Consider the following 144,179-nt stretch of genomic DNA (forward strand, 5'->3'; position numbering starts at 1 on the left):
CAGTGATTTTATATTCTATGTTCTAAGTGCTAATTCTACCAAGTGTTAAGTTCTAAAAGTGCATATTCCTGACAGTGGTCCATGTGGCCCTGTCTTGTACATATCCCCTGTAAATTCTGCCCGTGCCTGTTGGCACATTGTAAAGTGCGTGTTTTTATCTAATGTGTTTTGGTGTAATACAAAGGCTATTTTTATACATATATATCAACAAAGAAAGAGGTAGGGAGGGAGCAACACTCTTAATCCCCACTTGACTTATAATAATAACAATAAAAGAGTGTTAATTGTTTGAGAAACACACAAGTAGTAGAGCACAAAGGAAAGACGACACCTATTTGGTGTGTCTAGAAAGCCCTCACTCACCGACCTGGTCGGTGACATGCTTCATCATCGGGCCCCACTGGGAGTGACCAAATGTCAACCCAGTGTGCTTCAACGCTAGATTTACTGCGGAGCGGGTAATGTGAAGATGTGAGAGCTAAGTGATAGACTAGGTGAAAAAGAGTGACGTGGTGAGTTTAAAAATGCCTGTATTGTATCAAAAATTGATTTAATGGCTGATCAATAAGGACATAATAAAAATGTGTTGGCAAACTGGACCAACTAAATTGAATGGTCTGTTGCCAGTATTCTTAAGTGATGGTCAACATGTTTCTGCCAATGTTGGTATAATTAACCTGGCATTCGTCAGGACCTATGGTGAAATAAACCCCGGCGGTATGGACACGCTAAGGCCCACCCTACCAAGGGACGTGAAAGTTAAAAAGTCGTATGAAAAAGTGGAAATGGTAAGGGGGACCACACATAAAATCTCGGTGGTGAGAACCCCTACTGGTCTCTAGGTTAGAGACTCATAAATTAAAATGCACCTGTGGATACAAATGACACGCACAGACATAAAGAGACAAACAGACAATTAGTTTATACTCTCAGGTTTGCGAGTATCAAAATTGTGACTAGTGCTCTTGTGGATCGGCAACTTCACACAACAATGAACTAACTGTAGAGTTAGGTGACACCGCCTGCAGGTGTGTGCTCAGCTGCGTCAAAAGACAGCAGTTTTTGGTGTAATGCCGATCAATACAAAGTGCCCGTGCCAGTGGGCAATCTGAGTCGCACACCGGAGCGCGTGTGTGATACAATGCGCTACGGGAGGGCGGGACAGGAGGAAAGAGTGACACTATGGGAAGAAGGGGAAGCTATAGTAGTAAACCCTTAAACAGCGCGGAACGCGTTGTATATGTGCCACATGCGGATCAATGGGCCAAACGGCCAGTGACCAGAAACCCCCGCAATAATGAAAATGGAAATGCAAAGGTTCTCACTTGGATGGTGAGAAAATATCACCAATTAGACCTCGGGAGGGGGGGTGATGGCGTATTTGGCACACCCTGCAAAAAAACGAACATCGGGACAAACTGTTAAAAGAAGCCATGAGAAGTACTTAGCCGGTACAGGTTATGTGGACTAGGAAAGACTCACGCCCACGACGCCAGGCACCCGTTTGTGAACCTGCACGATCCCTCTGAACCGGGTCTCGACGATGGACGCCCGGTGCACCAGGGGGGAATAAGTAGCGAGAACTGAACCGCTCGCATTTCCGGGGTGGGCGTGGCTGCGTCGCGCATGCGCGACGTCTTCTAATGGGAATCGGCAAAGTTTGTGAAGCCGAGGTAAACAGAGCTCTGTCGCTGGTAGGAAGCTAGAGCGCTAAAGGCGCCTGCTATTGGGACAAACTGAAAAAACTTATAGAAAAAACTTTAATCATAATGTTTAGACAGATGGGAGCGTGGCCGTACGCTGATACAACTGGACACCATGTTCAGGGGATATAATAATATCCCGACCACCTCAATATATACGACTGAACCAAGTCTAGAGGCCAGAATAAAGAGGTCTGGTTATATATTACTGTAATGTATAGGGGTAATATGACACAATGGTGGCAGGGAACGTAGAATCACGGGTCAGGTCATAGATCCGATTGTCCTCTAATGGAGGTTCGGGTGTGCAGGGAAACAACACAGTAAACCCAGATGGAGTCTGCACAGTTCTATAGCATCAGAAAGACTCAATCTGAATCGAGGGATTAACATCATGCAGTTATTTGAGGATTGAGGCCCAAGGTATATCATCATTAAGGCCGTTGAGGTGGGTACCAAGGCGGTACACCCACCTTTGCTCCTTCTCAAAAAGTCTCTCAGCAATGTTAGAGCCCTCATTGAGTTGCTCTATGATCGTCCACCTCAAGACATTAGTAGTGTGGTTGGCTTTTAAGAAGTGGTCGCTCATTTTAGTTGTGGATTTTAGACACCTGATGTTGCTCCTATGTTCACACACCCTCTGCTTGATTTTCCTTGTGGTCATACCCACATATCGATGCAAGCAGGGGCATGTGATCAGGTAAATAACGTTGGCGGAGTTACAATTCGTGTATGATTTTTGCCACCATGTTTTCCCAGGTTCCAGAGAGAGGGATTTTGTAGCCGTGGTCAGGTGACACACAGAGCAGTTGGAGCATGGGAAGTGTCCAGTGACCCTTGGAAGATTCCATGAGTCAGTGATACTGCGCACAGGCATAGCAATGAGTTCCCTGGGTCTAGTATGCACCAAAGAATCTTTTAAACTTCGTCCCTTTCTGAACGAGAAGAGTGGTTTCTGCCAGGACTTCTTGGTACTAGTGATCATTTTCCAGTTCTTATTGATAGACTTTTTCATCAGGTTGGACAAGGTACTGTAGGTCGTAACGCAGGTGAGGGGTGGTTCCTCCGGGGTTCTTTCAGATGGTTCCAGTAGAACTTCACGGGGCTGATTGCGTGCCCGTTTAAGTCCTTTGTTAAGGACCTCCTTTGTAGTTTGTTAGTTAAGTCAGTTGACTGCTGTTTGAAGTCTTCAATACTGCTGCAATTACGCCTGATCCTCAAATATTGTCCGTAGGGCAGATTCTCTTTTAACGGGCGAGGATGAAAGCTGGTAAATTCAAGAAGGTTGTTTTTGGCCGTTGCTTTGTAATGTGTTTTGGTGGTCAATGTTGTTCCAGTGTTGGTGATCACTACATCAAGAAATACCACTTCAGTTGTGCTCACTGTGTGGGTGAATCTGAGGTACCTATCAATCGTGTTGAGCCAGACTAGGAATTCCTTCAGGCATTCCATGCTCCCTTGCCAGATAAGGAGCACATCATCTATGTAGCGCTGCCAAAGGAAGATGGTGGTGGCAAAGGGGTTGTTTGTGGGTAAGATGTTTTTGGCCTCGAAATCATAGACATACAAGCCTGCCACACTTGGGGCGAAAGTACTGCCCATCGAGGTACCAGAGCATTGGAGGTACAGTTGTCCTTTATATACAAAGAAGTTCTCTTTCAGCGCTATGGTTGCACATTCTACTATGAACTCTTTGGGAGTTGTATATTCCCATGTGGCTGAATTGAGCGCTGCACTCAATACTTTGATCGTTTCGTCTTGAGGAATGCTCGTATATAGGCTCTCTATGTCTAGAGTAGCCAATATTACTGAGTTAGCTTCGAATGATAAGGTTTGTAAAAGGTGGAGCAGGCTCTTAGTGTCTTTTAAGTATGTGGGAGTTTTTTGAATAATGGGTTTTAAAAAATAGTCGCAGAAACTAGACAAGCGTTCGAGTAGAGACCCAATGCCTGATACTATCGGGCGACCCGGCGTAGCAGGTTATTCTTGTGGGTTTTGGGAAGAGTATAGAAATAAGGGACAATGCCTTTACTGGTTGAGAGGTAATCAGCCTCATTTTTGGATAACTGCCCAACTAGTTCAGCTTCCTTGACCATGTTGCTTATCCGGTTCTGGAGATCCGCAGAGGGGTCGTAGCTGAGTGGAGTATAATTGTTGGTGTCATTCAGCAAATCTTGACAAACTTTCTCGTAGTCAGCAGTGTTCTGAATGACAATCCCTCCACCCTTGTCGGCGGGTTTGATGGTAATCTTGGTGTCGTTTTTTAGAGTTTCAAGTGCTTTATACTCTTCAGTACTGAAATTCCCAAAAGTTGTAGGTTCTTGGCAGGTCTCCAAGTCTTGGAACACTGCCTGCTCAAAAGCAGTAATAACTGCTGGTACTGAGTAAGGAGGGGGGGTGAACGTGGACTTGAGTCTTAGGCCAGTATCACCTTTCCGTAGGTCTGCTTCGGGGTCTTCCTTACCTTCGAAGAAGGCCTTTAGTTTCAATTTTCTAAAGAAATCGGTCAGTTCACAGTGCAGTCTGAATTTATCTGGACGGGCTGTGGGAACAAAACCCAGACCTTTTTCAAGGACCTGTTCCCTGATGGTTGTCAATTGTAGATCTGACAGATTTGTAATGAGACTTACTGGTTGCTTGTTCCCGGTTGTGGTGTTTTGCTCCGGGTGTGGTTTCCGACTGGGTCGTCTGTTTGCCAGGACACTTGGTTGGTGGTCCTTCTGCTCTTGCCTCTGCCTCTCCGGCCCCTCTCTAAAAAAGGCTGTTGATACTGATTCTGAAATTGAGGTTGATGCAAAACAGGGTTCCAGCCCATCATTGGGAAATGTGGGCGGGGGAAGGGAAAAGGTGGTGGTCCACATCCAGGGGGTGGTTGTGCCATTGGCCAGTTCGGTTGGTGGTTCTGGTATCCTCGATTACCCCGATTACCTCTGTTCCCTCGTCTCCGGCCTTGTTTGTTAGAACCGGTACTGGACCCACTGCTGTTAGAGGAGTTATCGTCAGATTGGTCAGAATCCTTATTGCTTTTGGCTGGAATCGTGAAATCAGGATCAGCATATGGGTAGATCTTATTGAATTCAAACCTTTTTAGGTCCTTTTAGAATTTAGTAACTTTGGACTGTAGTAGGTTCTCTTTATATTCGTTTATTTCCCGGTTGATCTCGTCAAGCTTCTTTTTGTATCCGGTAACTGTTGCTCTGAAATGTGATTCAGTTTCTTGAATCTCAATCAATAATGCTTCGGAAAGGCGTAGTGCAGTTTTGATTATAAGAACGAGCCAATCACGCGTGCAGTGCCACGCGATCATGGCCCATTCCTTCCGAAATGTTGCATCGTTCAGAAAGATGCGAGGGGCATTCGTCACCAAGAGTTGTCTTGGTGCGGTATTAGATGTTAAGTACTGTTTCAAGATAGTGCCGTGCAAAATCGTCCTGATCCGATCCCGTTTTTGTTCAGTCAGCTTCTCCCAGTCAGAGGTATGGGCTATGGCCTGCGAGATAGCCGGGTCTGCAAAGAGTGTGGACTCCGATATAATGGCTTCTATTTCGGCTTCTGAATAAGAGAGTCCCAGGTTCGCCATGATGTGGGGTGCGTGATTTTATGTGTGGTCCCCCTTACCATTTGCACTTTTTCATACGACTTTTTAACTTTCACGTCCCTTGGTAGGGTGGGCCTTAGCGTGTCCATACCGCCGGGGTTTATTTCACCATAGGTCCTGACGAATGCCAGGTTATTTATACCAACATTGGCAGAAACATGTTGACCATCACTTAAGAATACTGGCAACAGACCATTCAATTTAGTTGGTCCAGTTTGCCAACACATTTTTATTATGTCCTTATTGATCAGCCATTAAATCAATTTTTGATACAATACAGGCATTTTTAAACTCACCACGTCACTCTTTTTCACCTAGTCTATCACTTAGCTCTCACATCTTCACATTACCCGCTCCGCAGTAAATCTGGCGTTGAAGCACACTGGGGTGACATTCGGTCACTCCCAGTGGGGCCCGATGATGAAGCATGTCACCGACCAGGTCGGTGAGTGAGGGCTTTCTAGACACACCAAATAGGTGTCGTCTTTCCTTTGTGCTCTACTACTTGTGTGTTTCTCAAACAAGTAACACTCTTTTATTGTTATTCTTATAAGTCAAGTGGGGATTAAGAGTGTTGCTCCCTCCCTACCTCTCTCTTTGTTCATATGTAATTAGCAGTGCACAGCTGGGAGAGTCATTTTTGTAAGGGTCCTAAGTATTTTGCTCTGGGCATGCCCTGTGACCAGCTTATTGGTGTTACATTTTATCTAAACTAACACCTCACGCACCCCACATCATGGCGAACCTGGGACCCACTTATTCAGAAGCCGAAATAGAAGCCATTATATTGGACTCCACACTCTTTGCAGACCCGGCTATCTCGCAGGCCATAGCCCATACCTCTGACTGGGAGAAGCTGACTGAACAAAAACGGTATCGGATCAGGACGATTTTGCACATCACTATCTTGAAATAGTACTTAGCATCTAATACCGCACCCAGAGGACTCTTGGTGATGAATGCCCCTCGCATCTTTCTGAACGATGCAACATTTCGGAAGGAATAGGCCATGATCGCGTGGCACTGCACGCGTGATTGGCTCGTTCTTATAATCATAACAGCACTACGCCTTTCCGAAGCATTATTGATTGAGATTCAAGAAACTGAATCACATTTCAGAGCAACAGTTACCGGATACAAAAAGAAGCTTGACAAGATCAACCGGGAAATAAACGAATATAAAGAGAACCTACTACAGTCCAAAGTTACTAAATTCCAAAAGGACCTAAAAAGGTTTGAATTCAATAAGATCTACCCATATGCTGATCCTGATTTCACGATTCCAGCCAAAAGCAATAAGGATTCTGACCAATCTGACGATAACTCCTCTAACAGCAGTGGGTCCAGTACCGGTTCTAACAAACAAGGCTGGAGACGAGGGAACAGAGGTAATCGGGGTAATCGAGGATACCAGAACCACCAACCGAACTGGCCAATGGCACAACCACCCCCTGGATGTGGACCACCACCTTTTCCCTTCCTCCACCCACATTTCCCCATGATGGGCTGGAACCCTGCTTGGCATCAACCTCAATTTCAGAATCAGTATCAACAGCCTTTTTTAGAGAGGGGCCGGAGAGGCAGAGGCAAGAGCAGAAGGACCACCAACCAAGTGTCCTGGCAAACAGACGACCCAGTCGGAAACCACACCCGGAGCAAAACACCACAACCGGGAACAAGCAACCAGTAAGTCTCATTACAAATCTGTCAGATCTACAATTGACAACCTTCGAGGAACAGGTCCTTGAAAAAGGTCTGGGTTTTGTTCCCACAGCCCGTCCAGATAAATTCAGACTGCACTGTGAACTGACCGATTTCTTTAGAAAATTGAAACTAAAGGCCTTCTTCGAAGGTAAGGAAGACCCCGAAGCAGACCTACGGAAAGGTGATACTGGCCTAAGACTCAAGTCCACCTTCACCCCCCTCCTTACTCAGTACCAGCAGTTATTACTGCTTTTGAGCAGGCAGTGTTCCAAGACTTGGAGACCTGCCAAGAACCTACAACTTTTGGGAATTTCAGTACTGAAGAGTATAAAGCACTTGAAACTCTAAAAAACAACACCAAGATTACCATCAAACCCGCCGACAAGGGTGGAGGGATTGTCATTCAGAACACTGCTGACTACGAGAAAGTTTGTCAAGATTTACTGAATGACACCAACAATTATACTCCACTCAGCTACGACCCCTCTGCGGATCTCCAGAACCGGATAAGCAACATGGTCAAGGAAGCTGAACTTGTTGGGCAGTTATCCAAAAATGAGGCTGATTACCTCTCAACCAGTAAAGGCATTGTCCCTTATTTCTATACTCTTTCCAAAACCCACAAGAATAAGCTGCCACCACCGGGTCGCACGATAGTATCAGGCATTGGGTCTCTACTCGAACCCTTGTCTAGTTTCTGCGACTATTTTTTAAAACCCATTATTCAAAAAACTCCCACATACTTAAAAGACACTAAGAGCCTGCTCCACCTTTTACAAACCTTATCATTCGAAGCTAACTCAGTAATATTGGCTACTCTAGACATAGAGAGCCTATATACGAGCATTCCTCAAGACGAAACGATCAAAGTATTGAGTGGAGCGCTCAATTCAGCCACATGGGAATATACAACTCCCAAAGAGTTCATAGTAAAATGTGCAACCATAGCGCTGAAAGAGAACTTCTTTGTATATAAAGGACAACTGTACCTCCAATGCTCTGGTACCTCGATGGGCAGTACTTTCGCCCCAAGTGTGGCAGGCTTGTATGTCTATGATTTCGAGGCCAAAAACATCTTACCCACAAACAACCCCTTTGCCACCAACATCTTCCTTTGGAAGCGCTACATAGATGATGTGCTCCTTATCTGGCAAGGGAGCATGGAATGCCTGAAGGAATTCCTAGTCTGGCTCAACACGATTGATAGGTACCTCAGGTTCACCCAATACAGTGAGCACAACTGAAGTGGTATTCCTTGATGTAGTGATCACCAACACTGGAACGACATTGACCACCAAAACACATTACAAAGCAACGGCCAAAAACAACCTTCTTGAATTTACCAGCTTTCATCCTCGCCCGTTAAAAGAGAATCGGCCCTACGGACAATATTTGAGGATCAGGCGTAATTGCAGCAGTATTGAAGACTTCAAACAGCAGTCAACTGACTTAACTAACAAACTACAAAGGAGAGGTTACCCTAGCCATATCCTTAACAAAGGACTTAAACGGGCACGCAATCAGCACCGTGAAGTTCTACTGGAACCATCTGAAAGAACCCCGGAGGAACCACCCCTCACCTGCGTTACGACCTACAGTACCTTGTCCAACCTGATGAAAAAATCTATCAATAAGAACTGGAAAATTATCACTAGTACCAAGAAGTCCTGGCAGAAACCACTCTTCTCGTTCAGAAAGGGACGAAGTTTAAAAGATTCTTTGGTGCATACTAGACCCAGGGAACTCATTGCTATGCCTGTGCGCAGTATCACTGACGCATGGAATCTTCCTAGGGTCACTGGACACTTCCCATGCTCCAACTGCTCTTTGTGTCACCTGACCACGGCTACAAAATCCCTCTCTCTGGAACCTGGGAAAACATGGTGGCAAAAATCACACACGAATTGTAACTCCGCCAACGTTATTTACCTGATCACATGCCCCTGCTTGCATCGATATGTGGGTATGACCACAAGGAAAATCAAGCAGAGGATGTGTGAACATAGGAGCAACATCAGGTGTCGAAAATCCACAACTAAAATGAGCGACCACTTCTTAAAAGCCAACCACACTACTAATGACTTGAGGTGGACAATCATAGAGCAACTCAATGAGGGCTCTAACATTGCTGAGAGACTTTTTGAGAAGGAGCAAAGGTGGGTGTACCGCCTTGGTACCCACCTCAACGGCCTTAATGATGATATACCTTGGGCCTCAATCCTCAAATAACTGCATGATGTTAATCCCTTGATTCAGATTGAGTCTTTCTGATGCTATAGAACTGTGCAGACTCCATCTGGGTTTACTGTGTTGTTTCCCTGCACACCCGATCCTCCATTAGAGGACAATCGGATCTATGACCTGACCCGTGATTCTACGTTCCCTGCCACCATTGTGTCATATTACCCCTATACATTACAGTAATATATAACCAGACCTCTTTATTCTGGCCTCTAGACTTGGTTCAGTCGTATATATTGAGGTGGTCGGGATATTATTATATCCCCTGAACATGGTGTCCAGTTGTATCAGCGTACGGCCACGCTCCCATCTGTCTAAACATTATGATTAAAGTTTTTTCTATAAGTTTTTTCAGCTTGTCCCAATAGCGGGTGCCTTTAGCGCTCTAGCTTCCTACCAGCGACAGAGCTCTGTTTACCTCGGCGTCACAAACTTTGCCGATTCCCATTGGAAGACGTTGCGCATGCGCGACGCAGCCACGCCCACCCCGGAAATGCGAGCGGTTCAGTTCTCGCTACTTATTCCCCCCTGGTGCACCGGGCGTCCATCGTCGAGACCCAGTTCAGAGGGATCGCGCAGGTTCACAAACGGGTGCCTGGCGTCGTGGGCGTGAGTCTTTCCTAGTCCACATAACCTGTACCGGCTAAGTACTTCTCATGGCTTCTTTTAACAGTTTGTCCCGATGTTCGTTTTTTTGCAGGGTGCGCCAAATACGCCATCACCCCCCTCCCGAGGTCTATGTGGTGATATTTTATCACCATCCAAGTGAGAACCTTTGCATTTCCATTTTCGTTATTGCGGGGGTTTCTGGTCACTGGCCGTTTGGCCCATTGATCCGCATGTGGCACATATACAACGCGTTCCGCGCTGTTTAAGGGTTTACTACTATAGCTTCCCCTTCTTCCCATAGTGTCACTCTTTCCTCCTGTCCCGCCCTCCAGTAGCACATTGTATCACACACGCGCTCCGGTGTGCGACTCAGATTGCCCACGGGCACTTTGTATTGATCGGCATTACACCAAAAACTGCTGTCTTTTGACGCAGCTGAGCACACACCTGCAGGCGGTGTCACCTAACTCTACAGTTAGTTCATTGTTGTGTGAAGTTGCCGATCCACAAGAGCCCTAGTCACAATTTTGATACTCGCAAACCTGAGAGTATAAACTAATTGTCTGTTTGTCTCTTTATGTCTGTGCGTGTCATTTGTATACACAGGTGCATTTTAATTTTTGAGTCTCTAACCTAGAGACCAGTAGGGGTTCTCACCACCGAGATTTTATGTGTGGTCCCCCTTACCATTTGCACTTTTTCATACGACTTTTTAACTTTCACGTCCCTTGGTAGGGTGGGCCTTAGCGTGTCCATACCGCCGGGGTTTATTTTACCATAGGTCCTGACGAATGCCAGGTTAATTATACCAACATTGGCAGAAACATGTTGACCATCACTTAAGAATACTGGCAACAGACCATTCAATTTAGTTGGTCCAGTTTGCCAACACATTTTTATTATGTCCTTATTGATCAGCCATTAAATCAATTTTTGATACAATACAGGCATTTTTAAACTAACCACGTCACTCTTTTTCACCTAGTCTATCACTTAGCTCTCACATCTTCACATTACCCGCTCCGCAGTAAATCTGGCGTTGAAGCACACTGGGGTGACATTCGGTCACTCCCTGTGGGGCCTGATGATGAAGCATGTCACCGACCAGGTCGGTGAGTGAGGGCTTTCTAGACACACCAAATAGGTGTCGTCTTTCCTTTGTGCTCTACTACTTGTGTGTTTCTCAAACAAGTAACACTCTTTCATTGTTATTCTTATTTTTATACATAACCTTGTGTGGAGTTTCCTTTGTGGTGGGCCTTGGGTGTTGTTGCTGGGGGTGCGTGCGCAAACACTTAAATCACATTGCCTCCGAGTTTAGCCTTACCGCTCGTGCTACGTTACCAAGGGGGTGAGCAGGGGTTATCTTAGCGTGTAACTCCCTTGCCCTGACGTGGAAGTGGTGGTCTCTGACTGACTTTGGCGCAAGCCCTGGCCAGCCAGGGATCCCATTTCTAACAGGCACCGACAATGCTTTGGACGAAGATGGAGACGAAGTCGTGCCCAGTTGAAGTCCAGCGAAGTCCAGAGTGTCCAGACGGTCGAAGATCAGTGGTTTCTTGTTCAGAATCTTGTCTATGTCGCATCTAGAGTTCTGCAGCCAGGTGTGCCCTGGCGTACCCACCGGAGAAGGTTGGACAGATTCAGGGGACACTCCAATGGGAGGGTCAGGACAGTGGGGAAGATAATCCCATGTCCTTTGTCCAGTTTCACGCCAGAGCAGGAGCCAACGACTCCCAGGACTGGTTTGAACTGGACTATGTACAAGGACACTAAGTGTGCCCCAGATGCAGAGGTTCAGGCACTTTGGAAGTGCACCCACCCAGCCCCAATACACCAAATCCTGTCTGAGAGGTGGTCACACCTCCCTGTGACAGGATGCCTATTGTCCTGCCTTCCCCTGCTCGAGCTTGACTCAGCAGCAGGAGGGCAGAAATGTGTGTCTGGTTGGCAGCTACCATTTTGTGCTGTCCGGGTCGAGAAGGCTGGTACCGGGAAGACCAGGGACCCCACGAAGCTCACTGCAGAAGTGTGGAATCATGCTTCTCACAACGGTTACCGTTGTGGAGGTATGATTCCAAGGTGTTTGATACCAAATACAACATGTTTTGTTGCAGCCGTTTCCGAGATAGCATTCTCCGTGAGCATATAATGCACCTCTACCTATATGTCTGGCTGCGTCACCGAAAACCAGGGAGAATGGTCTCCGAAGGCTGCAGGGGTGCTCTGTTCATGCAGGGGCACCCTAACACGTAAAACCCAGAACCCTGCCTTCGGGATTATCAAGGCCTTTCTAGAGGGGTGACTGATAGGTTATAGGTGTGTTGACCTATAGATATAGTACACCGATAACTAACGTAAGTGGTGCATGCACCATCTTACACAGGCTGCAATGGCAGGCCTGTAGTCCGTTTTGCATGGCCTCTAATGGGTGACATAATACATGTTTCAGCCCATGGGAGGCCTCTGGGGTACCTATGCCCTGGGTAAGTGTGGACCCTATACTAAAGACTGACATGGGTACCCCAATATCCAATCTGGAGTGTACCTAAGTACAGGCATAATATTTTAGGGAGAAAGCAGATAGACTGTGGTCCTGATTAACAGGATACCATTCAGACTAGTTAAAAACAGTGTAAAATCAAGCAAAAAGTGGGGGTAACCATTGGAAGCAGATCCTACTTTCCTACACACCCCCCCAACCTAAGGAGATGAGACTAACCTTGCCCAGTTGAGTTTTCATGTTCTAAGTGGAAATATCTGGAGAGTCCATCTCCATTGGAATGTTACTCCCAGGTCTATGTTCCACTGTAAAGTCCATCCCCTGTAGGGAAATGGACCACCTCAAAAGTGTGGGGTGTTCACCCTTCATGGTCTGTCTGAACAATGAAGTGAGTGCCAAACAAGTGTGACCTCAGCTTCTTCAGAGCCCACACCACAGCGAAGGCTCCCCTCTCAATGGCTGACCAACGTTTCTCTCTGGGGGTCAACCTTCTGCTAATAAAAGCTACTGGTTGATCCTGACCCTCTGCATTAAGTTGTGACAACACAGCCCCTACCCCCAACTCAGATGCATCTGTTTGGACAATGAATTCTTTGGAATAGTCAAGACTTTGCAGAATGGGAGCAGTGTATATGGCCTGCTTGAGATCATCAAATACTTTTTGACAGCTAACTGTCTACTGAACTTTCTTGGGCATTCTTTTTGAAGTAAGATTATTCAAAGGAGTCACTATAGACCCATATCCTTTCACACATCTTCTGTAGTACCCAGTCAGGGCCAAGAAAGCTCTGACCTGAGTCTGGGTAGTGGGAGCAACCCATTCCATGATGGTCTGGATTTTGCTCTGCAATGGTTGAACCTGGCCTCCACCCACAAGGTGGCCCAGGTACACAATCTTACTCTGCCCTGTCTGGCACTTGGTGGCCTTGATGAGACCTGCTTTCTGCAGAGCCTCCAAAATATTCTTTAAGTGGAACAGGTGATCCTCCCAGGTGGATCTAAAGACAGCTAAATCATCAAGATATGCTGTACTATAGGCTTCCAGACCTGTAAAGACTTTATTTACCAGCCTTCGGAATGTGGCAGGTGCCTTCTTCAAGCCAAAGAGCATGACAATAAATCGATAATGCCCACAAGGGGTTGAGAATGCTGTTTTGGGTTTGACATCCTCACCTAGTCTAATTTGCCAATATCCAGCAGTGAGGTCAAATGTGGCTGAGGCCAAAGTGTCAATGAGTTCATCTACCCTAAGAATAAGGTGAGCCTCAGTCCTAGTGACTACATTGAGCCCCCTGTAGTCCACACCAAACCTAATTTCTCTCTTACCACCCTGGGTATGAGGTTTGGGTACCAGGAACACTGGAGTAGCCCAAGGGCTACGTGAGGGTTCAATCACTCCCAATTTCAGCGCCTTCTGGACCTCAGTCCTGATGCAATCTTTGACATGATCAGGCTGCCTGTAAATCTTATTTTTAACAGGTAGGCTCTTACCTGTGTCCAGTTCATGGGTGCACCAAGTGGTCTGACTAAGAGTCAAAGAAAACATATGTCTGTATTGATTGAGGACCTTCCTGCAATCAATCTGTTTCTCAGTGAGGCTGCCTGCCAAAGCTACACCATCAACTAAGCCATCATCAGAGTTCTGTGAGAGGAGGTCAGGGAGTGGGACACTCTCTTCCTCCTGTCCCTCATAAATAGCCATGAGCAAGCCCATGTCTGCCCTGTCCACATATGGTTTGAGCCTGTTTACATGGAGCACCCTAAGGGGGCTACTGGGAGTTCCAAGGTCCACCAAGTATGTGACCTCTCCCTTCTGCTCAAGAATAGTATGGGGTCCACTCCACTTGTCTTGGAGGGTTGCTGGGGCCACAGGCCCCAACACCCATACTTTCTGTCCTGGCTGGTAAACAGTCAGTACAGCATTTTGGTCATGCCAAGCTTTTTGCAATTCTTGACTAGCCTCAACGGTTTTCTGGCCTTCTTCCTGTACTCAGCCATCCTGGAGCGGAGACCAAGTACATAGTCCACAATGTCTTGCTTAGTTGGTTTGAGAGGTAACTCCCATCCCACCTTCACTAAACACAGAGGACCCCTAACTGGATGCCCAAACAGAAGTTCAAAAGGGATGTAGGCAACCCTCTTCTGTGCGACGTCTCTGTAGGAAAAGTGAATGCAGGGCAACAGGAAATCCCATTTTCGCCTAAGCTTTTCTGGGAAGCCCATGATGATGCCCTTGAGGATTTTGTTGAATCTCTCAGCTAACCCATTGCGTTGTGGGTGAAGGGGTGTGGTGAATTTGTAAATCACTCCACACTCCTTCCACATAGCAGTAATTTAACTTGACATGAAGTTTGTACCTCTGTCAGTTAAGACCTCCTTAGGTAAACCCACTCTGGAAAAAATTCCCAGGAGGGCCCTGGCCACCACAGGAGCTGTGCTGATTCTAAGGGGATTGCTTCTGGATATATAGTGGCATGGTCCAACACCACTAGTATGCTAATGTGCCCAGATGCAATAGGAGGGTTCATGGGACCAATTATGTCAATCCCAACCCTCCCAAAGAGAACCTCCACCACAGGTAGTGGTATGAGTGGGGCCTTTGTGGTACCACCTGACTTACCACAGGCTTGACAGGTGGTAGAGGAGCGACAAAATTCATTTGTGTCTTCAGACATGTGAGGCGAGTGAAAGTGAGGGACAAGCCTGTCCCAAGTCTTACTTTGGCCTAGGTTTCCTGCTAAGGGAATGTCATGTGCCAAGGTGTGTAGGAAGCCCCTAAACTTCAGAGGTATGACCAACCTCCTGGTGACACCAGGCTTGGGGTCTCTACCCTCTGAGTAAAGGAGTCCCTCATCCCAAAAGAACATGTGGGATTCATTGACACTACCATCAGCCTCAGCAGCAGCTTGCTGTCTGAGGAGTTCAAGAGAGGGGCAGGTTTGCTGCTCCTGGCTCAGATCTGCCCTTGAATGGCCCCCTATCCCCAAGAACTCAACCTGATCAGGTTTTAGTTAATCCGAGACAGTTCTTTCACAGTGACTGAGATCATCTCCCTCAAAAGAGACTGATCCTCTCGCTGAGCCTGGGGGGAAGACACAGCCTTACCCCTCCTGCTCCTTCTTTTGGAAGGCACCTGGTCCATGTTTTCCAGAATCCAGGGCCTGTTCAGTGTTAGCCAGCTTGGCCGGTGACCTGGTCACAGCAAACACATCTGCAGAGATGCCAGGCATTGCTGCACGAGTCCTACGTTCCACCCCATCCCTGGGTATGGAATTTATAAGAAAATCAGTTTCCTTGGTGGTGATCCATTTGTTGTCCTTAGCCTCCTTTACCATACTTCTTATAATGCTCTGTAACTCACTCGTGGGGTCCCTGTCAGTGGTACATAGTTGGTATGTACCTCTAAAAATCTCTGCACCTCTGCTTCATGAAATTGAATGTTAAGAACCACAATTGCATTCCCTTTATCCATCGTTTTATTATGTGCTCATTATTCTGGAGCGACTTAGTAGCTGCCCAGTTGGCTCTGGTCATATTCCGGAAGGGAAGGTGTTTCATAGATTGTTCAAGTAGAGTGATCTCATTAAGGACACACTGTTTAAAAACTGTGACCTCTTGGCACATAGTAGAATTTGCAGTCCAAAAATAGGCTTACTATGTAGGTCAGTCGAGAACACAGATTGGGGATCTGCTGGTTTATCCTTAAAAAACGTATGAAGGCAGATTCTCCACATTGTTTGAAACAATTCTGTATTACATTTAAAAGGATCATTTTGTTGTCGGAACAAATCCCAGGCCATTATTTAGAACCTGTAGCTCTGAGTATAAGAGGGTATAGTTGGACAGGTTAACAAAAATGGAATTTTTTAGTGATGTCCTCTCCCCCTGCTGCGTGTTATTGAGTTAAACTGCCATGTTTGGTCCCGCCTGCCATGATCCCTGCCTCTTGCTTGTCCCCCGAGGTTCCCCCGCTGTTCTTGCCTTAAAAAAGTCCTCAAGAGCGCACCCAAATTATCTGCCGGTCTTGTTTGAGGGCTGAAATGTACCCTGGTGTCGTGAGAGGGGGGCGGCTGCTCATCTGATTCCTCCTTGTCACTGCTTGTGTTCTCAAAAGTCCAAATATGTGGGGTACGTCTTTTCTGAAATGTTTGTTGGTTAAAGTGCTGTCCTGGATCTGTCTCTGATTGATCATATTTATCCTCTACATACGAAAAAGTCCATTCGTGTGAGAACCTTTCCAAATTTCTTTTGAGACCCCTTCTCTTCTTATTCACAATATTTGTTTCCTACTCAGAGTGGTCACTCTGAATACATGGCAGTAGTTCCTTTGCATCTGAGATGGTTGTGTCCCTTCTCAGGGTTTCTTTTCTACATGAAGGATCTTCTTCAAGAGTTCTTCGATTAGCCGTATGGCAGTATTGATAATAAGAATTAGTCCGTCTCCAGTGCATTTATTGGCAATATAGCTCCTGTCAAGGCAAAACTGTTCATCTTCCAAAAATATCTTCGGCTCAAACCTCACATGGAGGCTTGCATGAGCTGCATTTGTGTGTAAATATTCTGTTATCAGCACCCCATGTAATACGATGCGTACCTTGCGTTTCTAAGAGATGGATAGTTTCTCCCACTCGTCTCTCACTAGAGTCCCTGCTAGAAGGGAAGTGTCAGTTAATAAAGAGGTCCCAATAAGATTTATGCGATCTGTTCCTCAGGGAAGACAGGCAATTTCTATCCATCCTATCTACACACGGCTCAAAAAACACACAGCCCTGTCCGGACCTAACCACTTATATAAGCATAGTAATAAAGGGAAAGAGAAGGGGATGCACTAACACTAATGTACGAAAATAATTACTCAATAAACCGTGGTAGAAAGTGATCCTATATAATGGGTAATATGCATTATTGCACCTCTATGCCAAGATGTGCACCCCAAAAATTATTGTACTACCAGAAGGATTTCAATGTTCTCAAGGCTGAGCCGTCGTTCATATCATTATTCGACAAAGTGGAGCCTTAGAGGGAAAAACAGGCAAGAAGGTGTATTAAAATGCTCCGGTGATGGGAGAGCTGAATGAAGATAACACACAGTGCAGAGAGAGAGTTTCTCGGGGAGACGGACGGACGGCCTGATGAAAAAAAAAGAGCTGGTGAGGTGAGCGGGCAGCCCCGAGGCAAAGAATTTGGTGTCCTATGTGAGGTGCCACAAGCAAAGGGTGGATGTGACTAAGTACACCAGAAAGTGATAAAAAGACGCTTAAGCATGCGCGCTGGCAGCAAAGGGCAAATGGGCAGGGCGCATATAACGAAGGAAAAAACAGTAAGTTAATCAAAGTCTAATATGCAGGTTTAACAAAAGACCATAAATTATTAACAGCTTACTGACAAGAATAATATGCAATACTTACCTTGACTGCAGCAGCAACAAAAGAGAACTGTTTGCAGTCAAGATAGGTGTTCTAGGGGATACTTGACCCTGATTGGTTCCATGATGTAGTGTACTGCTGGGCACGTTTTAATGTTCCAGAAATGTTACTGTGTGACCAGCCACTCCCTGATGCCTAGCTTCTACACTCACCCCCACACCCATCCATCATAGGCGTCACCTGTCAGGTGTCCCTGCCAATAAAAGGGGCTGGCGCACAATTGCCCAGTACCTCAACTATGTGTCTGTGTCATATTTATGACGGGATGCGGGCTAGGGCCCATGACCCTACACATATCATACTACTATTTGTCTCCCATTGTCTTATTGTTGCTATGTCTCATGGGAACTGTAGATTTTTCAATGTTTCTTGGCTGCTACTATGATATAAATGCAAAATAAGAGAAGCATAATAGGAGCCTCTGGTCTTGCCATAAAATTCAGATCATTGACCTGCTTTTCACACTGTCTGTGGGCTGACTGTGGCAGCAAGCTGTGGATCTTCCCGGGTCTACTGCACGGACATTAAAATGTATATAAACGCTAGATAATCAGTGAATATAATTCTCCAAAATGTATTAACACACAGTTCCCTTGGCCAACCTAAAAGAACAACTACATTTTTCCACAAAATAAAAAACATTGACCTGGACATTTTATGCAAAACGGTTTGAGCTCTCTTCCAATCTTAGACCCCTACTCGGATGTCAACGACCTGACCACCCAATGTCTCACCAGTCTATCAGATGTAATGGATAATGTTGCCCCACTGCAAAGTTAAAAAAAAGATCTACTCCTTCTGCTCCCAGGTTCAATAAATCCCTCTACGAAGAAAGAAAACACTTGAGAAATTATGAAGACATTCTCCTTCCACCACCAATCTATCCAATCTCTGCCTCACAAGATCCTGTTACCACAAACATATCTTCCATGAAGAAGCGATGAACTTCAGAACCCTCCTAGATTCTACCCTCCTAGATTCTACCAAAAACAGACCTAAAAAGTTATTTAACCTTATCAAAAGCATCTCTCCCTTTCCCATCATATTTGACGGCCCCCCCAAGATAGCAGCAGACTTCGCAATATTCTTAGATGAAAAATTAAAATCCCTTGTGGATCAGGTTACCCATCCTCCCCCCCTGAGGTCTGCAAATCCTGAGTCCTGTGGCAGAACTTTGACTTCATAACTGAAATGGCCCTCCTTAAAAGCATTCTAGAAACGAAACCCTCTAACCATTCCATCAACCTCATCCCTGGTAACATTGCCATTGACTTTGACACTCACACACTCCCCTACTGGACCAGTCTGATAAACCTCTTCCTCAACCAAGGCTCTCTTCCTGCTGCCCTTAAAACAGGATAGGTTACCCCACTTCTTAAGAAACCTTCTGCTGATGCAAAAGATCTCAACAAGTTTCGCCATATCACTAACCTTCCTTTTATTGCTAAAATCACAGGAAGTTGTGTGGTAAAGCAAATTTCCAAATATATCAAGATCATCTCCCTCCTTGACGAATTCCAATATGGTTTTACCCAAGGTTGCAGCACCGAAACAGCCCTACTTCACATGATGCCCTGCGAGTACTTGACTCTGGTGAATCTTGTCTCCAGATCCTTCTTGACCTATCCGCAGCCTTTGACACTGGTAATCACAACACTCTTTTGAACACTCTAAAGCTAAGAATGGGCTTTGAAGGCACAGTGCTCAAATGGTTCGAATCATTCCTCTCTGGCAGATCCCAGATGATCAAAATAGCTAATTGTCTCGCCACTTCAATGGCTGTTGGACAAGGCGTCCCTCAAGGCTCGATCCTCGTGTCCACTCTGTTCAACTTCTATATTGAAGCCTCTGGGTAATCTCCTAAAAATATCTGGGATCCATTATCACCTATATGCAGATGACACCCAAATCTACCTAAAGGTTTCTTCCACTCATGACATTTCAATCCTCAACACCACACTCAACTCCATCCACTACTGGCTCTCTACTCATCAACAAATACTGAATCCTTCCAAAACAGAATTCCTTCTCTTCTCGACCTCACTATCTCCTCTTCCTAGCCAATCTTGGGTGAACAAACAGAACGTTCTCAACAACAAGCCTATTATTGTTGACACTACAAATCACTAGACGTCATCCTAGATAAAAGGCTCAACTTACAGTCCTGTATCAATTCAATCACCAAGAATGCACTTTACCAACTGCGCCTTCTCTGGGGGGTTTGGCGCATCTTTTCTGAACAAGATCTAAAAATCTTGTTCCAATCATTGTTTCTTTCCAGATTGGACTACTGCAACTCTCTCGTTGCTGGCCTCCACAAATCCCACTGTTCCCCTCTAAAATCCATTTCCCCCATACTGTTGTCTCTTCACTAGCTCCCTATAAAAGCCAGGTCAATTTACAAGACTGACTGTATCACCCACAAAGCCCAGCACAACTCCACACCACACTATCTGCCTAATAAACTCAAAATCTTAGGAGGCTCTTGACCTTCACGCAATGCGGAACACTTACTGCTCGAACCTCCTTCCTTTAAAAGGTGAAAGATTTATGACTCAATCCTTCTCTGGTAATGTGACCAGAATCTGAAACTCACTTCCTCCATCCCTCCGAACCACCACCTCTTTCCGTACCTTCAAAATAGATTTGAAGACTATCCTCCTCCAAAGACACTTCCTGGAATAACTCAACCTATTTCTTGACCATTAATACCATCTAGCACTCACATGAGGACAACTGTGTAAATATGTATTTTACTCCTGTTTCAACCTAAAGCTGTCACCTTTCATATTTTTACAATATATTATGCAACCTGTTAGCGTTGTAAGTACATATATGTAACTTGTTAGTGATGGAGCAGGATTTCTCAAAAAGAAACCTGCTCAGATTGACACCCCCCATAATACATACTAATAGTGTATGGTAAAAGACTAATATACACATCACATGAACATGAAGGAAACAGCTTTGTGCATGTGTGCACTAATGAAAACTAATGCATGAAAGAACTAAGTCGTATTCACATTTGCGTTTTGAAAGAAACGAGAAATAATGCATGATTAGGCAGCATCTTGCATGTTGCGTTAAAATTAATAAGTAATGCTGCTTTTGCTTTAAGCTTTGCTAGAAAAACATATAACGGGATAGTGCATAGGTGGGTGGTAAACAGTAAAAATTACATTTCCGTGTAATTAATGAATGTTTATGTTCCATTTGCCATAGTGGTGCTGAAACGGGCCTCCATTACTCTTAAGTTGTCCGGATAGAGGAGGGTCTGGAGAAATTAGTGGAAAAGACCTGTCAAAGGCAGACAGAAGCGCTGAGCACAGCAGAAATGGCGCAGAGGTTCAAAGTCGATATGCGGTTCGTCTACCAAAGGATGTCACTGACCATGGGACTAAAGACTCCTTCCGCGGACATTGCTAAAAAAAATGATCTGCAAAAATGTTGAATTGTATCATGTATTAAATAGTGTGGATGATTCAAATATGATGTAATGAGAAGGGAAGTAAAACAATAGTCTATAGTAGTCATGAATGGGAACCTGATATTGTGACCCACCACCTCCAAAATCCACAAATCAACTGTCGTATTTTGCGAAATGTTTCAACTTATGTGGGACGGACATGTAGGTTTTAGGGTATGTTAGATCTGGCATCATTGGCGTGAGTCTCCCTTCCATTTTTGACGGATTGCCTCCTCTGTTTTGATATGTTTTTGCTGGTTATATGCTTTGGACACTGTGCCACTGCTATTCAGTGCCACAGTGCAAGTGCTCCCTATGTTAAATTGATGTACTAATTGGTGATTCCATGATTGGGTTATTTGATTTACCTGTCAGCCCCTGGTACAGTGCACCATGCGTGCCCAGAGCTTGTGAATCAAATGCTGCTGGTGGGCTTGCAGCACTGGTTGTACCACCCACAGAAGCAGCTAGTAAAGAGTGTCTCAGGCTTGCCATTGCAAGGCCTGTGTGCAGTCTAGCACTGCCATGTCGACTTGGCAAGTGCACCCACTTGCCAGTCCCTAAACCTTCCCTTTGCTTCATGTTAGACACCCCTATGGTAGGCCCAAGGGCAGGGTGCATTGTAAGTATAAGGTAGGACATGCTCTGATGTGCGTAGCATGTCCTAATAGTGAATTACACCCATTTTCGTTGTTCACTATTAAAGGCTACCTGTTCTCCATAGGCTAGAATGGGAAGTTAGATTATTACATTCTTATAATCCTAACTGACTCAGGGAAAATGGTAGAAAGTCGAATTTAGTATGCATGAACTCAGAATGCTAAAATAGATATTTTAGTAAAGTTGGTTTTGATATTCTGGGTTTGAAAATACCACTTTTAGAATGTAGGTATTTTCTTGCCTAGCTGTCCAGGCCTGCCTCTGCTAGGTTGTGTACTCCTTGTCTGGGTTTGTGAGTGACAGGGCTGGGGGATTCCAGGAGACAGGCTGGGGAAGCCCAGTGGTGGATAGAGAGATTTGCATCTAGATGGGAGGGAGGAGTTGCACCTGGGACCTGAATAGAGCTGGGCCTTCCCTCTACAATGCTGGCTCCACCTCCTGTGGCTTGTCTGATGTCTCTGCCCTGCACTGTAAAAGGAGAGAAGGAATTTTGTCAACAAAGTGCTCCAGAGCTGTATTTTCCCTTCCCTGTGCTGGCTCCACCTCCTGTGGGGCGGCTGATGTCTCTGCCCTGCACAGTGAAAGGAAGGCGAGAGTCATGTAAACAAAGTGCTCAGGAACTGGTTTGACTAGGCAGAGGCCTCTCTGCCTTCAGATAACAAAGGATTGTGGGGTATAAATATTGGGACCCTGATCCCAAGAGATTAGATCACTTCTGGAACAAGAAACCTTTTGCCAAGGAGAAGAACCAAGGAAGCTGCATGAGTTTTACTGCCCCTCTGCCAGTGTGCTGTTTGTTGGGCTGGCATGCAGTGGTTGCTTCATTGCCAAGGAACGGAGAAGGAACTTTTTAAGGACTTTCATTATCTACAGAATATTCTCCAAGGGGGTGAACTGTGCTTGCCTCCTGCTGAATTCTCAGGGACAAAAGACTTCACCGCCAGCTCCCCCTATGAATTTCCTTGCTGGGAATTCTATCTACAGACATTTCCGTGTCGCTGGGAGCTGGAAGCGCGACGCATCGAGAGGAAGCATGTCGCTGCCGCAGCTGAAATCGTCGCATCGCCGGAGAAGCGAGCCTTCGCCGCATCTCCCTGGAAGCGTGAGTTCATCGAAGCTGCCTGCTGTCGCATCACCGGAGAAGCGTGACGCCATTGAGAGAGTCGCCATCGCATCACCAGAGAAGGGTGTCGCAGGACCTGTTGCGGCTGCAAAGTACAGAGTCATCGCAAGGCTGCCAGGGAGCCTACACATCATCATCGCAGCGTCATCACATCGTCGCATCAAGGGTGCCATCTTCTTGCATCGCAACTGGATCATCGCATCGCATCAAGGCGCCATCTTGCGCACCGCAACGGGCCCACAGGCCGAGAATCTATGCATCACCTCTGCACCGGTAAGGATCACGACGCATCCCCTACTCGGTGCAAGCATTGAGGCACGACGTATTATTTCCCCTGGATCACGGAACCGACGCATCTCCCCTTTTGCGAGTCTTTCGTTCACTTTGCGTTATGTATCCAGGTACTTTGTTGAGAACTTTGTCGCATTTATCATCAACTTGAACTAAGTAACTTTGATCATCTTTAAAGCAATCTTAAGTGTAGTATTGTGGATTTTTGTCGTTTGTGATCTTGTGTTAAGTCTATATAAAGAATACTTATTTTTATAAAACCTGTGTTGTGTCCTTTTGTGGTGTTTCCACTGTATTACTGTCTATATTCACAAATGCTTAACACACTGCCCCTGAGATAAGCCTGTCTGCTCGTGTCAAGCTACCAAGGGGGTTAGCAGGGGTTATTAAGGAGTGTAATCCCCTTATCCTGACTTAGAAGTAAGGGTCCCTATTTGGACAGAGGTGAATACCAATGCCAACTAGAGACCCCTAGATCTAACAGGGTATAACTGGGGTGCCTTTGGGAGTGTGGTTTAGGTTGTCCTGGGTTGTCTTGCGAGGAGAGAGAAGATAGGGGTTATGCGTAGCTGTCGATCAGGGTTGCAGAGAGGCCTAGCTGTTCCTGTGCTGTCCTGTTCCTGTCCCTGGAATCTTTGTTCCCTGACTCTATTTCAGGGGACCCCCACCACTTCCTTGGCCAGGGGGGTGGTATTCCACAGATCCTTTGGCTTTGTATTATTATTCTGACTCGTACTTTGCATAATCATTTTGCAAATGTATTTGTCTCTAAACCTCATGTCTCTTCACCTATCCACTCCGTCATAAGTATAATGTTTTGTATGATAAATTTTGCTGAACCTGTTGTCTCTTAATCTATCCACTCCTTCAGGTGCAAATTATTAATTCAATGATGAGTGTGTCACGATTTGCATTTGCTGATGTTTTCTCTCCCTCTTGTGAATTTCATGGTTTTCATTTGTGACCATATGCGTTGAGCATTTTTATTAATAATTTTTTAGATAAAACGTTATTAACTTTACAGAGAGTCTGTGATTACTTAGCTGACTGAATAGTTAGATAGTATTATCATTACCATCAACTATTCAACTAATTGGTCCATTGACCAAGAAGAAGGAAAGTTGATGTACAAGTTAGAAATATATTTGGAGATGTCAACATGAATCTGTAAAGGGAACTGAAATTTGAAGTCATTACAAACATTGACCCACAGCGCATCAGGGATTTGGGTGATTGTGTATGGGCCATTGTTCTGTGATGTTATAGAGTATTGATCCCTGATCAATTATGGTGAGCGCTGGATCATTAGCGTGATCTGCCTATCTGTACCTGTAACTGTATATATGTCATTTGTTCGCGTGTTTAATCTATCTTGTGTACCTTTTGAAATTTACCTGCCACTCATTTGAGGTCAACTTTGAAAATATGTATTTAACTCCTGTTCCAACCTAACGCTGACACCTTTTATATTTTTTTACAATGTAAATATGCAACTTGTTAGCGTTGTAACGGCATATGTAACCTTTTCGTTTTTTAGCTGGTCTTATGTACCTGTAACTGTATATATGTAACTTGCTTGTCATGTTTAGTCTATCTTGTCAGCCCTGCCAAGTGTCTCGCATCAGGCGTGACACTAGCGCATTTCAGTGTGATGGTCCGCACCACCGCACTGAAATGCATTGTCACACATTATAGCGCCTCTTCAACTGCCACGTGGAGTGCTGCTAAAATGCGCTTGATCGACTAAGCAAGCTGTGAACTTGGTGGCACTTCTCCCTGCATGTAGAGGCTAAGAGGTGCTTGCAGCTCTGCCAGTACTGCAGTGCTAAATTGAATGCAAGTGTTGTAGAGACACACCGCCCCCGGCCAATAAACGTGGCGCCTAACTTAAACTGACGTCATAGTCAGTGCCCAACGGTAAAGTAGACAGACAGTGAGATTCAACCTAGAGCGCCATTCACGCTGTAATTTGTGTTGGTGCGGCGCGGCCGAAAGGTATTATGTAAATGCATGTTGATGGGTTCCTTAGCTTGAGGTGTGCGTTTTGGAAAAGTTTGTATTTTTAAGTCCGTTAGAGTGAGGTTTATCGACACTGTGCATCAATGGAAATTAATGTGTCAGTGTGCTTTTTTGAAAAACGTATCTGTCTTCCTCCTGGCTTTTAAATCATGACAGCTGAATTTGCGATTTGGAGATCTGATTACAAAGGTCGGTGTTAATTGTAGTGCACATTTCGGCTACGATGAAGCAGCTGTTCTCTACGCGCATGATAGCGTGTTTCGTAATATATTTTTTTTTCGCTTTCCTTTATAAGATGTTGATGTTTACGAGCATGTCTTTATTAAAAAAACATGTTTATAAGCCATTCTGCTCATGGAGCTAAACAGTGTTGTACAAATTACCATAAATAAGTGATAACAACTTTAAAATATTTATGTTTGAATGCATTAATGAATGTAATACCAACTTTAGTTGTACACACTACTAAACAGACATCATTTGCTGTTAAACTTGAAAGGCACTCTGGGCCTTGACGAAAATGCATTATAGCAGGATATCCGCCACCCTCAGTCTGTGTCCGAGTCTGGGCCCCCAGTAATTGTTGTTGTTGCCTGACAACACTATAGCTCTCCTTCAACGCGTGCTCTGAGTTTGGGAGAGGCTGAGCAGGTGGTGTTTAGGGCAGCCCCACTGCCCGCCTCTCACATTAGCCGAGCAGTTCCACTGTGACCCGTTCTCCATTGAGAGCTCCTCACCTCCAGCGTCGTGACTGGGGACAGACAGACTGACTTGGCTACTGTACAGCAGCTGAGTGTATGCAGCCGGCTGAGCCAGTGAGTGTAAACGACATAGAGACACTTCTGAAGGACATCGGCAGCGGCATTATTTTTTCCCCACCTAGTCGCATCCGTGTAGTGTTGTCACTTTACTAGACACAAGGTATTATTAAATTAAAGCTACCGCAATAACGTCACACTCAGGAGGGTTTAAATATCCCTGTTAAAGGTACTTGATTGTACCAATGATGCAACGCATATTCCCAAAACTACCATTCATTTACAAGGGTACTAGGTTAGTTCTCTTGGATTTCTGATAATATGCAGCAGGTTTAAGAATTTCTTAAGAGGTTCCTGTTGCTCAAATGGGTGTCATTTCTGATATTTATATGTTTCCTTTGTCTTCATTGCTTGATTTTGCTCGCGAAAAAGTGTCACTCACGGTGGTTGAAATGTCACGCATGATTACACCGATTTTAAGAATGTGTCACACATGGCAATCTGAAACCTTGGCAGCTATGTCTAGTGTACCTTTTGTAACGTACCTGGTTCTTTGTAAAGCACTCTGACACCTTTGGGTAAAGTTCGCGCTCTATAAAACTGCATTCAATAAAAATCAAGTAAATAAAACAGTGGTCTTAATCGGATGACACTACTCTCTCCATATGTCAACGTCACCTAACATTGGTATTTACGTTGTGGGCCACTATCAAAACAGACGTTTTCGGATGGAGAGTAAGACTAGGACATAGAAAAAGGACTGCCCTACAAAAATCTAGCACTGAATAGGGAACGCTGTCTGAAAATAAAATACTGTCACATTTTTCAAATTCTAGCGGAAACTTAACCAAAGAATACCTAAAAAAAGAAATCTTTTTTCAAATCTAGTCGGATGCAGCTACTAAACCATAACACTAAAAATATAATTGTGTTATACTAGACTCAAAATGTATTGATCCAGTATTTTGATTAGTGAGTTTCGCGAATGCGCAAGTAACTATTTTGACAAAATCATCGAGAACGTATTAGAATAAATTCGGCTACAATTGTATAGAATAAAATGTCTACATAGTTTCAAGATGGCGGACGTCCTGTTGCGGTTGCAGCCCACGTGATCTGCTCGATTTCTTTCCTCTGTGTTCATAGCTCAATGATGTCAAGAAAGGCACTAAGATTCACTTCCGGTTCACCCACATGTGCATAACCCCGGTCGAGGAAGGATGGCGGACCTTCAGATGAAGTTACTCCGTAGGAGGATCACAAAGCGGAGTGAGAAGCTGAAGCAGAGAAATTTAGCTTTGCGAAGGAAGCAGGAAGTTGAGGGTAAGGAAAAGCTTGACATTTGAACGGCGGCGGCGTTATTTGGGAGATAGGTGCCAAAGATGAGTCCAGGATATATGTGGGAGACTATTTAGGGATATCGGATGCATCCGAGATGGGCGATATGAAGAGTGTGATGAGCTTTAACATTTAAGGAGAGGCATTAAATGTGGTTGGTCGAAGAAGAGTCAGGAGGCGTATTTGTAGGTGTCTGGAATAGAGATGGCAACCAGAGCTGTTAGAGCCCAAGCAGGAGCCGATCAAGTAAAAGAAAATCATCACATGAACTCAGAAAAAGTATTTGTGTTTCTTGTTGTGCCCGGTCTCACTCGCCTCACTTTTGAAAACCGATCGTCGCCCACCACTCTCTCTTCGAGACACCCAACAGTGCCAGGATGCCCAGGCATTGGCGATATGTGCTATACAGAAAACTGTGATGTAACTCGATCTGTGCAGTTGTTCGTGTATCGTGTACATGCAACAGTTTGCAGTAGTCTCCTACAACAGTATAGAGTTAACGCACCAGTCGGGGTATTTATTTGCAACCCACCATTTCAGATGGCACTCGTTCGCTGATGTGCTAGCTTCTTGAAAGCTAGATAGTTAGTCTTTCCTACAGACTATCCAACATCTTTGAGATAATGGCCCTTTCGCTCAGAACTAGTAAGTAAGGACAAATCTAATGTGGAAATTCCTCTTTGGACTCAAAAAGGAAGTTCAGGGACAGTGTAGTCCTTTACTCGTGGAACATACAGCAGGGAGAGGGGCACACCCGTAGACAAAGTCTATACTTGCCACTTGTCAAGAGTCCTAGGTCTGAGTTTTATGTGGTCACACAGAAGGACATGGGTTAGTGCCAATCATCCTTCAAGTGGAGGTATGAGATGAGCACAGACAGATGAACAGTCTCGTGCCTTCAGGGGAAGTTGGAAGTGCACATACTCGGGTTCAGTGCCAGTCCTTCCTTAAGGGTGTAATCAGCAATGTAACCGAAGAAGAGCAGGGCTATTGTCACTCTGTCCTTGAGACTGAGACCTTGTGGGCATACTCATGGTGAGGGTCCAATGCCTGAGCGTCCGCGAGTGCAAAGCTTGGTGGGGTGAGAGGCCAGCGACAATGGGCCTAGCTTCAGTGTCTACTCTCAAAAGGGCCGTTCCAGTAGTAATCCACCTACGAGCACTGTTAATTCAATAGGCATGTACAGTTGTGATTGTGACACAACAGTGTCACAGGCACATTTGTGAATTCCCATTGTATCATCATTAGCTCGGTCTTCTGTAGGGTGTTAATTTACCTTTCTTAAGACACGTTTCAAAATGATGGGAACCAGGATGTGCTCATTACAACTGTTTCATTGGATGCACAGATGGTCAGTCTTTTGGAACCACCCTCTTGCCCGTGTAGGGGAAATGAAAAAATGCAAATATTTCATTGCCCTGGCCCTCACTTCCTTTGCTGAGGAGATTCATGATTGGATGACTGGAGAACAACATGAGAATGGAGGTGCCAAGCTGAGCAGACGCCTTTCAAAAAGTTCAGCTCAATTTTTGCTTCAAGAGCTCTTGAGAACCTGGTTTCGAGCCAGAAGAGTGGTACACCCACCTCTAGGTTGGAAGTGTTTCCACGAGGGAGTATGAAAGTACAAGGAAAGGCAGAAACTGTTAAGGAAAGCTGTAGGACACGGGAAGAATTTGATAGTAGGAAGATGGTGTTGAGAAAGTAACGTAAGAGGTAGGACAGAAATTAGGGATTCCCTAAAAGGGGCGATCCAGAGGACTTAAAATAGAGCAAATTTGTGGTGGGCAGATTTTAAGTGCTAGGAGTCAGGAAAATTAGTCTGACTAGGGGAGTAGAGGTAAGGGGATCGAGAGACGGGAAGGAGTGACAGGAGGATAGCATTACAGACCAGCCCGCCCTAAATGTTCCTGAGAAGGGCTCACCCTCCATGCCCAGGAAATATTTTGAAAAATTGGTGACATGATATATAATTCAAAAACTTACATTTCTCACACCGCTCTGAATGGTGGCTTGTGTACTATAAATATTCAAGGAGCACTTTTTCTTCTGCAGCAGCAAGTTATATTTTACACAATACAAAGCCCTGCACCCAGTAGAAACCGAAAATACACAGCAAGTGCACAACATGAATGAAGCAGTGACTATTAACTTGTGCGACTTACTGAAAACACGTCAATTGTGATGCATATCACAACATAAGTGACAATTTCAAGTCCTGTGAAAAGAGATGGAATTCAAATTGTTGTCATTGTACTACTTAATCGGATTGATTGATTGATGCTTTATTTCGATATGCACATATCATAAAAGCAGTACAAAAGATAAAAACAGCATGTCGAAAAAAAGTATGACTGTACATTTAGTATAAGAATAAAACACGTTAGGTCAGCATAAATTAATTAAAAAAAAGAATTAAATTGATATGGACAGTCTTCTAAGTCTAATCAACCAAGCCCATTTTAAAAACTTAGCAACAGCACAAACGATAGTCATTGTACTACTTAATCAACTACGTGGATCAGTGTGCAAGAAAATATAGTATGATTAAAATTGCTCTTTTATTATATGGTTCAGTTTGTCTGTATATTTTAAGGTGTTTCCATTCCTTAACGGAGAGCTGCAACATTTTGTGCTTCTGCCAGTAATATTAAGGTGGTACTCGCATGGTTGATATTGCTGCTAACTGAAGGATAATATATGTGCAAGCTTAAGATCCGTCCTTGTGAAATACAAAGTGTAGTCCGGTTTGTTAGTTTCTACATGCTAATATTGTATTGTCACCACTAGGTACATAATTAAATGCCAGTATCACAGTGCTCCACTTTAGTATACATCGCCGTGCAAGCTTCACAATTGTGACTGTTGGATGGATGTAGCCAAGGCGCTATATTTATGCCAATTAACAATGCGAGGCACACGTCTTCATTCCATTGTTAAAATATCTAGATGCTCCTTGTGCCACCCAGCTATGTACTCCTTTCAGGATAGATTTTGTTTTCAATGTTTAGTCTGGCTCCTTGTCAGCAGGAGGTATTGGTTGCCTGAGAAATTTAAGAATTATATTGCCAGACTTTATAGTTTTGTTGAGGGTCGTGATAAACCAGCTAGGGGTTAGTTACAGTAATCAAATTTGTTTATATTCTGGTTGAACGTCTTCTTGTTTGAAAGAGGTGATATGGATTTTTCTTGTGTTTCTCATATGGGACCTAGCCACAGTAGCTGTAGTAAACATGAATGGCTCCAACTGCAAGTTACGATTGAAATGTATGGTGGGTTAGGTTTCCATCTGAGGGGGTGGATGCAGACTCCTAGTCGGTGAGGTTGCCTGCAGGTAAAAGCCAATGGCATGGCATGACCGTGAAGCTAACAAAATTAATTAATTAATTACATTTTCAGAACAGTTCAGCATGAGAAAGCTGTGAGTGAATCAGTGTTGTATTGACTTTGAACAGTCAGAAATTTATGACTGGAAGTGCTATGCGAGAGATGAAAATATGCACACCAGCCACTTAAAAATGGTAACTAGCAGAAAGAGCACAGTGTTTCCATGTGTCATTGTAAAAGGGTTATAGGCAGGTTGTAAACGAAAACAGTAGCAGTGGTTACAATGATGGGGTATGTAGTACAGTGATAATGTGAAATGTTTGTCGTCCGCAGCGTTTCTTACCTGTTTCACTGCTGTTATCCCCCACTGAATCATAACTCTCACGGAGTAAATATTAAAAGCGGACCCCATAGCCTAAGAAATGTATGATTTGAATCTCAAAATAATACACAAAAAATAAAGTATACATTAGCAAATGTATTTAAATATTTTGTTTAATTCACAATCCAATATAGAAAACTTTTCAATTTCTCTTCTTTATTTGTGTATACATTATTGTTTTTTATTTATTAATTTTAAACCTATTTAATTTTGTGAAAAAGTTGTGGATCCCCTGAGTAGGTCACTCAGACCCCAGGAGTCCTCGGACCACAGGTTAAGATTCACTGATCTACAGTATAGCAAGTGTTAAAAGCAGTTTTGGATTGGTGGTGTCAAATGCTGCATAGAGGTAGATAGGTGGTTATGACTTTTGACGTGATATAAGTGAGAGTGCCATTTCTGTGCGTTAATGTTATCTGAAACCTGATTGAAACTGCTTAATTGTTGAAGGAGAGGCATCATCTGAGCAGATTTAACACAAAAAGAATTACAGCGTTTTTGAGAAAACGGGTGGAAGAGTCAGTTTAATTGTACACAGATGAATGGTTGACAGTTTTCTGAGGAGTAGTTAGCGGTGAGGTCAAATAGAGAGACTGGCAGGATTGGTTTATGATTATGCAGATGAGGAGAAAAGGGGTTAATTGAGAAAGTAGGTGAACAGATCTTTGAAGTCTGCCAATCTTGTAGCCTCTGGAGCTGTAGTGGGTGTTTTAATGGTCTGCCTGTCCTCTGCAAATCAGTTGTCTCCTCCTATTTCCGGGAATAACAAATGTGGAAGGTCATACAAATATGAATGATGTTGATACATAATTGTACACACAATAGAAGCTACCCTGAAATATTGGTCACTTTATATGTGTCTGCATCCCTACAAAGCACGCAATCAATCAGGGAATTATGAAGCGTGCTATTCAAATGTGAGTGTCTCAAGGCGCGGGGGCGAAGGGGGTGTGTGCAGCTCGGAGTCGGCTGAAGAGCCAAGTCTTGAGGCTCTTCCTAAAGGTGTGCAGCATGGGGTAATGTCTGATGTTGACCCGCAGCTCGTTCCAGGCCTTTGCCTCAACGTAGGAGAAGGCTCTTCCACCCGCTCTGGTTCTGCAAATGCGTGGGGTTTCTGCTAGGGCAAGGTCGGAGGAGCGGAGGTTTCTCTTTGTTACGTGGAAGGCGACTCTTTCGTTGAGGTATTTGGGTCCGGTGTTGTGGAGGGAATTGTAGGTGTGGGTGAGTAGCTTGAAGGTTACTCTCTTCTCGATGGGGAGCCAGTGGGTGTCTTGCAGGTGTTGGGTGATGTGATCATGTCGTTTGACGCCAAGCACTAGTCTGGCCCAAGTGTTCTGGATGGTCTGGAGTTTACGCAGCAGGGTTTTGTTTAATCCAGCGTTTCTGTAGTCCAGTCTGCTTGTTATGAGTGCGTGGATGACTGTATTTCTAGATTCGGGGGGCTCCATTTGAAGGTCTTGCGAAGGATACAGATGGTGTTGAAGCAGGTGGCGGTGACTGCTTTGATCTGGCGGGTCATGGTGAGGGAGGAGTAGAGTAGGATGCTGAGGTTCTGGGCTCGGTCTGTTGCGGTGGGGGTGGGGTTGCAGAGGGCGGTGGGCCACCAGGTGTTGTCCCAAGCTGAGGGGGTGAGTCCGAGAACAAGGACTTTAGTTTTCTCCGAGTTAAGCTTCATACAGCTGCTGCTCATTCAGGATGCACATCTTTCATTCCTTCGTGGATGCTGACTCTGGTGGTGTCATATTCCTTCATGAGAGAGAGTATGAGCTGGGTGTCGTCGGCATACAATAATATGCTGAGTCCATGCTGTCTGACGATGGTGGCGAGTGGGGCCATGTAGATGTTGAAGAGTGTGGTTCTCCGCAAATGATCTCTGTGGGTTCGGAGACGAAGGGTGGGAGTCTGATCCTTTGGGTTCTGCCGGCGAGGAAGGAGCGGAGCAAGTCTAGTGCGGTTCCTTGTGTGCTGGCGTCTCAGTAAGCTCCAAGATAGTAGATTGCTGGGCATCAAAAAAAGTTAAGGACTGTCCTTACACACCACCAGGTGTCATGCTTCATCATAGGCAGTCCTCGCTCTCAAGAAACTAGGTTTGATAGAGTGTGCCTACATGTGGATACAGTTTAAGGAAAAAGGGTAAACCCGGAATCACTGGGACCTGGGTATTGGGCAGTATATAATAAGGTGGCCCCCGTATTGTAACATCCAAAGTGTTAAACAGAAAAACAAATCCTAATAAGGTACAATTGTGTAAACACAGTTTTCTAGTGGTAAGTGTAATTTATTCACACTGAAATTTTGTTTGCCAATGTTTAAATTTTTGGCATATTTTCAACATAACAGTGCCCCAAGTAGAAAGGAAAAGGCGGGGGGGGGGGGGGCGAGATAAAGGTTGTGACTTCAGTGGGGTAGTGAAGTGAAATTTTAAGGAAAAATGGTGACAAAAAATCACAACTACTTCAGACATATATTCCTCCTATGCCTGTGCAACAGGTGGTCAAATACACATTCATGATATTTCACAATCCATGTATAGTTTTGCCATATAATAGAACATTCAAAGTAAATTAAGTACTGTTGAGAAGGACTGGCAGTGTTCAAAAGTTGATGTTTCGACCCCAATTGCTGTGTAGGTAGAATTCAGCCTTACGCGAGGGGTCTTCCTCAGGGCTGTGGTGTAGGGTGAGGGGGGACCATTGGTGAAGGGGAGATTTCTCATTAATTAATAGTGGAAAAAGGTGGGGCTTCGTTGCTCTCAAGCGAATAGCGGCAGGAGTGAGAAGGCATCTCTCTGGGCCAATCCAAGTAGATCAGGGATCTATCATACGTGCATGTTGTCATAAATTAAGGAACCCGAGTCAATCAAGGGGTAATAAGAATAAATCGGCCAGGTATCCGCAGCGTGTCTGGAAACAGAAAGAATCTCCGGTCTGCACACAAGTTTAACTTGCCAGATTTTTGCACATAGTAATAAGGGTAAGGGAGAATCTCATTTGGATCAGTAAACTGCCTCTGTTACGACTTTGCAGTGCCTTTTACCTTACTAGTTAGTTATTTGTGGACACTCAACAGTATATGCTCAAGTTTGTGCTTTACTTAATGGTAGACTCTTCAATTTGGGGTCATGTAATAATCCCTTCAAAATTGCCAACGTCTTTCTGAAAACACTTATGTATTTTTCAAGGACATGCATCCCCCACTGTTAATACCAGGTACTCCAGGAATGGGACACTTGGATCATGCATAAAGTGTCATACCTAAGTTAACCGCATGCGTGCGGCATGATTTCCGCCCGTACGCTGGATTTTGCGGATTCGCATGTTACGTGACGAGCTGGGCTCGTCATGAGCGTGCGAGGAGGCTACCTCATGACGAGCCCAGCTCGTCATGAGCGTCGAAGGGGTTAAGCTAATGACCTCACTAAAATATTTCCTTTTTCGACCATTGAGCTTACAGGTTTAGGTTGTGCCGATTGAGTATGGGGCGAAAACTATACATGCACATAAAATGCATACATTATACTACCCACCTTAGCAGAGAGTTTAATCCAGTAGAGGATGAATGTCCAATTTTAAGTACATGATAATATTCAATTAACATTTTGGTATAATTATTTTTAAGGTAATTTGAAACAAATGAGATTGTTCTGAAGATGTTGAGTACATGCCTTGATTTGCAGGTGTTCTGTCTCTGTTTCCAGGCGATAGCTATTATGTTCTGGTTTAGTGCTCAATTGCCCATCGTTGTTCGCAATGAACCAACCATATAAGAATCCCTCACTGCAATCTCAACAAGCAGTGTGCAGGCAAGAGGGTGGAGTCACCTTGTCTATAGTGGTAATTGCAAGATTTGGGTGTATTACTATGGAATTGCCTTGCTTTGTTTGTTCCCAAGACTGTACCCAATTGATCACTTTGTGTTGTGCCACATCTATTCTGTTTTAGAGAATACAATAACTAATGGAGCAGCAGAAGATGAAGTTAAATCTGTTGAAGAAACTGAGATTACATCACAAAAAGGCAAAGAAATGGAGACTGGTGCGCCGGAACATAATATGGAGGACATAGATCATTCCACAGAAATCCTGCCAAAGAAAAAAAAGAAAAAGAGAAAAGATTCATCTAATGTTGATGAAAATGGTATGTTCTTGAATTCTGGTCAGTTATTGTTCCCTTGCAATGTATCTGCCCTAAATATGCTTTTTTAGCTTTCAGATAAATGGTCCTTAGAAGTGAGTTATCCTTAGTTTGTGTGCTTGGGCACAACTTATACATGTTGCTTATGGTACATGCAAGACTGCACGTCCTGCTTTATGTAAAATGAAACAAACAAAAAAAAAGATAGTTATCCTTCATTTCCCTGATAAACTGTGTGTATATATAAACAAGCACTGGCGTTGCCAATAGGTTTCGCATTTGGAAAGTTGGAGCTATTGGTTTTGTAAATGACATTTTATATTTATAGATTGTTATTGACAATGCCAATAACGATATATAAATATAAAATGTCATTTACAAAACCAATAGCTCCAACTTTCCTACTGCGAGACCTATTGGCAACGCCAGTGCTTGTTTACTGAAGAGGAGAGATGCGTGGGCAGAGAGGAGCCTGTGTGAACGTGCGGCGGAGATCAAAGAAAACGCTAACACCCATATGGAGAGGAAGGGGGGTGGGCTGCCTGGTGAGTTGAATGCGTGTGGCAACCAAGGGAGAGCGCGGCGCACGCTGGAGAGGGCGGGAGGGAGGGGGTGGGCTGCCTGGCGAGTTCAATGAGTGTGGCAACAGTGGTAGCAAATGGAAGCACTTTTGTGGCAACAGTGGTAGCAAATGGAAGCCCTTCATACTGTTCAGCTCAATTAAAGAAGCACCCAAACCCTGAGTGAGCTGTTCCGCCTGGCACTGGAAAACAGAGAGATGCATATGTCGAGGCATAATGCTGAAAAAACAATCTGCCGAAGGGCACACCTAGTGCCAGCTCCTTCATTGGGAATTCAGGACAAAAATGCAAAAAGTGCGAAAAATACGAAGGCCCTGGTCCGAGCTCTGCACGGCATGTCGGCCTTTCATCCAGACGAGGGTGATAAATGACGTCTCATTAAATTGGGTAATGGCAGGAACATCTTTGTTACAGCGGAAGAAACCACAGCCACAGGCTCACCAGCTAGAGATCACGTAAAGAACACAATTTCATCCTCACAGAGGATGAGATTAGAACTTGATGTCACAATATTGCTTCTGGTCTCGGATTTGCCAAAACACCCTAATCATTCGAGTGGAAATGATTAATAAAAATATAGTAACACGAACATAAGTTCTCGGAAGAACATCACAATTCCAGCGTGGCAACGGGTCTTCGTTATAGTTAGTTTGACCAAACAAAACGTAAAGTTTAAAAAAATAATAGTTAAACGTAAACTGTCAGCGAGGAAAGTAAATACTTTGAAGAAGGGCAGACAAAAACATTTTCCGCCCAGAGGACATAAGTTACTAAAATATAAAAGTCTGAAATAACTTGAGTGCTGGTAAAGACCAGACAGAGCTTGATTACGTTTGGAAGGTAAATTACTTTTTGAGGGCCGAAGTAGCTCCGTCGGTTTCAAATGCCAGAAATAAAATGAATATTTTTGAAGGCCAGTGGTAACTCGTTTACTTCTGGTTGGCTCGGTGAGTTAACTGTTAAGCAATAGATTAGGGCATTTGGTGTGACCTGCAGGCCCGGGTCCGAGCTCTGCACGGCATGTCGGCCTTTCATCCAGACGTGAAAGAAGTGTAATTAGGGGGAGGAGAAGTGATGCCTAGGGGAGAGTGGTGGTGAGAGGGGAGAGTGGTGAGAGTTGAGGAGAGAGTCAGGCCTGGAGAGAGTGAGGAGAGGGGTGAGTGAGGAGAGGGGAGAGAGGCGAGAGAGAGGTGAGTGAGGAGAGAGAGAGAGGGATTGGAGAGGGAGTGTAGTGGTGAGTGGTGGAGAGGAGAGGGGTGGGTGAGGAGAGGAGTGAGTGAGGAGTGGGATTTGAGAGAGGGAGGGGAGAGTGGTGAGAGAGGAGGGGATAAAGGGGAGAGAGTGAGGGGTGAGTGGGAAGAGAGGGAGGAGGGGAGTTTGAGGTTGAGGAGAGAGGGAAGATGGGAGGGGGAGAGGGGCTCACTTGCAACAGAAGAGCTACCTTACTCACTGGCACCAGAAATGGAACATTATTTAGATACAGCAAAAATTGCATATATGATCACATGCACAAGAAATGTCACTCTGCTCACATGCATCAACAAGAAACATACAAAGTAATGCTAAATGTATGCATTAAGGTGGTGAAAACATTAATAAACTGGTTTGTTATGTCGCTACTGGCGAGCAGATGAATTGCGTTTGTTCGGCCTTCACGTTGTCTTTGCTGAAGCTGGGGACAAGCTTCTCACACAAACATTTACTGGCGTCATGCTTTGCCACCCCGTTTCACACAGCACAAACGTTATGTTACGTAATAGGAAAGGGCGAGCCCTAATAAAGAATACAAATACGTGCTCTTTGGTGAGGGAGGGGGAGGGAGTTAAAGCACGGCAGGACTGTCGAGTCATGGCCTGCGGCCGTGAAACGTGAAGTGATTAATTAGGGGAGGAGAACTTTGCAGAGGCCGGTGGGAGGGAAGCTGATGCCTTTGATGTGGGGAGGGAGATGCCCGTGCTTGTGTGGTCACGTGGTGACTGACTCGCATGCACTGTGAAGAAACGCCAGTGGTTTCACGAGTCGGATCAAGCCCTTGAATTTTCGCCTATTACATTCGCAAGCGAATGATAATAGGCGAAACCTAAAAAATATTGCCCAGTGACGCTTGCCCCTTAGTAGTTATAGTTAGGATCATGTTTCCATAGGAGAAGCATTTTTTTTGTTTCCTTATAACTTTGGTGTCTTCTGACGCATCTTAACAGAACTTGACTAGAAAAAAATAAATGAATAAGTCTCGTGCACCTTGGCTCCTTCCTGGAAATGTTCATGGTGATAGTCAAGTGGGGGCCGAGCGGGTGGGTTCCTAAAACATGCTTCAGATAATAGTGTATCAGATTATAGCACTGCATTAAGAGGCATTTATTAAGTGATTGTTTTCAAACATGAACTTAAACATTTGTGTCTGTCCCTGCCAAAAATACCATTAGTGGACCAAGTCAGCTGGCACATGCATCCTCTTGATCCCCCTAGGTTGCTGTTGTACATGGGACACTATTATAGCTTGTTAAATCTAACAGTAGAGAAGGTTTTGTACTACTCTAATCCTTAACTCGTGTATTTCATGGAGCTCTCATACATAGTCATAAAAAAGGCAGCAAAGTGTACTAAAACAATAACATAGGGTCACTCGACTTGGTCAAATGAGAAAGCTGGGATTAATCACAGGCTTTATAGTTTTACAGTGTGCAATTTAACCAGTAGACTGGTATCACTTTCCACTCTTGTTTAATGCAAACATGTAATGCTTTGCCCTTAATACTTGGGGCATGAGGTTGGTGCGTGGATGGCAGACAGAATCTACTTTAAGGCTCAACCTGTTTGGGTTTGAGTATCCAAGAGCACCTCGAGCAGAGCCCGGCATCTGGTTCGCTCTTGACTGAAGGCCTCGGACGGCTCGCCTACCTCTCTCATGATGAAAATTAATGGGACCGAAGCATAGGAAGGATACGATTTGACTATCCTCAAATAATTTGGTGAAGCAGGAGTACCAGCACGATCGTGCAGGACTACTTGTTTAAAGTATCATAACTTTCTCTCACCATATTTTAGTGTGGGGATTATGAAACTGGGTGTGCTTTGCTCCATGGGTAAAATGAAATTATTGTTGGGTTACTGTCCTGTTATTCTATCACCTATTTACTATTGGTGTATATTTCATTTAATTTTTCCTATATTTGTTTGGGAGGAGAAAAAAGGAACAGAGAAGTGTTGTCAAGATCATTACCCAAGAGCACACAAGGGATTGCTGAGATTAATAACAAGCATTTACAATGCAACGATTTCGCCTTTGCAAAAGTTAGAGCTATTGGCATTGTAAATGACAAAATTGTCATTTATGTGTTGGTTTTGAAAACGGATAAATAAATGGCATTGTCATTTACAATGCCAATAGCTTAATCTCTCGCAAATGCCACACACAGACCCACACCTACACACACACACAGACCGACACCTACACACACACGGAGCCCGCCCCCCACACACACAGAGCCCGCCCCCCACACACACACACAGAGCTACACACAGAGCCACACTTATGTCAAATAAAAATATGACACCAGATCTTACGTAATCTTGTAAAGAAGCAGATAATATATACAAGAGTCCTCTAATACTTCCCAACGTTCTATCCAGATTTCTTAGTGGTATTTACCGTACACACGGCTGCCTTTACTGTTTGAAGATGCCCTCCAGGTACCAGACGTTAGAAACAATTTCTATCCAAGAACTTGGTAAACAAGTGGGGCCGGAGACAGGGACAGCGGGAGGGGGGTGGGGGGGGGCGGGAACGGGCACACGGACAGCGGGAGGGGGGGCGGGAACGGGCACACAGAAAGTGGGAGGGGGGCGGGAACGGGCTCACGGAAAGTGGGAGGGGGGGCGGGAACGGACACTTACCTGCATTAAGTTGAAAAATAGCAACTCGGAACACGGCCAGCATGTACCATTGGAACTACAGCATGAAGGCTTAACAGGACACTAGACACCGTACTTACGGAAGAACTGCGCGGTGCACTCCCAGCTCAGCAATGGTGCAATGTGCTCCCTGTACAATAACTGTTACACACAGCACTATCCACTCTCCTCAAAACAGCATTACTGCTCCTCACAGCACTGGGATGTGCTCACCTCAGCATTACTGTTCCACCCAGCAGAACCCACCGAAATGATAACAAAAAGTTTGCTTCACACAGCACCACATTCCTCCCTGCAGCATTACCCCTGCACACAGCACTACCACCCTGCTCATCAGGACACCAACGTCTCCATACACAGCTCCTCGCCCTGTGCTGTAGGCCCATCCCTCACCCAGCTCTGTGCAAGCAGCCGTGTCCCACACAACACTTAAAAGCTGAAAGTGCAGACAAAACAAACGTGGGGGAGGAGCGCCTTGAATCAGAGGTGAAGGTGGGGCAGCCTGCCAAGATAAAGACACGAGATTCCATGGGAGAAAAGGAGGGGTGAAGGGGGCGGGGGTAAGTAGGGCTGAGATGGGAGATAGAAGAGAGGAGACTGGAAACGATCGCAGCGCTGGAGACAGAGTGACTGACTCCAGATCAGCCAACGCTGTAGAAATGATCCAAGTAGAATCGTGTTGGGGGCTGAGGGGGCTTACAGATCAGAGACTAAAGGCATAACAAGGTTGTGAGGCATAAGATTCTATTTCATTCCAGTTCAATAATCAAATTACTGCCATTGTACTCTTGACTCGGCAGAGGCGACCGTAGCAAGCAGAGAAGGCTTTTCCAAGGAGTGATGGAGAGAAAGCAACTCTGGTGCAGCATACCACAGTATTGTCAAATCTGAGTCTTCTAGAGACTAGCAGTATGGAGTGAAACGCTCAAAATAACTCAGTTACACCATGTCCACACAATGTGTATGCTTTGCTTCCTCTGCATCCACCTTGCACACCCAACCCCTGGGCACTTCTCTACTGATATTAGTGTGGCTCTCGGTCTCGCCACAGACCATACTTTTTGGCCCTTGGGAAAAAATTTGCAAGTTCCAATGCCCTCCTAAATTTTGTCATATTCTTTGACTAAATATCTGCCATGTTTAATGTTTGTCAAATGATGCCCAGTTATTATCAAATTGACAATAGATATCAAATAGAAAACTCTGCCAAGACCAGGCCTATTGAAATTATTTTATTGAAAAGTCTTATTTAGTTTCATGAAACAGCACCAAAATTAGTAAGAAATAAGTCTAACCACATGTAGATACTGGCTGCCTCAGGTATGCAATATATGTATATAGTTTGTATCCCTAATGAATTGTCTTGCCACTGAGAACAAATACCTCCCTTTCACCGAGAATCTGGTTCAGTAGGCTTAGACTAGAGCTAATGCCCCAGCAAGGAGGCAGGCAAAATTTGGATATTTTCTTAGGCAAAGAAAAAATAGTAACAGCCTCTTGCTCTTTTGGGTTTCAAACGCACACGTCACTGGTGTGTTAATGACATAAGCTGTCCCTTCTACCCTGCTCTTGATTGCTCTGCCATGCCACATCCTCTTTTGTGCGATGTTAGCCTTCTGTATTTTTTCGAAAGTCCCAGGTTTGACATTTGAAGTTCATTTTAGCTTTGTGTATCCATGGTAGGATCTGGATTCTTGTGCCAAGTCCTTGCGGTTAAAATATTGGCATTTTTTAATTTTGTTTCTTGAAACTCATGAACACATGACATATACACTGTAGTGTAAAAGTCTTGAATCACAAATCACTGCTAGATGTGTGCTCTTCTAAAGAGGGCGCAGACGATAATGGTGTTGGAAAGCATCATGGCATTTCTTACTACTTGGTTCCAAACCCCAGTACCTTAACCCCTTCCGCGCTCATGACGAGCTCAGCTCGTCATCAGTTACGACGCTCGTACGCTCATGACGAGCTGAGCTAGTCATGTACCGCGGCTTACAAAAAAAAACGCAGCGCACAGCGGGAAAACCGCTAGCGCGCATGCGGTTAAACGAGGAGGTCACCTTGTGCAATCATCTGTATAACTTGTGTATAGGACAGCAGCCTTCTTTAATTGTACTTCTGGGCGGTTGTTTGAAAATGTAATTATAAAAGACTAATATTTAATTTGGTCTCTGTTCAGAAGACTTCACTGTTGCTCTTGTTATATTGTATGTGTTTTGTAATAACATCTGCTGAGTCTTTGGTTATTGTAATTGGTCTATTGTTTGCATATTAGCAGCTTTGGCTTTCCATTAGATTTGGTCAATATTCCACCTAACCCATGTGAACTGTTACTCCGTATTAATAGTTTTCCCTGTGGGTCGTCTATGGGATGGGTGGGAGTGGTGCAGCTTCTTTCTAAAACTAAACGCGGGTAAAACAGAGGTTGTAGAGTTTGGGACAAAAGCACCTGTCTGGATCTAACTATGGTGGCCCCGTGAAGCTGGAGCTTGTCCGGTGCTGGCATCCAAAGCCAAAAACATGGGTGTCCTTATAGACTAAGACCTCACTCGTGCCCCACAGATAAATCTGGTGTCTTCAGCCTGCTTTTTCACCTTGAAGGTCCTTTGGAAGGACCTACCCTTTAACCCTTTTTCACTGAGGAAAACGGTGGTCGGAGCTTTAGTGGTGTTGAGGTTGGACTATTGCAATGCTTTGTACTTGGGAGCTGGTGTAGCCCAGATTTCCAAACTCCAATCTTTACAAAACGCTGCTGTAAGAGTATTACTTAATCTTCCAAAGCACCATTCCACATCTGCCGGCGTAAAGCAATTACAGTGGCTTCCAGTTAAATGACGGGTGGACTTTAAGGCTTTATGTATAGTCCACAACTTTATGTATAGTCCACAAAGCCATCCACGGAGGATGGGCTTACAAGCCCTCTTCCCTTGCTACAAACCATCACGCCGTCTTAGATCCTCAAATACTGGATTGGTGCTCTGCCCCAAGATAAACAGAGTAAGGTGGGGGGATGGAAGCGTTTTTCACACTTAGCAGCAAAATTGTGGAATTCACTTCCGATACCACTTGGACTTCAACCAAGCAGGACACTTTTCAGGAAGCCAATAAAAACATAGCTTTTTTCTCAATACTAACCGGTCATGTTGGCACTACCCTGTACTTTATTTCAGAGCCAAGACGCCTCGGCATTAGTGCGCTTCATAAATATCAATTCAATCAGTCTGTTACCAGCTACCTTCCATTTTGGCAGTGTCTCCTGTTGTATTTGTCTTGCCAAATACATTTCAGGCACACAGAACTTGTTGTCTTTGTGGATTTTTTTATAAAGTTCCCAGCTTTTAGATTTTAGCTAGCTACTGAATCCCAAGAGAAGAAATATGAAGCATGCCGGCTAGTCAATCTCCTTTTCCTCCTCAACTAAGGGGTTTAATGGCTCATTGAGGGTAAACAAAGCAAACACAAGGAGATGATGGCGTTAGCGCTGCAACTTTTCAGACCCTCGGTCACAGATCTGGCTTGAATCCATCATCGTTCTTTAGCTAACTTCACCACCCCAGTTCAGAACCAGCCATATGCAAATTAATCTTGATCCTGTTCCTCATATGAACAGTCCAGCCCGAGCTGCCAAGCCAGGTCTTCCCTGGACTGGAAACAAGAATGCTGGGACCTGTTTTGGTGTAACTCCCCTCATCAGCCAGGCTAACTTGAATCCATTGGCAAAGTGAGCAAGGGACCCACGTCTGGGCATACACTGTCAACTTAGGGCGAACAAAGCAAGCACAAGGAGATGGACAGTCACAGGTCTGGGTTGAATCCATCATTGTTCTTTAGCTCACTTCGCCACCCCATGTCCACGTGTCCTTGTAAGACATTGCACAAGTGCAGACAATGCATTTATTCTTTTTGATTCTCACCAATTTTATTGCAGCTTTTGATTTCTTGTGTGCTGTTTCTGTCCTTCTCAGGGCAGTCTTGCAAGATTGTATTTAATCTCAGGTTTGTGATACTATGGAAACGATGAGTTCTTTACCTGGACAAACACTTTCAAAGGCCTTTAGACTGTCAAGTTTATAGACCTGTTTTGGTGCACCAGATTGAATTTGACTACTGTGTGCTAGTGGTTACAACTGCATGGGAATGAGTTTTCAAATCCCATTTTTAATAACCTTATGTGCACTAACCTTGTATAAAGCATTGAAGTTGGATGCATAGTTTGGTATCCTTGCCCCTTCCTCACCAAGAGCAGACATAAGCTTGACAGTGTTGAGCTTGCTTCCGGGTTCAAAAATTTATAATTAATATTATTGCTTATATTTTGCATAGCCTTCATCTGCACCTATCTTATGAAGTTCCCTTTATTTGCCTTTTGCAAGTGTATATGCTTTTGCAGACCACTTGATGCTTTCACTGATCAACTACTACATCTTATTTGTTATTTGCAGGAGCTAAGAGAATAAAAATTAGCAAACCAGATTCTGCAGTTGAAGAGCATAATGCTGAAGAGGAGAATGCTGATTCTGAAGATGACCATGAAGAGCAAGATGATGAAAACCCGAAGTTGCCATTGGGGTTGACGGGTAAGGGCTATTCCATAAAATGTAATCTTTGAGTGGTTTATGATCGAAGGATTAAAAACATGTTTTGGGTTCCTTGAAACTTTGTTAGAATCACTTTGGTCTCATAATTCAGCCTCTGCTTCTTTAAAGGCTGCAAACTAAATTTTTGCCATAGGAGTAGCTCAGTAATATTGATCTCTATATCCTCAAAGGTGTTTCAACCTCTGGTAGTCGGAGGGCCTCTTGATTTATATTGGTTAGCCAGAGTGAACTCAGGAGATCACTTTGTTCATGGGAACTATTGCCTACAGTAGTACTGCATCTGTTTCGTAGAAATTTGCAAATGTTTGTCAATGGGATGAGTGAAGAGTTGACATGGTTTTCCTGTTTGTACATCAATTGATGCATAACTATTTTATGTTTAGGGGCTTTTGAAGATACTGCATTTGCTTCTCTTGCTGATCTAGTCAGTGAGAACACCCTGAAAGGCATAACTGAGATGGGTTTTGTGCACATGACAGAAATCCAACACAAAAGCATTCGGCCTCTTCTGGAGGGCAGGTACGTTTTAAAAGCATAAAAAAAATTGGAAATATGCACTCCCTTTGTTTTCAGTATCCAGCATTTCTGTCAAACTCACAGCAGTACCAAAAAAAGTGGATTCACATGAGTAACTGTGCAAGAGACAGTAGATTAGGTTTTCTATGTTGTCATTTTATTATGCAGTATTTTTACACAAGAGCATACCAGGAGCTGTGCATTTGGTCCCTCTGCTGTTTACAGTGCAGCTTTGTTTATAAATGGCACGTAAATTAATTCTTAATTTTTGTAGTTTGATTAACCAGTTAAAATGTTTTTAGTAAACTTGAAGTTAACAGTCCACATTTTGGGCTAATCCCATGACCATTTTGTCTAGAATACAATACGCTTAATATAGGGATATAAAATGTTGGTATTATGTGAGTTTTTAGGTCTCGCGACCTATCGATATGCGCATCGAGCGGAGCGAGAATTCAAGTAGCAAAAACATCATGAAACCACCAGCTTTTTGCTGGCGTTTTCATGCAGTTCACGTGAACCACGTGTTCAAACATGAACGCGCATCAACCTCCCTCCATTTGCCGCACAGCACATCAAAGGGCTTCGCCCAGCGTGCGCTCTGCGGCTTCTCGGCTTCTCCTCCCCTAACTTCCTTGCATTTCTCCTCCCCCTCCCCAGCCAGCTTCCCCCAGGCCGTGTTCCCTCATCCCTTGCACCCCCCCCAATGATCGCACGTCACGACCAGAAGATTTGTTTTTTTAGAACAACCTCGTACAGCTCCTGCCTTCCCGCCCTTCAACGCTCCTCCCTTTATCTGGCCTCGCACTGTGTCGCTCCGAACTCCGCACTTCCCTTCCTTTGCATCTCTATCTCTGCCCCCCCCCTCACCCCCCACCCCTTGTGCTCTTAGCCTCTCCTTCCCAATTCCGTCCTGCCCTCCAGGTACACCTGGTTCTCACTCCACAGAGTCCACATACCCCTCTGCCACCTCCACTCACCTCACCCACTCCCGCCGCCAGGGCTACAGATGCCTACAGGCCAAGCAGAGTCGGCCTCACGTACACACTCATTATCTGAGCCCGAAATAAAAGGCATGAATTTTCCTGTAACTTATAGCTTGCTACCTCTTGTATTTTGTTTGCTTTTGGCACATGCACAATTGTCATCTTTGCCTCATGCAATGTAACGTTTGCTTTTGTAACACGTCCACTTGTAATTTTCTCCTCATGTAACGCTACTGTTCCCATTGTGAAGCGCTTTGACACCTTCGGGTAAAGTCCGCGCTATATAAAAACGCATAAAGTAAATAAAAAAATAAATCAAATCTATTCTCCCTTTCAACAGCTGTCAACGTCTAGCCTCCTGTCACTGCTCTTTCGTGTCCATGTCTCCTCCGTTCACCCTCTCTCTACTCTGGCTTCTCCAGCGCCGTTGCATCTTTCTTAACCTCCCCCTCTCCCTTGAACTCTTTCTTCCGTGGTCTACTGTTCGGGATCTTCAGGATCTCAGCGTTCCCAAATCCCAAGTCTCTGTCTCCCTAGGGTAATGAAAGTAGCGTGGTCCACGGTTGTAAAATAAAAGCCTTTAAATGTTGAAAGGTGTTATGATTTTCCATCTTTAAGTAGTAGTTCTAAACAAGCATTGGCATTGCCAATAGGTCTCGCTTGTGGGACCTTATAAGTATTTAGTTTTGCAGCACAATATCCGATTATGCAACAAGGATATTGTGCTGCAAAACTAAATACTTATAAGGTCCCACAAGCTAGACCTATTGGCAATGCCAATGCTTGTTTTTTTTCCTTTAGAAAATGGTTGTTGGACTTGGCCCTTTTCGCAGGTTCACCCCTCAACTTTTAGCTTTTAAATGTGACCTGATGGTTCTTTTTGGGCTTCTGTGCACTTTAGCACTGTGTCCCAGTGTAAAGTGCGTGCGCAGTCTGAGTGCGTCTGGTGAGATTGGCCTGCCCTCCCATAGGAATGCATGGGGAGATGAGTATCCATGGTAGTTCCTGATGTGAGAAGAGTGCAGGGGCGAGTTTGGTATGTGCGAACTCGTGAGATTAAATGCTGCGCGACGGTGTGCGCAAATTTAATGTGACTAGCGTAGAAGTGCCACTTTTAGAAGTTGGCATTTCTGTGGTGTGACAGGGGCTGGCTGGTGTGCCTGGCTCCTGGAGCCAGGATGGGTCTGCCCGGTGGTGAATAGGGAGATCTGCATGTAGATGGAAGGGAGGAGTTGCACCTGGCACCTGGGACCTGAATAGGACTGTACATTCCCTCCACAATGCTCGCTCCACCCCCTGTGGTGCGTCTGATGTCCCAAGCATGTCCTGTGAATAGCGAGAGGGGCTGAGCAAAACAAAGTGCTCCAGAACCAGTTGTAGCGCTTTGGTTCCATTACTCAGGAAGTGCTTTGTTGTCCTGAGGAGCGCTTTTCTTTTCTCGGGGGGGCTTTATTTGCATTTCTTAAAGTAGCACTGTCCTCTCCCGAGGAGCAGCGCTTCGGACTCCCGCTGCAGCATGAATCGGCGATCATCTGCGTGGGGGGGAGTCCCCGGCATGGAGATTCCCTCGCAGCCCTACTTGTTATCCGGCGCGGGAGCCCACTCCACATATCTGCCATTTGATTTACCCCTAGCGGGTGCCCACCCCACCAGGGGCTTGGTGCCACTTTTTATATCCCTAACGGGTGCCCACCCCGCCAGGGACTTTGTATTTAAACGGGTTGCTACCCCGTATCACTGCCGCTGGCCCAGGAATCCCCGGACAGGCTGCCTCTGGCATCACGAGGCCGCCGCCCTGGGATTGATCCCAGCTGCGGCATTGCCTCGCAACCAAGGGGCTCGACTGACGGCAGCCACGGAGGGCGGAGGGCGGAGGAGGCCCGTGACCTCACCCTGCGTTTTGCCCCACAGTGCTTAGGGGCCCAGGGTCGGATAGGCATAAGTAGGGGTAGTGCCTGTATCATGACTTCCACAGCTGTCCTGCGAGAGCGCAGGCAGCTGCAACGTGGGGGCAGATTTTGGTTAGGAGGCCCCAGTGGTGGCCCAAGAGGCGTACCCCACCTCTTTTGGCCATTTTTGCCAGCTGCCCTGCGAGAGCGCAGGCAAGCTGCAACGGTGAGGCACATGCAGTTCATTTGGGAGTCCCAGGGAGGGGCTCAAGCGACACGCTGGTGCCCGTGATCATTCCTACAGCTGCCCAACAATTAGTGGGCAGCTGCCACGTTTAGGCTTGTTCTTTTACTTCATTGCTTTCGCTGCTTTGTGCAGCTAGCCCTGACAGTTGGACAAAGGGCGTTTGATCCCCATGGAAGGCCAGTTGGCCTTGGGGCAGTCTTAATGTGTTGTGCCCCTGCTTGGGGTACACTGTTCATGCCTAATGTGATCTATGCGTAATGTGCAATACCTTTATGCCTGTTGGATACCTCTAAATGTGTTTTATGATTAGGAGGTTGTTTGGCCTAGTATGGTTTATGCTGGTCAGTTTGTTTCACGGCCTGATCTATGCCTAAGGTGATTAGCATTGCGTAATGTGTTCCTACCTTTTACCAGTGGTTACTGATTGTATTCTACAATTGTTTTTTTGTGCTACAATTATGCTATGTTCTACATCTACTATTTCTACTAAGTGCCGATTCTGACGATGCCCCACGTGACCCTGTTGTGTAAATAATCCCGTGTAAATACGGCACTGTGCCAGTTGGCACAGTGTATCTGTGTGATTATGATCTAATGTGTTTATGGTAATACAAAGGCTATTTTTGTATATAACCTTGTGTGGAGTTTCCTTTTTGTGGTGTGCCTAGTGTGTTGCTGTATGTGTATGTGTTGCACAAACGCTTTACACATTGCCTCCGGGGTAAACCTAACTGCTCGTGCCAAGCTACCATGGGGATGAGCAGGGGTTATCTTTGGCGTGTAACTACCTTTCCCTGACTAGAGTGGTGGTCTCTGCCTGGCTTTGGCGCAAGCCTTAGCCAACCAGAGATCCCCATTTCTAACAGCAGTAAAAAGAATTGAAACCTAGAACGTATTAAGCTATAAGTGCTGGTACTTTTTTAATTCAACTCTTTGTGTGCCACTCTCAATTCTTTGCTTCCCTCCTTTTCTGGTTTTCTTGGTTTGATATTGGATTCTGCCTGTATTCCTGTTAGTTTTTTTTTTCTCTTGACCTTCTATTGCTCTTCTTCCTCCCTGTTAAAATTCTCTACCAGTTTGCCCTTCTCCTTTGTCGTTGTTTGTTGTAGTCAAGTTCTGCCCCTTAATCCATACTTGGCCCACACTGGACTGAGGACACCGATACCTTAAAAACCAACAAGGTAAAGGAATGGGAATGCCAGTCCAAAGCAAGAGGTACTGCAGCAGCCATTAAATCTGAAATCCACATTGACTAGAAGAGTCATTGTAGGATACCTAACCAGTACAATCTGCATCATAAACCTGGGGAGAGAGTGGAGTCTTATATCCTCGAACTGGTGTGCTAGTCAGGATATTTAGCTCAGTCATATGGCCACCGGCTTGGGAAATTAAGATGACATACTCTGAAAAGGTACTGAGAAACTAAAGGTCTTTCTCTAGGCCAAAGGCCAAGTCATTAGAGGAAATAAACCAACAGATTAGGGAAAGTAACCATGGCGATGGAGGGGGCATTTCGCCCCCCCCCAATGAAGAAAGTGCCCTCAAAGTCTTGGTAATTGTTTAATTGCGAGAACAACCATAATTAGCTTATCAGCATGAATTTATCAAGATTGTGAAGTATAGGATGTGATTATTTGCTACGAACTGGATGAGAAGCCTGGACTTCAATCGGAGGACTTGAATCTAAAATTCTTAGACAAGACTGATTTCTCCACCCCTCACACTCCCAAAAGTGTTTTGCAAAAACAACTCCTAAAGGTTTGAGATACCATGAAAGTATACCAAACAGGTATGCCTTTATCATATACAGATGTTGGACTGATGAAATAATTAGGAATAGTTTGAACTCGAAATAGTGACTGTGCATATTTAGGTAATGGTAAATTAAAATTTAGACAAATACTCACTTTATTTATCTGACAGACATCTAATGGGCGCAACTACCCCAATGGGTTTCCCGGCGCAGGATAGAGGCAGATAACAGTGACACCAACATACAACTAGAAAAGCCAAGTCTTCAAATTTTTACGAAAAGCCAGTAAGGAGTTGCAGTTCTAAGATTGGCTGGGAGAGAATTCCACAAATTTGGACCTAGGTAGTCAAAATCGCATCCTTTCATGCCTTGTTAGTTGAAACATGGGCATAACTAACTTCGAGAGGCTAGAGGATCTCAGCAGACGGCTAGGCATATAAGAAGTCACCAGTCCTTTGATGTGTAAGGGTGCCAGGCTATGATTGGTCTTTAAAACATAGCTCAATGCCTTAAATTCAATGTGTTTCGATCTTAAGCCAGTGCAGTTCCTTAAGCAGAGGAGAGACCGAGTCATGCCTCGTTAGCCGAAAAAGTAACTGGGCGGCCGCATTCTGAATAGTCTGTAGGCGTCGAATCATGGGGTGTGTGTGTGTGTTTGAATTTTATATAGCGCACTTCTACCCAGAGGTCTAGTAGCGCTGTATTCATACCGCTGTGGAACCCTTCCTGGCTTTCCTGTGAGATGTCCACTCCTGGGCACCCCCAAGGTGAAGCCAGGCATCCAAGCGCTGCTGGGGCCGTTGTGGAGATTAAGCAAGCTATTGCCCAGAGTCAGAGTGGGACCCATGATTAGACTAGGCGCCGAGGTGAGAATTATCAGGTCCGGGGAGACTTGAGTCCAAAAGCCGCCGAGGCGGGAATTGAACCCTGGTCCCGGTCCCGACCTCTGCATCAGGGTCTGCCGCCCTAACCATTGAGCCACGCACCCAGGTACATTGCCATAATCCAGTCTGGATATGACCATCTCCTGAATGACAGTTCTCTAAGCCGCTGGGGGAATTAACCAAAGCATCTGTTTCAGCCACTTGAGGACTGAAAAACAGGCAGCAGTGACCTTAGGCACCTGTGGCTTCAAGGAAAGTTTATCATCAATAATAAAACCGAAATTCTTGACCTTAGTAGACTGGGTTGGTAGAGGCCCAATAAAGTCAGGCAAGTGGCTAGGTCCCCAGAGAACAAGATTGTTACCCAAGACCAGGACCTCTGTTTTATTGGCGTTCAGCTTCAGTACATTTTTGTTAATCTACAAGGAGATGTTCCTGAGGCCCAAGTAAAGCAACGAGGGGTCATGATGTTGGGCGGCTGATTAACGAAAAGGTGATCCGAGTCATCCGCATATGAGAAGAGGGTAATCCCACACTTCTCTATTACATCTGCTAGAGGACGAACATAGATGTTTTGGAGCAAGGGACTCAAAGTGGATCCCGGCGAGATGGCAGGGCTAATGTCACAGATCTCGCATTGGCCGAAGAGGCCTGGAAGGTGCGGTCCTTTTAAAAAGATCACAACCCACTTCAAGGACAAGCCTTCTATACTCAAAGACTACAATCTGCCAGTCAGGATAGAATGAGACACTGTGTCAAACGCAGCGCTCCAGCCAAGCAGAATGCGAGTTGCTGTGCCTCTAGAGTCAAGATGTTGTCTAAGACATTCAGTTACCCCAAGAAGAGCGGACTCTGTGCTGAGCCCCATCCTAAAACCAAAGTTCTTTCACCACCTTTCAAAGAGAGGAGTCTTACAGTGTTGAGCTGGCAATCTTTTCAGTAAAGTAATTGGCACTCACTGATTTTCAAAGGGCATGCTGTCTTTTCAGCGCCACGACATACTAAGACTTTCCCCCCTCAGTATAAAGTTTCCTCCACTGTCTTTCTAAGATCTTACTTTAGAAAAGAAACAATCTAAGGGTATCGGTAAACCAAGGAGAAGGAGGGTGAGTTCTACACTCCAGTAGGTGGGAAGTTGGTGTCTCTAGCCTCAGTAAGCCAGTGCTAAACAGAAATGTGGTCCGTGTCGGGTTGAAAGATAAGAGTGGGCTTTGTATTAAGAAGCGGCTCAATTAACGCTGAAATTTTATGTTTAGACCAGTTCCTGGCTTTGGATTTCAAAACGAGCTGAGAGATGAGGTCGGAGGGGACCCTAATACTAAAAGGCACCGCAAAGTTATCTGACCAACAAATTTGAGGAGAGGGGCGATAGTCAGGACTTTCTTTCATTGCCCAGCCAACATGTGTTTTGTCATGTTGGGTGTTCCCAGCGACTTCTTCAGGGCCATCAACAGGGCACTGACTCAGCGGGAGATGCAAGCATGAACATCAGAATTCTGCTGGCCACAGCACTATATTCCTCTAAAAAATCCATCCTTTCTCACAAAGTTTGTGTAAACTCCTAAGAAGCAAATGATGGTCTCTGTCGCCCTGCTAAATGAGCGTATCCTTGCTACATTCTGAATATGCTACTAATGCATCTCTATGCCAGCAAGAAATAGAAAACTTCAAAATGATTCTTTACGATAAGAACATCTGGACCCTGAGCCCAAAAGAAAGTTTGTAATTTCGTACGCCAGACATGATTTTCACCTTGTGATCTTGTTGCCCATCCATTAGTGGTATTGGAATAGTCTTTCCACTATATTATTTTCTGTTCATTTGGCAACCTCTGATTTTGTGGTGGATAGCCTGTATAGGAAACTGGCTCTGTATATCATATACCACTAGGTGTTTATACTGTGCACAGAGTCCAGAAATTCCCCAAGGAAGTGTACAGGACTCCATGCCAACCCAAGGTGCTCTATTTGTTGTAGTGTGGGTGAGCAGCATTAGGCCTAAAACAGAGGAGTGGAAGACATTTGTTGTGCACACAGTGACTAGGAGATCCACACCAATTTAATAAAACTAAGATTTTCTCAAGGTTTATTTTAAGACCAAGATCTTCGCATAAAGGTAAGTACAATTTTAAATGGGAATTATTTTCACCTTAAAAACTGTCTTTACAATGTTAACCTATGGAGGAAAACTATAATGTGGTTTTACAGGTAATGGAACAACTTACAACTCCAGTCTTCGGGTTGCAGGGCCAGCGGCACAGTGGTGGCAGTGTGCAGAGATCAAAGTTTAAGATCAAGCCCAATGTTCACTGCAAACTGTGTGTCATAAAGCACCTCCATCTCAACTGGGCAAATAAAGAGGCTGCAGGGCTCTATCTTCAGAGGTTTAGGCAAACACAAGGGGGCCCACAGGGCATTAGCAAACACACCACCAGCGGCTCAGGGGTGGCTGGGTGCAGGGTGCAAACACTGGGCGCCCAATGCACTTCAATGGAGAAGCTCGGTTGGGAAAACAGGCTGCATGTGACGAACTGGAGGCTGCAGAAAGGGACCCCAACGGCAGAAGAGGTAAGTTGGGATGCTGTCGGTGGTAGGGACACATTCGGTTTCGCTCTTCAAGGCCAGGGGCTTCGGGTGCAGGGGTGTCATTGGACGTCTAGTTTCTTACCAGAGCTGATCAGGGTGTGTGTTTGGTTTCACACTGCAGGTGTCGCCATGGAGTGCAGGAGGGGTCCGCCAACGCTGGACTTGGACTCTGGATTGATGGGGAACCTTTTCTGGACAAGTGGGCCACCAGACACATGCCGGAGCCGTCTGGTGCAGAGTGGTCAGGGATCCCGGATCCAGAGGGCCCAGAATCTTATTATTATTTATTTTCTTGTGGACAGAGCAGTTGTCCTCTGGAGTTCTTGTCTTCTTCAAAGGCAGTCAGTCCTTCCAGGGGTATTGGAGATCGCTGATCGCAGGCAGGTGTTTCTTAGCAGAATCTTCAAGGGGTACAGACAAACTGGTAGGGCTGGGGCCAAGTCAGTGGGCGTAGACAGCCTTCTTTGTACGACGTTTTTGTCCTCCTTATTAGGTCTGCAGGAACTAGTTTCAGCGTCTGAGGGAGCCACTTAGATACTAGATTTAAGGGCATTTTAAGGAAGTGTCTGGTATGGCCAACGGACACCTTACCTGAGGTGTCTATACCCTCAATTATTTCACCGTCCCGTGGGAGGGCCTAGCCGTGTGTGGACTAGTCCACCTCAAGATGGCAGGGACTGAAAGATGTGCTTCACCTCCCCTCCTTCACCTTAGGGGTGATGTTGGCAGAAGTGGGCACACCTCCTATTCTTCCTAGTTTTTCCTGCTGGTTGTCCTGCCCTCAGCGGGGGTATAAACAAGCGGCTGCCATCATCTGCCACCTTCAGAGGCTGGGGGGTCACATAACAAAGGCAGCAGGCTTTTGAAGCTTCCAGCTCGAGCAATGTGTCCATCCTGGGGAGGCGTTGTGATTCCTCCGCCAAGGATGTGTTTTGTTGCTGGTCCCAAATGGCTCTCGACTCAGGGGGGTCAAGTAACAGACTGGTTTTAGGCAGCTTGCCACCACCAGACATCAGACCTCACCAGGGTTGGTAGGTTTTCTGATGTACCCTCTGAGTACATGTTTCAATAAATCCCACACTGGCATCAGTGTGGGTTTATTGAGAGGAGTAGTTTGGTACCAAACACTCTTGAATTTTTGAGTTTCCAGCCCATGTACTCTCTATGGTTTCCATAGCACTTACAATATTAAGGAATAGACCCAACTATTTTAGGGGTGGAATTGCTCATGCAGGTATGCCCACACCTGTGATATAGGGCACCCTACCTTAGTGTTGTAAGGCCTGCTAGAGGGGTGACTTGCCTATACCTTGGGCAGTGCTAGTTGGCATAGCACACAGTCAGTGGGCCCTGTCGACTTTGTCATTTTGTCTCCTCCAGGGCATGCATGCTGCAGTGGAAATCTGCTCGGCCTAGGTGAGAGGTTCCTCTTCAGTCCCAGTTCCCTAGTTACTCAGGCACAATTTACATGGGACTTACAGGGGGCCTGAAGTGCCAATTGAGGCACAATTGTGAGGAAAGAACACTGGTACTGGGAACCTAGACAGCAGGGACCCAGTACTCTACAGTCAAAGTTGCATCAAAGGCCAGGCAAAAAAAGTGTGTGTGGGGGTACTGCAACAGAACCCCATTTGTTCACACTTTTGTGACGTTGCAGCCACTCTTCTGTATGCAGATAGTGATTGAGGAAGGCGGTCTCATGCACTGGGGTGTGAAATGCAGCAAGGTTCTTGTTAGCAGATGATGAATCTATTTTGAAAAAAACAATAATATTTTTAGCTCTTGTAGGTGAAGCCATGGCTTACCCTTTAAATGTTTTAATGATCTTGTTGATTGTTGCTTTTATCATAACTAGCAGTAGAGGAACTAATGCTAGGCTGTATATCAATGCCACCATTAAAATGGACATACCTCTTGGAAGGTCCTTTTATTGCAGTCACAACTGGATGAAAAATATCACCATCAATAGTGACCAGCACAACATAGATGGGTTTAAGTTTGGCAGACAGGCAATCGGGACGTGCACAAGCAGAAATACCAGTAGTCAAGCCTTGACTGCTGATGACAAAATCTTCTCAGACCCTCTTATCCATTGGTTTGTCTGCAAGGGATTCTTCCCAACCTTAATATGTTTTCTCTGCTGACTTATTCCACTAGTCTGTGCTCAGCTCCATTCCTTTCTAGCTATATCTGTGTTAGAGTATCAGCACACAGTGGTATACCATGAAGGCAGTTTCACAATTGCCTGACAATGTCCGATATTGGCTTACAATGTGGAACACTCTTCCAGTGGGCTTCTAAGCAATCTCACTTCCTATCAAACCCAGGTTGTGCTTGGGGAAAACATCTGTCTGAAAAAATTAAATGGTATAGCTCAAATTCTCACACACCCATGGCAAAATTGGCACACTAAAAGTGAAAGAAATCAGTACTTGGATACTCTTATGAAAAAAACATAAAAGATTGATGTATGCTTATTTTCCCTTGTTAGGCAGTTCGCCATAAATAACGCAAGTATGTTCGTTCTTTAATTTTTTTTTAAATGTGTGCCATTTCACAAGTAGATATCCTAGTTCGAGGTTCTATGACTAAAAACGACTTGACAATGCATTTGTTTAACACTTTTTGCAGATAATGTTTTACAGTTTGAAAGCACGTGGTACCTAATAATAATTGTGCAGTTGATAAAGACTGATTGGACCATGCTGATTATTTTTTTTTTTTTACTTGCTCTACTCGCAGGCTACGTGTGGTATCGAGCTCCAATCCTGATGTTTTTGCTACTGCTGTGTCCCCTTTTATGTTCCGAACATGTACACTCATTTACTGTGTTTCTGCACTTCTCAGTGCAGACTGTTGCTTCTTAATGTATTGTTTCTCCTGAGTGGAAGCTTTGTGGATGTCCCTAGTTCAACGAAGGGAGGAGTACAAATGTCATCCAATGTGTCAAAGTTGTCCAGTTGCACAATATTAAAGCTTTTATTTTTCTGTTAAAAATTTAAATGTTCTCTTTAATTCGTAGGGATGTTCTGGCAGCTGCACGTACCGGAAGTGGTAAAACACTGGCTTTCCTGATACCTGCAATTGAACTTGTCTACAAGCTAAAATTCATGCCAAGAAATGGTACTTTTGAATTATAGTTCCTTGCTATTTGTGTCCCCATAACTGGGAATGTTTTAAACTAGATTTACTAAGCCTTTAAAAGGCCATAAATAGCCTCACTCTGCATTTGTTCCAATAATTAGTAATACTTTTTTGACTCCATATTTTGTCTTCTGCAGCTGGCCACATTTCTGTATTCCCATGACCATCTAATTCAAGTTCTTTCTCTATTGTTAATGCTAGTACTATATTTTTCTGGGCAGCTATCTCGTTGTGCATTCCAATCGCATTAAGTCTCTGAAGTGTTCACTCGCACAGCATCGCCTGACCCCCTACTGTAGACCAGTAGTCATTGTCTTCAGCAGCTGTGCCTGTATCCATTGGTGTAGGCACTATTTTTCATATTTTTTTTTTTATTTTCACTTCTCGGTGCCTGCAAATTTCAACCCCCGTTACAGTGAATGCCACCAATATTGGAGCACCATATTCTCGTTCTGAGCCATACACAGCTACAACGCAACAGCACTGGTTCCTGTTAACCCCCATCTTAAAACCTGGCTTTTCACACTCTCAATTTATCACATTTTGAAATTTGGTTTGTAATTGGTCACTTAAAAGCCAAATTTGCAGTCATGACAAATACCAGTCATTGTCTTACTGTATAGCTGCCTATGGTTCTTGATGCCATCATTGTACACTACCTGACATGGCTGCTTCTGTTTTCAAGATTACCTTTCACAAATATAATGTTTTGCATCATTCAGTTGTTGAGTGACTCTGTCACCTAACTGACTTACTACATATGTATTGCACACTCCTAAAGTGGTCTATTGGTGCTGAAGTGAAAGGGACTCTCTTCAGTTCTATACAACATTTTCAGCCACTCTTAAAGCCCTTATTTACATTAATTAGTATCAACATATCTTAAAATCTCACGTTTACTTTTGTGGTACATACACATTGCTAGTTTAATAACATGAAGAATATGCCATCATATGCTGCTATTCAAGCAGTTAACAAGACGTCACAAGAATGTTTGCCAAAGGACAAATTATGCATACCAAACCCTTTGTTACCTACTGTTAATAAAGTTAAAGACATGACTAGTTTAGGGAGTGGAAAATTCACTTAACTTGCTCTTGTGGAATTACATGAGATTATATATACCAGGTTATTCCTAATAGAGAGCCATTCTTTGGTGCTATATTGTAGCACAATATGGATCCTAATGTCTATTGTGAATGCAGTGATGCATTATGCACTGAAAAACGAAACCCTGCAAAAAAAAAAGTGTCACAAGCAGCAGCCACTCTCGTTCTGCCGGCATCGGCCCATAATGACGTGGCATAACAGCCTACGTTTGGGAAGTTTGCGTGACAAGCGTACCGCAAAATTGACAACATTTACATGTGGTTATGCCTGCCTAATGATAGTTTCAGCGCGGCCTAATGCAGTCATAGCTGGAACACAATCAAGGTTGATCCCATCCACATCTAGTAAGTGTTGTGGATGAGCACTCTGGGATGAAGCATGTCTTTGCAGGTGAGAATCCTTTGAAACGCCTACTGGTTGCCCTTCTAGTAGAAGGGAAAATAGGCTGGTCATTGGTCTTAGTGTGTTCCCTGTCTGCTGATTAATTGAGGTTATGAGTTTTGGAAGTGGAGGTGACTCACTTTTTAAATTCTTCTCGGTCCCTCTTTGTGATTTTGACGAAGGTAGCCATTTTCAGCTTATGTCAGCAAATCTTGTTTTGTTTCATTTGTATCTTTCAAGTATTGTGAAATTAGCATATTTGAATGGTTGTCTTCACCTCCCAAGTTCTTACCCTCTTCACAGGTACTGGGGTCCTCATTCTCTCTCCCACTCGAGAGCTTGCTATGCAGACCTATGGTGTTTTGAAAGAGTTGATGACCCATCATGTACACACTTATGGTTTGATAATGGGCGGAAGTAACAGATCTGCGGAAGCACAGAAACTTGCAAATGGAGTAAATATAGTGGTGGCAACACCTGGCAGGTTGTTGGATCACTTACAGGTACACCTTGTACAACTTAATGTCATGTAAAGTTTTTGGCAAACCAAAAAGACACATTTTCGTAAATAATCGCTTGTTCACTTAAAATCTTGTAGAACACTCCAGGTTTTATGTACAAAAATCTTCAATGCTTGGTGATTGATGAAGCGGATCGAATCTTGGAGGTTGGGTTTGAAGAAGAAATGAAGCAGATAATAAAACTTCTGCCAAGTAAGTGTCCATCTAACCACAGTTAACCATTTTTTTTGGAATCTGTTTTTTATTGTATTGAATATTTTCAAATGATATTTTGCTAAATATTGTAAAATATCTTTAAAAAAAGTATTTTTGCGCCACATCTCTGGAAGTTAACAGTACTTTGGGCATTGCCAGCCTCACACCTCGTGCTAGTGTTAATTTGATCACAAGGTTATGTGAAACCTCTTTAAATGGTGTTTATGTTTTTAACACTATTTTGCAAGAAGAAACGTTTGCTAGTAGAACAATTTTCCACCTAATCTATGTTTTTCCCATGGTCAAATGTAGTTTTCATTTTAGTAAATTCTGTAGTTAATTTTGATCTTTTGAAGAAAATGTTATGCTTTGCACTGAATGGCGCAACCTCAGTCTGTCCCAATAAAATATAACCTATACAGATAATTTGGGAAAAGATGCATTTTAGAGTTCAGTACATTATTGGTCATGGTTTTATTTTCTTTTTTATCTGACTCTTGCACTCGCTAATTATTGTAGTTTATTTGATCATATATCTGAAGCCGTTTTTAAAGGATATGCTGAGCTGTACAATTTCAGCTTCAAAAGTGACTGCACTCGGAACAGTATTTCAGTAACAGTGTGTTTGATCGTGGTCAGGTATCAGTTTCAAAAACATAAAAACAGTTTAATGCTCCAGGTTATTGTGAGAACGTGTCATTTGTCTTAATAATATTAGCATGAAATAGGCAGACTTGTTGCCTAATGAGAGAAACCGAGGAAGGGAATAAAATGAAAGTGAAGTTTTCGGCATGGTCTCTTGTACAGATTGGCAATTTATACATTAATTTCTGGCATGTTTTTTTCTTAACGGCTACAATAGTAACTGATTCCTGTATGTGAGAGAGGCTGATGTGTGGGAAAGCAGAAGAATGATCGCTCAAATTTACACTGGATTTTTTTTTTCCATCCTACGATGAGTTTGAAGCATTAGATTAATTAAATTGTGTTACTGCCTATCTTTACTTGCCTATAATCCTCCCCCCCCCCCCCCCAACAACCTGTATCCTAGCCAGATGATTCCGTGTTCCAGAGCCCATTGGTAACGTGGTAACCAGGACATGAAGCCATCTGTGCTTGCACTGTGCATTCTGTACCAGTTCTCGCTCCATTTTTGTAATACTATTTTTGTAACCGTTTACTTCCATAATGGGTGTGTGTACAGTACTTGCATAGTTGTCACGATAATGGCTATGTTAAGGTAATTACAGGGCCTTGTTGGAGTGATTACTATTACGCTAGCTTGTTCCGAAACAGCATATTTTTTATGGTTTATTTATTTTTTCTATTTTTTCAGAACGAAGACAGACTATGCTCTTTTCTGCTACACAAACACGTAAGGTAGAAGACTTGGCTAAAATTTCACTTAAAAAGGAGCCTTTATATGTCGGTGTTGATGATAACAAGGAAACTGCCACAGTGGATGGTCTTGAGCAGGTAATTTCTTGGCTAGCAAAGCAGTTATTAGTGTATTGAATGCAGATTAACTTGCTTGCACTATAAGGATTCTGTCTATGCTACAATTGTATCTTGTATCGTGTAGCGAGGTCTTTAATTTGCACCTCCCACTTTTTTCTGATTAGATAGAATTCTACCATTGAAATTTCTCATGTAATACCCATTTCCTTGAAATGGAATCTGCCTCACTATTTCAATCATTCCTTGCTTGTAGTCTTTTAATTAATAGATATGTTCTTCAATGTGATCCTTTCTACGCTCGGCTCGTTTACAGTGTCACATATCATGATAACGCAAAATACTACTGAAGGGAAGTAGCAATTGTCATTTACAGACAGGACATTTTCCTTTGAAATATGACATTAGTTTTGCTGATAAAACTGTTGCTCTCAACTGATGTGTAAAGGTCGGGTTTCTGTGAATATTTATCACTTGTGTATCAACAAGTAAAGTGTCTGTTTATTTTGATCCTACAGTTTATTTACAGGTATTTACATTGTGTGGTGTGTGTGAAAAAACGATATCATACAGCAAGATTTTCATATAATTCACTGAAAAAATTCCTAATTTTTCAGTCCGAGAAAGAAAAGTAAACCTCAATCGTGTTAAGAGGAAGCAGCAATTAGGCCGAAAAGAATGCCTGATATTGACTTCTGTTTTGGAAGCACCAGCAAATGAACACCGAATTTAAATTAATCTTTATTTATTGCGTGGACTTTATCGACCCACCTGCTCTCCACCCACAGTTTGGGAAACACTGGCCTAGCATCTAAACTCCTAATTTGTGCATTGCTTGAATTTCTGGCTGCCAGTGCTACTGCTGCGCATCTTGTGTGGGCACCTATAATGCAGCAGTGGATGCATCTATTAGGCATAGATAGTAGAAATTGTGTCAGCAGTCATTCAAAAGTTTAATTTTCTTACCTTCACTGACAGTAGCTGAAGTGGCCTTCCAGTCTATAAATGGCAACTGGAGATCCGTTCTGCCCATCTTTCTGCCAATAAGTTTGTACCTAAAAGATATCTCAGGTCAAGAGAACAGGGCCTCCTACAAGTACTGCCGACCAGGCGTTGCCGATCGGGAGGAAAATCCTTCTCATATTTAGCGCCAAGGTACTGGAATGAGTTACCTGACCATCTGCGCAAAATGGAGACCTACAGCATCTTGAGGAAACAGCAGAAAGCCTTTTTATTCTAAAACCTTTTACCTTTTCTCTCCCTCATCCTCCGGATTAGTGCTAGGCAATCGCCGAGATGCCCCCGGGCGAAGTCGAGCTCTATAAAAGATCACATAACCTAACATAACAATTCTAATCTCTTATGCCCACAAGTTATGATAAACTATTTATAGCCACTTCCTTTATTGAAGTTCATAAGAGAACGTATGTTTACTGTAGCAACAAACCTTGCCTAAAATGCTATGCCTTCAGCCATCTGATCTTTTGCAGTTAATGATTCCAACTGTCAACTCTATACACTCCTATTCTACTAGGCACAAATAAGCCACCAGCTATGAGACACCTAACAAAAGAGTGCGCACTCTACAGGTGTAGTATGTGAGTTACAGCCACTTCATGTACACCTCTGAATATACACGGTGCAAGTGTACCAGAGGCGATGGGTTATTTTTTATTGAACATTAACACAAATATATCACCTTTATTTAGATGTGGGACCCCTTCTACCCAGGCCTAATTATAGTAGTCCTCATGCCATGCTCTTGCCACACTCCATAATTACTCTTAATTACCGGGGGCGTGACTGAACTCTGTCACAGCAGCAGGCATGGGCACCACTGAGATCCACGTCAAATGCTGTCGGGTGGATCCGGTACCTGGCGGACACCACAATGTCCTGGTCAATCTACAGGATTTCCAATTCTTGCAGCCGCCGTTAGTAACCTATGACGGGCCTTTGTGGTTGCAGGCAGCAAACAGATGTTCTGGAACACCACTGCAAAATCTGTTCGTTTTCTAGAAGCCACATTGCACCCCTGTCTTTGGGATTGTGACCCCGTCCTGTTAGGTGCCGAAGTTGAATTAGTGGCACAGGCGACAGCAAGAATAGACTTCCAATCGATGACTGACTTCACATTGATCTACGCACCCAATATGTCTTGTGTGTATGAATAAGGAAGCCTGTTTTAGAAATATTACCTAAAGCTTCTTTGTTCAGCACCCTGGCATGTTGATATGGTAATGCTTCATAGAGGCGCATCCTGGGATTAATGGATAATACAATTTGGAGAGAATGTGCTACTCTTCAGTGTGTTCCTTAAGCCCATATATCATTCTTAGGATAACTTGGATTAACCCTCTCACCACTCAAGATGCACATGGGAGTCTCGCTCTGAGCTGGACATATCACTTTGTCCCGACGCATTTAGCTTAGCGTGACAGTTTTGTATCTCTTCCTGGGATTTTAGACCAAATACAAGGAGTAAACAAACACTGTTGCTGTACATCCGAGGATCAGAAAAAATCTAATTAGGGGTGCTTGCCACCTTTCCAGTGGAGTCTGAATAATGGCTAAATCAGTGGATCAAAAGCCAGTTTGACTGCATGTTCGTATCGAAAATGTAAAATTTTAGTTGTATAGATCTAGCATTTGTCAACATGTATATGTACAGTTTCATGTGGATCACATATTCTAGACCCAAACGAAATGTGTTGTTTTTGTTTTTGTTTTTTTGCAAAGCCATTTAGAACCTGCTTTTATCAAGTGGAAGTTGTTAGTGGCATTTGGACAGTGAAAAATGTATCAATTCATTAGAATTGTTTAACACAATACCTCTTAATCAAAAGATATACATGGTAACTGCGGTCGTTGACTCATTGTGGGGCTTTGTCACTCATTGTTTGTTGATTTGTATCTTCAGTACGTTGTTGTGTTATACACATAAAATACTAAAAACGCTCACTGCTGCAAGTAAGTGCTTTGTGACAGCCAGCTCCATAAAATGTTTGGAAGTTGTGCAGTGTGTAACAACTGGTTTAACTGGAACAATTATGTATTTTAACCTTTTAGGGATATGTTGTTTGTCCATCCGAGAAAAGGTTCCTTTTGCTTTTCACGTTTCTTAAGAAGAACCGCAAGAAGAAACTTATGGTGTTTTTCTCTTCCTGCATGTCTGTGAAATACCATTATGAGCTTCTCAACTATATTGACCTGCCAGTCATGGCAATCCATGTAAGTAGCGTGCATATCAGTTAAGCCTCTTAGCCCATTTTAAGGGCGTTCACAAATTGGTTTGAATTGTTAATTTGAAAGATCTTCTCTTTGAGATGCTTAGTTCAAAACACTTTTGGAGTCTGTTTTGAACTATCTGAAGCTAAAAGAATTTTCTGGGATTTTATCGACACATAATGTATGCCAGGCTGAGGAAGTGTACCATAAACCGTTTATCCAGCTCATTGTTGGGGTATTACAAATCTTGGACCTGGAGGTGAAGTTAATTTTAAGGGCATGGAAACAATTTAAATAAGAACTATTTAGTATCTCTGAAATATTCCTTCTCACTTAATTGAATAATACTATGTAGTTCCATTATTCACTGATCCAACCATTATTAATCTTGGTCCTTAAGCAATTTCTCATAACCATAATAAGTTTGTGAGTGGAAACCTATGTATTATTCTAGCAAAAGGGTCTTTTGGAGCTACTACAAGATGCAGAACCCGATTTATTCATTTGTAAAAAAAAAAAAAAAAAATATGCAAGTGTGACTTTGAACATATACTTTTGCACAGATGTAGTTCCAGAAAATGCCTCAGTGTGTTAAAAAATGTGTAAAGTAGCAATTCAAGGTTTGGGGTAGAATGGTAAGTGTTCCTGGGGAAAGGTGTTGAGGAGTGGTCACTTGGTAAGCACATCGAATTCCGTGAACACCCACTAACACTTAGGTTTGTTGGTATTCAGGAAGAGTATGCAGGTTGCTTTTACTCTTTGAAATGCATGTAAAGCTCCCCCTCTGCTAGTCAGGAGGAAGATTGTTTTTCCCAGGATGAGAAATTGGGAAACACTTCCACATGTTCAGAGATGTTGGAGGCGCAGTTGACCCATCTGAGGGTGCTAAATAATGTTAATGTATGTGACCGCATCATATACTCAACCAAAACTTTCCGCATGAGATAATTGTAGATTTTTGAATTTACAGCTGTTGCAGATTTTTTAGGGGAACGCTGATTATTTGAAGTCTACAAAGTCTGAAACCTTTAAGTGTAAGGGTAAACATATTAGACACTTTGTTTAGGTTTTTCAACCCTCCCTTTTACCTCTTACCTCAAACTGTGATCTTCTATTTAAGACTATTGCTTGTTTGGAATGACTGTATTGTAACCCTCACTTTTTTCTTTTTTTTGGAGCGAGCATACATTTCTACCTCAACCTTTTGGCATGGCACAGATACTTCACAGAAGACCGGGCCATCATGTACTTTGTTCTTTTTCTGGCATTTTTGCCCAGTGGATAATGACACACCAAGTGTGCTTTCTCCATGCAATTTGGACTTCTGTTGTAGCTGCTTGTTTTAACCACATCGACGCTGATGACGAGCTCAGCTCGTCATGAGGTACACCTCTCGTACGCTCATGACGAGCTGAGCTCGTCATGAACCGCGGGATTTTCAAATCTTCAGCGCACAGCGGGAAAATGCGCCACACCGATGCGGTTAAGGTTATCAGCATGGTTCGGAGATCCTCCAGTATCTTGCCACAGCACTTCTAATCCTAGGAAATGACATGAATCTCGTACCAAATTGAGGCCTCCTTCCTTCTTGGTTACACTCACATTTTTGCTACATCTTTTCTTAGGGAGATTGGATCTACTGTGACCAGGCAATGTCTTGCCAAGCTGCTGTACTCTTTATGTAGCTGCTGCTTCTCCCCAAACTTCATGCAATATACCCAGCTCGTTTTGGTGGCGAATATATCTGATTTGCAGTGCAATAGATGGCAGTTATTGAAGAACAAATATCATCCAGACATCAAGATATATTGTGCTTTCTTGCAATGAGCATGATACACTGTAAACCACCTTCCACACCGTGAGATACTTTTTTTTTTAATTTCAAAGTTTTTTTTTTTTTATGCAACACATTAACATTTCTGTTACAAGGTTAGCCAGTCGCAGTTTATACAACAGTGTCCTGAGACATTATAACACATTTGCATAGCTAACCCCCACATGCCGTTATTTACTGAAAACAAGTGAAAGGGAGACAGAAAAAGGCAGGAAAGAAAGGGGTGAAAGAAGAACAAGGAGACGGGCTCTGAAATTTACATATCCTCTTAATCGTTAGTTAATCTGACATATGACTAGCATATTTGTGAAGAAATTGGAAATCATGTTGGCTCACATGCAGAACCGTGGGGCCATAGCAGTTGCGCCCGGTGACAAACACTTGTCCGTACATACGGGGAACCAGGGTAAGTTTCGCCTGCATGCCTTATTTTCATGGGGGTTCATAAAAGCCTAGGTACGTGTCTAGTGATTTCCACATCCCTCTAGAGGCTGGTTTCCAGGGTGAGTTCTGTAGTGCAATGTTGTCAGCTCCTCTAAGATGTGCGATCCAGTTTAACCAGCCTTTGTATGAAGTTTTACGTGTCTTTCCAGTTGGCTAGGACCATTTTCACTGCTGCAGTCAGTAGCAGATCTTGTAGGTCTTTATTGTGATCTGATCTCCGTTTTGCTGTCATAAACGCAGTGGTGAGGAAGGAAAATTCTTTTGTTTCTGATTTTAGATATAGCCTAGAACTGTTTAAAATATTATAGTCCCCCCCCCTACCTGTGTTCTTATCCACGGACCGCATCCTCACACTGTGGTACTACGCCACAATCGCTGCCATTAGGGCGGCCCGGTCCCAGCGCTTTGTTGACCTGGGGGCCATCTTGGGTGGGTCGAGCTAGTCGCTCCTCAGCTACTGGCTGAAGCCTATCACGTGGACTCACTAGAGCCCTTTATAATTGTATGGATATGACGCGCAGCGTGTACGCGCATCGTGGGCGCCGCAGTCACGCCGGAGTCACGCCAGAGTCCAGCCCGTCTGCGCCCGTCCGCGCAGAGGATGCGCTGGGCGGCTGGACTCTGGATCCCGACCATACTATACCACCCCCCCATTGCTACTCCCTTCAGGATATGCTGCGCCTGAAACCTAGCAGATCTGGTTGTATGCATTCTTTTGAACCTGACGATTTTCTCTCTCCCTTACGATGTGGCTGTCATCTCAAGCTTAGGTCTATTAATTCTTCTCAACATCTTCCCTCTGGCCACTCTGATGCTATTAGATCTAGGACTAAGGGAGTAGAAGGCATTCTGGTCAATGCCCGCTCCCTTGTTAAAAACAAGATAATGTTCAGGGAGATGATTTTAGATAGAATGCCTGCCCTTGTATTTGTCACTGAAACATGGGCTAAAGAGTCGTCTGGTCCCGACTTAACTGAAGCAGTCCCGGAAGGGTACTGCCTGGCTAGACTTGACAGGCAGGGTCGAGTGGGAGGGGGCATAGCGATCCTTTATAAAGATCATTTGCAATGCCATATTGTACCTATTCCTGATTTCCCGGATTGCTTTCAAGCCCTTTACTTCACTATAAAGGAAGCACATCGCCCCTTCCTTAATGGAATCTTACTATATTGACCACCAGGCCCACAAACTGGTTTCATCTCCAGTTTCCTTCAGGCTCTGGAACCATACTTTGGTCGAGAGAATTTTACCATCCTTGGTGATTTTAACTACCACCTAGAACGACATGATGCTTCTGATACCTCAAGTCTCATTGAGGCTTTGGCGTCCTGTGGACTCTCGCAGTTAGTCCGCGGGGCCACTCATCGGGCAGGTCATAGGTTAGATGGTATCTTTTCAAATGACGCTCGCCTAACCATCAAGGATCCGGTGCACCTGTCTTGGTCTGATCACCTTGCAGTTCCATTCTATTTGGAGTATCATGGGGAGGATGGAGGCAAAAAAGGAAATCACGTAGCGGAAACGGCTAGAAACTTCAGGAATATTAATAGCCACTCCTTTGTGCCCTGGGCTGCTAGCCTTTCTACTACGGGTATGGACAATGTACAGACCGCGGTCGGTCACTTTGAATATGTTATCACTGAGGCCATGAATGAACTGGCCCCAATACAGACCCGCCGCCGAGCCAGGAAGAGACCATCCGCCCCATGGTTCTCAGACTCCCTCAGGCTCCTTAGGCAAGAAGTGAGGAGGAAGGAGAGGCTTTGGCACTCTAGCTGGGACCCCAAGAACAAAGAAGCTCATAAACTCCTTATTAGGAAATATAAGGCTGAGATCATGCAGGCTAAACAAGACTACTTTGTAACCCTGACATCCTCGCTTTCCTCGCCGAAGGAGCTTTTCAAAATTGTTGACTCTCTAGTCAATCTACAAACCCCTGACCCTGTTGTACCCTCGCAGGATTTATGCAATAGGATTGCCTCTTTTTTCCACACTAAAATACAGGACATCCACCTAGCTCTTGAAAAACAAAGAGCCTGTATTAGTGTGCCTACTGTCACGGCTGAGATAAATACGTTTACCACCGACCCCTCTCCACTGGGCACCTTGGACTCCTTTCCACCCCTTACTTTGCAAGATCTTGAAACCTTGACTAATAAGATCAAATCTGGTTCCCCCCAGGATACTTGCCCATTGAAAATCATCAAGCAGTGTAGGGAGACCCTTTTACCACCGCTGCTAGAAATAATGAATCTAGCTATAAGAAACGGCGTCTTCCCTTTGGAATGGAAGAAGGCAGTAGTAAAGCCTCTGCTAAAGAAGGCCTCCCTCGACCCGGAGGTCCTAAAAAACTTCCGTCCAATCTCGTTGCTTCCTGCCCCGGCGAAGATGCTTGAGGCCCATCTGAACAAGCATCTCGCGGTTTTTGTGGACACCCTCTCCCCCTCAGTACTTACATCTCGCCTGAGGGACGTGGGGGTGAGGGGTGCAGCTCTAGATCTACTGACCTCCTTCCTTGCTGGGAGGGAGCAAAGAGTTAAATTGGGTGAGTTTATATCTCCATCCCGACCTGTGCTATGTGGGGTCCCTCAAGGGTCGGCTCTTAGTCCGACCCTGTTTAACATCTATGTGACCCCACTGGCCAGACTAATAAGATCTTTCGGGATGGAGGTAGTTTCCTATGCTGACGACACCCAAATACTCGTCTCTCTCACCCATTCAGATGTGCAGACCGCCTCCAAGTTTAGATCTTGTATGGAGGCGGTTGGTCACTGGATGATCCAGAACTCTCTTAAACTGAATGGGGAGAAGACTGAGGTGATGGTGTTCGGAGGGAACGATAACATCTGGTCAGCCAGCTGGTGGCCCAATTCGCTTGGAGCGTGCCCTTCTCCTACAACATCCGCCAAGAATTTGGGGGTGATGATCGACCCAGCCCTGGATATGAGTAGACAGGTGAATTAGAACCATCTCCACCTGTTGGGGCTTAATCCACACCCTGCGAAGGATTAGGAAATATCTTTCATTACAATCCAGAAAACAGGTAGCTGTCGCACTAATAGGCTCACGGCTAGACTACTGTAATGGGCTGTATGCGGGGCTAAAAAAGAGCCTCCTGCAGCGCTTACAGGCGGTTCAAAATGCCACAGCAAGATTTGTTCTGGATGTTCCCAGACGTACTTCGGCTACGCTAGCCAGGAAAACATTGCACTGGCTTCTGGTAGAACACAGAGTACGGTTCAAGGTCTTGTGTATGACATACAGAGCTGTCACAAAAAACAGTGACTTGGGAGTGAGTTCCATCCTCTCCAACTATACTCCTGGAAGGAACCTGCGTTCCTCCGGGAAATTGCTCTTGTCAGTTCCTCGCATAAGAAGAGCTAAATGGGGTGGTAGGGCCTTCTCCACCCTTGCTCCGAAATGGTGGAATGAACTCCCTCTGGATTTCAGGTCCCTACCCTCGCTACAGGCATTTCGTAGTGAACTTAAAACTCGCCTCTTCCTGCAAGCTTATGCGTAATGGATGAATGGTTCTACTTTTTGATTTTATGGTTAGGCGCCTTGATACCTGCGGGTTATTGTTTTTGCGCGTTATAAATTATTTTCAATCAATTCAATCAATTGTTAGCGTACAGCCCAGCAACCTATTCATAAAACCAAAGATTTTCTCCCAGAATGTTTTGAGTGTTGGACATTGAAAGATACAATGGGCTAGATCCCCCTCCTTTCCTTGTTGCAGTTCCAGCATAATGCGTCCTCCATGAGACCTAATGAGAATAAGCATGCAGGGGTGTAAAAGACCTTATGGAGTAGCCAAAATGTTGTTTGAGAGCACTGGGGAGATTTTATTGCGTGAGGCCGAGGACCATAGTGTGGCCAGTTTGTGTTCATTAAATGTGGTTTTAGTTTGATTTTTTCCAATAGGTAATTGTCTTGTCAATAAGTTTAGAGGATTTTGGGCGGAGGAGTTTGTAGAGGTGCGAGACCTGGTGCCCTAATTTATTAATGTTTGATACATATCGGGAGATTGACGGTTGTGCAGTGGATAGTTTGGTTTTGGTCAAGGCCGCACTGATTTTCAAAAAGTTATAGAATTCAATGTCAGCTAGGTTATGTTTTGACTTGAGGTCTGTGAAAGTAATACCTTGAGATACAAGCAATTCCTCAATGTGAAATGTGGTTGTAAGTTTAAAAAAAAATGTTTTCTAGATAATGAAAATGTGACTGCTGCATCCCCTTCCTTTCAACACTACATATTCGAATGTGGTGTCCAATTAGTAATTATTGGTTACTGTCTTTTTCTATCTTGTCCTGCAAAACCATAAACTAGTCCATACTTGCTTCCTTAGATATAGTTTCTAAAAGCTGTTTCAGATTGACATAATTGGACTTTATATTACTTTGCTAGCTCCTTCATGTCATGATGATCTTGTCCTCCATGAGAGTCTCCTTTTCCTATTTCTCTAATGTCCATGTCCCTCTGCACCCATCTACTCACTTTTAACTCTACCATTGCTAACACCTTTACCCTTGTATTCCTCTGTAGTAGACCAAATTACTATAGCCCTCCGGTGTAACCAGAAATCATTTTCACATTACTGTTCAAATATTGTGCCCATGTGGTAGGTGCTACACAGCCCAGTACCTCTGCAAGATTACCCACTTTGTGCCGTTGATATTGTGTGTTCCCAACCTCTCTCCAATTTCCTTTTTTTATTGACTGCCATTTAGTGAAATCTACTTTGGCAGTCCCTTTGTAATCCAGTATTGTATATTTAATCATGGTTTAAGGCTCTGATAGAGGAACAGCTTCAATGTAAAATGGTGGGAACACAGGATCCTACTTTGAATATCACTCCGCTTCCTAAGAATTTGTTTGCCACTCAGAATACCTACGACTCCAATTTCAATAGTCCTTTGGGAAGCTAACAAGGGAGTAATGTGATTCACTGACAATCGCAGAATGCTACCAATCTATTCACTAACCTAGTTATTTAGTGAACTTCATTTACCTTCTGTCTGGTAGAGTTGGGCATCGAAGCTCATTCCGTAATAAAATATTGTACTAACTAGGTGTAACCGAAATCTTTGAAAGATGTGGTTTAAAGTCTCATCTTAGTTTGACACCTCCATTTATGTAATGCTTAAATGCTCTCTGCAAAATAACCTCTTCTGCTGGATCGCTTATGTTTTATTCAGCTTGATGAATAAATCATTTTGGACCACTGGCAACACTTGGAATGATGCTTCTTACCTAGGCGGCGATTTTCTTTAAAGCTTCTCTGCTTCTTAATCCTACAATATTGCTTTGTTAAAGTTGTATTCTGCCTTCAACCTGAAGTTGCCCCAGGGCCCTCAAGGGTTTCCACCACCATAACCACCTTCTTGCTCAGAGGCCTTCACAGAGAAGAGGAGGTGCTCTGCAATCTTAAGGCCTGACAAGTCCTAAAGTTATAGTGTGATAATGATCAGAGATGTTATAAATGTCTTTTTCTCAGATGGTAGTCATTTAGTGGGTGTCTGTTTATTCTGTGAAGTGTCTTGTTTTTGTTATTGGTCTAGAATCCATTTGAATCCTGTCCCAAAAGGTATGAATCCAATGCAGTGTTTCTTGCTTTATAAAAGCATCTCTTTCAAGTATATCTGTTGGCGATCCCGATGGAGGACTTTAATTTACCTCTTGTAAGCCTAAATCTCGAATACTAGCTCATCAGGGGCTCACATGGTCTACATTGTTTTTAGAAAATTATGTACTTGAGCCTATGCTGTTTTTGTATATGGTCATTCTGATTCTAGTGTCTTTCAAACTCTTCTGAGAGGAGGCAACTTAGGCAAAGAGATTCCAGCACTTTGAGACACCCTGTCAGCAGTCATGAGATACCCTCTTTGGAAAATTTACAAAATCATGATCAATTATGTTTTATTAATTGTTGGCCTCCCGCATGTGCTGCTCTAGTGAGTACTGAGATGAATAGCGCCTCGTGATGTTGTACCGCAAGATTCGCTCTATAGGTGTCCACCACAGAGCTCAACATCTAATCTGCCTGGCAATTTGTTGTAGAAATTTGGGAATAAGACTTCAATATTTGAGTACTGAAAATGCACCTTAGTGATGATTACATGTGCTTGTAATGAGTGTATAATAAATAAAATGTAATAATACATTAATAAATGCCTGCATGTAAATTACATTTGTATGTTGTGCTTTTTTTTGTTTAAATAGGGCAAGCAAAAGCAAACGAAGCGTACCACTACGTTTTTTCAATTTTGCAATGCAGATTCCGGAATATTGCTGTGCACAGATGTAGCTGCCAGAGGGTTGGATATTCCAGAGGTAGATTGGATTGTTCAATATGACCCTCCAGATGACCCAAAGGTAACTACGATGGGCTTTTTCACTCCGTAGTCTTAATGTACTAACCATTTCTTGTGGAAAGAGTACTTAAGAAGCTATTTAACAGTGTAACCATATGTAAATGTAAACTACGGATGATCATGTGTTCCTGTAAATATCCCATCACACATTTTCCTATGCATTAATAGTTCACATGTTTTAACTCCTTTTAAACGTTTGCTTGAGGGAACAAGTAGTACAATGGTTTCCTATGTTCGTCAGATTTAGCTTGCTTCTCGTAATGATTTAAAAAAAAATTGAATTTTTTTTCTTTTCTTTAAAGGAATACATACATCGTGTAGGTAGAACAGCAAGAGGAATAAATGGGAAGGGCCACGCTTTGCTAATTTTGCGACCCGAAGAACTTGGCTTCCTTCGCTACCTGAAACAAGCTAAGGTTAGTGTTTGCTGAGTAGAATAATTGCAGTGCATGTTCTGCTTTTGTGTTTCAAAATACTTTGTTCGTTGTAATTTTACTGCTAGGTTAATCTAGTGTTAACATTTTGACTTGTATATTCCTTGTGTATGTTTTCAAACCATCCAGTAAATTAGTCTTTATCAAATTCTTTTCCACTCTAGGTTCCGTTAAGTGAATTTGAGTTCTCTTGGAGCAAAATTTCAGATATTCAGTCTCAGGTAATCGATAATTTCTTGCACACCTGTTACCCTGCACATATTCAGAAACCTCAGGGGTGAGGGGGCAAAAAGAACTGTAAACGGATACACTGTTAACTACGTATACAAATCTGCAATCAACCCTAATTTTTAATGTTTCAGCTATTTACTTAAGACTGTTCACCATATGAGAATTGTGCATCTGCCTGCAGGAACAGTATTACATTTGACCCGTATGTCTAGCACAAACTATTTCCTATTTAATGTCGACCTCCTCCCTTCTCTTTCTTGTAGCATGTCCATGCTACTTATGTGAAGGTATCACAAGTGGATTCTGTAACAGTTGAATCGAATGGAAAACTGATGTGCAACCTTCACTGAATCTTTAACCCACCTCTTATGCCATATTTGTCTTCAGCCTTCAATACCTGACCATGCAGCGGTGTTGAAGTGTTTTACATAGGGCAAGGGAACCGAGGATTAGTGGTCAATCCATTGTTGATTGGATTAGTCTTGTACTCTCCAGCAAACAATTTGATGCATGCACTTCAGTTTCTTTGTGGTAGATCAAAGATCATTAGTGGGTTAAGGGGGGTGGCATGTGATTTTATGCAGATGTTTGGTAAGGTTTATATATAAGCTAAAGTAGATAGTGTTAATTTGCACCGATATCACTTTTCAATAAAGTTGAGGTTATTATGTTTAAAATAGATTGTGGGCAATTTGCAGAAATTCAATAATGGAGATTAAGGAGATAAGAGTGTTTTAGGCAAGATTGTGCTCAGAGTAAAGATGCATGCAGAGGATGGAAAGGAAGGTGAATGTCACTAGGAAGGAAAGAGGAGAGGTTGGTGACCAGACGTTTTAAGGAAATACTAGTTTTTCATGCTTTTTTTTTGGGAATATAAAGGAAACCGTTTGGGAGCATGAAATTTGAGGATTCAAGACAGTAGAAAGAAACAACTTCATTTGCATGAGAAGATAGGTACATTTGCTAGGTGTTCAAAATGGGTGGACTGTCTTTCCAGTGACAAGATACCACTAGAGCAACGCTTCAGCAAGGTGAGCTGTTCTACTCGGGAGTGGGGGGGGGGGGTGGAAGTGTAAAGTAATGACTGGACAAACACTGAAAGGAGATTTAGCAAAGGCTTTGTTAGCAAGGGACTGCTTATTTGATATCCTGAAACACTGCCCTTTGTTAGATTGCTGGGTTGAGAGGTGGAAATGGCGATTCTGTTGTGCAAGGTTATAGGGGGACCCTTAAGTTAAGGCCCAGCCCTTTGTCTTCCTTGATGACCCTTTCAGTTGGGCTGATGACGGGGAATTGCTGAAATTTAACCCATCTTTGACCCTCTTTTATGTGTGCTCCTGGCTGGAGACCACAGATTTAATTACACAACTGATTAATCTGGAGAGCAGCCTGGCAACCAAATTTGAAAAGCGAACCAACCTAAATGGGTTCTGTAGCAAATACCCTCATACATTTTGTGACCCAGAAAGAAGGAAATGAATCTATTATTTTTCAATTTTACATGTAGCTTTAGCAACAGGTGCGTGTGTTTAAGGAAATGGTTTTAATGTGCCATGGTAAGAGTGAAAGCAAAATGTGCATCCCACATGGTCTTATTTGCTTCTCAAATTTTATTTATACTGCTTCATGTGTGTGGGGGGAAAGCACTAGGGGAGTTATATGGAGCCAACGAGAAATAAAACACATACATCATTATAATTCAACTCTGTGGGCCTGTGTCTGGATGATGACTGGAAGGGCAAGTGTGGCGTGTGTCCAAGCAGGAAATTGCAAGCTTAGTTTGGACAATGCCCCATACTCTCTTCAAGCAGCTCCCGGGCCCCATCGCACAAAGGAATTTTTTGATCCACGTAGTTCCACAACTCATCCTCCTATATTTAAATGGTTCCCAAGTAATACTAGTAAAACTTGCACCCTAAACCCAAGCAGGTTGGATAATGGGAACACCCTCTACGCTGGGGTCACCAAGAACCTTGCTAGAAGTCTACAATCCATCCAGAACTTGGCAGTCATCCTTGGCTTCCACACAGAATTCGCATCACACCACGGGAAGTTCCGCTGGCTCCCAATAAATAAACACACTCATTTCAGACTCCTCACTGTAGGAAAGTGCCCCGATTTGGCATGACACCCCCCACCCACCCCTCTACCTGCCACAGACACACTTTTTGCCTGGTAATTGATGCCATTTTGACAGAAGTACACTGAGGTCATGCTATCCAGGTCCCTGTAGGAAGCTAACTCTGTATTTGCTTTATCACTAGGTGGTTATACCGTGCACAGAGTCCAGAGATTCCCCCAGCAGTGTACAGGTCTTAATGCAAACCCAAAGTGTTCTATTTGTGATATTGCGGGCAAGTAGCATTAGGCCTAACACAGAGGAGTGTAAGACATTTGTTGTGCACAGACAGTGACCAGTAAATGTCACAACTCAAAAAGGAGTTGCACACCAATTTTATAACGATAAGCTTGGTTGATATTTTATTTTAAGACAAAGATCTTCGCAAAAAGGTAAGTATGTTTTTCAGGAAAATACTTTAGTCTTTCACAAGTGTGCAATTTTCAAACGGTTCACTGTTAACCTATAGAGCAGTGGTTCCCAAGCTTTTTCAATCCATGGCTCCCTTGGCTTATTGGCCGTGGCTCCCTATTATGCTACAATTTTTTGCGGGTGGATGGCCTCTGGAGTACTTACACTTTTCTCATGAAAATAATTGGGATAAAGTTGGGTCATGTACCCCATGACATGCCTAACAGTCATGGGGTGCTCCTGTAGTGTAGAATGGGATGAAACACCTAGTTCAGTTGGGACATTTATCACACACAATAAATGTCAATTCTTTTATAAGAAGAAAAAATACTTAATTTACTTTAGGAAGATGTACTCTATAACTTCAGGAAGCCAAATATGTGCCACAGGTCACCACAAACATTGTGTGGGTGTTGGAAGAAATGAAGCCACACAAATGAGGTAATATTGAATTCAAGCATTTAAACATTTAAACAGGTAGGGACGCCAAACTGAATATGCCTTCTAAAACAACCAGCTCCACCAACTGTCCGTTCCAGCCTACAGCCTCCCAACACTCCAGAATCAAGAACAGGAGAACACACACTCAATAACACAAGAAAGCATATGTAAACACCACTTACAAATAACAATACCAGTTAATAAATAATATGCTTTAAAGGATTTCCCTTCCTCTACAACGCTCACCACACGCACGCACATCGATGTGCCGATGTACCTGCTGTCACTGTAATCCGGAAAAAAAAGGACCGCCTGTGCCAGTGCACTAAACTGAGCCTGATACAGACCCGTTTTGAGGCCCCCTTTAAAAAACTGAGCTCCGGTGAGAACCCGGCCCGCTTAAAGCCCTGGCGAGGAAGGTGTTCTTTTCTACCGGGGACTTGCTACCATTGTCCTGGCTCAGAGGTGGGACTTGGTACCTCTGATCTTAGTCCCTTGCAAGCTCTTTGTCTCCTCTGTATGGTGCACTATACCTTTCTTACAGCCTCTCTCATTCTCTCACTGAAATCCTAACCAGGAGCTGTAATTTCAGACACTCCATAAGGTGTGTTCTAGCGCTCCCTGGTATTCACAGCTCCTTAAGCACCTCTCGCTGTTCACCTGCCCATCCTGAACAGTCTGCCTCTGGTATAGTGTCCTAGATGCAGAATGGATCGACGGAAAGCAGCTCAGATATCTACCTCTCTGGGATATTAACATCATCTTCCCTCTCAGCACCCTCTATGACCTCATATCCTGTCCCCATTTTTCTTTAGTCTGGCCAGGGGTTGCAGGCGACTGCTGACAACTGTGGAACGCAGGACATTTCAAGTTACTTGCAAAACTAAAGCGACATGGAGGGAAAACAGCACTTTGTTTTCTCACAGATTCAGTTGATAAATACACCTTTCTTTGGCGAAGACTTTAAGAAAGTCAAAGTATTCAGTTATGCGCTCTGCTGCCACATGGTGGATAAAGACGTTTTATGCTTTTAACAAATAGCTCACATTTCTGTGATGTTACTGGCAATTTATGGCTGAAATCGTAATTCTGAAACCTTCGGAGCGCGGCGCCCCTGGCTAGTCTGTAGGGCGCACCAAGGAGCCGCGGCGCACAGATTGGGAACCACTGCTATAGAGGAAAACAGTGCAGTTCCATGGGTACGTACCCAACTTACAGTTCCCGTCTTCGAGGTTTAAAGTCCGTAGAGGGCCATAGTTTAAGTAAGTACAAAGTCTGCACCACCAGCAGCACAGGGGCAGCCGGGTGGAGAGGTAAAATTTGAAGAGGTGCCCATTGCGTTTCAATGGAGACTGGGGTTTCTTGGAACCACGCTGCTAGCAGGCAAGTAAATCCGTTGCAGGGGCCAAGCTTCAGGGTTTAGAGCAAGCACGGGGCCCACAAGGAAGCATCAAACATACACCACCAGCGACACAGGGGCGGCCGGGTGCAGGGTGTCAAGACCCCGTCGGCTCCCAATGCTTTTCAATGGAGAAACTCAGTTGAACAAACCGGCTGCAGACATCGAACTACAGGTTGCTCGAAGGGACACAGTTGGTCGAGATCTCCAAGCCTTTCGTGTGCAGGGGTGTCCTTTGATGTTGGGTTTTTATTCCTGGGGGGGGGGGGGTTTGTTGCGTTAGGGGCGGAGAGTCTGGATTTAGTCTGCATGCGTCCTTGTGGAGTCCAGGAGGGGGTCCACCAATGCTGGACTTGAGGTCAGGATTGCTGGGTAACATGTACTAGATCTGTGGGCCACCTGGACACGGGCCTGAGGCGTCGGATGTAGAGTGTCCATGATTCGCTGTTCCGGGGGGCACCAGAGTCCGTTGTGTAGATTTTCTTGGGGACCCATTCGCTGTCCTCTGGAATTCTAGTCTTTATCAACGGTTAGGCACTTTTCCTCTGGTTCCGGAGGTCGCTTGCTGCAGGACAGGCATTGTCTTCTCTTGCAGGGTCTTTGAAGCTGGAGACAGGCCGGTAGGGGCAGGGTCAAGTCCGTAGGAGTCTTCAGGCTCCGCTGCACTGAATCTTATTAGGTCGGCAGTAGCTAGTTTTAGGGTCTGGGGTAATAACCTACAAACTAAATTTAGGGGCGTTTTAAGTGAGTGTCAGGTAGAGCCAATGGGCACATTACTTGGGGTTACTACACCCTCAGTTATGCCACCCTCCTGTGGATGAGGGCGTAGTCCTAGCTTTGATTTGGAGGAGTTCCCTATCTTTGAAATGGTGGGGACTGAAAGGTGCACTTCACCTCACCTTCCCCACCTTAGAGGTGGAGTTGGCAGAGGATGGCACACCTCCTATTCTTCCTAGGTTTTTCCATTGGTCCCGCCTCCCTCTCCAAAGTGGGGGTGTAAACCGGGGACTACCATCTGCTGCTAGCAGCAGAGGCTAGGGTTCGCATTACAAAGGAGGCAGGCATTTGAAGCTTCCCTCTTCAGCACCGTGCCCATCCTGGGGGAGGAGATGTGACATTTCCGCCCAGGATGGGCTTTCTTTTGTCCCAGAGAGCAGAGACTATCAACGCAGGGGTCCAGAAACCTGTCTAGTGGTGGCAGGCAACCTAAAACCAGACTGGCCACACCTGGGTTGGTAAGTTTTCAGGGGGCACCTCTGAGGTGCCCTCTGGGGGCATGTTTCAATAAATCCCACACTGGCATCAGTGTAGTTTGAGAGGAGTAGTTTCCTTCCCTATATCTAACAGGCAGACATATCCATATGTCTGCCAACAAAAGAGGCCAAGGCCTGCTCCACCCCTAAAGACAACAGTAAGGACCACAACTTTGATAGGTTCACCTGATGAGGGGTCCGTAAATCTCAGAAAGAGGGAACCGTTTTTGGCTGCTGTATACTTTTGGATTAGGAAATGTAAATTTAAACATTGTTCAATGGTACCCAGGTCAGGCCTAAACCCGTACTTAGATCCAACAACAACGTTCTTCTCTTTGGCCCAGTTTGACAGCCTTGTTAAAACAACCAGAACTAAAACCTTGACTGGGGTGTCAATAAGGAAAATTGGCCTGTAACATTTTAGGTCCCCCCGATCGCCCTTTTGAAAACTGGCTCTATGATGGCTTACGGTCAAGAACTTAAATTGTCATTAAAAGCTGCAGCATTTAAGATGTTGGCAACCGTGGCGACCAAATGGCAGCATCACTCTTGAAGAGATCAGCTGGCACACCATCTGGCCTAGGAACCTTCTTTCAGGTCAAACATCTAGTGGCACTAGAAACTTGTACAATAGAAATGGAGAGGCCGGGAATGAGCTGCCGTCAGTCCAGAGTTAGGGGTTATTGACTCATTTCTGCTACTGAAAGAGTAGATATGAGAGAAATGGTCAAGTCAGTTAGCTTCTGGAATAGTGGTGGCCAAACCGGGCATGGTATCCTTTCAGGAATGGGCGATTTACAGCTCTTCAGAATGCTGCATGGTCATTAAAATCGCTAGCACATACTAATTGACCCCAAATGCTGACCTTAAGGGAGTCTTTCCTCTCCTACCTGAGTCTCGGGCAGCGCTTAAGAGCTATTTTCAGTGGGCAATGGCTTTTGAACCAGACTCGTTAAACCACTGAGGTCTATTAAAGGCAGAAGGCCATGACTAGGGGCAGGAAGTGCTGTCTTAACCCCAGAGCAAAGTGCAGAGAAAGCAATAAGAACGTGTTCAGGACAGATCCAGATCAAGACAACATTCAACCTCTTGGCTGAACATATTCCCACAGAGCTCCTTTGGGTTGAATTGGACCATCTTAAACGTCTACCTTGGTCCATAGGTTCAAATATTGCAAACAAGGAGTTGATGAGGAAGAACCCTAACGCTGTAATTTTAGCACCAGACTCAAAGGGTTATGATCAATCCACCTTGCCAATTTAATCTGGTAGTCCCCCAGGGAACTAGAGTGATGTTGAGATCAGAATATGATCTGCAAATGATTCAGCCCCTCTGCCAACATACGTAGGAGCAGCCTGGACACTGGGCATAATCGGGTTCTGGAAGTTGAGCAGACAATTTAACTGCTCTCCTTGAGAAGAGTATTCCAATTGGGGAAGTGAAGATTCTTCATCAGCCAGAGGGTCCTGAAAAATGAAGCAAGGCACTGGGTAGGAATGGATATTAAAATCATCCATGACCATTATTGGCACCTTTCTTGCAGAAGCAGCTCCACAAGGGACCGGTGAGTTCTTAAATTTCTCTGTGACCGTGCCGGTCATAAGAATAGCTTCAGAATAAGGTAAGTCACCATTAGGATGGTAAACATTAACAATTAGCACCAGCGTCTTGTCAGGAAATGTATGCAAGTTGGCCCCTACGTAAGGGCAGTCTGTCTCTACCTTATGTAGCCTCACAGGTTAATGCGAAAGACTAAAATGCACAACCCGGCCTTGGCTCTCCCAGAGGGAGGAGGTATCGATGACCAGAAGTAAACATAATTATCTAACAAAAGGAATGGTATAAAGGGACCAAAAGCTAAGACTTGGTATGATTTAATAAAATGTTGCCAATTTAGGTCCCTAAACTTTGCATCTAACCCTGCTATGTTTTGTGATAGGAATCCCAGCTGGTCACTGATAGAGGTGGGAGGCATCCCACCAGATCCTCATGTTTCCATCGTTTTTTTGGGTGTTTTTTTCCCCCCTCTCCTCTGCCCCACATGCAATACTAGGTAGTCCGTCTACCCCTCCAGGGTGCCACGGGTTTCAAATCTGGTAGAGCATGGTAAGTGAGCAAGAATCTCCCCTGAGGGTCCACCGCGAGATGAAAGGGGGCCAAGAGGGGCCTTAGGGTGTCTGTAGCTATTTACCCCTGAAGTAGAAAAAAACAGGGCAAGCATATTATCTGGGTGTGGAATTTGTCGTCTGCCCCTACCTTCACAGACAACCAGTGGGATACCTTGTTTTCAAGATGGAAAAAACCCATTTGAGTATCGAGAGTAATTGGAGGCACATCCACTAGGACTACCTTATGAGCATTATAAGGACTGAGGTTTTATGCTCGGTTGGGTGACCCCCCCCTTGTCTGTATTACGGCGGGGTGGAAGCAGGACCCATGGTGACTGTGGGAACTCCTCAAATAGGGGGAATGAAGGGGATGCAGGCAATTCCCATATACAGGGGCTCTCATCATAACCACACTAGCACCAGGAGGGGGGCATTATGTGAGGGGCCAATGTATTTGCACTGCTTGGGTATATACAGGTATCCCTATCCCTAAATGTGGCTAATAAACCATTGCCAATGCTAATTAGGTCGGACTCCCTTGAACTCCAGGAAGCAACAGCATCTTTAACAGATATATGTTCAGGTCCGAGTAGCGCAACCAGGCTCTTAAAACCCTCTAGACAATCATGGTAATCTGTGGCAGGGACGAACTACATCCTGCTGCCTTGCGTTGCTAGTTTTACTAATTAGATCAATGGGAATGTTAACATAAGCTGGTAAGGATAATTGTATTACCTGAGGGTCATGAATGGGCGATGCCTCAGTGGGTAAAGGACTAAGGGCAGTGGTAGACTGGGGAACAGATAAGGCCGTAGCGCCATCCGTTGAACCTAACCCTAATACCTAATCAGACTCCGAATCGGCAAGGACGATGTCCTTCGAACAGTTGGATGAAACAGTATATCCCTTTTGTAGAACTGGGTGACTGTAGATTTCTTCTTTCTAGGGACAGTCGTAACTGGGACCATTCTGCCACTGTGAATCATGTCCTCAACTTCCTCAGTCAGTTTATCAATTACTTGAGGGGTGCAGTTCCTCAGCTGCATCTCGCCTTGCAGATTTGGACTTCTTTCCAGTCCCCAAAGAATTGTCTTGCGCTTTTCGTTTGACCATATCGTTAAGAGGCTCGAGTAATAAGCACAGGCATGAGCATAACCCAGACAGACGAGCAAGTGATCAAACGAAAGTGGGGTGTGGAATGAGACGAGTGCGAGAATAGGGCCCTGGGAGGAAAGGCTTACCAAACCGAAGATGACCCATACCACCAAAAATGGGTGGTTTGGGAAGCGTGGGCCTGGCTCTGACGGGCGCAGGACGGGACCGTTCTTGGCCTGCGCTTCGCCCATGCTGTGGTTTGATATAATGTGCTATATAGTACTGGCGAGGCACCCCAGGTGCAGGAGATGAAAAGGCCGCCTCCAGGGGCCCAAGAAATAAAGGCACTTGTAGTTCTGACTGCTGCGCCTCCTGCTCTGTGGGGTAACAGAATGTGTTACATAGCCCTGGCGAGGCATCCCCAGATGCAGGAGACTAAAGGGCTATCTCCAAGGGCCCAAGAAATGATGGGGCTCATAGTCCTGACTGCCGTACGTCCTCCCTGACTGCTATATTTATATAAATAAATATGTGGTATTTAAAAAAAAAAACGAACCTCTTGGTAAGTTATCTGAATAGTGACCTGTTGAAATGCTGACTATTATTAAAGATTAAGAGAGCACATGGCTATTCAGAATAGGGTTTTCCAGAGCTAAGTACGTCAAGGTATATCTATCTGATCTGGACACCAACCATATATCAGAAAAGCCAGTTTCTTAACAGCTTTAGAAAAGCTGAGTACAATAGGCATGATCTCAGAGAAATAATCAGTGTTCCTCAGCTTAGGACCTAGGTAGGAGAAGGACCGCCCCCTTGATTGATTCTCCTTACTCTGGGGACTAAAGGGATTGGGAATTCTGTCCAAAGATCTTTAGGTTGGCGAACAGTGGATTGAGTATGTGTTTAGCAGCATAAGTAGGAACACTATTTATAGGATGTGTGTATAGCTCAAATCTTTTAGTGAAGTTGGTTTTAACATTGTGTGTTTGAAAATACCACTTTTAGAAAGTAGGTATTTCTTGTCTAACCATCCAAGCCTGCCTCTGCTAGGTTGTGTATTCCTTGTCTTGAGTTTGAGTGACAGGGGCTGGGGATTCCAGGAAACAGGGTGAGTCAGCACAGGGCTGAATAGAGAGATCTGCATGCAGAGTGAGGGAGGAGTTGCACCTGGGACCTGAATAGGGCTGTACCATCCCTCCACAATGCTGGCTCCACCTCCTGTGGTGTGTCTGATGGCCCTGCCCTGCCCTGCCCTGCCCTGCCCTGCCCTGTGAAAGGAAAGAAGGAGTCATGTAAACAGAGTTCTCCAGGACTGACCAGAACTGGTTTGGACTAGGCAAAGTCCTCTCTGCCTTCAGAGAACAAAGAGAAACTGTGTATAAAAAGGCGGAACCAGAACTTTAGATCACTTTTGGGAAACAAGGAAAAACCTTTGCTGAGGAGAGGAACCAGAGAGAGACTGAGGAGAGACTATCTCTAAGCTGAAGTGCTGCTTCAGGGATTGGCTTGCAGTGGTTGCTTGACTGCCAAAGAAAGGAGAGAGGAACTTTGTGTGTACTTTCATCAACTTGTGAAAGATCTCCAAGGCCTTGAAATAGAGCTTGCTTCCAGCTGAAGTCTTAGGGACAACAAACTTCACCCCCCAGCTCCCCAAGAGTTCTTTGGAAGTGCCTGCAGTTGTGTTGGGCTTTCTGAGGGACTGTGTGTCGCAAGGAGCTGGAATCGCGAGCGTGTTGCAGCCGCTGTCGTCGCATCGCCGGAGAAGAGGATCGGCGTCTCATCAGACGCTGCCGCATCAACAGGAAGCATGTCGCAGGGCCTGTCGTGGCTCAGAAGAATTGTTGTCGCATCACGGCTGCCGGGCATGCACACATCGTGTCTCATCCAAGAGAAGACGCCATTTTTCTTCATTGCACCAGATCTTCATCGCATCACGGCGCTGCCGGTCACAACGCCACGGAAGCGCAGTAAGAAACCAACGCATCACCTCCCCTCGTAGAGAAGAACCGACGCATCCCCTATGCATCAGTAGGGACCCGACTCATCACCGTTCTTGCATGTAAGGAACAGTCGCATCACCGTCCCTGCAACACTTTCATTGTATAGCGTTACTCATCCTAAGGTACATTGAACTCCAAGTGTCGCATTTTGCATCTTAAGAGAACTAAGCTATTTCTACCATTTTTAAAGTACTGTATTGTGGATTTTTTTTCGTTTGTGATCGTTTTAAGTCTATATAAAAAAACGTATTTTTATACTCCATCTTTAGTGTTGTCACTGGGTTACTGTATGTGTTTACAAATGCTTTACACACTGCCTCCGAGATAAGCCTGTCTGCTCGTGCCAAGCTACCAATAGGGTGAGCAGGGGTTATTTTAGGAGTGTATCCCCTTACCCTGACTAGACGCAAGGGTCCCTATTTGGTCAAAGGTACCTACCGCTGCCAACTATAGACCCCCAAATCTAACACCCATCTTTTTACAAATTGATGTTTTTTTTAAATATATAATTGTATATCTTTTGTCATGCGCCTGATAAATGAAATGGGCTATGAATCGATAACCTATAGTGCTTAAACAAGTTTTGGTTAAAAAAAAAAAAACCTCCTAAGCCTGCCATCGAGATCATAACTCAGACCAGATGAGCATAGCTTCAACTGAACCCTCACGTCAGGGGAGCTGCCACTCCATATTTTTCAGAAGGTAGATAACCAATCAGAATAAAGACATTATTTGGAATTTCTACCCTTTTTTAATGCACACTCTGCACTTCACTGTATCTACACTAACACGGGCCACACCCCCCCCCCCCCCACCCCCCCACTTCATCAAACGGCTAAGGAACAAAAGATCTCTGACAAAGAGCCCCTTCGCGGGTGCCCGTTGGGTATTGCAGCGCCGACCCAACGAGGAGCAGGTCCAGATGATGAAGCATGACACCTAGCTTGCTGGGTGTTTGTGAGGACCCTAGTTCCGCAATAGCGGGATCCCCCGTGTATCCCTGCCACCCTCCTAGTACCCCTCCTCCACCACCTGCTGGTGGATGGCACACATCTCTTTGTTTTACTAGACTGCATTTTGAGAGGAACAGCATCCACTTTTTGACATTAAGTATTGACAGGGCACAGTTGCTGGACCTCTTTAACAAGCCCATCAGTCCCCTCTTTTTGAGATATATCGAGATCATAAGCACATGCTAATCTTACAGAACAAATTCCTGCTATTCTGTTAAAGGCAGAGCAAAACTAAAAGGGATGATGGACGGAGTGTTGAACATTGCAAGCACTCACCCCAAGTCCAATGATCTGGGTTTAATCCATCATCATTCTTTAGCTCACTCCGCCACCCCAGTTCAGACATGGCCATATGCAAATCAGTCTGACCGAGTGCCTAATTTGAATAGTGCAGCCAGAACTGCCAAGCCATGTCTTCCCTGGACCGGAAACAAGCATTTGTTTGCTCTAAGTTGGCAGGGTATTCCCAGATGTGGGTCCCTTGCTCACTTTGCCACTGGATTCAAGCTAGCCTGGCTGATGAGGGCTGATTATCCAGAAACCGGTCCCAGGATGCTTGTTTCCGGTCCAGGGAAGACATTGCTTGGCATTTCGGGCTGGACTGTCCCCATGAGGCACAGGGTCAGACTGATTTGCATATGGCCATGTCTGAACTGGGGTGGCGGAGTGAGCTAAAGAATCATGATGGAGTGCTTGCCATGTTAAACACTCCGTCCATCATCCCCTTTGGTTTTGCTTTATTCTGTTAAAGGCAGACAGAAATCTAAATGCGGTGCTGCTAAGAGATGCGGTTTTCGGAAGACACTTTTTTAACAAACTCCAAAAACCTCTTTTGGTTCAAAACGCTCCCTGGGCTTATTTTCAGCCTGTGACATTAGACTTGAATCGATTTAAATACATCATATCGTCTTTTATTAAATAAAAAAAAAAAAGTTTCACCCTAAATATCTAAACACTTCAAAGTTTAGTATTTTGCAGTGTGGTGAAGCGTTTGTTGTAAGGACTTTGTAAAATATGGAACTTTAAAATGCTCGGATGTTTGTAATGCAAATTTTTTGTAAATAAAAAGATATAATTTATTTAGACTGATTCAAGTATGATGATATGGGCTGCAGATAATTGCTGTGAGTTTTGAACCAAAGGAGATGCTAGTGTTTGTGAAACCATTGATCTTAATTCAAAGTACCTCACCAGGACAGAAACATTGCTGTAATGGATAAAGCGAAAATATTAGAGGAAGAGCAGAAAGACCTTCTTTTTTAATTTAATAAAATACCATTTTCACGATGTATATTTTTAGGAGGTGGTCTTTTTCCTGCGAAGCAAAGGGTTGATCCATGAAATAAATGCTTTGGATTTCCGATGGGTTGACAGGTAAGTAAAAAGTCTCCACGATTAAAAGAAGAGCGTGCTTAGATGTTGCTGAAAATATGATGGTGGTTAAGAGGAAATGTTTTATTCATCGTTGGAAGTTATCTTCTCTCTAGCTTCAAAGTACGGTGAAATCCTTGAAAGCATCTGGGATACTGATATTCTACAGTTCTGATATTCTGCATTTGAAGATTTGGGATCCAAACCGAAGTCTCATAAGGGCTGAATCTGGCGCTGTAATGTTCCCAGCCAAAATCTACTCTTTGCGAAGATTAGGAGCTTTCTTTACATTATTAAACCCTAAAATATAATATGCATAAACGAAAGTAGTAATGTTCTTATTCTTCTTTATACTTCACTGTGTCCTAACAGTTCACACACGGTGCTGGTCTTCTCTAGCTTCATGTGCTTTAGAATGGGCGTATTGCAGGCTGGGCCAGTTTTCAGTTTCCCAACACAGCGTTTTACTTTGGAAACACTTTGAGAAATAAAGTGATTATTTTGTGTGGTTTAGGCATTATTTTCTGTATTGCCAAAAAACCTTTATTTTAAGTTAGTCTGTCTAATGGTAAATTATTTTCTTTCTGCACTAGAGTTCAACTTTAATATCGGGAAATGTATTTTTTGTGTTTCCTTCTACAAAGACGGTCTCCTGTTCAGCTTTTCAGTAACCTTACATTTTAGCTGCTGGTCAGAATGTACTAATACATGATTATATTCCTCCTTCAGCACCCAACAAGTATTTGCATTCTTTTGCTATGAGTTATTGAGATCGGATTCTTTCTGCTCCATAACCACAGTTGGTAAAAGGGAGTGATAGGCCATTTTAAATCTAATGAGGATCAATAATGTACAAGTCAAACTAATTTGGAAGGAAGGGCCCAGCAACTTGTAATACATATTTGGTGAATCTGTGGTAAGTTTCCCAAGACTCATGCATGGAAATTCAGGGTTGGTTCTTTTGGTGATATTCCAAAATAACAACTCCGTAGGATGTCCCACAAGTTTTCTCAATTAAATCATTGTTTTATTTTTTTTTGCATACAAACTTTTTTTGTTTAATGATTTTCATTGCAGTTTCTTTGTTCTTTGGGGACTGCACAGTGGGCATTTTACTGACTCCATTGATCTGTAAAGCTGTTGTTGAATAAAAAAAATTGTTCTCGCATGGTTATAATTAAGTGTTCGCACTGTGATTAATGCATACTTTCTCTTGAATTGATCTTTTTTTCTTTGCCGGATAGTTTGCAAGATGTGCAGTGTCCTCATTGCTAATGTTGTGCAGGTTTAGTGTACTTGTGTGCTTTCTTTTCTTTTTGGACTGCTTTAAGATTGAGGTGAAACTTCGCCATCATGCAGGACAATCCACAAATCTGCCAAAATATCACCCTAGTGACGATTTTTTTTTCTGCTTTGTTTCTACACCACTGATACCCTTAAGGATTCATTGAAATGTTTTAGCCTCGGAATCTTGAAATTCAGAAATACTGCTATCTTTATCAGGTCACAAATATGTTCTGAGTTTATGTGGGTTGACAACAGACAAATGAGAAGCGGGAATGGGGCAAGTATTCTGACCGAACAGGATATTTATGCGGTCAATTGAGTCCTTTCTAATTGCAGTATGGTTTCATGTATTGCATCAAGCCATTATTTTTGTAACTGTTTTTCTAGGAAAAGGGTAATTTAAAATTGCACTACTATGGTACGAGTTCTGTGAGGCTGTTTACCAGACCGCTGCAATGCAATTTATAAAGAAGTCTTCGGTTCCTTGGAAGATGGTTGTACCTTCAGTAAGTGTATTTCCCCAAATTAAATCATTTTTTTCTTTTTCAGCTGGAAAAATTGATAGAGAAGAATTACTATCTGCATAAGTCTGCCCAGGAAGCTTACAAAGCGTATATCCGAGCTTATGACTCCCATTCTTTGAAACAGATCTACAGTGTTAACACTCTAGATCTGCCAAAGGTTTCTCTCTCGTTTGGCTTCAAAGTGCCTCCGTTTGTTGATCTCAGTATCCTTTTCCTTGTGCTTCTTAAGCAAATGCTGTTGCTGAATTGTTTGTTTGGTTTTGTGATGATAAAATATTGGTTATGTAGAGATGCATTCGTGAGTGCAGTTGGACTTCCTGCACTTGTCTCTTTACTCTTCTTACCATAACACACATTGTGAGGTGCTACTTCAATTTTAGAGGAAGGACATTGCAGAGCGCCGGCAGTAAGTGACCTAATCTAGTCATGCAGCACGCTTACTGATTCATTTATCATGTACTTGTTTATCAATAAGTGTGAGCTTCATTTTGGTGTGAAACCATAAAAGTAGAGTTCATAATCGTACAATCATCTGTTTAAACATTGCGATATATCCTAATATGCAATACACATAAAATTCTAAAACCGATACAAAATGGAAAACCACTTACAAGGCGATTGTTTCTTCTCTGCCAAACCCCCACACATAGCTAATCACAAGAACATCTCATGGCTCATTGAAAAAAATCTCCCGGCTACTTCCTTATGCATACGGTGTGCCAAATAGGAGTTATCTGCAACACAAACATAAGCTGATTGTAAAAAAAAATTACTATGGTAGCGCTAAATTTACTAAATTCATACTTGTGCATTAGTGGATAATAAGAATTGACCTAGGAGCATAATTTAACCTGTAAAGTAAAAATAAATAAATGCAGTCTACATTGTTCAGAGGTACCATCACAAGGGCAGCTAGCTAATGGACTTGAAGAATCATGCTGACTTGGGAAGGTCACTAAACGATGGGCCATGTTACATCTCAGCCTAGTTAGCACAGACCTATGCTGAGGATTTAAAATGAGCTTCTTGTAAGGTTGTAACCCATAGTTCATCATGCTTAGACACTAATGTTGTGTACGTCTCATCAGGATCTGTATATAGAGTATGAGGGTTCCTGGTTGAGTATATCAAAATTCTTATAAGGACTCCAGCGTCATGGAAGTACCCCAAATCACCTAGGGCCGAGTATAGTCCGGCATGAAAGGCAGAAGTCGGCGTGTAGCTACACCCCGCTCCCCCCCCCCCCCCCTCCCTCAACTATGCAAGTCCTCAGTGCATTCACTGTTGAGACCATGACTTAATTTATGATGGGATACACAGTCAGAGCTATGAAGGCTAAATAAATTACACCCTTTTTAGCCACTGTATATTTTGTGACCAGTAATTCATAGTTCAAGCACTGTTCGACAGTCCAATGCATATAAGAAGCCCATATTGGACGTCAGATAAAATGGAGACATTTACTGCCCACTGCTCCAACTTAAAAATATTCTGCCCAATATTTTGACACTGTTAACTAGCTGGCATATTGCATGATAGCAGCTTGGGCCGGTGCTTTTCACTTTTTTGTAGGGGAACAATTAGTACCTCTGACCAGGAGTCCAGATTGCCATTGTTACGCATATTCCTCAAAATAGTGTACCAGCGGGGTCCCCGAAACTCAGTTTTACTCTTAAAATGATCAGATGGGATGTCATTTGGGCCTGGTGCTTTGCTATTGCTAAAAGCAGAAACGCCAGACAAAAATTCTTGTAATGGGGGCTGCAAGGGATCAGATTCATGATCCGATACCAATGCCCAGATTATTCAAACCGTATTATTCAGGCGTATATTCCACTAAAATTGGCGAGCCAATCTTTGGCTGGTATTGAGGCACAGCGTTGGAGCGCCAGAAATGTCTAAAATACTGTTTATTAACTACCTGCCAAATGGCCTTACAAGCTGCGTTTTTTTTTTTTTTAAATATATATTTTAATTTTTTCCACTAGAACTGCCCATGATTCATCTTTGCTAATTTATTTTAATACTTGTCTGTATGGCTTCATACGTGCTGCTATCTCCCTTTTTGAAGATGGAGTTGGTTACAATGCAACCTTCAGATAGGTCTCACCACTTAGGTTTTCTAACTGAACTATTCAAATGCAGTTTATTTGATAATTCCAGGTCCCAGTGCTGTGTTGTACAGCTGTTAACCTGACCGTTTACACATAACGGCATGCCTCTCTTACCTTCCTCAACTTTCGGAGGCATTCCCTTGTCCTGGGGTTGTAACCAATAAATAGACATTTCCAGTGGGGAGTTTACAAGTATCAGACTATAGCTCGAATGGGTGAAATTAAATTTATCTTAAATTAGTGCTTGATGCAAAGCCTGAGGTACTGTTCCCCGGACTTATGAAGTTAGTTAAAAAGTTCTTAATAAAGCGCATTGTGACCAAGCGGCTTCCTGGTGCTAGAGTAGAGGACTAAGGAGCAAAGAGATCTGCCGAGAGGGGATCAGCAGGAGTACGGTTGGGAAAACAGGAAGGTCTTAAAGGCCTTGCGGAATTGTAAGTAATCTGGAGTAGATCTAATGGACAGTGGAAGGCTGTTCCAAAAGCGAGGGGCTAATACAGAAAATCTAGTCCCTCCGGACTTGGATCTGCGGAAGCGAGGGACAATGAGAAGGGCCTGATTGGAGGAGCGGAGGGCACGACTGGGAGTGTAGGGATTGAGAAGACAATTGATGAAGGCCGGGGCAGTGCGGGCCCGGGCCATGAAGGCCAGACATCCCATCTTGAAAAGGGATCTCTGGCAGATGGGGAGCCAGTGAAGGGATTTCAAAACAGGAGTGATGTGGTGGAACTTGGGAAGGTGGTAAATAAGGCGGGCGGCCTGATTCTGAATAGTCTGAAGCCGGCGTAGTTTGTCGGCCGGAATGACCACGTAGAGGCTATTCCCGTAATCAAGACGGGAGAGAATCATTGCCAAAATATTAAGTTTAAGAGCATCGGGAGAAAAGAAATGGGACACTTTCCGAATGATCCGGAGAGAAAGAAAACAAGAGGAGACAACTGAACTAATCTGGGCATGCATGGAGAGGTCCCGACTGACTTTAATGCCCAGGGTCTTTGCTGAGGCCGTCTGAAGTACTTGAAAACAAATGACTCTGTGACTTGAGTCTGTCAATCTACATTTCCACAAACATCTCTCCGATAAAAATTTTTGACCAGCGTTACATTTTTAAATCCAAATTCCTTCCACGTGTTGTATGACAGTTAAATTAGCATTTTAAGTCTAGTCCAACCATGTTTTGGGCAGATCCTTCTTAACTTGTTTAGGTGCATGTCATTTTTTTTTTTGTTGGGTGAATATATTAGTAAGGTCGAGATTATGACATTATGGGTGATCTCCATATTGACACGTTATGCTCATTTTCACCACAGAGTTTCATCTTGGTTTTGAATCTGCTTTCTCCGTAGAAGTTATACATGCATAGTCTTTATCTTCAGTTCGAACCTCAACACAAAGTCCTGCGCACTCAACACAAATATAAACACCAATGTGTAAGGTAAACGAAAAGGCAAAGAAAATACGTCCCATGTCTATTCTTGGAGTTTAGTGTTCTCCCTTTTAATAGGTCATCAAGTTAGAAATAAAATACAGCCAGCCGACACGTGTTTCGTTGTAGACAAAACAATTTCTACAACTCTTCAGGGCTCAATGGCTAAATCCACAGTCGGAAAGGCCCAATTCCGGTGATAATTCCAAATCGGAAGGGTAACCCAGTTCAGTTTCAATGAAGGTAAATGGATGTAGATATCGGTCACAAAATCAACCAATGTCTGGTCTATGCTATATTCAAAACGGAACGCCAGATAGTATGAACCTTCAGAAATGCAACAGTAACATGCCTGTGCCTTAAGTATGGTAACAAGGAGTCAACAAAGCAAAATCTGTACGGTGTCTGGGATCAACACGGGTGCGTGTTAATTATAATTAATCGGCAGAATCGCCTTCGCTTCTCTGGCGTCCTCAAACCGGAACCTCTCCCATTCAATTTACTGTGCCCTAGAACTCTTTGTTTAACAGATTGAATCTGAAAATGTCGATCCCTATTTCATTGTTCCTCAGATGCTTAATTCATTTAGGAGTTATTATCCTAGGATTATGGGGCTAAGTGATAATATAATGTATTGTGTGAGGTACGATCCAAAACCTAATAATTAAAACTGGTACCAAATAATGTCTTGTAGTGTTTGATCTTTCAAGGGCCACCACCGCACATGTAAAATTATTTTATCAGCACCCCCCCTCTCCAAAATAAACATGCATGTTTATAATTATTCTATGAAATGGTTAATACTGGTACTGGTAGTTTTCTGGGAATTGATCTTTCTTTCTCTCTCTCTTTTTCTCTCTCTCATTCTCTCTCTTTCTTTCTCTTTCTTTCTCTCTCTTTCTCATTCTCTCTTTCATTCTCTTTCTTTCTCTTTCTTTCTCTTTCTCTCTCTCTCTCTTTCTCTCTTTCTCTCTTTTTCTTTCTCTCTATTTTTCTTTCTCTCTCTTTTTCTTTCTCTCTCTTTTTTTCTTTCTCTCTCTTTTTCTCTCTCTCTCTCTCTTTCTTTCTCTTTCTTTCTCTCTCTTTCTCTCTCTCTCTCTCTCTCTTTCTCTCTTTTTCTTTCTCTCTTTTTCTTTCTCTCTTTTTCTTTCTCTCTTTTTCTTTCTCTCTTTTTCTTTCTCTCTTTTTCTTTCTCTCTTTTTCTTTCTCTCTTTTTCTTTCTCTTTTTCTTTCTCTCTTTTTCTTTCTCTCTTTTTCTCTCTTTCTCTCTCTTTCTCTCTCTCACACTGGATATATACACAAAGTAGAACATAGCAACCGCCCGGCACTTTTTGTAGTCGGTCACCCGCGCTGTGTGCTTCATAGGGTATTTTTCTTGAACAGCTCACTACGGCAAGCCCTCTGCTGCATAGCTGACCTCGTCACATCTGCCGAGGCTTTGAACTTGCAAGGCAGCAACATTCTGAATCTGTCGAAGGTGGGCTTTGTGTGGCCCATGTAGAGTCCACCGACATTGTCCAGACCTTACCCGACTAGGGTTGTTGAGGCTAGGACCCAGTGGGTGTACCCAAGGTTTGGAAAAACCTGTCATAGTGCTCATGATGTTGAAGGCAATTTTTGGCACCTTTTGCCGACTTGATTAGTCCTGCTTTCTTTAGGATTGGCTTGCTGTAAGGTTAGTTGGGGGATTTCTTTAGACGATAGTGTTTCATTAATTGCATGTTTCCCATTTGAAAGTGATCTAGTGGCTGGCCCTCGTGGTTAAGAAGTGGCTCACTGGGCTGTTTTTTTTATTTTGTGTTCATCAGCATAATTGCACACTTTTTGGGAGGGAATTGCATGTTCCTGGGTGCGGTGTGGTTATCTGAATTGAGCAGAAAAATCCCCTTTCTCCTAAGCAAAGTATTAATTTGAAATTATACATTTACTGAAATTACAATGTTTTTTTCTATTTCTTCCCCTTACCTTTTCATTACATTGTTGCACAAAAACACATTGTGTTCTCCATTGCCAAACACCATATTGTGTCCGGTCCACTTTTAAATTTATGCCCAATCCATCAGTAGTTAATCCACCCTGCCTCGTTCTCCGCATCCCCATCCCATTTAATTCAGTCTTCTTTCTTGCCAACCAGTGTTTTTGTGTGGGCAGCTTCTGAATTCCAGTCTGGTTTTGCACCGTCTTCGTTTGTAAAGGCAGTAGTCCAGCCCGCCTCAGGGAGTTGTGCAGGCGGGAGGCTGCATGTTAATGTGCTTTTCCATATTAACCTGGTATTAGCGTCTTTCATGCAACAAAATGTGGCATTCAACAGTTGAAATACAACACCCAGCAAAATTGCTGCCTACCCCCTTGACTTCATGCTGCAATAAGTCGAAACAATGGGGACATTGGGACCGGGAAAGGCTTCGTTGCTGGCTGTGAGAACTGTTTGGAGGCAATTGGCGTACTATTCGGGTTGCCAACATACACCAGACAATCGGACTTGATGTTTTCATTAAGTAATTCTACAGCCTTCGAAAATGAATAAAGAGCACACACCAGAAATATTTTGTGTTTAAAAAAAATATGTATACAGGTATGAAATTGCTATAGAATCACTCAGGATATACAGAGAACAAATGATACACACCAATGTGAGATAAGTATGTGATGTCACAGTTTCTTCATCCGATTAGCTTTCCTTAATGAACTTTCCAGACGTAAATAGCAGCAGAGGGAAGAAAATGCAAAAACGAGGCGGTGGTGGAGGATTTGGCTACCAGAAATCTAACAGTGTTCACAAATCAAAGATCTTCAAACACATCAATAAGAACACATCAGACCGAAGACAGTTCACCCGTTGAGGAACCATTCTCTGACTGTGTTGTAAAATTTAAAAAAAGAAAAACTCAGCGGAAATATTTTGTACACATTCTTGCTGGCTTATTTGCATTTTAGCCGAAATGTGAAATAAACTGTACATACTCTTTTTGAAAAGTAAAGTCAAAATGCTGTTCTGATGAAATGCTAGTTTCGTGTACGCAGCAAGTGTTGCTTTGGAGTTCTGATGAAAGACAACTAGGGGTCCTGAAGGAGAAAGGTGACTTGATCCAGCTGTAAAATATGCAACTTTTACTTCGATTTCGTGCCTGCGCCTCTGTCCCTGTCTTTTAAACCGTTCCTTTGCACTTGTTTTCTGCATTCACAAGCAATCCAACTTGCCGTTCTTGTACAGTTTTCAACTATCCTCGCCTCTATCTGTATATTTCTTAGCTTGGGCAATAATTGATTTGCCCACTTTGTGTTTTCCAGTATTGTAAATACTTCAAAATGCAGCTTTCCCGTGTCGTTGGTTTATGCTGAAAGTATTTATACTAAATTGCCTTTAATACGATTTTCTAAAGTGTTAATCCGAACATAAAGTCCTGTCCCGCGTATGGTTTTTTAAACGTAACAAGTGTCTCTAAATATCACGTGAAGTGTTTGAATGCAACTATGGGGGTGGGGGGGTAAGTAAAAGTTGATTTAAAATAAATAAATAATTGTATCGCACTCTTGTACTCTTAATGGCAAATGTATGGCAGGCGGTAGTTAGAATTGACCGGTATAAATTAAGCTGGGCAGGAAAAAAGCGGTCCTTTCCTGTAACTTCAATGGAACTATTCAGCCGCGATATTTCCCCAGTGCTGTGTTCCTAGGAATATGGAAACAGGAAATGCTAATTCGTGAATTTCACACACGCGTAAATAGTTCTGAATAGTACTCCTGCTGCGAGCATCGGCAGACCTCAACAAACTGATTTTTTTCTGAAATGCTACTGCAGCTAAGGGCCACTGGAGGGAGCTGTTGCTTGAAATTACTTTTTAATGCGATCCGTAGTATAACGGCACATTTATTTGTACTGAAATTACACAAAGGAGTTTAACATGGACACACCCTCAGTAGCACGACCAGCAAACTTGTATTTTAATGTAATCACATGTGTATTCATCCAAAAACTTTTTTTTAAATGTAGATGACGTTATTTGAAGTGTAAATGTATCAGAAGTAGACACGAAATGTAGCTGTGAATGCAGCATTATCAAAAGAACAGGTCCCTCAAGGTTAAAAGTGTAATGTGTGTGGCAAGAAAAGGCAAATGATGCAGTACTGTATTATGCGGCACATTGTTTGCTTAAACAGTACTGCCATATGAACAAAAATCAAAATTACGGAATACTAGCAAAGATTTCACCTTATTAATAGCAATTTAACAGCCAAATACAGAAATAATCAATATGAAAGAGGACCAGTTACCCTTTGCGAAGGGCTTCCGCTGCGCACAACCCCATCACCACCTTTTTAGTAACTTTTGATCTGTTTGAGCTAGAAACAAAATTGTTATCTGCATATTACACTGCAGTTGGTGGATTATGTGGCAAACCTGGCAAATCCATAATAATGTGAAACGCGCTGCGACTGTAGAATCGCATAATTCCAGTCTCCCTGTAGAAGGTAAAACAAACGCTTTCAAAGAATACATATTAGAAATAGCTAACCAGACGGTACCTAGTGCAGGAATTTTTTTAAAAGGACACTTTCCAAAACTGCATCCATACATTATTTCTTTTTTTTAAGTTTGAAGTTTATTGAAATATAAAGAAACAAAGACAGAAAATGAAGAAACAATCAAGAGTTATGAAAAAATGAGACCAATCTTACATAATAGTGAATTACGTTGGGGAAACTGAAGCATAAAATATGAAAAAATAAATAATGAATATGAGGAACATAGGGGAATGAGGAGATATCTGAAAATATGAAAATGGATAAAAAATATGATAAAATACTAGCTGTAACAGATAGTATATTAAACGAATAAATTAAGGTAATGCATTCATGGAGGTTTACAAACTTCAACAGTACGAATCGGAAGTGGTGGAGGAGGTTTAGCAACTGTGGATAGATAGTCAGTGAGGGGAAGCCATAAGAGATCACGTTTGATTGCTAAGGAGATAGGAGAAACAAAATTAGTGTCAAGTCGGTGATTAAAGCAAACTGCGTTCCACCATGCAGTAAAAGAAACATCATTAGCTTGTTTCCAGTGTGATGTAATATGATGGAAAGCAATGGCTATGCATAGATCAAGTAATTTTTGGTTGGAGTGGGAATCAGCGAGTGTGGGAGAGAGGGAACCTAAGAAAATATGTGAAATGGAGAATGAAACCGTAATGTTGAAAATTTTTTGGAGCTGAAACCATACTAAGTGCCAGAAACGTAATATGGGAGGACATTCAAATAACATGTGTTTCAAATCAGCTGAGGGGAAATTGCAGGACCAACAAGTAGATGGAGTGTCTGGGGAAAAGGAGGACAGGAATAATGGAGTGAATAGAATACGATTATAAATAAAGAATAATGTTTGTGTGGTATTTGCAGCTCTGGATGTACTATGAATTTTAGACCAAATTTTGTCCCATAAAATAATGGACCATGTGTGAGATAAATCTTCCTCCCAAGCCAACTCAATCTTAGATTTTGTACGATCAGCAGAGGACTGTAAAGATTTATAAATAAATGACGCAGAAAGAGATTGATCAATAGCATTAGAAATCGAAAGATGTGTGGTAGGGATAGAGGTAGAGGTTGGGAGTGAAGAAAGATATTGAGTAAGGGATGGAAGTAACGATAAATATTGTTTACGGGATGAGGCAGGTAATGAGAATTTTGCTTGAAGGTCTTGGAAAGAAAGAGGTTGAGTATCTGAGAGAAGTTGTGAGATCCAGTTTAGACCATGGGAATGCCAGGATTTCCAGTATAAGGAACGATTACGAATTTTGAGGAATTTATTGTGCCAAATAGGTTGAGCGTGGGTGGAGGAGGCAGATGGGTATGTGGATATTAAGTATGGACGAAGAAGAGAGCAGGAGTGAGATATGATGGGGGAACAAATGGATGATACCTTAGAGGTAAAGGAGAGGACTTCTCGAAAATCATAAGGGTGAAGAAGAGAGGATTCTAATGTGAGCCATAGGGGAGGAATGCGAGGAAGATCTGAAGAAAGCCACCTCATAGATTGTTTTAAAGAAAATGCGTTATGGTAAGACTTAAAGTGGGGGAATTTGACACCACCAAGGGATTTGTCTTTTTTCAGGGAAGAAAGTGCTATCCGAGATTTTTTGCCTTTCCATAAGAATTTTAATAGAAGGGAGTCGATCGATTTGAAGTAATGATCTGGAATACGGACGGGAATCATGGAAACAGAATAGAGGACTAAGGGAGCTAGCATCATTTTGATGGAGTCTAGTCGACCCCACCAAGAAAGGAATAGAGGGTTCCACCGCGTTATTGATGTATTAATTTTGGTAGAAAGAGCTTCGAAATTAAATTTAAGAGTGTCTGGAATACGGGGGGCAAACCAGATACCTAAATATTTGATCTTTATGGGCTGCCAGGAAAAGCCAGAAGATTCAAAGAGATGTTTTTGGCATAAGGGATTTAAAGGTAAGATTTCACATTTATCTGTGTTAAGACGATAACCTGAGACGGTAGAGAAAGAAGAAACTTGACGAAGGAAGGAAGGGAGAGTTGTTTGAGGGTCCGAGCAATAAAATAAAATGTCATCAGCGTATACAGATAATTTAGCTTGCTGGTGAGGGCCATATTGGAAACCAGTGATCGTGTCATCAAGTCTAATCTTAGTTAAAAAGGGTTCTAAGGCTATAATAAACAGTAGAGGGGATAGTGGGCATCCTTGACGAACCCCTCTTTGAAGAGGAAAGTAGTCGGAAACCATACCATTGGCAAAGATTGACGCATGGGGGCTAGAGTATAGTAGTGATATTAGAGATATGAATTTAGGGGGGAAGCCAAACCATTGAAGAGCTTGGAACATAAAGTCCCAACCAATTCTGTCGAATGCTTTTTCAGCATCGAGGGAGATAGCAGCAAGGGGGGAAGAAAGGGATGGGGCTCTACTCAAAATATTAAAGAAAACACGAGAATTATCTGAAGATAGGCGACCCTTAACGAAACCGGATTGCTCAGGACCTATAAGTTCTGGTAATAAGGGATCTAGTCGGAGAGCTATAATTTTGGCGAAGATTTTATAATCAGTGTTTACTAGTGATATGGGACGGTAGTTCTTACATAGGGTATGGTCTTTATCTGGTTTAGGTATCAAACAAATCAATGCTTCTTGGAAGGTTCCTTGAGAGGATCCGGAGGCCGCAAAAGATTGGAATAGGAGATGCAATTTTGGGAGAAGAAGGGAAGAGAAGTAAGTATAGAATTCAATGGTAAAACCATCGGGCCCTGGGGCTTTACCTCGACGAAGAATAGAGATTGCATGAGAAATTTCCGATTGGCTAATGTCCAAATCTAATGATTGAAAATCAAGATGGGATGCTTCTGGAGAAGGGATATTTTGAAAGTATGAAAGGAGATCTTGAGGGTCGGGAATAGATTCGGGAGTGTAGAGATTTTGGTAAAAGGAAACAAATTGAGCCAGTATGTCTTTATCTTTAAAGAAAGACACTCCATGTGGGTTTTGCAAGGATTCAATTTTTGTACGTTCTTTACGTATCTTAAGGTAATTGGCCAGGAGCCTGCCCATCTTGTTTTGTCCGCCGTAGTAGCGGGAATTGCATTTTAGGAGAGAGTTAGAGGCAGCATTGGTGGTAAATTTATTGAAATCAAGTTTGGCTGAAATTAATTCACGTAGAGAAGCTTCAGAACTTGAGTTATAGTACGTATATTCCAATTTTTTAATTTTATCCAAGAGTTGAGTTGACTTAGAGATTGATTGTTTTTTCTTTTGGGAGACAAAATTAATAATAAAACCACGTGCAGCTGCTTTAAACGAGTCCCAAATCATAACAAAAGGAGATTCAGGAAGGTGGTTAAGTGTAAAAAATTCAGTGGAAAATTGCCTAAATTGGGTGCAAAAATCAGAATCAAGAAGTAGGGAATTATTAAATCTCCAACGGCCTGAATGAGGGGAGTAGGGAATAAGATCAATGTCCACAAAAACGGGAGCGTGGTCTGAAATGAGAATGGAGCCTATATCTGAGTGAATGGCAAGTTGGGCCAGAGGTTTGCTAAGGAAAAGGTAATCAATACGTGATTGGGAGTGATGTGTGGGGGAGTAGAAAGAGTATTCTCTGAGGTCAGGGTTACAAAGCCTCCAAATGTCAACTAATGCATTATTCTGTATAGAGGAGATAAACTGGGTATGCATTTTGGAAGGAACAAATTTAACTTTTGAATTTCTATCGATAAAGGGATCATAAATTTGGTTGCAGTCACCGCCAAGAATAACGTATTGGTCATTGAGGGTAACCAGTTTGTTCGAAATAGCAGGCCAGAACAATTTATCAACGCCAGTTGGGGCATAAACATTAAAAATAACTAGAGGTATTTTGTCTATAAGAAGATTAACAATTACCCAACGACCATCATCATCGCACTCTTGAGATACAATTGAAACATTTAACTTTTTATGACAGAGTATAACAGTACCATTTTTCTTACCTACAGCAGGTGAATAAAAAACGTGACCCACCCAACATTGTTTAAGTTTAGTAGACTCTAAATCTGTGAGGTGGGATTCTTGAAGAAGGGCTACATCTGCCTTAAGTCTGGTTAAATGTGTTAAAACTCGTTGACGTTTAATGGGGTTATTCAACCCCTTAACATTCCAGGTGACTACTCGGAATGTACAATATCATGAGAATGATATACGAGAAAAGAGAAAGTGGAATAGAAAAGTAGTTGAGAAATGTTGAAAGAAGTAGTAAGATTGCAAGAACATATGTATGAGAGAGATAGAGAGAGAAAGTGAGAGCAAGAAAGAGAAGAAGAGATAAAGAAAGGAATATAAAGGAAGATAAGAGAGAACAAGTCAAGAGAAGAAACATAACAACAAATACAAATGAGAACTAGGGGGTGACGACGCCAGAAGAGGACGACATCAACAACAGAAACTCACGTCATCGAACACCGGAGGAACCAGCTTAGGATCAATTGAAGGGAGCAGAAACTACACCGGGACGGGGAACAGAAGGAGAGGATCTGTGATGAGACAAAAAATGGAATAGATAAGTTAAAAGTACATAAGGACGCCAAGTATAGGAACTACGCGACAGTAGAATGAAGTAAACAAAATATATATGGATACAATAAGGTAAGGGGAGTCGATACTAGGTACAGTAGGGAAATAAAGGGGTAAAAAATTTTAGTCAAATCAGGAAGACACATAAATCATTAAACTGGTCTTGCAGTGTCCATGTTGATGGTTTCATGGTGACGGAGGAATTCTTCAAGGACTCGTGGGTCTTCAAAAGTCGTTGTCTTTTCTTTATACGTAACCTTGAAGAGGCAAGGATGAAGGAGACCGAACCTGGCGCCAAGATCTCGCAATCGTGGTCGTAGATCGAGAAATTGTTTCCTGCGGTCAGCTGTCACTTTGGCTACGTCTTGAGATAGATACAGACGGTGACCTTCCCACATAATCTGCTTCTTCGCTTTGGCTGCTGAAAGTACCTGAAGTAAGTCGGTATATTGTAGGAAGAGCATGATGACTCCGCGGGGCTTGGAGGAAACTTTCGGACCCAGTCTATGAGCACGTTGAATGTTGAGTGTGACAGAAGATGGAAGATCCAAAATTTTTGGTAAAAAGGTTTGGAAGAAGGAGGTTGGATTGGACCCTTCTGTGAGCTCTGGAAGATTATAAAGGCGCAGGTTATTGCGACGATTTCTATTTTCCAACTCCTCAGTCTGTCGTCTTAAGAGAGAGACATCCTTCTCCAATGAGGAAATTCTTGAGCAGGAAGATTGTAGAGCCTCCGTTGATTGTTCCACTATCAGGACTCTGGATTCGAGAGTGGACCATTTATCGTGAAGAAATTGCAGTGTTTTAGTAGTTTCAGCCATGAAGGGTTTAAGTGCTCGAAGTTCTTCAAGAATAAGATCCATGGAAGCGGATGATGACTCAGAACCTGGAGATGGTGGATCTTTCTTGTGACGCTTCGTGGAGCCAGGTTGCAGAAGTTTACTGGTGACGGTAGTCTTAGGAATAGCCCCACGAGTGACCTCCGCTTTAGAAGGAATGGTGTCCTCCATGGCCTGCGTCGTCGAGTCAGAGTCTGAGGAAAGATGTGGCTTGGTTTTGGTAGTCGTGAGCTTCTGAGTGCGCAATTTCCCCATATATGGTATGGGAGATAAATAATAATGTTCCTGTAGGTTCAGAAGATAGAAGCTCTGTGGTGAAAGTATTCCTCAGCAAGAAAAAATATCAGTGCTGTGAAAGGTAGAGCACAACACATTGATGTCAGAACCTTGTTGCGCAGAAGAAAGTAAAATGCGTCACACAAAAGACATCATTAAAATAAAGGTGTACTCAAAAAGACTGGAACAGCACTGTATAATATGAGCATGAAGAGAAAAATCGTCTGTATCATGTGTGGAAACAGATAGACGTTGTTTAGGATAAACAAAAACAAATGATATCCTTTCTTGTAGGTTCCATTGAAAATGCCTTTGAAAAGCGGCGCCCAGATGAGGAATTCAGCCTGAAAGCAGCGCTCAGCGTGAAGAAAGCGTGACGAAATAGGGGAACCACAGGCTGAAAAACGCTAACATGAGGATTCAGTTAATGAGGAACATCAGTATTATGTATATCTTCTTGCCGCATTGAGTAGCGTTGACAAGGAGAGCACCGCACCGCGGTGCAAGTCCTCCGCTGACAGAAAACGGAGACGCGGCAAAAGTTCAAAGGAAATGGCGGCCGCCTGAGAGCGCGCCGCGTCAGTCACGAAAAGTCTGCATTTAGACGGAGTAGAGGGACGCAGGTGGTGTCAATCTGCTCACCTCATACTCCGATGCAAGAAGATGAAGTCGGCGTTCGAAAGGGTGCAGTTTAAGATAGGAAAACTGCTGGCATCGGCGTCCGATGTCCGGAGCTCCGCAGTCAAGCCGCCATCTTGTGCGGCGTTCAGGCCACGCCCCTCCATACATTATTTCTGAAGAAGAATTATCCTGATGCTTCAAATGACACCAGAAATTAAATTGCTCTAGACACCCTCTAACTCTCATGCAGCTTTACCGCCAGATCCCCATTAACAAATCTGGGATGGTTGTTTTTAGCAAAAAGTATGAGAACAGTTTTTGTAAAATTAAACACATGAGCACCTTAATCCTTATACACCCTGCCCCCTCTGTTTACATGCAGATGTCCTTTCAGGTTAGTTGAGAGGGTAGAAGGGAGGAGGTCAAAAGGGTCATTCAGAGGCCTGATCGTCCGAGTAATGGCCCAGGAGAAAGAGTAAAGGAGGGAAATCCATGGATAGCGTCCGATATGGCCTGGAGGAGGTTACCCTATGCTGTATTTCATTAGAGAAATACAGGGTAATTTTTGTTGTTGTGGGGGTGGGAGGGGTGCGGTTTAAAAGGCCATCACTACCATTAGTGCAGCAGGTGCATTGGCATTTGGACAATGGTGTGAAGGGCCACTCCAATCCAAAAATTGGTGTGGTACTAGCACAAAGGGGTGGGATGCTATTTTCCTTGTTACCGTTGGTGTCCAGATAGCAAGTAACCGTGTATGTGTATATGTGTGTTTGGGGAGGGGGGGGGGGTGGTTCTCAACACAAAGTGGGCAGACAGTCTGCTTTGGATCATGGGCCTAACAATAATTGGCAGTGGGGGGGGAGGGGGGATGGGGGGATAGGCTTCACTTTTGCTGCAGATGCAGTGGTACCAGGACCCAGGGATGTGAGGGTCCAAATAACCCCCTATTTTCTCTGCTTTACCCATTCATATCTTGCATTAGAGCTCAGTTCGCCTTTGCTATGACAGCTGTTTTCGGCATTGGACCAATGGAGAAGAGGAGAAACCTTAGCATTAGGCTTCAGGGAGATGGGAGGAAGACTCAAGGGGCAGGGAGTCTCCTCTGCAAGGAAGTAGGCCTCATTAGAGATGCAAGCAAAGTGGTACTGGTGCCCAGTAGCGTGAAGGGTCAACTGCATCATAAATAATTAACTGTCTTATACTTTACTATAAGACACGGGTAGCGCATTAGGGATGAGGTGGCCCATACGTGGGTGCTCATTTTCACTGAAAGAGACCATCTGTTTCAAGAACAGAGTGATGGCCAGATGTGGTGGGAAAGGGGTGAAAGCGGCAGAGGGGATAGCCTACTATTCAGGGTCGCAGCTATCATTAGTGCATTAGGTGCAGTTGTAGTCGGACCCAAAACCACGAGGACCTCAAAAAATGGGAGTAGTATTTTTTGTCTAGTTAAATTTTATTTATGCGTTTGCTCTTTTATACGGCTCACATTTAGTGTGAAGTATGAGCTACTAAAAAAGTGCCTTTGATATGTCATAGTAAGGAGTTACAGCAGTGTGACCCATAAACCTCGTCGAGATTAGGGTAGAAAGGTATAGCAAAATGCAATATCTCAACAGGTAATAAATACTTGGTAGACAATTACGTATGTATGCTGAAAGCATTACAAGAACGAAAATAAAGGAGACTATTATTCAATTGGTCTTGTGTTGTTATTCATCTTATATTTGAGAAGAACTATTATGCAAGGTCATATTCATACAGTTATGGCCGCACTGTATTAAGCAATTGTTATGTTATGTTACGTAGTTTTTATATAGCGTACGGCTACTCGAAAGGAGTGTCCCGACGCTTTTCCACCAGCGGCTCATAAGAAAGTAACACAACACAGCTAAAAACAGAGAAGATAAAGGAAAAGTAAAAAGAAACAGTGGGCAAAAGAACAGACTAAGAATTAAAAAGCCAAGTCTTCAGGCCCCTCCTAAACTGGAGCAGATTGGCAGTACTGCGCAGTGGAAGTGGAAGCAAATTCCACAGCTGGGGAGCTCTGCAGCTGAAAGATCGCCCTCCGGCGCGGGCCTTCCTCACCCGTGGGACCACAGCTTTAAAAAGGGATTCCGAACGGAGGGAACGGACTGGACGATAGAAATTCAGTCTCCGCTGCAGATATCCCGCCCCTGATCCATGCAAAGCTTTATGCATCAGGGTCAGGGATTTAAACAGGATCCGCTTCCTAATGGGGAGCCAATGAAGCGTCTGAAGCAACCCCGAAGCACGGGCTCGTCTACCTAAACCGGAAACCAATTCATATGACAACCAGATATGCACTTGGTGCTCAAATATGTACAAGTGAACAGTGGCGACGCAAGTGACAAGGTGGACAGTGTGAGCGGCGCAAGGTGAACAAAGGTGAAAATATCATACAGTGAGTGGCTATGTGAAATATTTTTTTTTCTCCAAGTGACTTATAAATTCAAATCATGAATTAAAATGAGCCACGGTAGAGAATGCGCCTGTTATTGCACTGTGGAGTCGACGGCGTTTCGATCCTCAATGGTTTGGGATCATCTTCAGGACATGGTTGTCTTTAGTTGTGGTGCTGGAGAAATGCAAGTAAAGGCACGGCGAGGAGGAGGATCGGTAAATAGACTCCAAAACAAGGCAGCGGCAGGCGTCTTCCTGGGGTGATTATTGGTTCTGTAGATCGGAGCACCGGAGTCGGACGTCTCTGAAGTCGATGGCGATCGGGGATGGACGTTGAGTTGGGCGAACAGGACCTGGATCAATCGAGGTCGCTGTGGGGAAACAATCCGGGATGCGGTACCAGCAGCTACTCGGGCTGGAAAAGACTTCCGCGTTTGGCTCAAATCTACATCACCAATAATCACCCCAGGAAGACGCCTGCCACTTCCTTGTTTTGGAGCCTATTTGCCGACCCTCCTCCTCGCCGTGCCATTACTTACATTTCTCCAGCACCAGAACTAAAGACGACCATGTCCTGAAGATGAACATGCATTTACCTAGCTCCTTAATAGGCAGTATTAACTTAATTAAATTGAATATTCTGCCCAAAATTATTTCTTTTGGTCGTACATGGCCTCTTTGTTCCATATAGGTATTTTGAAATGCTAGATTCTGCAGTCCCTAAATTTATATGGAAGGGGAAGAAAGAGTGAAGATCTTTGTAAATCTTAAAAAAAGAAGGTGGATAGGCACTCCCTGACAGGCGCTTCTATTACTAGGCCAGTATGGCCAGTTGCATTTGTTTGATGTATGAATCCTACCCAGAGAACTGGCTCCATACAAATTCATTTATGAAGAATCCTAGTTCTAGCTCTTTTAAATTTCAAAGCAGAGAATTCTTCAAAAAAGTGAGACTGAAGACCACTTCGGCTGCTGATAACATTTGGAGCAATATGAGTAGGTTTTTAAAAATCCTCCTCCCTCCATGCTTTTACTACTCTGCTGGATAATACGGGCCTACACAAGTGCTTCACTTCGTGGATGGGGGAATCTGATGGATGAGTTTGGGCTAAAGAATTTTCTGGACTTGCAAGCAAAAAAAAATGTATACCGTCGGGTGACTTTCAAGTGCTTACAGATCCGAACATTTCCACTAAGCATGAACACTGCCTTCATGTTTCCTTTGGTACCTGATATTGCACAAATGATGTTTGGCATACACGTATCCAGCATTGAGGATAAATATTGGTGTCTTATGCAGTCTATCCCAAATGATCTTGGAACATGGGCCGATATGGGGACTCCGCCTAGGAGAGGAGGTTACGAAACAAGAGCTCGCCTGCATTTTAGGTTGGTTCTGTAAGGTCATCACTCCCACCATGCTGAAAGGTCAGAGATATCCCACATTATTTGTTAAAAAAAAATGTTATCATTGGTCCCACCAAGTTGAGTAAATAGTATACCATTTTGTTTAGGTGCCTCTGCGGCACAGTGGATGCGGCGGATACTGTTCATATGTTTCTCACCTGTTCGAAACTGGCATCTTTTTAGTTCTCGCTAGAGCAACAGGTATTGCAGGTTCAAGGGGGGTGACCCCTGACCCTGCTTGCAGGCCAGGTAGCTCCTCACGCCACACAGCTCCACCGGTGTGCCCGTGACTTCCCCCTAAGCTGCCGCTGAGCTGCGAGTTCGATCCTGCTGCTGACAGCTGTGCCCCATTGGTTTGTGCTCCACTGTTTTCTCTGCCTGTGTTATTGTGCAATTTCGTTTCTGCCCCTCTGATTTTGCCCACTGTTGACTTTTGTGCTGCTTTGCCACTGCCCTTGTGTTCTGCCCGTCTCCCCCCCACACCCCCCTCTCTCTCCCCCCCTTTTTTTTCCTTCTGTGTCCTGTCCCGCTTCCCGCCTCTGCTCCCCTGCGGCCCCGCCACCCCGCTCCCGCCTCCCAGCTGCTCCTCCCTCCCCACCTTAAATGGCGGCCGCGCGCAGCGGGTGTGCCGCTGGCGTGCCAGAGGCGCACCAGAAGCAAGCCCGTCTGCGCCTGACCGTGCCCAGCGCCAGAACCCCTGGACCCCACGACACCAGACTCCACTACCATGCCAGCAGCCTCCACGCACTCAACGCCGGCCGAAATCACACCTGCTTCCAGGCCACCCCTAAACACACTCACGGACCCTTCTCCTGTATCACCTGCGACAGAACCACCAAACCTCCAAGGACTGGACCCAACCACCTCCACTGCATACTCCTCAACACCTGCTCCGCACGCAAACACGCTGTCGAGCTCTGGGATCTGCTCGACACCTCCGCCTGAGATGTGGCCTTCCTGACCGAGACCTGGTGGAACGACTCCTCTTCGCCCAACATTGCCATAGCCATCCTGGACGGCTACAAGATCACCCGCAGGGATCGCGCCAACAGAACCGGAGGAGGAATAGCCATCGTCCACAAGTCCACCCTCAAGGTCGCCACCTATGCAGACGACACCCTCAACACTGCCGAACACCTGCACTTCCGGATCCACACCGACCCTAACACCATCCTCAGGAACACTCATCTACAGACCCCCCGGATTCCGGGCTCAGTTCAGCGACTCCATCGCTGACCTCGCCAGCACCCATGCACTAGGGGACCTGAACTTCCACCTCGACGCCAACTCCGCCACCCTGATTGCCAACCTCGGCCTCAAACAGCTCGTCACCGCACCCACCCACGCTGCCGGCCACACGCTGGACCCCGTCTTTTCCACAGGCACCCACGTCGCCTTCGACCACACCACCGAACTCCGCTGGACAGACCACCGCTGCATTAATTTCACCTTCAAGAAACCCACCACTCACCACCGCACCCAACAGCTGCCTCAACGCTGCTGGAGCAAAGTCACCGAAGACCGGCTGATCAACAGCCTCGCCCAGAACCCACCCACTGACCCCACCAACCCAGATGCTGCAGCCCGCAACCTCAGACAATGGATCTATGACTGCGCCAACACCCTCGCCCCGCTCAAGAAACCCTCCAACAGCCACGCCAGCAAGAGAGCCACCTGGTTCACCGACTAGCTTCAGACCTCCAAACACACATGCCGGAAACTGCAGAAAATATGGCTCCACGAACGCACACCGGCCAACCACGCAGCCCACATAGACGCCACCCACAGACATCACCACCTCATCAGATTAGCCAAGAGATCCTTCTTCAAAGACTGCTTGAATAACAACACACATGACAGCAAAGAGCTCTTCAGCGTCGTAAAGGAACTCTCCAACCCCAGCGCCAACAACATCCCGCCCTCACAAGAACTGTGCGACTCAATAGCCATCGTCTTCCACCACAAGAATGCTGACATCCATGACAGCTTCAACACCACGACCGCCCCGACTACGCCAGACTCCACCTCTCCTGTGAACACCACCAGCGCCATCTGCCTGACCTCCTGGTCCAATGTCAATAATGACGAGACACGCAAGGTGATGAACTCCATCCACTCAGGATCTCCTTCAGACCCGTGCCCACACCACGTATTCAACAAAGCAGACGCAGCCATTGCACCCCAACTACGGAAGGTCATCAACATCTCCTTCGAAACAGCGACATTCCCGGAAAGCTGGAAGCATGCAGAAATGAACGCCCTCCTCAAGAAGCCCAAGGCGGACCTCAAGAACTTCCGGCCCATCTCGCTGCTCCCGTTCACGGCAAAGGTCCTCGAGAAACTCGTCAACCGGCAATTGGCCCGCCACCTGGAAGACCACAACATCTTGGACCCGTCCCAGTCTGGATTTAGACGAAACCATAACACTGAGACAGCCCTTATCGCTGTCACAGATGGCATCAGGCGCCAACTAGACAACGGCGATACATCAGCCCTCATCCTCCTGGACCTGTCGGCCGCTTTCGATGCGGTCTGCCATCGCACTCTAAAGACACGCCTCCTAGAAGCCGGAATCCAAGAGAAGGCCCTTGACTGGACCACGTCCTTCCTCTCCGGCAGAACCCAGAGCGTCTGCCTCCCACCCTTCCGATCCGAAGCCACCAACATCATCTGCGGCTTGGCTCAGGGCTCATCCCTCAGCCCGACGCTGTTCAACATCTACATGGCCCCCCTCACACAAGTTGCCCGCCATCACGACGTCAACATCATCTCCTACGCTGATGACACCCAGCTCATCCTCTCCCTCACCAAGGACCCACTCACTGCCAAAACCAACCTCCACGAGGGAATGAAGGCTGTCACTGACTGGATGAGGAGCAGCCATCTGAAGCTGAACTCGGACACGACGGAGGTACTCATCCTCAGACCCACCCCATCAGCGTGGGACGACTCCTGGTGGCCGACCACACTGGGAACAGCACCAACACCCACGACCATTCACGCAACCTAGGATTCATCCTCGATTCCTCCCTCTCCATGTCTAAGCAGGTCAACGCCGTCTCCTCCTCCTGCTACAACACCCTCCACTTACGACATACAGGGGTCGATCACATGGTGCGCGTCCTCCAGAATTTTCTTGCGGGGCTCCTCACGACCCTCGGGCTTAACCGCTACCTCTGAAGTCGCCTAACGTTGGGCGCCAGTTGGAGAACCGCAGCCTTAAGGCTCGGCGGCGCAGGGTACGCCTAAGATCCCCTGGATTCACCTGCCTTGTCAAATACAGAGACACGGACTCTTCGTCTGGCGTAGAAGATGATATTTATTAGCTGCAGCTAGTACAGTGGTCTTAGAAGTCGTCAGTATAACGAGGTTCAAAAGAGACTGCCACTTCACTCCGTGGCGCACAGGTTTATATATGGTACAATACAATGCAATCATACGAGAGCAGGAGACATAAACAAATGTTGTGAACAATGCTTTAAGCCCAAAGTAACTCAAGTTTCCCGGTTGCATTTGTTACTCGACCCCTTGAGTAAATTATCGAGTGAATCAACACAATCAGATTTACAAGTAGAGAAAATACAGCTGTATGTGTTAGAAGAACAGTCGTGAAACAGGAGAATACATGGGACATGTAGCGAAGGACAGCAGATAAGATAACCTGAAGGAAAGAATGGTGTGAGCCAACAAATAGCCCAGACGGGAATCAATCAGCTCAGACAGGAATTAGTGTACTCGGCCAGACCCTGACACTCGTTAGTAAACATAAGCAAAGAAGCCACCTGACACGTGAATTCAGAAAACGACAAAAACATCGCGTTCGCCGCGCTGCCTGAGTGAGGGCAACATAAAATGGCGGCGATTACAAAATGGAGGCTGAGCACGAACAAATTAGTAATTTTACGGAACCTCAGGTGCCTATTCCAATCATGGAGTCCCACTCTGCAACTCTGGGCAATAGCTTGCTTAATCTCCACAACGGCCCCCACAACGCTAAGGATGCCTGGCCTCGACCTTGGGGGTGCCAAGGAGTGGACACCTCACAGGGAAAGCCAGGATGGGTTCCACAGCGGTATTCGTACAAGCGCCTGGAGACCCTTTCGGGTGAGTAGTGCGCTATACAAGTATCAATTTACAGTACCATGCCAAGCTACCTGCAGCGAGCCAGACTGGTTATGAGTGCATCAGAAAAGTGGGCAGGATAAGGCTGCCTGCCTGGAACATTTACAGTAACAAAGTGATAGGATATGGGGTAGTACGAACAGAGTTTTGATGGCTGTTCCTCTCTAATGAAGGGTCTCGATTTATCAGAAAAATAGACGGTACCCTAAAATAAGGATCAGATTCCCGCTGGAAACCGCTTCTCATGGGTCCTTGCTCTGTCACTCCAGAAGAGAAAGAATACACTAGCACAGTTGGGCCAAAGTTCCTAGAGCAGATTGCTTCTGGCTTGCAGGCATGTGTTTTATTTCATGCACATGTGTCTAACGTAAGAAGCGCTGCTTCTCCAGATGAAGACCACTAGGAATGCAAGGTCGACTCTGGAGGCCTTGTAAATTAATTGGCTGACAGGAGTGATAGGTGTGCTGTGGCTATCGCATGTGTTGTTTTTTGTGCAACCTACGTTCTGCTCTGGCCGCGGCAAATTGGTGAATAGCATGTCTGCTACCATTTTAACTAGGGGTGGGCGGTAAACTCCACCAGTTGGCAGAAACGTTGCCAAACTCCAACCTCCAAGTGAAGCACGGAGTGGCAAAACTTCACGAACTCCACCGGCTGAGCTGAGTTTACCCCGCCCCTATAAATAACTTTTCAATGTGCACATAACATTCTATTATGCAGATGCCCCTTGTTAGAAATTGAGTCTCTATTTGGCAGAGGTATGCACCCTGTCCAAATAGGGAAAACTACTCTAGTAAGGGCTAGTCAGATACACAACCTAAATTAACCTATGTTCACCCTCTGGTAGCTTGGCAGAGAGCAGTCCTGCTTAACTTAAGAGACGATGTGTAAAGTATGTGTATGCACTTTAATTGCAGTAACACAGTGAAAACACCACAAAAATACTACACACCAGTTTAGGAAAAATAGACATTCTCCAGCATTGAATCTTTCATAGATTCACATGTTTGAATCTTCCCCGTCATCGTGGTGGGAGTCTCACAGTATTAGAAATATAGCTGTATAAAAGAAAAAATCCATGTAAACCAATGCAAAGTACTTTGATAACCCATCGCCATCTTTATATGGTTCAAATATCAGCCCAAGAGACACCAGCCCTAAGATCACAATCCCCTGCAGAGCCACCTTGCCTCAGATTTCTAACCGTACGTCGTGTGAGAAGGAGTCTCCCTGAGCTCTGTTCCGTTTTCTCTCTGAGGTGAACTTTTCACCTTTCTATTCATCTCAGTTTTTCTCTGGAAAGAGGTATTGTTATTTTTTTCATTTGGGAAGATGCTTGAGGACTCTAAGAAAAGGTTTTTCAGACCCTGCAGATCTTGTGGGAAGGCTAGACTGTTCTCTGAGGACCCCCACAATGATTGTTTATATTGCTTATATCCCAAACATGTTCCCAAGGAGTGTAAGCATTGCAGGACTTTCTCTGAAAAAACTCTAAAAGACAGAGGGGCACATTTAATGCTATGGCTACAGAAGAAGAAATCCAGATCAGAGGCTGAAGAGGCGCATTCTACTTCAAAAAAAAGCTAGAGCCTACTGTTACTAAAGCGGACTCTAAACAACCAAAAGTCAGTAAAACCAAGGACAAGGTGCCAGAATTACTGCCTCCTGAAAGCGTTTCTAAGAAGTCTTCTTCCTCAGGTGCCACACACTCCTCATAAATATTCTGTGTGGAAAAAGGCCCCCATCAACGGACCTGTTGGCGGCAGCCTCGTCGATGAGAGCAGCACATTCATCTTCACTGATGGTGTCGACGACGGTTACTCTGACGACAACGGCGTAGTCGAAGGCAGGAACTTCAACTCTGACGACGACCTCACCAAAAATGGCCTAGTCGACAATGGTATTCAAGTCTCCAAATATACAAAACTCGTCGATGACCATTTCACTAAAGAGGTTTCCACCGTCGACGGAGAGAAAAAGGTCTTCCGTAATGCCTGATTCAGGAAGATTTACTTCAGAATTGGCTCTTGGAGCAAAGTTTTGCTGCTACCGCCCTCTCATCTGTTGGAAATGCAGGAATCCGAGGAGGAGGGTTCTTTTGGACCTGCATATAGTCCCTCTCAGCTCAAGGTGAATGGCAAGACACGGATGAGGAAGACTGTCAAGACAAAACTAAATATTTGCAAGAGGATTTCTCTTTTAAAGATCGTCCTCCATCAAGATCGCCGAGGTACAAATCTTTTCAGGACACTTATGAGTATGAGGAAGAGGAGGATAATCCTCCACTGCCCAGAGAAGATACTATGTCAGTGCCAATCTTGTTGGTTACGGATCGGAGGCACATGATTAAAGACTATTATAAATGATTTGCAGAAGCAAATGCTCCTTTACCTAACACCACGAGTAAGACGCAGAGCGCACCCTCTGCTGAGAAGGCAGCACCACCGCAAGCCTCACAGAAGACATGTCCTCCAGCAGTAATAGCCATCAGCGATGACTATATAGAGAGCGATGTGGAACAACAACCAGAAGAGGGAGAGCTGACACAGGATGAAGAGCATGTGGGGGACGAATGGGATCAGTACATTGCTCTGTCATCTTCATCTTCACCTTCCCCAGGAATTCTCCACCGGAAGATATTGGAGGTTTCCCCAAGTTAATAGAGTGAGCTTCAAAAAGGTTTGATCTACCTCTTCCGGTGAAACAGGCAGACTGTTTCCTATATGATTTCAAAGATTCGGCTAGGAAGTCAATTCGGACCATCCAATTGGTGAGCTTGGAATCAGTTCCAAGAATGGAGAAGAAATATAAAGCTCCAGAATCGTCTCCGGCAAGTCTGATTTGTCATCCTAGACCGGAGTCAGTAGTCATGCACCCTGCGCAGAGGCGCTCTAGGAACCCGGCCGCTACATGTTCCGCTCCACCAGACAAGGAAGGTAAAAAACTAGATGGCATAGGTAAATGATTTGCGATTGTGGCAGCCATGTCCATCAAGGCATCAAATGCTTTAGCCATGGTAAGCCGGTATGACAGACAAATGTGGTCTGAATTAGCACCTTTGCTATCTCACCTTCCTGATAAGAAGGAAGAGGCAACGCAAATTCTTCAAGATGGGGCTAGGGCAGCCTCTGAAATGATTGATATAGCCATGGGCATTTCATCAGTGGCTTTTAGGCAGATGGCAGGGGCTAGCACTCTTCGCAGACAGGGCTGCCTCAAAGCTAACTCTTTCCATCTGGAAATTCAAGCGAAAATTGTCGATATGCCATTCGATGGTGAAAATCTATTTGGTAAGCATGTGGATGATGCTCTTCAGGGAATTAAGACCAATATAGACAGAGCACGTGCTTTAGTGATTCTACAACAACAAAGGTTTCAGTCTATTCATGGTAGAGGGGCAAGAGGCCATTACCAACAAAGGCCGTCTTTTCAAACATATAGGTACCAGCCCTATCAGCAACGGGGGTATCGCCAATACCTTAAGCAACAACAGTTTTGATCGACCAAGGTTCCGTGCCATCAACAGGCGAACAGGAGAAAAACATCAGCTAGGGGAAAGTAGCAGGACAGTGCTAGGCGACCATGACATTCTCAGGGCGCCACCCACCTTGTCAGAAAGAAAACCTCATCAGAATCACTAACCTCTCTCAGTATTACCAACAGTGGCTGTCAATAACATCAGACAAATGGGTGTTGGACATTATACATCTGGGTCACACCCTAGAGTTTGTTCAAAAACCACCAGCCCATCCTCCCATTCCCAAGAAACATCAACACCTATCCATACTAAAGAAAGAGATTTTGAATCTCCTTATAAAAGGGGCAATAGATGAGGTTCCTGAAAATCATCGAGGGAAAGAATTCTACTCGCATTTTTTCCTAATAAAGAAAAAACGAAGTACCAAATGGAGGCAGGTGATGGATCTAAGAGGTTTGCATATCAGAAAATAACTCTTCAGAATGTTATCGCTGCAAGAGATTCTTCTAATGCTGAACAGAGTTGACTATATGACATCTTTAGATCTATTAGATGCATATGTCCATGTTCCAATCCATGTCAAACACCAACGGTATCTGAGATTTGAGCTGGTGGGGTGCCATTACCAATTGAAGGTGTTGCCCTTTGCTCTCCGCTCAGCACCAAGAGCGTTCACAAAGTGCATGGCACCAGTGGCAGCATATTTAAGACAATAAGGACACTAGGTATATCCCTATCTAGACGACTAGCTGATAAAAGGTACGCCGTATCATTGCACTCAAAACTCATTAAGAGCTTGCCGCAGGCTATTCATAATCCTAGGTCTAAAAGTAAATGTGGAAAAATCCTCTCTGAAACTGTCACAAACTCTGTCTATAGGGACAGTGTTGAACACAAGAGCGGCAAAGGCATATCCTTCAGAAGAACGCATTCAGAAAAGGAATGCTCTCATCCTGCATTCTGTTAGTTCCAAACTGTTCCAAACTGTCGACTCCACACTGGGCCACTTTAGGAACTACTCGACCTACAATGGATTCAGGCTCAAGGATCTTTCGAAGATCTAGTCCTCGTCATTCCACAAATAAAGAAAGCTCTGTCGTGGTAAGTAAGAATCTTTCTGCAGGTCTACTTTTCGAACCTCAACCTCCCAGTTACATAATGACAACAGATGTATCCTTGCAGGGATGGGGAGCGCATCTGCAGAACCTGGAAATACAAGGTCACTGGAACTCGCAAGAAGCGAAGATGCTCATCAAATCGTTGGAACTAAAAGCGGTGGTTTTAGGTCTTCAGCCTTTTCTCCCCAGAATTAGAGATTCCCCAGTCCTTGTCAGAATGGACAACACGGCCACTATGTATTATCTTCTAAAGCCAGGGGAACAAGGTCGAAAACGTTATCAGCCCAAGCTTAAAAAATCTGGCAGCAGCTTCTGAAGCACAGTATCACTCTACAGGTTCAGTATGTCCCAGGAATCCAAAACAAGTGGATTCCTGGGACGCAAATTACATCTGAACGCTTTTTCTTGATGTTGTTGACATAACTTGGCTGCCAGAGGGTCTATTGCCAGTGCAAATAACAAGGGCAAGAGCGGACACCCCTGTCGGGTACCCCTAGTAATGGAAAAAGCAGGTGATGTGATACAGCAGTTTTATCCAGGAGAGAAATATCGGGGGAAAACCCATGGGCTGCATAATCCCCAATAGATAATCCCACTCAACTGAATCGAATGCCTTGGTGACGTTGAGGAAAACTGCAGCTAATGGCAGTTCTGGGTCCACATTGTGATGTAGTTCAAAAAACGTGCAGAGATTATGGGTAGTTGCTCTGCCAGGTATAAAACCTGAATGATCAGGGAGGGCCAACTTGTCCATGTGCTAATTTAATCTGTTTGCTATAACCGTAGCAAGGATTTTAGTGTCACAGTTGATGAGGGAAAGCGGCCTATAAGAGTCACATTTAAGGGGGGATTTTCCTGGTTTCAGCAAGGAAATGATGTGTGCTTCTCGCATAGAGGGGGGGAGCCTACCTTGGTCTAGTGCATCTTCGAACACCTCTTGAAGGATGGGGGCCAGCAGTTCAATGTATGTTTTGTAGAATTCTACTGGGATCCCATCTGACCCAGGTGCCTTCCCTGATTTCATGTGCATTATGGCTTCTTTTATTTCATCCCATTTAAAGGGAGCACTGAGAAACTCCCGGTGAGAGTCGCCCAGCCACCCCAGTGCAACTTCCTCTAAATAAACATTAAGATGAAGTTCGTCAAGCCTCTGCGATGTGTACAGTGAGGCGTAATGAATAGTGAAAATCGGTACTATATCCGCAGTGTCCATGTAAGTGATATCCCCCGGGCCCTGAATCTCCAGCACAGTATTTGTGAAGCGCGTCTTTCGTATAATTGATGCTAATACCTTTCCGGGGCGTCCCCCCTCCCCTTATTGTCTAGCCACCCAGTGTTACCTCTAAATTTCACTTTCCTCTCACTGTGTCTATATATTCAGTGATTTTGTCTCGCAATTCACGCTGTACCTGTCCATCTGTGCCAGCGCCAAGCCCTGCCTCCAGGTGTTTAATTTCAGTGTCTAATATTTTTAAATATCTCTGTGTATCTCGTAGTACTCCAGAGCTTTTGGATATGCAGAAACCTCTAATAGTTACCGTAAAGGCTTCCCAAACAGTCTCTACGCTGTCCACTGATCCCTTGTTCCTCTGTAGGAGCTCCTCTATTCCTTGACCCAATTCGTCTTGGAAAACCTCGTCTAGGAGTGTTAAAGGCTCGAGCCGCCAGGTCTTTGGGGGTGCATCATACCCTGAGGGTTAAGTGCCAGTCTTACAGGGGCGTGGTCTGAGTATGTTCTGGCTAGATGTGTGGCTGTCACTATCAGGGGGCCTAATCCACGTGTACAGCGAATATAGTCGAGGCAGGCCCAGGACGCATGTTGTGTGGCGTGGTGTGTGCCTTCAGTGGTGTGCGAGTGGAGTTAGCGCCAAGCATCTAGTACCTCATTAGCGTTCATTAAGTTACGCAACATTGTAATGCTGTGGGCCTGGGTTGGATTGGATCTATAGCAACATTGAAGTCGCCCCCCCAAATAAGATGAGTTGACCCTATTTGCACAATTTGTCCCCATGGTGTGTCAAAAAACTTGGGGGAGTCTGTGTTGGGGCCATAACAGCATGCCAGGATGACGGAGTCTGTGCCCAATCTACCCCAGGCCAAACACTAGCGACCATGCTGATCGTGTGCTGCTCCAGCCAGGGCAAAAGGAAAACCTTTTTTTATTAGTATTGCCGTCCCTCTGGGATAAGAGGAGTATGATGAAAATATGCTGTGTTCCGCCCACTTGCTGGCAAAGGAGCTCTTATGTCTTAGGTTGATGCGAGTCTCCTGGAGCATGGCAATATGAATCTGGTGCCTGTCTAAATATGTCAGGACTTGGCAGCGCTTTCTTGGGTCTCCCAGACCCCTAATATTCCAGATTAGGATCTGGACTGTTGGAGTACTCACATGATTAGTCATGACTGGGGGTGTGATGGATTGAGCAGCATGATAGGTAGTAGCTGCTTGTAAGGTTGATTGGTACGACCATGGTACAATTGGACATCACGTGTTTTTTGAACTACAAGTAAACTGAATTAACAACCCTATACCACCCCTCTCCCACTGAAGCATCCCAATTATGCCAGAAACATGCATCCCTCCCCCCAAATTACCCTGAAACAATTTCTGCTAGAATGCCAAAAGTAGACAGTAGGGGAGCACCCTAGGGAGGGGCGTAAGTCCAGGGGGTAGCACATATTCTCCCCACCCGCAAGGAGCCTTTACCTTTGGGTGACCTGGCTCCAAGCTATTAGAGGTGCTCAGAGTGGGATGTGTCCCATGATCCCAAAAGTCACTTATCTGATGTTGGCCTCCAGACAATTAGGCACGGTCAGGAGCCAGTCTGCATAGTTCTGTCTTAGTGCCTCTGGCACATGGACCCGCTGTGGAGAGATCCTCTGGTACTGCGTGTGGTTTTTCTGCATTCTTGGATTAGTTCAACCTCGGTGCATTACTGCCTTAATCCTTTGTCAGTGATTCTGATCTCGGTGAGGAGTCCGGCGATCCCCTAGAGTTGTTATTGCGTCTGAGGCATTTCAGGAATTCATCTACTTGCTGTGGTTTGGTGTAAAATGGCTGTTTCTCTTGATGGGTGACTCTCAGGCGTGCTGGGTATAGGAGGGAGCAGTCGATTTGGGCATCACGCAGTTTCTTTTTAACTGGCATGAATTTAGGCCTTTCTTCTTGCACAGTAGCTGTTAAATTCGTGTAAATGGTGAATTGGTTGCCCTCGAATGTTAGTTGGTGTTTTTCTCTCTCTGCCCTGAGGGTGGTGTCCCGGTCCCGGTAGTTTAACATAAGGGCGATAATAGGCCCTGGAGTGCGGGGTCCCAACGACCGGTGTGCCCTCTCAACGAGGAACTGGGAGGAGAAAGAGTCAGAGCCAATTGTGTCTCGTAGTAGATGTTCGATGTAGTCCTCCATTTTCCCAGTGTTGGTACTTTCCGGTATTCCAAGCACTCGTATGTTATTTCTCCGACTTCATGCCTCCAAATCTTCATTCTTTGCTGCTATAACTTTCAGCACTTTATCCATGGTATAACCCAGCTGCAGCACTAACTACTGAGGCCCAGGACTAGAGGGGTCACCTTTGGTAAGGGTAGGACTCACAACATCACCAGCAGAGTTGCAAGAAGTCTTTTATGACCCTGAGACTTCAGAGATCAGGAGGCAAGCCAAGAAGACCTTAGAGAAACTTGGGTTCAAGGCTGTAGGGAGCAGGTTCAGTCCCTCTCACTCCCAGGAAAGAAGCAGCAGTCCAGCACAACAGAGCTTGTAGCATATTTGCAGCTACTCCTACAGCACAACAATCAGCAGGTAACACGACAACACAGCAATGCAGGTAGCAAAGTGGCAGTCCCTCCTGAAGCACAGCATCTCTTCCTCCTGGCAGAATGTCCTTGGTTCCAGTAAAGGTCTGATTTGGTGGTGTCAGAGGTCCAGTACTCATACCCAAATGTGTTTTTGAAGTGGGGGAGTCATCACAGAGGCATTTGTAGACCAGAAGGTCCCTACCTTGGCTCCAGACTCACTTCAGGGGGGTAGGCAGCTCTTTGTGTGGGGACAACCACAGTCGTATTCAGGTGCAAGTGTGAGCTCCTCCCCCCTTTGTGTGACTGTCTAGAGGGAATGCTTAAAGCCCAGCTGCCACCCAGACATGTATTCAGAGACTGGCAGAGGTACGGAATTGTTAAAGTAAGAAAATGCCTATACTCTATAAGCTGTCTTTGTAGTGAATGAAAACTAATGGATGAAGTTTGGAACAAGTATCATATTAAAAAATCAGATTAAAACTTGGATTAAATGTGGAGTACATGATGCATATCTGCTTATTGTGAGGATCAATTCCTGCATAACGCTGTGCGACTGATTGGATCATAAGGCACGTGTCTGTTGCACTGCTAACCACACATCCGTGACGTTTGGGACAGATCACAGCATCAGTCCGCCCGCCATAACCTAGTTAGAAACAAAAAAAGTACAAGGAAAGGAGTGCATTCTATTATCTTTTTCATTACACTCTAAAAGTGGCATTTTCAGACTTATAGTTTAAAATCCAACTTCATCATAAGTTGTGCTTTTAAATTGTGAGTCCGTATACACCAAGCTCCAAATCTCTATATTTTCCCCAATTGAAAATTACACTTAAAAGATGTTTTAAGGCAATCCCAAGGTTAACCTATCTGAGAGACAGGCCTTGCTGTAGTGAAAAACTACCAGGACATGTAAAACTCAAAAGTACATGTCCTACCTTTTAAATGCACTGCACCCTGGTGCACCGAGGTAGGCCCTAGGAGACATGTAATAAAAGAGGGCTTGGGCTTGGCAAGTAGGTTAACCTGTCATATCGAAATGGTAGTTTAAACTGCACTTACAGGCTTTGAAGTGGCAGGCCGGAGCCATGTTTAAAGGTACTTACTGGGTGGTATAATCAGTGCTGCAGGCCCACTAACAGTATTTAATTTACATGCCCTAGGCACAAATAGTGCACTTTACTAGAGACTGATAATTATTAAATATGCCATTTGTGTATAAGCCTATGTTATGACATTTTAGGGAGAGAGCACATGCTCTTGAGTACTGGTTAGCAGTGGCAAAACTCCTAGAGTCATAAAGCCAACAAAAATGAATTCAGCAAAAGGGGAGGAGGAAGGCAAATAATTCGAGGGTAATCCTGCATAAAGGGCCTTTTACAGCCCCCTAAAATGACAGGGACCAGGATGTCTAGAATTTAAATGGAAACCTAATAAGCTCAAATCCACACCCTGAATGTATACATTACCAAAGTATACCATGACCACAATGTAATGTGACACAGTGTCAGTCAGTCAGTCAGTCAACAAACTTTATTCGGTTGTTCGAATTGACAACCATAAAAGTATTTACATTACATTACAATTAATAGAACACATATTCATTAAAAGGAGAAAGTTCAATTCAATTCAATTGTAGTTAAGATCACATGAGCAATTAAAAAAATAGAATTTCTTTAACGAGCAATATAAATAACAATTCAAGTATCCGTATTATTACCCTTCCATACTGTTTCTGAATTTGACTGCCAATTTTAAAAAGCTACATATAAACAAAGTGTATTCACAGTTTAACAGCTGAAGAAAATATTGTGCAGGACGAAATTGTGCAAAATGCAATTTTTTCAGACAGGGTTTGAAATAAAGCTTCCTGGGTATGATATAAAAAGGACAAAAGAACAAAAAGTGTGCCAGGTCTTGCGGAGACTTTTCGTCGCAGCCGCAAGCCGGCAACACTTGGCCTCGATGAGATCCCCTAGGAACAGCCAACAAAAGATGAAACAGGTTAAACCTGAACCTTGTCAATAGGAAACGGTCATAACTAGACATTTGCCATGTCAGGTAGGGTTCCATGAGCAAAGTGCTTTTGATTAGTATATGATTACGTACACTTTCTTTTTTTAGTTCACATGATTCCCTTTCCTGTTGTCTGGAGTCAATAAAGGCCTTCTTGACCGTGATAAGATCCATTTTGGTAATGGATTCCGGAGATAAGAAAAGTTCAGGACGACCCAGATCAGTAAAGCACTTATATAAGTACTTTAGCCAGGGAACCTTCTTCCTGTTGTCCCATGTAAGTGCTTCTCTTAAGATTTGCTTGGTGAGTGGAATATTGTCGTTTAACCAACAATTCATCCAACATATCAGGGGATTCACTGCAATTTTGTCACATACATACGGAACCCCCAGTTCTTCATGCACAATAAAATTTGCTGTACCTCTAGGAACCCTTAAAATCTTTTTTAAAAAGTTATTTTCAACTATCTGTAGTGCATCCAGGGGAACGTATCCCCATAATTCACTGCCATAACATACTGTGGTAACACTTTTGGCCTTATATAGTTGGAGTAGAGCGGCAACTGGGCTATTTCCCATTTTTCTGGAGAAATCTAATATAGCCGCATTAACCCTAGTAACATCTCCCCTTTTTTTTGGGATCACGGGTCCCCAGTTTAGTTGACTATCGAAGAGGACCCCAAGGTAGGAGAATATGTGGGTTACAGGGATTTCTACTCCAGCTACGTTTAAACGATTTGATTTTTTAAAGCCTTGGCCAACCTTCATTATATAAGATTTGTTATTGTTAATACTTAAATCTCTTGACTTCATGAAAGAGTAAAAGGAATCTAATAGGATTTGAAGTCCGTTGGCCGTTCTGGATAAAAGGACTGCGTCGTCCGCATATAGTAGGACCGGCAGACCTTTTCGGCCAATATACGGATAATCTGTATTAGTACTTAAAAGGTGCTCTTCCAAATCATTAATGTAGAGGTTAAAAAGGAACGGGGCCAAGATGCACCCTTGTCGGACACCCCGGTACACTCCAAAATCTTTGGTCACTTTTAGGTCCTGGGTGTATCTGACGTTGGCTTTAGTGTCAGAATGCATGTCTTCTAAAAAATTAACTAGGTTTTTATCCACGCCCATTTTTCCCATGGCGCCCCAGAGCCTCTCCCGACTCACGCAATCGAAAGCCGAGGAGAGGTCCATGAACGCCATGTGAATCGTACCTCTTCGAGCCTTAGTATACTTCCCGATGATAAGGTACAAATTTAGACATTGGGAAATAGTGGAGTGTCCAGGCCTAAATCCGTACTGGATTGGAGATATTATATTATTTTCCTCTGACCATCTGACCAATCTGTTTAAAATAACTCCTCCAACAACTTTTGCCACGGAGTTTATTAGTGATATTGGTCTATAGCAGGCAGGGCTGCTACGGTCTCCTTTCTTGAAAATAGGTACAATTGTAGATGCCCCCCATGATTGTGGGCAACCACATAACGCAGCAGTTATGTTATGTTATGTTATGTTACCCGGTGTTTTGTAGAGCGCTCAGCTACTCAAACAGAGTGTCCCGGCGCTTTCAGACCTGACAAAGGCACAGAACAAGGAAAGGAGGTGGAATTATTGGCCAAACAACCACGTTTTGAGATCCTTTCTGAATGATTGAGTACTGCTGTAAGGACCGGCGCCCATAGTGCTATACATGATTTAAAGAGGTCAGGCGGGAGTCCATCAGGTCCGGGTGCCTTATTGTTTGATAGACCCTTGATTCCCTTTACAATTTCATCAGTTGAGAAGCTTAGTGAAATTTCTCTACTTTTATTTGGACTATGTTCTGCCTGTGACTCATTGTTTTTAAAAATAGAACTGAAATGGTTTATCCATTCTTCCTCTGGGATATTAGTTCCCACACTTGAGGTACTAGGACAATCAAAAATTGGTTTATTGATAATCTCCCAGAACTTCGAGCTATTTTTTAGTGTCTCAGGGTCTAACAATGACTCCCATACGCTTATTTTGACTGCTCGCTTGCGGGCTGCAAGTGACTTCTTATATTCAGCCCGCAGGCACCTGATGGTCACTGGATCTCTTGGATTTGTTTTTAAGGCTTTCTTAAGCTCGCGGCTGGCCTTCGAACAATCACTATCAAACCATTTCGGGTTACTATTTGAATTGATTTTCCCCTTAATAGGTATCGTTAAAAACGACTCCACCTTCTTGGCAATCTCCTTAAAAGATGTCAAAATTTGCAAAGGTGCTGATACAGGAGATGTACATGCAATCAATTCATGACTACAGGCTACATTAATAGAGGTATAAAATCGATCACAATCCACCATTGACCATTTTAGGCGACGCTTGCCATTAATGCATTTTATGAGGCCACGGTCCTCCCGAGAGTTGCGCTTTTCAAATAAACTTGTGCCCATTGTGATGCATAAAGGATTATGGTCGCTATAAATGCTCAAAAGGATCGAGAAATCCTCAATAATATCAACAAAGTCAGCTGAAAGAAGAATATGATCTATATAAGATCCTGTAGCATGGCCTTTAAAGGTAGGAGTTAAGAATACAGTTTGATCAGGTGCTGTCGACATTGCTGTGAATAGGTTGTTTTCATTCATTAGATCATTTAAACCAGTACCCCTCCGCGAGTGTTCAAAATGAATTCCTTCCATACTGTTACAACCCATTTGTTCAACAGGTCTCACGCTAGGGTTCCCACATAAATGTGTGTTGAAGTCACCCACTAGAATCTTAAGGCGTGGCAGTAAACTATCATTTGCCCTTAGAAAATCACGCAAGGACTCTATGTTACAATCACCAGACTGATTCACAGCATTATAAAAATTAAACAATACAAAATTGGTTTTACCCCTCTTAAATTCTAGAATCTGAATATTATTGTTACCAGAGTAGTGTTCGGTTTTATGACATATGAGCGACAAGTTGACAAAAATAGCCATACCCCCTTTAGCTCTTCCACTGGCAGATGGAGTTGCCGGAATTATAAAGCTCTGATATCCTTCAATATGAACATTTCTCCCTGTTACCCAAGTTTCTTGGAGACATATTATAGGATATTTTTTAACAAAGTACAACCAATCCTTGTCTTTCAGTTTGTCAAGGAGTCCAGCAATATTCCATGATAATAATATTAATAGCCCCTCCTTACACTTTTGTGATACACATTGTATTATCTCCACTTTCTCGCGTGCAAGTGGGCTAATGGGTATTACAACAATGCTATGACATTCCTGAACTGACCCAGGATTTTCCATGGTGTGAGCTGGGAAGAGATCTAAATTTATATCATTATGTGGGCCAGAATTATCATTTAGATGGTTCTCAGCACCCAATACCGCAACAATACTGCCTAGCGATATTAAATCTTGATTAACGTTCCCCGAACCAGTATCTTTTGATAGGTGTTCGTTGGGGGCAGTGTTGCATAGTGTATCAGGTAGTCATTCTACCCCGTCCAACCCTCCCTCGGCAGAGAAAACATCATACCTATTGGAAATGGGAATATTAAAGCAGTTATTGAGGTGGTTAGGGTATTGATGATCTGTGTGGTGTGAACGTTGTGGTTGATCATATCTATTCCTACTATAGCCCCAGTTGTTAATTGGTGCGTCAAGGCCCCAACCGTTTGTTGTTTCTTGCCATAATGGCCTAGAGTAGGTGTAATTAGGCTTAGGATATGTCATGCTCCGTTGTTTTTTGCCAAAAAATTCCAACGTCAGAGGAATGATGGTACCACTCCTTCGTTGCGGGGGTAGAATGTTGGGAAGGATATTTGGTAAGACTGCAGAGTTGACAAAATTTATAATTATGCAGTCACCTTTAAGTTTTTTGGGATGTTGTCCTATCCATGGGACCCTTCTGGCTGATTTGATATCTCTGGCTAGCTGTTGTTTCCCCCATTGGGCCAACCGCATATTACCCGATAGCCAGTGCAGGGCTTTACTTGTTAGTGCTGCGGGGGGTTCAGATTGGTCTGGTGCTAGTAGGGGAACATTTGCTAATACCAGTACTAAAGGTGCCGCATCTTCAATAAAGTGTAGTGTATCTACTTCTACACTTGGTAGGATTATTTCAGTAGGATGTATGGTATGGATCTCCCGTGGCAGTGGATAGTTAGACGCAGTAGATGGGGTCTGTTCTAATTGATTTACCTGTATGGTGTTTGAAGTTGTACCTTCATCTGGTCGGAGACCAAAGGCCTCTTTTACAGGTATATCCAATTTTGTAACTATTTCTGATATGGTTGACACCTCTTCCATTATCTTCTTCTGATCTGCTCCTAGCTTTTTTACATCTGCAGATAGCTTATCCAGTTTGGTCACTACTGGTTTAATCAAGGCTTTAAATTTGGTGTCAATTAAGTCTGCTATCCTTGATATAAGCTCGTCATCCACATTTGACTTCTCATCGTCTTCAATTTTCCTTCTACCTTTTTCCCTACTTCTCATTGGTGACGCGGCCCTCTTCCTCCCAGAGCAGACTCCACCTCGGAGTAATTGTGTTTTTCTGCACTTTCTAACAGCTCGGGGAACTGGGGCTTGAGCAGGAGGGTCAGCGTCATTATTTGTCTGCTCACTCTCTTGTACGGTTTGATTTTCTTCAAGATCAACTATCTGAGAGTCCGAAACATCAACCGTGGCTGTGTCTTGTCCCTGTGTTATATTAATACTCATGTTTGAGGGCCCGTTGTCAAGTGTGTCAGGATCTAAGATTACACTTCCCTCAGCCTGAGAAGGGATATCAATCCACGGTGAATCTGGTGATGGGCTTAAGGGGGATAGATTAGGGGAATGACTGAGACCTAAGGATTGTCTCCTATCGTTATTAATCTTTGACACAACTTGTACCAAATAATTTTCTATGCTGTTACCCCCAACCGCTAAATTCTTTTTTGGCATTCTTATTTAGAACTAATAATGAATCTTAGACGTTAGCGGACTAAGAAACCAAGAGGGCACACAATAACACGATACACAAGTGTTTGAAGTTGAACGTCAGTATCAAGGAATAATAGTCTTACTGCAACCGTGTAGGTCTGGTTCGGCAGGGGCAGGGTAATGCGTCCAGTCCAGTCTCAGTCTGTCTCGGACTGTCTAAGACTGTCCGCCCTTTGTCCGGGCTTCGTCCGGCGTCCCGCACACGCGTCCCGCTGTACGTCTGTTGCACGTTTTTGTAGGAGGAGTAGGGGGCGGGAAGAGACTCCAGGTGCGCTCCGATGCTCCTGCGCGGAACCCTGGGTCTCGCAGTCCCGTCCCCTGTAACAGCAGCCTTTCCGGTGATTTACAGGTGAAAGCCTCCTTCTCCTCGCTCCTTGCAGCAGCGGCTGGCGGAAAGAAAGAATCCTGCCTTCAAACTTGGTTTCTGTGACACAGTGTAAATGTGTTAGTTTTGACACTTTTCCATACATTGGCCTCATTTCATATCCTACAGGAGTCTTGTTGAACTGTTGGTTGTATACTGTGTAGCAAAAGTGAGTGGCATAATATAGATATTCAGTACGACAACACAACCCCAATATTGTCATCCCCAATAGACTGTAAGCCTATTATGTGATGTGTGTCGGGTCCCTTTAAGGCTATCTTGGAGCTGGCAAAACCCTAACAAGCTGTGAAAGAGTAAGGTAATGGACAAGTATAGGAGGAGATACCACTTAATCTATTCCTAAAACAAATGGTTGGAAATATGCCTAATATCTAAAGGAAAGAGTTTAAGTTGGTTGCGAAGACAGAGAGAGAATGACCATCAGCATTTTGGCTCTAAGTGATAGGGGATTTGAAAACCCCTGACAGTGGGAAGGATTACATATCCTAAATCCTAAACCTGTGAGCCTGAAGTTCAATGGCAAGACCATAAAAGGCTCTGTAAAACTCCAGGATAGCCTGTACAAGGGACCTGAAGCAGATCCGAAGTATCTTTTGCAGTATCTTTTGCATAAAATAGTCTTAGCTTTTCTGTTAGTACAGGGCAGTTGAACCTCTATTAGGGATCACAAACTCATTCATGCGATGGAGTACAGAAGCTAAAAATGGATTGTGGCCAGAAACTCCATTAGCGATCACCAACTCATTCACTTGTTGGACTACATAAGCTGTAAATGGATTGTGACCAGAAGAGTCCTACCTTATTTGAAATGGCCAAATGGAGTCTGTTGGGACCGAAAAGTCCTCTGCATGGTAAAAGATGCGTACCCATGCTCTGAGTGCTCAACTGTACGGTTGTCTGGTTCCCTAATGCTGCATTTACTGTCATAGGCAAGCACTTATAATGCATGTATGCTATGACAAAGGCCTGGTTCGCGAGTTGTGGTCTTGTTGGACTGAGAGGGGCACCCAAAGTGCTACCCACATAGTAGTGGAATGCCTTCACCAAGAGTTAAACAGCATGTGCTTGGCGGTGAAAGCATACCATGTAGTGATCAGTAGGAATGAACAGGTTCATTTTACCCTGTATCACTAGAGTGAAGCCTACATGCTCATTCACCTTTTTAAAGTTCTGCTGCTGGGTGCTTAACTCACCCTTGGCCTACATCAGGTAGATACAAAGTGCTGCCCAGAAGTAGTTACTCTGCAAGAGTAGTGAAGATAATTGTGTTTTGAGGAGGAAGATGGCGGCGGGTTGACGCCGGCCGTGAGAGCTCCATCCTCGATCAGGAGTACGCTGGTTTTCAACGAAGTGCCTGCGCCTACTTAGGAGCTGGATATACAATTATGACCCGGTGAGCAGAAGGTGGCTCTTTCTTTCTTTTTTCACTATTTTACTAATTTCCCCTACCTTTCCGAATTTTTTGCCGAGCCGAGCCGAAATCAGCTGTGCGGAGGGGTGCGCTAGGACCCGGTTGCCGGCTGCCGGCTGCAGGCTGTCTGCCTGATGGACGTAGACGCAGAACTCAGCGCTAGACGACGAGAGGCTGGATTGCGAGCTGAGCGAGGTTAGAGAGGGGCGAGCCGCTCTAGTATCTGGCGCAGGATCCAAGGAGCAGCGGCGAAAGTTTATCCGCGGGGACGCGGGACCTCGACGGTGAGCGGGTATCGTATGTAGTGGCTGTTACAGGCTACTGATATTGACGCGGGCATTCACCGTTTTACCCACAGGTGCTAAGGGGATGGACATAGATAACGGTAGACTAACCAAGACGATTCAACCCCCTTCAGAAGTCCCAAAAAAATCTTGTATAGAATGAACATAAAAAATGGCACAATTCATGTAATTCAAGCATTACTTGTGGCGGCCATCTTATAGTAGTTCAATGATATAGGTAATCAATCATATATGTTATGATTGATTACCTATATCATTGAACTACTATAAGATGGCCGCCACAAGTAATGCTTGAATTACATGAATTGTGCCATTTTTTATGTTCATTCTATTTTTTAAAACACGTGACAGGAAGTCACCATGAATTTTATTTAATTCACCACAAAAAAAATATTCTGGTTCACACTGACGAAGGCGGCAACGCCGAAACGCGTTTGTAACCTCGCTAAAACTGCAAGAACTGAAATAAAATTTGGCAAACCAAGCTGGAGCGGCTCTGAGTGCTTTTTGGGGCACAAAACTTAAAATATATTTTTTTTTTTTAGAAAAAGGAAGGTCTAGGTGTTAACCGCATGCGTGCGGGCGGAATTCTGCTCGTACGCTGAGATTTTCTAAAGCGCACTTTACGTGACGAGCTGGGCTCGTCATCAGCGTGCGAGGAGGCTACCTGATGACGAGCCCAGCTCGTCATCAGCGTGGAAGGGGTTAAATAGGTGTAGGTGTAGGTGTAGGTGTAAGTGTAGGTACATCACGTAATTAGAGCCAGTACCAGAGTCCTGGTTGAGGATAGGGGCCCCCAAATGGGGATACAATCGCCAAAGGTAATAAGGGGGGGTTCCTCAAGGGGGGAGGAGGGTTGTGGGGGGGGGGTTGGGGTGTTAAAGAGAAAAAAAGTTCCTCATAAATCAAGAAAAGACGAGATAGGCGTAACTCAACTCTTAAATAGAGAACTAATTAATGCTAAATTTATAACTGGATATCCTTTGGTTGCGACAAAAATGACAAAAGAGGAAATATAGAGAATAAAATAAAAATAATACGTTGGAATGTTAACGGACTGAGAGAAACGAGGAAACTCAATAGAATTTGTGAATTTTTGAATAAAACTGGGGGCCATATTTTTCTTTTAGAAGAAACTCACCTTGAAAAGCAGGAATGTAAGGCAGCCTTTAGAAATCAAAAGTGGATACAGGATCTCCTCTGCTCTGAACAGAGCGGTAACACCAGAGGAGTCGCTATAATTATCAGATCCAATAGTGGAATAAGAGTCGAGAAGCACGAAACTGACCACACAGGTAGATGGTTGACTGCATCTCTAGCCATAAAAAACATAAAGCTAACATGTGCAATATATTATGGACCAAATCAGGACTCTCCAGAGGCTCTGATTAGCCTAAAAAATAGCTTCCTCGAATTAAATGTTCCTATTATTTTAGGTGGGGACTTCAATCTGGTATTTGATTCCAGGTTAGATCGAACCTCTAGGGCTGTCTCACCCCCTCTATCTAAATCTAAAAGAGAACTTAAAAATATGATGAGAGATTATAATTTACTAGATGTCTGGAGGGTTAAGAACCAGAAAAATAGAGATTACTCATTTTACAGCCATAGACATAGACATCACTCACGCATTGACTTCTTCCTTATTGACCAGGTCCTACTTTCTGAGACGGTGTCTGTCTCTTATATTCCCGCTATTCTATCTGACCATTCTATGGTAGAACTAATAGTTAAACTTCCACAAGGTACCCAAGTCAGACGGTGGACCTTGGATAGATCCCTACTATTACAGTAGGAACTAAAAAATGATTTATTGAAGTATATGGCTGAATACTTCCAGTTTAATAAAGACTCAGCATCCGAGCAAATAATATGGGATGCCTTTAAGTCTTACTTGAGGGGGACATTCACATCTATAATGGTACATAGGAACAAAAGCAGGAAGAAGGCAGAGGATGAATCTCTATTCAAAATAAAACAAAAAGAGCAAGAGCTACAGAAGGCCTCCCTGGAACAGCAGACTAACTTAACTTCCATACCGAAAGACTTGGAGAGCTTAAAAGCCAAGTACCAGGCCAAATTGGATAAAACTATAAAAGAAAAATGGGACGCAAGCAGATTACAGAACTTCTCTTATGGGGAGAAATGTGGTCGTATTCTGGCGCGGAAAGTCAGATCCGATCGAGTCAGGAACCAGATAAGTAGTTTAAAGATACAGAGTACTGGGGATATATCATTTGATAATGACGAAATATTGGGAGAAGTTAAAACTTACATGCAGAATCTGTACATGGGAAACGATTAAACTTCTACTGGAGATGCAGTGCAGTAGTTAGAGAGGTTATGCATTCCACATTTAACTGACGCAGATAGCCTGTTCTTGGGTTCTATAATCAAAGAGGGAGAGATACATGATCAACTAAAAAGAATGGCCAGGGGAAAGGCATCCGGCCCAGACGGGCCTCCAGTAGAAGTATATCAACTAGGATCTGCTATTCTAGTCCCCATTCTTATGTCGTTATTTAATAAAATACATCAAGGTGGAGAGTCTATCCCTCCAACATGGTTAGAGGCTACGGTTACATTAGTTTAGAAGCCTAATAGGGACCCCATGAAGGTTGAGTCCTATAGGCCAATCTCGCTGCTTAACACAGACTATAAAATCTTTGCTGGTATTTTGACAGTGAGATTGGCCAAAGTAATCAAGTCTGTGGTACACGAAGATCAGAGGGGTTTCATGCCTGGCAGGCAGCTGAATGAGCTGATCTTCCAGGCTATTGCAGCTATCGACTTTGATACAGAGAAAAAAATTCCACTAACTATCGTAGCAATAGACGCCGCTAAGGCCTTTGACCAGGTTGGTTGGCCGTACTTGTGGGAAGCATTATCAAAGTTTGGAATTCCAACTAATTTTATAACATCTGTGAAAGCTTTATATTTCCATCCAAAGGCTAGGTTCCTTGTCAACAACTCACTTACAGAATGGGTCCAAATAACACGAGGTGCTAGACCGGGATGTCCCCTCTCTCCCTTACTGTTCAACCTATATATAGAGCCCCTAGTTATCCAGTTATGCTCGGATGTTTTAATTAAGCCTTTCCACATGAATGAACTAGATCTAAAATTTGCTCTGTATGCGGATGATCTCTTAATGTAACTTCCAATCCAGAGTTATCAATCCGTCGACTATTTCACCAGGCAGAAGCCTTCGGAGAGGCCTCTGGATATAGAATTAACAAAGAAAAAACAGAGATCATGCAGTGGAATCAGGAGGACTCACTCCCTGAAACGAAACCCAGAATGAGATACTTGGGAATACATCTGGTTCAGAACATCTCCGAGACATCCAAGGTAAATTTAGATAGAGTCTACAAAGACATCAGTGGACTCTTGCATCGTTGGTCGGGACTGCCATTGAATATCTTTGGGAGGGTAAACTTAATAAAAATGGTCATTGTGCCAAAGATTACTTTCCTTTTTAACTCGATACCCTTGTCATTCAATCCCAATGATATTGCCAAATTACAGGGAAAAATAGGATCTTTTATATGGAACTCTAAATCGCCTAGAATTTCCCTGAAAAAACTACGAAGAAAATTGAAAACAGGTGGACTCGCTATGCCAGACATCCTCCATTACTGCCATTCTTTCCATTTCAAAAACTTTAGGATAATGGCTGATAAAGCTGATACATCTTGCCTGGGTCGACTATTTCAGACATTACTACATGACATCCCCCTAGGCCATGAATCTTTTTTATTTAAATTTGGAGACCCAAAATTTTACAAAATGGTCTGACTAAAGATTTTGGGCACAGCTCTGAGAAATTGGGTTTTTGTCAGAAAAAGACTGGGCATCCCCTATTATACACCTCTTGCCCCAATATGGGATTCCCCGGGAACACCAGAATGTCTCAGAGATCAATTATCTCTTCCCCTTAAAACAGCTGGCATCATGCAGTGGCAGGATCTTCTTGATGGTTCAATGTTATTGGGGTGGGAAACACTCAATAGGCTGACAAATGGAACTCTTACATGGTTTAAATTTTATCAGTTATCCAGCTGGTGGACTACCATACCCTGGAATATAACAACAAACCCGAAATTTGAACTGGTCAAGAAAAAAAAGAGCTGGAAAAAGAAATATCTTTTTGGTATGAGGCACTCAACGAGAAAGATGAAATAACAGAACTAGAACTGAATAAGTTGTGGGGAGAAGTGGAAATTTTACAATGTGATAACAAATTTTCTCTAAGGGGAGACTCTTTTAAATTGTTAAATACAGTGGTGAAATCGGCCCCCTTGAAACAAAATCATCTGTTTACCCTTTATAGAGTGTATATATCCCCCAAAAAATTGGTATAAAGATTACGAACCTTGAACATTGTTGCCCTCGCTGCAAGGCTATCGCAGCAGATGACTTGCATATGTTTGTTGAGTGTCCAAGATTGTCACTTTTTTGGTCCAAAGTTGAAGAGTTTATAACTGAAGTCTTGGATGTTCATTTTACCATCACCCCAAAACTATTCTCTTTGGCCTAGGGGATGAGTACCAGCTTAAAGATATGAGGACTAAATTAATATTTTATATAATGATTCTAGCTATGCGCGAAATCTGCAAGGGTTGGAAGGCAGAGAGCGCCCCTATCTTTGCTGACTGCCTTAAATATATCATATATGTTAGTGAGTCTGACATAGCATGTGATAGTTCTAGCCTTACTAAGATCTGGGCGGCCATTGAGGCTTGGCGGAACAGATGAGAGTATTCCTATGATTTCACCTGGGTACTGTTGGTGTTTGGTCTCCAACCCAACCAAGAGCCTTCCAGTATAAAGGGTATGCCTTCAGGGGGGGGTTAGATTACTCGTATTCGAACAGGAGCATGGAGCACTTGATCCCCTTTACTCCACTGGAAACTTCTAACAGATATGGTGTCCTTTCCTGCTTCGATGGCTGTGATTGACTTCCCGCCTCTATTATTCCTCCTCTAACTAGCCCAAGGGTGGGTAAAGGGGAGTTAGTTCGGGAGGATACTCTGAGTCGGATTAGGTTGTCATTCACACTCTCCCAATCTAGCACTCCCCCCTCTAGTTCACACGAGGCCAACCTCCCCATATCTAGCCACGATACCTCTAAGGGACAGATGAGCCCTGAAGTAGGTGACCCAATTGTAGAATCTGCTATATTTTCCAACCAGTTAATTGACCAAACGACTCGAAAAAGCAGATATCTAGCGCTCCTATCATGGAACGTGGCGGGTTTGGCTGCAAAACTAGACAGCACTGACTGGTGTGATTTTGTGGATAACTATGGTATCTGTATATTCCAAGAAACATGGGCCATGACTATCCACCATAGAATGGGTTTTGCTACTTACGCCGAACTTGCAATAAAGGGTGCTAGAGGCAGACCATCTGGTGGCCTGACCATATGGGTGGGTGTTCACCTTGGGTTTTCGGTTAAAAGGATTAATACTAATAGCCGCGACATACTATGCATTCTCTTAGCTCGCCCAAACACACCTAAAATAGCAATCATTAATATCTATTTACGCCCTGTCCGTGGGGGAGGGATATCACAGACTTTAGAGTCTTTAACCGATTTATTGAACAGCCTCCCTAGCGAGACTAAGGTGCTAATAGGGGGAGACTTCAATTGCCACTACGAGCCACTTGGGGGGGTTACTCAGATATCATCAGATGAGGATGACGCCTGCCAGATTCCATCCCCTAATGCCTATCAAACCAAATCCTGGACACCTATGGTTATGCAGCTTACATCATTGACGTATACATTCTCGCTTAGAGCTTGTAATGGTCGCTTCCCGGGGGATAGCCCAGGAAAGAGTACTTATAATGGAATGGGTCATTCATCAATAATTGATTATTTCATGGCTAGTTTGTCTTTATCCCTTTACCCTCACATAACGGCAAGTCCTGCAACTTTCCATCACGGAAACCAGCTGCATAACGCTTATCACTGTTCATTTCTTCTTCTTTCAGCGCTCCTTGATAAAGGGCGTTTCACAGCCCGAAATGCATCGGAGCTACATGCCTGAATAATCATATGTCTATCAGACAATGCAAATCGTTGATATGAATATCAATATCACCAATTAAAACTATTTTGAATTAATAAATACCTTCCAAAGAACATTGGAATCACAGTTGTTTGTGAACCATCCAGGAGTGCCCCCTTGGGATGTACCCGCATGCCATGCGTACACAACTTCTTTTCATAGTTTGTCTTTATGGCCACTGATCCGTCAATTCCATGTACATGATCGCTCGGAAAGTGACCATAATCCTTTGGTGGTGGACCTGGATCTGCCACATTCCGAAGGGGTGCATCAAGAGGCTGACATGGTTTCTAGTAATATTAGGATCACACAGGGTGGTAAAAGAATCCGCTGGGCCTCTATTAAGTCTTCGCCAGAAAACCTGGCTTCAATGTACAAAAGTGTAATTCCTCAGCTTGAGCGGTTGTTAGCACTGTACAAGAGCGTCCCAAATTATGTTGAAGGCGCTAAAATCTTAGTAATCCATAAAGAATTAACAATGGCCCTGGCGGGCAGTTTTTACAAACCCTCCAACCAGAGCCAACGGCAGACACGGGACTCCAATCCCTGGTATAATCAGTCATGTAGGAGGGCGAAAACTACTCTAGTATCCGCTCTCAAAACAGGCAGTAGGACTTCCATTATGACTGCAAGGAAGGCCTATAAGGATCTCCTGTTCCATGCAAAATCTGAATGGGAAACCGAGAGATGGTATGCAATCAAACAGGCATTAATTGCGAAAGATGCCCGAACCTTTTGGAATCTGGTCCATACTGGGAAGGTAGAGGGCAAGTCCAAGATCGATCCTAATATCGCTGAGGAAGCCTGGTGTGCTTACTTTAGTGATCTTTACTCTAGTCCCGCTTCCCTAAACAATGATCTATTAAGTTTTCCCTTGAGGATGGACCCAAGTTGGCACCCTCCTTTATTTACCTTGTCGGAAGTCACACTAGCGGTACTAGCACTGAAATCGAATAAGGCCCCGGGGTTGGATAGGATCCCTGGTGATCTTTTCAGAGATGAGTTGAAGATATGGGTTCCTTACTTGACTGTCCTATTTAACGCCATCCTGGACGGACAAGAACTCCCTAGCACCTGGCTGGGGGCCGAAATCCTCCCGGTTTACAAAAAGGGCTCTCCGCTGGCTCCATCAAATTATAGGCCAATTAGCCTTATCGATGTCACTCAAAAAATCTATGCCAGACTTCTTTTACAACGCTTACAGGATTGGATTACAGAGAATAATATTCTCTCCCACCTGCAAGCAGGGTTTAGAGCCAAAACATCAACTATTGACCAACTACTACGGCTCCAGGTACTTTACTGGAAGCATGTGGTCTTGGAAGGGGGCAGCCTGTACCTTACATTTGTGGACGTCAAATCCGCCTTTGATATGGTGGATAGGAATCAACTGTGGAGTATATTAACTAATATGGGGATTCCCTCCTACCTGTGCCATCAATTTAAAAGACTCCACGAAGGAACCTTTGCGAAGGTACGATATGGTAAATCTGGTCAGCTGACAAGAGCATTCCCAATCGAGAAGGGAGTCAGGCAGGGGTGTGTACTTGCCCCTACCCTATTTTTTCTCTTTTTAAATGGCCTTGTAGATGATCTGACTAGCGCAAATAATATTGATGCTCCCAATTTAGCTGGCGGTAAATTTCCTGCACTAATGTTTGCGGACGACACCCTGCTGCTTTCAAAAACACCAATGGGGATGCAGCGGGTGTTAGACCAATTTACCGAATTCTGCAAGAAAAGGAATTTGGTGATTAACATAGACAAAACAAAGTACATGGTGTTTAATGCCAGCACAATTAATTGCCCTCACCCGAAAATGGATGGACGACCCCTGGAAAGGGTAAATAACTTTGTCTACCTAGGTCTGACATTGAATGACAAAATGGGGTAGGATACCCAAATGTCTAGGGCTAATCTAGGGCTTTCTCAGTCCGCGGGGGGAATCTTAAAAGTGCAGAAATCTTGTGTGCACAAACTAGTGAGTGCACCGCTAGAAATATATAAGGTTCAAGCCAGATCTTCCACTCTCTATGGGGCGGAACTCTGGGGGCACCGACCAGCAAGCGAGATCAGTGTAACTGAGAATAACTTCATTAGACAGTTGCTTTCTTTACCAAAAAATACACCGCTAATTCCACTAAGGCTGGACCTAAACTTGAGGCCAATTGCAGAAGCAATTGCCTCTCGCCCACTTCTCTATTGGCGAAGATTGTGGAGTGTCCCGGAGCTTGAGTGCTATAGAGAAGAACTGAAGATTGTGATGGCCTGTCCGGGTGCAGGCAGGATACAGTGGTTATCATTCATAAGGGGGCAGGCGTCCAGGATTGGCATGGAGAACCTGTGGTCTAATCCGGAGGCCGCATGCCAAGTTACCTCGAGGCAAACCCTGGCTGAGACCATAAAACATCATAACCTACATGAAGTTCTCCAATTAGCTAGGCCCTCCAGTCTCACCGATAGCTTTCTAGATCTCAAGAATGTTTACAGCTTTGAGAAGGAATTAGATACGATTGAACCGGTTCTAGCAAAGAAACTGTACTTACAGTTCAGATACGGTACACTGCCTCTGCACTCATACACAGATAAATGGAAAGTGGGTCCAGCTCGCCCCTGCCCAGGTTGTGAGGACCCCAACGAGACCTTAATGCACGTGATCTTGTTCTGTCCCGCCTACTCCATTAGTAGAAAGAAATGGATTATACAGCTATGTGTGAACCTAGGAGTTAGGAACTATTTAGAGTTTTTTAGAATTTTAAAATCCGATACTAATGCACTAATAGTTACAGCTATTGCTAAATTCCTGTTTTCTATGTGGTTAACAAGACGGAGAATGTTTCGGAAGCAACAAAGCTCCCTGGTTGTTGTTAGATAATCCGTCCCAGGAAAACTTTGGGCTTCTATTGTATTTTAACTTTTTAATCTGTCCATATATAAATTATTGTCTTAGTATTTTAATTGGGACTCCATAACCATATGTAAACCTATGGACTGTGTATATGAAATGGGATGTAACATGTGTATTATTTTATTGCTTCAAACGTGCTTTCTTTCTTTGTTGTACTTTTATGGTTCATAAACAAACCGAAATAAAGTTTAGAACATAACAACATAAAGGGTATGGAGCGGACCTAGCAAACAGCTAAATCTAGAGGGGTTTTTCTCTCTCCTCACCTAATTTGGATTGTATCCTTTGGATGGAATCCTTGAGGCCGGTACATCCCAATAGGGAGAGGAGAGGAGTCCCTATCTAGAATACCCATCATTGGTTTATGAGGAAAAAAAAAAAAACTCTGCAAGAGTAGAGCAGTACTGTGTGTTGCGAAGAGTCCAGAAAGCAGAATTCTGCAAAGAATAATAAACGAAGCCAGACTCTGGATAGTTGAGGAGGAGTTCAACCTTTAATGTAGAGGACTGTTAAATCCGAGTGCCAGTTACAGAATGCCTTACAATTGGCCCTGCAAACCTTATATCCACCCGACATTTCAATAGAAAACATTCTCCCCACGAGAGCAGAACCTATAACATGGCCATTATAAGAGGACCATGAGCGCGACACTGTGTGTCGCGCTCATGCCCACCAAACAGCAAGAGATGAGGACAACTCAGTAAAATACTGCTTGCGTGCCCTCAACACACCTTCCCCTTTAAAAAAAAAAAAATTATGGCCAAACAAAAAAACAAGATAACAGGATATATTAAAACATTTCGTAACATGACATAATCTTGGAATCTCAGAGAAGGACGGCGAGATCGCGTACACCTTGGCAAAACACCAGCATTCATTGCAGAGCATGTGTCCAAGACATTGGCACTGTCTTGTTCCTTAATGTCTAAAAACACATTACTTACATGATCTTCCTCATTGATTGTCCCCCCTTTAAACAACGAAATTCTGTTCAAAACACTAACCCCATCTACTCTAACAGCATTTTTGTAAACATCATTCTGTAGTAGGGGATCTCTGTGTATAGTCATAATCTAGTGAATAGTCCCGCCCATGTGCGGGTACCCCGGAGCAATCAAAAATAATCTCTTAAGCTGTCTTCTTTGCAGTCCTGCATAGACACTTAAGAGAAAATCAAAGACAAATAATGCAGCCTATAATCAGAAGGCTACACTGGCCAATACTTCAACTTAAAGTGAAAAGGATAGCCAAATAAAATCAAATTTTACACATATTGCCATGTTTCTCCCATAGAGAAACTTCCCTTCACCAAAATCCTTGAAATGATAGAGAGGAAGGGTTGGACAGACAAGCCCCCATAGGCTGCCATTATGTGTCTGTAAAAGGGATACTGTGCCTTTAAGGAACTCTCCAGAGACCCTCGGTATCCCAGGATGCACAGCCAAAGTCCTTTTACTTTCAGTTCTTTTTTCCGGCTCCTGCTAGCAGGACCCTGGAGCATTGAGCTCTCCCTTTTTGAGGATTTCTTCAATTGTTGGCACTTTTCCAGTGTTTTGAGTGTTTCGCTCGATGTCTAGGGTCTTCCTCTTCCATTTGCTGTGTTTTTTAACCAGTTTTACCACCTCTTTTTGTCGAAAATGCCAGCTTTATTCGACAAGTGCCCTGAGTGTGGTAGGAAGAAGGCTAAATCTGACCCACACAGAGTATGCATACTCTGTCTCCCTTCCACCCATGTCCCTGACTCCTGTGATATCTGCCACTCTTTCTCCAGGAGGACCCTGCGTGACAGGGAGAAGATTCGTCTCCAAGGCCTGGAGCAGAGGAGACATAAAGAGCCAGGTGGGACTTCTGGGCATGGAGGGACTCAGTCATCATCCTCTGCCCGTGGGGCCTCTGGGGGGCTCCCCAGTCAAGAAAAGGCACAGATCCTGGTCGACGTTGATAGCTTCGACGTCGGCGTCAAGAGGTATGACTACCATCTGCTCCCCATCGACCCAGGGCTCTGGGTCCAAACGGCGTCGCAGCTTGACGTCGAGGGGCAGGACGTCGAGACCTCAGACGAGGTCGACGTCGAGGACTTCACTGGCGTTGACACACCATCGACGTCGAGATGAGTCCAGGAGGCGATGGCGTTCGCCGTCGAGGCTGTACTGCCGTTCGCCGTCAACGTCGACACGCCGGTCGACGTTGAGAAGAGGCAAGTCAACGTCGAAGAGAAGACATTCGATGTTGAGGAGTGCGTCGACGTCTAAAAGATCGGCGTCGAGGAGTAAAAAGTCAAAGAGGTCGACGCCGAGGAAGGAAAAATCGCAGTTGAGGAGACGTCGAGGAATTCACTGGCGTTGACACACCATCGACGTCGAGATGAGTCCAGGAGGCGATGGCGTTTGCCGTCGAGGATGTACCGCCGTTCGCCGTCAACATCGACACGCCGGTCGACGTCGAGAAGAGGCAAGTCGACGAAGAGAAGACATTCGACGCCGAGGAGTGCGTCGACGTCTAAAAGATCGACGTCGAGGAGTAGAAAGTCAAAGAGGTCGACGCCGAGGAAGGAAAAATCGCAGTCGAGGAGACGCTGAGGACTTCACCGGCGTTGACACACCATTGACGTCGAGATGAGTCCAGGAGGCGACGGCGTTCGCCGTCAAGGCTGTACCGCCGTTCGCCGTCAACATCGACACGCCGGTCGACGTCGAGAAGAGGCAAGTCGACGTCGAAGAGAAGACATTCGACGCCGAGGAGTGCGTCGACGTCTAAAAGATCGACGTCGAGGAGTAGAAAGTCGAAGAGGTCGACGTCGAGGAAGGAAAAATCGCAGTCGAGGAGACGTTCAAGGACCAGGACAGTGTATCGTCTTCATCGGCGTGCTCCCGGTCGCGGCGGTGCCGGCGCTCGGCCAAAAAGAGGTCTGCCTTCAGAACATCTTCTTCGAGGTCTGCTCAGAGGAAGAGGAGAGTGGTGAGGTCATCGGAATCGGAGTATTCACGGACCTACTCACCTTCTAGGCCCAGGACGCCTACACCTCCACCGTTGCCTCCGAGTATGCCTCCCCCGTAGCTTCCTTCTCCTCCAGCAATGATTCCTCCTCCTCCACTTCCACCACCTCCTACACCGCCCCTGCCTCCTCTTCCGCCGCCTCCCCGACCTCCACAACCTCGGCCTGAGGTTCCGGCTCCGACTCCTCCGCTTCCGCCTCCTCTAAGACAAGCGGCTCCGGCGAGGCACAAGAGATCTAGATCAAGGTCTAGAGGAAGGGATCGCACTCGCAGTAGACACCGCTCCTCCACGAGATCCCGTCACCACCATAGGAGGGCCAGGTCGCGGTCCCGGTACACGGGCTCCTCGAGTGACCGGAGGTATTCTCCAACATTATCGGATTCCCCTCCTACGAGAGTGTCACCTGTGGAAGACATTGTGACATTTCAGGAGGTGCTGCTGAGGGGGGCGGCGAAGTTAGGGACCACATTGACGGTACCCATGCCATCTACCTCTGTGATCTTTGAGACTTTGCACAAACAGCATCTTTCTCGTCCATTGTTGCCCTTGGTGCCGAGACTGGAGGAACCGGCCATGGAGCTGTTCAGACCCCGGCGTTGGTAAAGGCGACTCCATCTCGGCTGCAAAAGAAGTACAGGCCCCCGGATTCTGATCCGGCGTTCTTGAGGTCATATCCTGTACCGGATTCTCTCATCGTGACAGCAGCCAAGAAACAGCATGCTACGGCTCCATCTTCTACGGTGCCACCGGACAAGGAGAGCCGTCAGATGGATTCAGCCGAACTGAAGGTTTGCGCTACGGCTGCCACATCTATGAAAGCAGCGAGTGCCTCGGCGCTCTTGGGTCGATATGACCGCGCTTTGTGGGAGTCTCTGCAACAGTTTATCGAGCTCCTACCGAGAGATAGGAGGTAAGACTTCCAGGAAATATTGAACGAGGGCATGTTGGTCTCCAATCAAGACATCAGCTCTGCGGCGGATGCCTCTCTCCTGGCGGTTCATGGTTATTGCCATGGCATTAATTTAAGACGCCATTCCTGGTTGCGCCTTACCTCTCTCAAACAGAGAGTCGCAAATTTGCCGTTCTCTGGATCAACGCTCTTCGGGGCGCATGCGGATGAGGAGATGGCCCGCATGAAGGCGGAAGTAGAGACATTGAAGGCTGTTGGTTTGGAGAAACCAAAGGAACAACAGAAGTCCTTCCGTCCGTTCCTGAGGAGATATGGTTCCCAGAAGCGAGGACAAGGTCGTCAGGCTGGCCAGCAGCAACAACAACGGCAGCAGTACCAGCGGCAGCCTTTCCAGAAGCGTCAGAGGAGCAGAGGCGGCCAGCAGTCCTCCTCAGCGAACAAGGGCCCGGCTGAGTCTAAGCCCTGAGGTGCTACTTCCCCCTCGTCCGTTACCCGCTCCGGTGGGGGGAAGCATACAAAATTACCTGGCAGAGTGGAGAAAAATTACTCAGGACAAGTGGGTGCTGAATATTGTTTGCAATGGATACAGTCTTCGTTTTGTCAGCCCTCCTCCAGCAATTCCACTGGTTGGCTCGCAGTTCCAGCTGCGCGAGCTCCAAGCAGAGGCCGATACCCTGTTAAGAAAAAGAGCAATAGAAGACGTCCCTCTGTCTCAAAGGGGAAAGGGTCTTTACACACGGTTCTTAATGGTGCGTAAGAAGGACAAGAACTAGTTCAGGCCCATTCTGGATTTGCGACAAGCAAACAAATAAATTCGCAGGGAGAATTTTCGCATGCTGTCTTTGCACCAGATCTATCCTCAGCTACAAAGAGGAGACTGGCTTTGCGCAATAAATCTACAGGATGCGTACTTCCATGTGCCCATTGCACGGAAACACCAGAAGTTCCTGCGCTTTCTAGTCTGCGCCAATCACTATCAGTACACCGTACTACCGTTTGGACTGAAGTCTGCACCCAGGACTTTTTCAAAGTTCATGGCGGGATTGTGGCAGCGCACCAGAGAAAGAACAAGGTGTTTGTCTACCCGTACCTGGACGACTGGTTGATCAAAGCCGCCACCTTCCAGGAAGCGCAATTGCACTTCAACAGGATGGCCATTCTGTTGAACCAACTGGGGTTGCACATAAACATGTCCAAGTCTGTTCCGACTCCTGTCCAGTGCCTACAGTACTTGGGAGCCTCCATCAATACTGTGAGAAGTTGGCCTGATATATGATGCTCACTAGTTCTAGTGATCACCTTGTATCAGTCCAAACAACCCTTATGGTGATTGGTTGTAAGTCAACCTTATAGACCAGCTATCCTAATGGTAGCATCGACAAAGCAGTCTTAGGCTAAACTCTTTTGGAATGTGAAGCCAGCTGTTTTACCACATATAACCCCTTGAATACCAGATGAAAGGACACCACACATGTTGTTATGAAAATAAACAGTATATTTATTAATAACAAACACCTCTGAACTCTTTATGAGGTCAGAGGGCTAAGCACATGACAAACTCTTAGGAAAAATACGATAAGTTGCACAAAATTACAATGGTGCCCTAGGGGCACGACAAACCATATACTAAGTAAATGGTATAAGGAAATCGATAGAAGGAATGGAGCTGTCCAGAGGCTGTAGGTTCGCTGGGACTACACTATCCTAACCTCAGGTAAGTAATAGGAGGCCCACGGGACGCGTGTGCAGAGTGTGAACTCACACGCGAGATGCGGAACAAAGTCAATGGACAGTACAGTTTACAAAAAAGGTAAGTACGGACAGTCTTTACTATCTAGGACTAAAACGACTGGAAATCTGGACACTAGGAGAGTTAATCTACCCTTGAGCACCGAAATGCTCTTGTTACCTCACCCACGGGCTGCGGGTGCATAGGTGTCAAAGTGTGTCGGGTTTCCGCGTCGAAGTCGATGGAGCCTTGAAGAAAGATGCTGCAGACGACCAAGTGGAAGATGTCCGGTGCAATCCACGGGTGGATCGGGGAAGAAGAGGACCTGAAAGCAGAGGGGACAGTGTTCAAAGTCACTAGCCAGTGACCGGTGTGGAACCAGGAGGGAACCAGATGCTGTCGCCGCGATCAGGTGAAGAGTGGACGCTTGTCTCTGCAGCCACGTGGACCAGGAGGTGTCTTCGACGACCAGGATGGAGGCACGAGCTGTCCCACACAGGCTCTCGCTGTCGGCGGTGTCGGATCCGGATTTGGAGTCAACAGGCCTTGGCAAAGGCAGCCCACGACGGTGAGTGGAAATGGCGTCTGGAGTGGACCAGGAGGGTCCGGGGTGCTCCTCTTTTGGAAGGGAGCAAGGGCCAGTCTGGGGCCACCAGACCAGCAGTGTAGATTTCAAGGATCGTCGTCTAGGAGGCCACTAGCCAGCCGGCAAGTGACCAGACAACGCGTCAAGCAGCAACCAAGCAAAAGGGCCCCACGCAGATCTCGTGGATGCTGGAGGGCTGGTCTTCGGTGCAGGAGCTGCTCGGGGCTGGGGCTTCTCAATCCCCAAAGCACTTTCTCGAGGATGCCTCCAAAGTCGTGCTGGAAGCGAAGTGCAGTTTCTTCAAGATGGCCGGTCCCACGTGTCTCGTCGCACCCACGGATCTCAGCTGTGCTGCAGATGTAGGTTGAGGTCGGAGAGGTCTGGAAGTCCGGATCTCGTCGGGCTCTGAAGTCTGGTTCCGGCAGGAAGGACGACAAAGTGAACTGCTAGGACACTTGATGGTGCCTGCAGTTGCAGGGTGGACACTCCGTGCCCACAAGGGAGATTCTTCAGTCTTCTGTGGAGCAGAACGTCGAAGTCCAGAGTTTCTTCTTGTAGAGTTTTAATTCAGGATAATCTAATTTGGAATGGGACCAGCTCCTACCTTTATTCTCCTAAAGGGGGCTGTACTGTGACTAGGTCCCTCCCATGGGTGGGACCAGGAAGGGGGGTGGTTACACCCCCTATCCTTTGTCCGGGTTCGCGCCAGAGCTGGGGCTGGAGTGCCCCAGCAACTGGTTTGAACCGGTGTATGCACAGGGCACCTTGTGTGCCCCAGGCATGTCTCATTCCTTTCAGGCCTGTCCTACCTAATACACAAAATCCTGTCTGGGGTGGTGCTCGCACCTCCCAAGGCAGGAAACCCTTTGTCCAAGCCTCCCTCGCTGGAAGGACTCCCAGCAGCAGGAGGTCAGACTTGTGTCTGTGGTGGCAGCATCCATTTTGTGATGCTGAGGCTTCGTTTAACTTTTACCTGGGTTCACAGTTACACACATGTCGTGTCCCTCTAAAAGGGTGGAATGCTACCCCAGTCGCCAGAACTGGCGAGGGGGTAGTATTCCAATTCGTATGACACCTTACTCGACATGTTTTGATAATGCCATACCAAAGTTAGCAATAACCGCGAGGATTATAATGCACTTAAGAGTATATGGTATAGCTTTATCATGGAACAGCTATTAGGACTTGGTTCCGCAAGCTGCAGACAGGCTCAGCTCATGCCAGAGCACCATCTCACATAATTCCAAACACTCTGCCTTCAGGATTGATAAGGCCTGCCATAGGAGTGACTGATAGGAGTATAGGTGTCCATTTTGGGGTTAGATATAGGTATACTATATCTACAGCAAAGGGTGATTACACCACCTTGCCCCAGCTGTCTTACCAGCCAGTTGTGTCTGTTTAGATGGCCAGCCAGGGGTGGCATAATACATGCTTCAGCCCCTGGTAGGCCTTGGGTTCACCTATGCCCTGGGTACCTATGGTACACTGTACAGGGGCTGATAAGGTGTCCCAATACCAATTGGTAAATGCACCTAAAGTACATGGTTGTCAATTTAGAGAGAGAATAGCTAGGCTGTGGGTCTGATTAGCAGGCCCACAGCCA

The 144,179-nt window shown here is 44.4% G+C and overlaps 1 protein-coding gene across 1 annotated transcript; it reads left to right on the forward strand.

Annotated features, from left to right (window-relative positions):
- Window positions 1–27,271: 27,271 nt before the first annotated feature.
- Window positions 27,272–103,649, forward strand: DDX18 (DEAD-box helicase 18). Its single transcript, XM_078682374.1, has 15 exons — window positions 27,272–27,424; window positions 35,087–35,281; window positions 44,217–44,351; window positions 44,756–44,891; window positions 56,255–56,355; window positions 58,171–58,370; window positions 58,466–58,580; window positions 59,920–60,059; window positions 63,108–63,269; window positions 71,768–71,920; window positions 72,222–72,335; window positions 72,518–72,574; window positions 87,631–87,808; window positions 93,843–95,722; window positions 102,118–103,649. The coding sequence occupies exons 1-14, from the start codon at window positions 27,322–27,324 to the stop codon at window positions 93,986–93,988; spliced, it is 1,935 nt and encodes a 644-aa protein (XP_078538500.1). The 5' UTR covers window positions 27,272–27,321; the 3' UTR covers window positions 93,989–95,722; window positions 102,118–103,649.
- The last annotated feature ends 40,530 nt before the right edge of the window (window positions 103,650–144,179 follow it).

This window comes from Lissotriton helveticus, chromosome 3_1 (assembly GCF_964261635.1).
Source record: "Lissotriton helveticus chromosome 3_1, aLisHel1.1, whole genome shotgun sequence".
Lineage (NCBI taxonomy): Eukaryota > Metazoa > Chordata > Amphibia > Caudata > Salamandridae > Lissotriton > Lissotriton helveticus.

What these genes read in the sequence shown, in the direction of transcription:
- DDX18 (XM_078682374.1), top strand. Translation starts at nt 27,322, where the DNA reads ATGGCGGACCTTCAGATGAAGTTACTCCGTAGGAGGATCACAAAGCGG. An exon ending in AAGGAAGCAGGAAGTTGAGG is followed by an intron (nt 27,425 to 35,086) that starts GTAAGGAAAAGC and finishes ATTCTGTTTTAG; the next exon opens with AGAATACAATAACTAATGGA. An exon ending in CGGCCTCTTCTGGAGGGCAG is followed by an intron (nt 44,892 to 56,254) that starts GTACGTTTTAAA and finishes TTTAATTCGTAG; the next exon opens with GGATGTTCTGGCAGCTGCAC.